Raw genomic sequence first — 144179 nt, 5'->3', positions numbered from 1 at the left:
AATGCTGCAGCCCATAGGGATCTCCTGGAACCCCAATACCCTGGGTACCTCAGCACCATATACTAGGGAATTATAAGGGTGTTCCAGTAAGCCAATGTAAATTGGTAAAATTGGTCACTAACCTGTTAGTGACAATTTGTACAGAGAGAGCATAACCACTGATGTTCTGGTTAGCAGAGCCTCAGTGAGACAGTTAGGCACCACACAGGGAACACATACATATAGGCCACAAACTTATGAGCACTGGGGTCCTGACTAGCAGGGTCCCAGTGACACATAACAAACATACTGAAAACATAGGGTTTTCACTATGAGCACTGGGCCCTGGCTAGCAGGATCCCAGTGAGACAGTGAAAACACCCTGACATACACTTAAAAACAGGCCAAAAGTGGGGGTAACAAGGCTAGAAAGAGGCTACTTTCTCACACACTGCAGGTGTTGTAGTGGTCCTTAGAGGAATAGCTCCAGGCTATCTTGTGGCATGGTCCACTACCACCAAGATAAACCTATTGCCTGAAGCAGTAGGAGGGTCAAGGGGGGCAACTATGTCAACCACTACCCTTTCAAAGGGAACCCCAACCACAGGTAGTTGAATAAGGGGAGCCTTTGGAGTGCCACCAGTCTTGCCACTGGCTTGGCAGGTCACGCAAGACTTACAAAAATCTTTTGTGTCCTCTGACATCTTAGGCCAGTGAAACAGGGGGACAAGCCTTTCCCATGTTTTAATCTGACCCAAATGTCCAGCCAAAGGAATGTCATGTGCCAGAGTTAGGAGGAACTCTCTGTACTGCAGGGGAATGACCAATCTTCTGGATGCTCCAGGTTTTGGGTCCCTTGTCTCTGTGTACAAGAGGTTGTCCTCCCAGTAAACTCTGTGTGAGTCATTGACATACCCATTTTGCTGCTTGACAGCTTGCTGTCTGAGACCCTCTAATGTAGGACAGGATTGCTGTGCACCACTCAGCTCTTCCCTGGCAGGCCCCCCTCCACCCACAAGCTCAGCAGTGTCTGCTGCCAGCTCATCTGGTTAAGGTTCTGCACAGGAAGGAAATTCCTCTTCCTCAGAAGGGCAATCCTCTGTAGAGGGAGGGATAGTGGGTAGGGATTTACCCTTGCTACCCCTAGCTTTAGGGAGCACTTGGCCCATTGTTCCAGGATCCAAATTACCCTGTCCTTTTTGCTTTTTGGCCTGAGCCCTGGTTAAAGCAAAAATATTCCCAGGAATGCCAAACATTGCTACATGAGCCTCCAACTCCACTTCTGCCCAAGCTGATGTCTCTAAATCATTCCCTAGTAGACAGTCTACAGGTAAATCTGAGGCAACCACAACTTTATTTAGACCAGCAAACCCCCCCCCCCAGTTGAGATTCACAACAGCCATGGGGTGGCTAAGAGTGTTGTTATGAGCGTCTGTCACTTGGTACTGGTGACCAAGTAGGCGTTGTTCAGGGTGTACCAGTTTCTCTATTACCATGGTAACACTGGCACCTGTGTCCCTGTAGGCCTGAACCTCAACACCATTGATTAGGGGAAGTTGCTTGTACTTATCCATATTAAGGGGACAAGCAACCAAGGTGGCCAAATCAATGGCACCTTCAGATTCTAACACAGCCTCTGTGGTCTCCCTAACAAGACCAACTCCAACTAAATTACCAAATGTGAGCCCAGCTACTCCCTTGGACTGGCTATTAGTAGGCTTGCTCCCACCACCACTGCTATTTCTAGGGGCACTAGAGGTTGCGGTAGGGGTTGTGGTAGTGGGAGGTTTGGTGTTTTTCTTTGGACAACTGGCATCAGTTGTCCAATGGCCTTTTACTTTACATAAATAACACCAAGGCTTTTTTACTTGATTTGAAGAGGATTTGGACCTACCACCCCCACCAGAGTGTTTTTGTGGGCCTGATGAAGACTCATTTTTAGATTTGTCCCCACCCTTGTCAGAAGACTTACCATCCTTCTTCTTGTCATCCTTGTCACCCCCTGTATGAACTTTCTGTTCACTCTTGTTCTGACCCATTTGTTTGCCTTCTTTCCCAATTCTTGGGGAGAGGTCAGATATGAGTCCACTAGATATTGGTGTAACAAGTCAGACACACAGTTATTCAGAATATGCTCTCTCAGAATAAGATTATACAGGCTTTCATAGTCAGGAGCTTTACTGCCATGTAACCACCCCCCCAAGGCCTTCACTGAACAGTCAACAAAGTCTATCCAGTCTTGTGAGGACTCTTTTCTGGTGTCTCTGACCTTAATCCTGTATTGTTCAGTGGTAAAGCCAAATCCATCCAAGAGTGCATCCTTCAAAACTGCAAAATTATTGGCATCACTTTCTCTCACAGTAAGGAGCCTATCCCTACCCTTTCCATTGAAAGATAGCCATAGAATAGCAGACCACTGCCTTTGAGGGACCCCCTGTACCATACAGGCCCTCTCAAGTGCAGCAAACCACTTGTTAATGTCATACCCCTCCTTGTAAGGGGGAACTATCTTGTGCAGATTCCTGGAATCATGCTCTCTCACAGGATTGCTATCAGGAATACTGCTGCTGCCACCATGGGGTCCAAACCCCAACCTCTGTCTCTCCTTCTCCAAGTCTAGGGATTCCCTGTCTAGAGCCAGCTGTTGCTGTTTATGCTTCAGTCTGGTCTCTTCCACTCTCAACTTTTTGAGTTCCCTTTCTAAGATGTTGTCTTCAGGGTGGGTGGGTTGGGAATGTTTAGACACTGAGGAAATATTGAAATTCACAGAGGGAGACCTGTCCCTAACAGTTTGCACTCTAACAACCTGGCCTTCAGGAACAAAAGCATCCCAACTATGATGGGAGCCTCTATTGCTACCAACATTGCTCGGTGGTCTGCTAAGGTTTGGAAGAGAACCCTGTACACCTCCCTCAAGGGGCTGCCCTGAGTCAGAGTGTGAGCTATCTACTAACTTCTCAGATGAAGTGCCACCTAGGGACTTATCATTCTCAATGAGCATGTTAAACAGAAATTCTCTAGAAGGGTTCTTTCCTACCACTAAACCTCTATCAATGCAGAGACTCCTTAGGCTCTTAAAGTTAAGATTGACATATTTTGTATTGACGATTTTAAGAGAAGTTCCTACATCAGACATGATAGAAGAAGGTTTAGGGACAGTGAGAAGAGAGAAAAAGTTTCAGGAATTTTTAAAGAAGAGAAAAAAAAACTTGTTCACACTTTTTCAAACTTTTAGAAAGTTTAGGAGTACTTTTCAGCACTGGCTGGCCTGGCTTGTAGTGGGTACCAGAGGTACTTACACCTTGTGCCAGGTCCAGTTATCCCTTATTAGTGTAGAAGAGGTGTTTCTAGCAGCTTAGGTTGATAGAAGGTAGCTATAGCAGAGCAGCTTAGGCTGAACTAGGAGACATGCAAAGCTCCTACTATACCACTGGTGTCATATGCACAATATCATATGAAAACACAATACACAGATATACTAAAAATAAAGGTACTTTATTTTTATGACAATATGCCAAAAGTATCTCAGTGAGTACCCTCAGTATGAGGATGCCAAATATACACAAGATATATGTACACAATACCAAAAATATGCAGTAATAGCAAAAGGAAGTAATGCAAGCAGTGTAAAGTTACAATAGATTGCAATAGACGCACATAGGTATAGGGGCAACACAAACCATATACTCCAAAAATGGAATGCGAACCACGAATGGACCCCAAACCTATGTGAGCTTGTAGAGGGTCGCTGGGACTGTAAGAAAACAGTGAGGGTTAGAAAAATAGCCCACCCCAAGACCCTGAAAAGTAGGTGTAAAGTGCACCTACAACCCCCAGAGAGCACAGAAGTCGTGATAGGGGGATTCTGCAAGGAAAACAAACACCAACAATGCAACAACAGTGGATTTCCGGACCCGAGTACCTGTAAGACAAGGGGACCAAGTCCAAGAGACGTGACAGTGTCAAGAGTGGGCAGGAGCCCAGGAAATGCCAGCTGAGGGTGCAAAGAAGCTGCCGCCGGATGGAAGAAGCTTTCTGTTCTGCAAGAACGAATAGGACTAGGAACTTCCCCTTTGGAGGATGGATGTCCCACGTCAAGAAGAAGCTTGCAGAGGTGTTCCCACGCAGAAAGACCGCAAACAAGCCTTGCTAGCTGCAAGGGTCGCGGTTAGGGTTTTTGGATGCTGCTGTTGCCCAGGAGGGACCAGGATGTCGCCACTTAGATGAGGAGACAGAGGGGGCGCCCAGCAAGTCAGGGAACCCTCACAGAAGCAGGCAGCATCCGCAGAAGTATCGAAACAGGCACTTGGAAGAGGAGTGAACCGGAGTCCACCCGAAGTCAGAAAAGGGTGTCCCACGACGCCGGAGGACAACTCAGAAGGTTGTGCACTGCAGGTTAGAGTGTCGGGGACCCAGGCTTGGCTGTGCACGAAGGAAATCCTGGAAGAGTGCACAGGAGCAGCTGAAAATCACACGGTACCCAGCAATGCAGTCTAGCGTGGGGAGGCAAGGACTTACCTCCACCAAACTTGGACTGAAGAGTCACTGGACTGTGGGAGTCACTTGGACAGAGTTGCTGAGTTCCAGGGTCCACGCTCATGGTGCTGAGAGGGGACCCAGAGGACCGGTGATGCAGTCTTTTGTTGCCTGCGGTTGCAGGGGGAAGATTCCGTCGACCCACAGGAGATTTCTTCAGAGCTCCTGTTGCAAGAAGGAGGCAGGCTACCCCCAGAGCATGCATGTAGGAGGCTGGACTGGCTTGTAGTGAGTACCAAGGGGTACTTGCACCTTGCACCAGGCCCAGTTATCCCTTATTAGTGTATAGGGTGTCTAGCAGCTTAGGCTGATAGATAATGGTAGCTTAGCAGAGCAGCTTAGGCTGAACTAGGAGACGTGTGAAGCTACTACAGTACCACTTAGTGTCATATGCACAATATCATAAGAAAACACAATACACAGTTATACTAAAAATAAAGGTACTTTATTTTTATGACAATATGCCAAAGTATCTTAGAGTGTACCCTCAGTGAGAGGATAGGAAATATACACAATATATATATACACAATAGCAAAAATATGCAGTATAGTCTTAGAAAACAGTGCAAACAATGTATAGTTACAATAGGATGCAATGGGGAAACATAGGGATAGGGGCAACACAAACCATATACTCCAAAAGTGGAATGCGAACCACGAATGGACCCCAAACCTATGTGACCTTGTAGAGGGTCGCTGGGACTATTAGAAAATAGTGAGAGTTAGAAAAATAACCCTCCCCAAAACCCTGAAAAGTGAGTGCAAAGTGCACCAAAGTTCCCCTAAGGACAAAATAGTCGTGTTAGAGGGAAAATGCAAGGAAAACACAAATCAGCAATGCAACAACGATGGATTCCTGACTGAGGGTACCTGTGGAACAAGGGGACCAAGTCCAAAAGTCACAAGCAGCTCGGAGGTGGGCAGATGCCCAAGAAATGCCAGCGGTTGGTGCAAAGAAGCTCTTACTAGGCTGAAGAACTGTGAATACTGCAGGAACAACAAGGGCTAGAGACTTCCCCTTTGGAGGATGGATCCCCCACGCCTTGGAGAGTCGTGCAGAAGTGTTTTCCCGCCGGATGGACGCCAACAAGCCTTGCTACACGCAAATCGTACGTTTGGCGTTTTTGGACGCTGCTGGGGCCCAGGAGGGACCAGGAGGTCGCAAATTGGACCTGCAGAGAGAGGGGACGTCGAGCAAGACAAAGAGCCCTCACTGAAGCAGGTAGCACCCGGGGAAGTGCCAGAAACAGGCACTACGAGGATGCGTGAAATGGTGCTCGCCGAAGTTGCACAAAGGAGTCCCACGTCGCCGGAGACCAACTTAGAAAGTCGTGCAATGCAGGTTAGAGTGCCGTGGACCCCGGCATGGCTGTGCACGAAGGATTTCCGCCGGAAGTGCACAGGGGCCGGAGAAGCTTGCAAAGTCGCGGTTCCCAGCAATGCAGCCCAGCGAGGTGAGGCAAGGACTTACCTCCACCAAACTTGGGCTGAAGAGTCACTGGACTGTGGGGGTCACTTGGACGGTGTCGCTGGATTCGAGGGACCTCGCTCGTCGTGCTGAGAGGAGACCCAAGGGACCGGTAATGCAGCTTTTTGGTGCCTGCGGTTGCAGGGGGAAGATTCCGTCGACCCACGGGAGATTTCTTCGGAGCTTCTGGTGCAGAGAGGAGGCAGACTACCCCCACAGCATGCACAAGCAGGAAAACAGTCGAGAAGGCGGCAGGATCAGCGTTACAGAGTTGCAGTAGTCGTCTTTGCTACTATGTTGCAGGTTTGCAGGCTTCCAGCGCGGTCAGCGGTCGATTCCTTATCAGAAGGTGAAGAGGGAGATGCAGAGGAACTCGGCTGAGCTCATGCATTCATTATCTAAAGTTTCCCCAGAGACAGAGACCCTAAATAGCCAGAAAAGAGGGTTTGGCTACCTAGGAGAGAGGAAAGGCTACTAACACCTGAAGGAGCCTATCACAAGGAGTCTCTGACGTCACCTGGTGGCACTGGCCACTCAGAGCAGTCCAGTGTGCCAGCAGCACCTCTGTTTCCAAGATGGCAGAGGTCTGGAGCACACTGGAGGAGCTCTGGACACCTCCCAGGGGAGGTGCAGGTCAGGGGAGTGGTCACTCCCCTTTCCTTTGTCCAGTTTCGCGCCAGAGCAGGGGCTAAGGGGTCCCTGAACCGGTGTAGACTGGCTTATGCAGAATTGGGCACCTCTGTGCCCAACAAAGCATTTCCAGAGGCTGGGGGAGGCTACTCCTCCCCTGCCTTCACACCATTTTCCAAAGGGAGAGGGTGTCACACCCTCTCTCAGAGGAAGTTCTTTGTTCTGCCATCCTGGGCCAGGCCTGGCTGGACCCCAGGAGGGCAGCTGCCTGTCTGAGGGGTTGGCAGCAGCTGCAGTGAAACCCCAGGAAGGGCAGTTTGGCAGTACCAGGGTCTGTGCTACAGACCACTGGGATCATGGGATTGTGCCAACTATGCCAGGATGGTATAGAGGGGGCAATTCCATGATCATAGACATGTTACATGGCCATATTCGGAGTTACCATGGTGAAGCTACATATAGGTAGTGACCTATATGTAGTGCACGCGTGTAATGGTGTCCCCGCACTCACAAAGTTCAGGGAATTGGCTCTGAACAATGTGGGGGCACGTTGGCTAGTGCCAGGGTGCCCTCACACTAAGTAACTTTGCACCTAACCTTTACCAGGTAAAGGTTAGACATATAGGTGACTTATAAGTTACTTAAGTGCAGTGTAAAATGGCTGTGAAATAACGTGGACGTTATTTCACTCAGGCTGCAGTGGCAGGCCTGTGTAAGAATTGTCAGAGCTCCCTATGGGTGGCAAAAGAAATGCTGCAGCCCATAGGGATCTCCTGGAACCCCAATACCCTGGGTACCTCAGTACCATATACTAGGGAATTATAAGGGTGTTCCAGTAAGCCAATGTAAATTGGTAAAAATGGTCACTAGCCTGTCAGTGACAATTTGAAAGTAATGAGAGAGCATAACCACTGAGGTTCTGGTTAGCAGAGCCTCAGTGAGACAGTTAGGCACCACACAGGGAACATATACATGCACACCTATGAGCACTGGGGCCCTGTGTGACAGGGTCCCAGTGACACATACATATAGGCCACAAACCTATGAGCACTGGGGTCCTGACCAGCAGGATCCCAGTGACACATAACAAACATACTGAAAACATAGTGTTTTCACTATGAGCACTGAGGCCTGGCTATCAGGATCCCAGTGAGACAGTGAAAACAGTGACAAACACCCTGACATACACTCACAAACAGGCCAAAAGTGGGGGTAACAAGGCTAGAAAGAGGCTACCTTCTCACAATGCACCACCAGGAAACAGGCGAGAAAGCCGGAAGGATGAAGCGATACAAGGTTGCAGTAGTAGTCTTTGCTACTTTGTTGTGGTTTTGCAGGCGTCCTGAGCAGTCAGCGGTCGATCCTTTGGCAGAAGTTGAAGAGGGAGATGCAGAGGAACTCTGGTGAGCTCTTGCATTCGTTATCTGAAGAATTCCCCAAAGCAGAGACCCTAAATAGCCAGAAAAGGAGGTTTGGCTACCAAGGAAGGAAGATTGGCTACCAAGAGAGGTAAGAGCCTATCAGTGGGAGTCTCTGACGTCACCTGCTGGCACTGGCCACTCAGAGCAGTTCAGTGTGCCCCCAACACCTCTGCTTCTAAGATGGCAGAGGTCTGGGACACACTGGAGGAGCTCTGGGCACCTCCCCTGGGAGGTACTGGTCAGGGGAGTGGTCACTCCCCTTTCCTTTGTCCAGTTTCGCGCCAGAGCAGGGCTGGGGGATCCCTGAACCAGTGTAGACTGACTTATGCAGAGATGGGCACCATCTGTGCCCATCAAAGCATTTCCAGAGGCTGGGGGAGCCTACTCCTCCCCAGCCCTTCACACCTATTTCCAAAGGAAGAAGAGGAAATCCTTTGTTCTTCCTTCCTGGGCCAGGGCTGCCGGGACCCCAGGAGGGCAGAAACCTGTCTGAGGGGTTGGCAGCAACAGCAGCTGCAGTGGAAACCCTGGAAAGGCAGTTTGGCAGTACCCGGGTTCTGTGCTGGAGACCCGGGGGATCATGGAATTGTCCCCTCAGTACCAGAATGGTATTGGGGGGACAATTCCATGATCTTAGACATGTTACATGGCCATATTCGGAGTTACCATTGTGGCGCTATACATAGGTAGTGACCTATGTATAGTGCATGCATGTAACGGTGTCCCCGCACTCACAAAGTCTGAGGAAATTGCCCTGAACGATGTTGGGGCACCTTGGCTAGTGCCAGGGTGCCCACACACTAAGTAACTTTCCACCCAACCTTCACCAGGTGAAGGTTAGACATATAGGTGACTTATAAGTCACTTATTGTAGGAGGCTCGCCTGGCTTGTAGTGGGTACCAGTGGTACTTACACCTTGTGCCAGGTCCAGTTATCCCTTATTAGTGTAGAAGAGGTGTTTCTAGCAGCTTAGGCTGACAGAAGGTAGCTATGGCAAAGCAGCCTAGGCTGAACTAGGAGACATGGAAAGCTCCTACTATACCATTGGTGTCATATGCACAATATGAGAAGAACACACAATACACTGAAGTACTAAAAATAAAGGTACTTTATTTTTATGACAATATGCCAAAAGTATCTCAGTGAGTACCCTCAGTATGAGGATAAGATATGATAACGCGTCCTTCTATGTCAATTTATACACATTGGGACTCGTTTTAGGCCGATTAATCTTTTGACCCAGTGGTGAGACACTGTAAGACAAGGTAACTGATCAATATGTCAAGCAATATATCAATAATATTATCAACATATATCACCACAATATATCTCAATTTAGACATTGGTTAAAACTGTCGGCGCAACCATGACCTTTCAGTCATGAATAACCACACCTTTGTTGAAGTTTTGTGAATTTTATTCCCTATTGATTACAATCTAACAGCAGATGTATTAATCTCAAAACCAAGAAGCAAAGGATGATAGTCACGATATGGCAATTGTGATAAGATTTTGACAATGTGATGATGACAAACATTAAGCCACTAATATATGATATATGCACAAATAAAATAAGTAAAACAGCACGTATGTCTCAATTCAGCATAGCACTATGTCAATCACGTTCGTCGCGTCAGTCAAGGTGAACCCTAGCCTAATCATTAATTAGCATCAGCATGTTGGACTTCATGCAAAAACAATTTAGAACATCAATTTGGAAAACATCTAAGGTCTCTAATCAAAAATACAGCAGTTGGTAGCTAGAAAGGAAAAGCGAATAGACAAATTACAAGAGCAACTGTCATAATTACTCTCCTCGGAATGAGTCAGCATACAGGATCAGTCTTCGTCTTCAGGACATCAGTTGAATCGCCGTCAGTCTATCTATTCTAAGGGCAGGGGACACTTCCCTCATAAGGAAGAAAGTGTAATGGGGCGACTATGGGGGAGAATGGTTTATTAAGTCTCAAATCACCAAACAGAGTGACAGAGTTTCTGGATGCAATCAATATAATTCCCTACCTAGTTCTCTCGAGTCTTGTGTGTCATGGGTTTTTATCCCCTTTCGGCAATACCTTCCCCAAATTTCTATTGGATAGTAATTTCACCCCACTATCTGTAACCTATCAAATTATACATTAAGTAATGCACTTGTCATTTCACGATAATTCATGACATTCTGATTGGTCTTCCTAATTGACGTTTTTCGTAGGTGGCAGATCCGGGGTTACTTCATTCTCTGGCACATTCTTCAGGTCAAAAGTTCTCTTTTCCATGGTAGAATGTCCTTGAAAGTATCCATATTTTGTTGCAAAGCGTATAAACTTTATACTAAGGCAGCTAACATGCGGATGAGAAAATCTAGCATTGTTGCAAAAAAAACGAAGAAGAGAACAAATGCTGGGTCATGGCCCTTTTGCAAGTCAGCACACTGGAGAAACAGACGAAATATGCTTTAATATGAGAGCTACACAGCCAATTCTTCGGGTCACGCTAACTTAAGGCTTATGGATTCTAATAAATGCAATCTTCGTACGTGTTAACATATTCAATTAATCAGAATACAAGTAATAATTTCTTCTTATTAATATTAGTATATGCGTGCAATAATTCTTCACGTTTAAAATACATTTCAATGAATAATAGTATTAATGCAGCATTGTTAAATATAAGCATTTCACATTTTAAAATAGGTAATATTTAAACTACACTCTCTCAGATATACACAAGATATCTGTACACAAACCAAAATTATGCAGGTAATAGCAAGAAAAGTAATGCAAGCAATGTAAAGTTACAGTAGATTACAATAGGAGCACGTTGGTATAGGGGCAACACAAACCATATACTCCAAAAGTGGAATGCGAACCACGAATGGACCCCAAACCTATGTGAGCTTGTAGAGGGTCGCTGGGACTGTAAGAAAACAGTGAGGGTTAGAAAAGTAGCCCACCCCAAGACCCTGAAAAGTGGGTGCAAAGTGCACCTAAGTTAGCCAGAGAGCACAGAAGTCGTGATAGGGGAATTCTGCAAGGAGGACCAACACCAGCAATGCAACAACAGTGGATTTCCGGACCTGAGTACCTGTAAGACAAGGGGACCAAGTCCAATAGTCGCAACAGTGTCGAGAGTGGGCAGGAGCCCATGAAATGCCAGCTGAGGGTGTAAGGAAGCTGCCACCTGTTGGAAGAAGCTTGGAGTTCTGCAAGAAAGAAGACGACTAGGAACTTCCCCTTTGGAGGATGGATGTCCCACGTCGTGATGAAGCTTTCATATGTGTTCCCACGCAGAAAGACCGCAAACAAGCCTAGCTAGCTGCAAGGGTTGCGGTAGAGGTTTTTGGGTGCTGCTGTGGCCCAGGAGGGAACAGGATGTTGCCATTTGGATGAGGAGACAGACGGGGTGCCCAGCAGGTCAGGGAGCCCTCACAGAAGCAGCCAGCACCCGCAGAAGTACCTGAACAGGCACTTAGAAGAAGAGTGAACGGGAGTCCACCTGAAGTCACAAAAGGGAGTCCCGCGATGCCGGAGGACAACTCAGAAGGTTGTGCACTGCAGGTTAGAGTGTCAGGGACCCAGGCTCTGCTGTGCACGAAGGAAATCCTGGAACAGTGCACAGGAGCCGGAGCAACTGCAAATCACGCGTCACCAGCAATGCAGTCTAGCGTGGGGAGGAAAGGACTTACCTCCACCAGACTTGGACTGAAGAGTCACTGGACTGTGGGAGTCACTTGGACAGAGTTGCTGAGTTCCAGGGACAATGCTCGTTGTGCTGAGAGGGGACCCAGAGGACCGGTGATGCAGTCTTTTGTTGCCTGAGGTTGCAGGGGGAAGATTCCGTCGACCCACGGGAGATTTCTTCAGAGCTCCTGGTGCAGAGAGGAGGCAGGCTACCTCCAGAGCATGCACCATCTGGAAACAGTCGAGAAAGCCGGCAGGATGAAGCGATACAAGGTTGCTAGTAGTCATCTTGATACTTTGTTGTGGTTTTGCAGGCGTCCTGAGCATTCAGCGGTCGATCCTTTGGCAGAAGGTGAAGAGGGAGATGCAGAGGAACTCTGATGAGCTCTTGCATTCGTTATCTGGTGAGATCCCAAAGCAGAGACCCTAAATAGCCAGAAAAGGAGGTTTGGCTACCTAGGAAGGAGGATTGGCTACCAAGAAAGGTAAGAGCCTATCAGAAGGAGCCTCTGACGTCACCTGCTGGCACTGGCCATTCAGAGCAGACCAGTATGCCACAAACACCTCTGTTTCCAAGATGGCAGAGGTCTGGGACACACTGGAGGAGCTCTGGGCACCTCCCCTGGGAGGTGCAGGTCAGGGGAGTGGTCACTCCCCTTTCCTTTGTCCAGTTTCGTGCCAGAGCAGGGCTGGGGGATCCCTAAACCGGTGTAGACTAGCTTATGCAGAGATGGGCAGCATCTGTGCCCATCAAAGCATTTCCAGAGGCTGGGGAGGCTACTCCTCCCCATCCATCACACCTATTTTCAAAGGGAGAGGGTGTCACACCCTCTCTCAGAGGAAATCCTTTGTTCTGCCTTCCTGGGCCAGGGCTGCCTGGACCCCAGGAGGACAGAAACCTGTCTGATGGGTTGGCAGCCGCGCAGCTGCAGTGGAGACCCCGGAAAGGCAGTCTGGCAGTACCCGGGTTCTGTGCTAGACACCCAGGGGATCATGGAATTGTCTCCCCAATGCCAGAATGGCATTAGGGTGACAATTCCATGATCTTACAAATGTTACATGGCCATGTTCGGAGTTACCATTGTGACGCTATACTGTACATAGGTAGTGACCTATGTATAGTGCACGCGTGTAATGGTGTCCCCGCACTCACAAAGTCCGGGGAATTTGCCCTGAACAATGTGGGGGCACCTTGGCTAGTGCCAGGGTGCCCACACACAAAGTAACTTTGCACCCAATCTTCACCAGGTGAAGGTTAGACATATAGGTGACTTATAAGTTACTTAAGTGCAGTGGTAAATGGCTGTGAAATAACGTGGACGTTATTTCACTCAGGCTGCACTGGCAGGCCTGTGTAAGAATTGTCAGATCTCCCTATGGGTGGCAAAAGAAATGCCGCAGCCCATAGGGATCTCCTGGACCCCAATACCCTGGGTACCTCAGTACCATATACTAGGGAATTATATGGGTGTACCAGTATGCCAATGTGAATTGGTGAAATTGGTCACTAGCCTGTTAGTGACAATTTGGAAATAAATGAGAGAGCATAACCACTGAGGTTCTGGTTAGCAGAGCCTCAGTGAGACAGCTAGTCATCACACAGGGAACATGTACAGGGCACATACTTATGAGCACTGGGGCCTTGCCTGGTAGGGTCCCAGTGACACATAGACTAAAACAACATATATACAGTGAAATATGGGGGTAACATGCCAGGCAAGATGGTACTTTCCTACACTCAGCAACACCCAAAAACCTCTACCGCAACCCTTGCAGCTAGCAAGGCTTGTTTGCGGTCTTTCTGCGTGGGAACACCTCTGCAAGCTTCTTCACGGCGTGGGACATCCATCCTCCAAAGGGGAAGTTCCTAGTTCTCTTCGTTCTTGCAGAACTCCAAGCTTCTTCCAACAGGTGGCAGCTTCCTTGCACCCTCAGCTGGCCTTTCTTGGGCTCCTGCCCACTCCCGACACTGTTGCGACTATTGGACTTAGTCCCCTTGTCTTATAGGTACTCAGGTCCGGAAAATCCACTGTTCTTGCATTGCTGGTGTTTGTTCTTCCTGCAGAAACCCCCTATCACGACTTCTGTGCTCTCTGGGGGTAGTAGGTGCACTTTACACCTAACTTTCAGGGTCTTGGGGTGGGCTATTTTTCTAACCCTCACTGTTTTCTTACAGTCCCAGCGACCCTCTACAAGCTCACATAGGTTTGGGGTCCATTCGTGGTTCGCATTCCACTTTTAGAGTATATGGTTTGTGCAGCCCCTATACCTCTGTGCTCCTATTGCAATCTACTGTAACTTTACATTGCTTGCATTACTTCTTTTTGCTATTACCTGCATAATTTTGGTTTGTGTACATATATCTTGTGTATATAATGTATCCTCATACTGAGGGTACTCACTGGCATATTGTCATAAAAATAAAGTATCTTTATTTTTAGTACTTCTGTGTATTGTGTTTTCTTATGATATTGTGCATATGACACCAGTGGTATAGTAGGAGCTTTACATGTCTCCTAGTTCAGCCTAAACTGCTTTGCCATAGCTACCTTCTATCAGCCTAAGCTGCTAGAAACACCTCTTCTACACTAATAAGGGATAACTGGACCTGGCACAAGGTGTAAGTACCTCTGGTACCCACTACAAGCCAGGCCAGCCTTCTACAGCATCAGCTTGCAGTTTTCCATAAAGGATCTTACAAGTAAGTGTGATTCATCTTTGACATTTCCAGCTTAACTGTCTTCTTTTCTGCAAAGAAGAGAACAGCTTATATTTTCTGAGATGCCGTTTTGATGATTACTTAATGACTAGTTTGCTAGAAAACAGCCTCAGGCAGAGCCTCAGGCTATTAAAATGCTTACAAACCTCTCATTAACAATTCTCAAATGAATTAAACTGCCTACAACATGTGGTAGAAGCAGGTGATGCTGCAAATTTCGATACATTTATGCAACGAATCCTTTTATTGGAAATCAACTATTTGATTGTTTTTTCCTGTCTAAAAGTTATGTCCAGACTTGCTTTTAATAATGTCAGATTTTATTGGTAAAACATTTGCAACATTCTTATGCATATCTTCCACAAACTGTAACTGTCACTTCCTTTGTGCACATCCCAAGTGCTTTATTTGTACCGAGGATAGCCGCCGATTTTAAATCAGAAATAACTTGGGCAAGAGGCATCACTGCAAAAATGTAATTTAAATTGCTGTAACAGTCCCTCATTTTGTCACTATTGTGTTAAATATTTCAGAACAAGAAACAACACTTGATCTATAGTGATTCGAGGTTTAATCATCATATTAAAATGGTTTTTTTCGACTTTTCAGTTCAGTGTGCAATCTTATTTAAACTCAAGTAAACACATTGTGAATATAAATGGGATGAATCGGAAACAATATAGAACGAAATAACCTAAAATAATCTTTAGAAGGCAATGAAGATTATACCTCACTATTGGGATTATGTTGTTAGTTCTGTATTCAACAAGAGTGGATAAAGATCTTTGATATCAGGACAGAGATAAGCTCCAGGGGCGAAGCAATCTTCTGGGAATTATGCATAAAGGCTCAGCATCATGTTTATTAGATGTCTGATGAAGTGGAAAGCTCGAGGATGGTCGGACATTAATTCGTATGATTAATTATCATATAAATTGCAGTTGGTGTGGGTGTATTGAATGGCAGAGCTAGGATATGACTCTATGCTGCCTGCAGATATAAAAAAAAATCTCCTTAAATAACTTAGTTTAACATTTGAAATGTGTACCCTTGTCATTTAAATGAAGGTGATGCCTTATGTACGATGGCGGCGCAGCGTCATTATAAAGTGTATTATGGCCCGTATTTATACTCCGTTTGCGCCGAATTTGCGTCGTTTTTTTCGACGCAAATTCGACGCTAAACTAACGCCAACTAACGCCATATTTATACTATGGCGTTAGAGGCGTCTAGCGCCAAAGTTCCCGGAATGTGCGTCATTTTTTAGCGTGAACCCCTTCCTTGCGTTAATGATATGCAAGGGAGGCGTTCCCGTCTTAAAAAATGACTCCCAGGCCTTTACGTGGTATTTATACTCCCGGGCAAAAGAGACGCCCGGGAGTGGGCGTGGCTAAAAACGGCGCATTTGCGCCGCTTTTTAACGCCTGGGTCAGGCATGGCGTTAAGGGACAAGTGGGCTCAAAATGAGCCCAGAGTGCCCTCCCCTGCCCCCAGGGACCCCCCCTGCCACCCTTGCCCACCCCAGGAGGACACCCAAGGACGGAGGGACCCATCCCATGGACATTAAGGTAAGTTCAGGTAAGTATTTTTTTTTTAATTTTTTGTGGCATAGGGGGGCCTGATTTGTGCCCCCCTACATGCCACTATGCCCAATGACCATGCCCAGGGGACAGAAGTCCCCTGGGCATGGCCATTGGGCAAGGGGGCATGACTCCTATCTTTACAATGATAGGAGTCATGTTGATGGGGGATGGGCGTCGAAAAAAAATGGCGCAAGTCGGGTTACGACGATTTTTTCGATGTAACCTGACTTGCCCCATTTTAAGACGCCCATACGCCATTTTCCCCCTACGCCGGCGCTGTCTGGTCTACGTGGTTTTTTCCCACGCAAACCAGGCAGCGCCGGTCTGATTGCGCCGTCTAACGCCATTCCATAAATACGGCGCCCGCATGGCGCTTCAGAATGGCGTTAGACGGCGCAAAATTTTTTGACGCTAAACTGCGTTAGCGCAGTTTAGCGTCAAAAAGTATAAATATGGGCCTATATGTTTCCCCTTGAAACGTTTTTTTCTATCATGTTTTATTAAATATACGTATTCAAACTTTACGTGCATGAAAAACATTTTTAAATGTCAGTGAAATAGCTCAGCGGAATACAGAGTATACGCCTGAGCGCTATGTCACGCGCATGTTATGTTTAAGTTTTCAAGTAGATCAATATAACGCTTATCCATCTAAAATATACAATGAATACCACTAACTTCATAGCTGTGTATCACCGCATGTAAGGCCTTAGCAGCGTAATAAAAGCGCGAATGCTTTGTATACTAAAGATATAATAGGACAGCTAGACTTAGTCATGTCCCGCAAATATATGTGGGCGTGCATTAGTGGTTTAATACCTGAAGATGCAGGGGCATAACAAAGCCCCCCGCAGGCCCCCGACCACATGTGGGGGAGGAGGCTGCGAGCTCCAGGGGCTCCTCAACATACTGTGCACTGGCGGCAGGCCCTTGAGTGGGTCGAGGGGGAAATGGGTTCCCTACATGTACTTTGCAGGGGGTCCTCTTTAAGTTTTATTACGCCACTGGGAACATGGACGTGTACACGTCCAGAAGTGATTTGGAAGCTCGCTGAGTTCTGGCATTCAATTAAGATTCATATAATAGCAGAATACATTTGCCTCCGATAGTGTGTTTCTTTTACTACCGTTCGTTTCTGCGGGCTTCTCAGAGCAGAGTCAAGCTAGAAGGAAAAGTGATTAATCAGGGATGAGATTTTTACTATGCACATTGTCATTCAGACTTATCCCGGTATTTTTCAGATACTTAGTCGTTCTAGAATTAGTAGAACAGATTTAGGGATTTAGTATTTCTGTGACTTTTCTTTATTAATCAGTTCCACAATAAACACCAGAGTTCGGCATCAACAGCCTTCAATGGAAAGGTTTACTTGAACTTTTTTGATGTATATCTTTGCTTGAACTAATAAACAAAACAAACACTAATTTAGCAAACGATAACATTTCATCATTTGAAATAGAAATTCATTGGATGAGGGTTCCTTAGGATTTTGTTGTTTATATTATCTTTTTCTAATCAAGAAAATGAGAAAATTAGCACAGCTTTAACAACCCCGTCCCAAAACTTGATTAACACTATTTCCAATTGCTACCCAGATGCAAAAAAATACACAAACAAAAAACAAAACTTTGGACTGATTGGACGCTCTAAATCAGTGGATCGTAACTGTAGGAGGCTGGACTGGCTTGTAGTGAGTACCAAGGGGTACTTACACCTTGCACCAGGCCCAGGTATCCCTTATTAGTGTATAGGGTGTCTAGCAGCTTAGGCTGATAGATAATGGTAGCTTAGCAGAGCAGCTTAGGCTGAACTAGGAGACGAGTGAAGCTCCTACACTACCACTAGTGTCACTTGCACAATATCATAAGAAAACACAATACACAGATATACTAAAAATAAAGGTACTTTATTTTTATGACAATATGCCAAAGTATCTCAGAGTGTACCCTCAGTATGAGGATAGCAAATATACACAAGATATATGTACACAATACCAAAAATATGCAGTATAGTCTTAGAAAACAGTGCAAACAATGTATAGTTACAATAGGATGCAATGGGGACACATAGGGATAGGGGCAACACAAACCATATACTCCAAAAGTGGAATGCGAACCACAAATGGACCCCTAACCTATGTGACCTTGTAGAGGGTCGCTGGGACTATTAGAAAATAGTAAGGGTTAGAAAAATAGCCCACCCCAAGACCCTGAAAAGTGAGTGCAAAGTGCACTAAAGTTCCCCGAAAGACAAAGGAGTCGTGATAGGGGAATTCTGCAGTAAAGACACAAACCAGCAATGCAACAACGATGGATTTCCAGTCGAGGGTACATGTGGAACAAGGGGACCAAATCCAAAAGTCACAAACAAGTCGGAAATGGGCAGATGCCCAGGAAATGCCAGCTGTGGGTGCAAAGAAGCTGCTACCGGACAGTAGAAGCTGAGGATTCTGCAGGAACGACAAGGGCTAGAGACTTCCCCTTTGGAGGATGGATCCCCCGCGCCGAGGAGAGTCGTGCAGAAGTGTTTTTCCGCTGAAAGACCACCAACAAGCCTTGCTAGCTGCAAATTGTGCGGTTAGGGTTTTTGGATGCTGCTGTGGCCCAGGAAGGACCAGGATGTCGCCAATTGCGTCTGGGGACAGAGGGGGCATTGAGCAAGACGAGGAGCCCTCTCAGAAGGAGGCAGCACCCGCAGAAGTGCCGGAACAGGCAGTACGAAGAAGAGTAAAACAGTGCTCACCCGAAGTTGCACAAAGGAGTCCCACGCCGCCGGAGGACAACTTAGAAAGTCGTGCAATGCAGGTTAGAGTGCCGTGGACCCAGGCTTGGTTGTGAACAAAGGATTTCTGCCGGAAGTGCACAGAGGCCGGAGTAGCTTCAAAAGTCGCGGTTCCCAGCAATGCAGTCTGGCGTTGGGAGGCAAGGACTTACCTCCACCAAACTTGGACTGAAGAGTCACTGGACTGTGGGAGTCACTTGGACAGAGTTGCTGGATTCAAGGGACCTCGCTCGTCGTGCTGAGAGGAGACCCAGGGTACCGGTAATGCAGTTCTTTGGTGCCTGCGGTTGCAGGGGGACGATTCCGTCGGCCCACGGGAGATTTCTTCGGAGCTTCTACTGCAGAGAGGAGGCAGACTACCCCCACAGCATGCACCACCAGGAAAACAGTCGAGAAGGCGGCAGGATCAGCGTTACAGAGTTGCAGTAGTCGTCTTCGCTGCTTTGTTGCAGTTTTGCAGGCTTCCAGCGCCGTCAGCAATCGATTCCTTGGCAGAAGGTGAAGAGAGAGATGCAGAGGAACTCTGATGAGCTCTTGCATTCGTTATCTAAGGAATTCCCCAAAGCAGAGACCCTAAATAGCCAGAAAAGAGGGTTTGGCTACCTAGGAGAGAGGATAGGCTAGCAACACCTGAAGGAGCCTATCAGAAGGAGTCTTTGATGTCACCTGCTGGCCCTGGCCACTCAGAGCAGTCCAGTGTGCCAGCAGCACCTCTGTTTCCAAGATGGCAGAGGTCTGGAGCACACTGGAAGAGCTCTGGGCACCTTCCAGGGGAGGTGCAGGTCAGGGGAGTGGTCACTCCCCTTTCCTTTGTCCAGTTTCGCGCCAGAGCAGGGCTGAGGGGTCCCTGAACCGGTGTAGACTGGCTTATGCAGAATTGGGCTCTTACCTCTCTTGGTAGCCAATCCTCCTTCCTTGGTAGCCAAACCTCCTTTAATGGCTATTTAGGGTCTCTGCTTTGGGGATCTCACCAGATAACGAATGCAAGAGCTCACCAGAGTTCCTCTGCATCTCCCTCTTCACCTTCTGCCAAAGGATCGACCGCTGACTGCTCAGGACGCCTGCAAAACCGCAACAAAGTAGCAAGACGATGTAGGAGGCTGGACTGGCTTGTAGTGAGTACCAAGGGGTACTTGCACCTTGCACCAGGCCCAGTTATCCCTTATTAGTGTATAGGGTGTCTAGCAGCTTAGGCTGATAGATAATGGTAGCTTAGCAGAGCAGCTTAGGCTGAACTAGGAGACGTGTGAAGCTACTACAGTACCACCTAGTGTCATATGCACAATATCATAAGAAAACACAATACACAGTTATACTAAAAATAAAGGTACTTTATTTTTATGACAATATGCCAAAGTATCTTAGAGTGTACCCTCAGTGAGAGGATAGGAAATATACACAAGATATATATACACAATAGCAAAAATATGCAGTATAGTCTTAGAAAACAGTGCAAACAATGTATAGTTACAATAGGATGCAATGGGGAAACATAGGGATAGGGGCAACACAAACCATATACTCCAAAAGTGGAATGCGAACCACGAATGGACCCCAAACCTATGTGACCTTGTAGAGGGTCGCTGGGACTATTAGAAAATAGTGAGAGTTAGAAAAATAACCCTCCCCAAGACCCTGGAAAGTGAGTGCAAAGTGCACTAAAGTTCCCCTAAGGACAAAGAAGTCGTGTTAGAGGAATAATGCAGGAAAGACACAAACCAAGAATGCAACAACTGTGGATTTCCAATCTAGGGTACCTGTGGGACAAGGAGACCAAGTCCAAAAGTCACAAGCAAGTCGGAGATGGGCAAATGCCCAGGAAATGCCAGCTGCGGGTGCAAAGAAGCTTCTACTGGACAGAAGAAGCTGAGGTTTCTGCAGGAACGAAAAGGGCTAGAGACTTCCCCTTTGGTGGACGGATCTCTCTCGCAGTGGAGATCCGTGCAAAAGTGTTTTCCCGCCGAAAGAACGCCAACAAGCCTTGCTAGCTGCAAATCGTGTGGTTAGCGTTTTTGGATGCTGTTGAGGCCCAGGACGGACCAGGAGGTCGCAAATTGGATCAGCAGAGAGAAAGGACGTCGAGCAAGACAAGGAGCCCTCTCTGAAGCCGGTAGCACCCGGAGAAGTGCCAGAAACAGGCACTAGGAGGATGTGTGAAACGGTGCTCGCCGAAGTTGCACAAAGGAGTCCCACGTCGCCGGAGACCAACTTAGAAAGTCGTGCAATGCAGGTTAGAGTGCCGTGGACCCAGGCTTGGCTGTGCACAAAGGATTTCTGCCGGAAGTGCACAGGGGCCGGAGTAGCTGCAAAGTCGCGGATCCCAGCAATGCAGCCCAGCGAGGTGAGGCAAGGACTTACCTCCACCAAACCTGGACTGAAGAGTCACTGGACTGTGGGGGTCACTTGGACAGAGTTGCTGGATTCGAGGGACCTCGCTCGTTGTGCTGAGAGGAGACCCAAGGGACCGGTAATGCAGCTTTTTGGTGCCTGCGGTTGCAGGGGGAAGATTCCGTCGACCCACGGGAGATTTCTTCGGAGCTTCTGGTGCAGAGAGGAGGCAGACTACCCCCACAGCATGCACAAGCAGGAAAACAGTCGAGAAGGCGGCAGGATCAGCGTTACAGAGTTGCAGTAGTCGTCTTTGCTACTATGTTGCAGGTTTGCAGGCTTCCAGCGCGGTCAGCAGTCGATTCCTTATCAGAAGGTGAAGAGAGAGATGCAGAGGAACTCGGATGAGCTCTTGCATTCGTTATCTAAAGTTTCCCCAGAGACAGAGACCCTAAATAGCCAGAAAAGAGGGTTTGGCTACCTAGGAGAGAGGATAGGCTAGCAACACCTGAAGGAGCCTATCACAAGGAGTCTCTGACGTCACCTGGTGGCACTGGCCACTCAGAGCAGTCCAGTGTGCCAGCAGCACCTCTGTTTTCAAGATGGCAGAGGTCTGGAGCACACTGGAGGAGCTCTGGACACCTCCCAGGGGAGGTGCAGGTCAGGGGAGTGGTCACTCCCCTTTCCTTTGTCCAGATTCGCACCAGAGCAGGGCTAAGGGGTCCCCTGAACCGGTGTAGACTGGCTTATGCAGAATTGGGCACCTCTGTGCCCAACAAAGCATTTCCAGAGGCTGGGGGAGGCTACTCCTCCCCTGCCTTCACACCATTTTCCAAAGGGAGAGGGTGTCACACCCTCTCTCAGAGGAAGTTCTTTGTTCTGCCATCCTGGGCCAGGCCTGGCTGGACCCCAGGAGGGCAGCTGCCTGTCTGAGGGGTTGGCAGCAGCAGCAGCTGCAGTGAAACCCCAGGAAGGGCAGTTTGGCAGTACCAGGGTCTGTGCTACAGACCACTGGGATCATGGGATTGTGCCAACTATGCCAGGATGGCATAGAGGGGGCAATTCCATGATCATAGACATGTTACATGGCCATATTCGGAGTTTCCATTGTGAAGCAACATATAGATAGTGACCTATATGTAGTGCACGCGTGTAATGGTGTCCCCGCACTCACAAAGTTCAGGGAATTGGCTCTGAACAATGTGGGGGCACCTTGGCTAGTGCCAGGGTGCCCTCACACTAAGTAACTTTGCACCTAACCTTTACCAGGTAAAGGTTAGACATATAGGTGACTTATAAGTTACTTAAGTGCAGTGTAAAATGGCTGTGAAATAACGTGGATGTTATTTCACTCAGGCTGCAGTGGCAGGCCTGTGTAAGAATTGTCAGAGCTCCCTATGGGTGGCAAAAGAAATGCTGCAGCCCATAGGGATCTCCTGGAACCCCAATACCCTGGGTACCTCAGTACCATATACTAGGGAATTATAAGGTGTTCCAGTAAGCCAATGTAAATTGGTAAAAATGGTCACTAGCCTGTTAGTGACAATTTGGAAAGAAATGAGAGAGCATAACCACTGAGGTTCTGGTTAGCAGAGCCTCAGTGAGACAGTTAGGCACTACACAGGGAACACACACATATAGGCCACAACCTTATGAGCACTGGGGTCCTGACTAGCAGGGTCCCAGTGACACATAACAAACATACTGAAAACATAGAGTTTTCACTATGAGCACTGGGCCCTGGCTAGCAGGATCCCAGTGAGACAGTGAAAACACCCTGACATACACTCACAAACAGGCCCAAAGTGGGGGTAACAAGGCTAGAAAGAGGCTACTTTCTCACACAACCCCCCCCCAAACGAAGGACAATAAGGCTAACCTTGGCCAGTTGAGACTTTATTGTCTAAGTGGTGATAAGTAGAGAGTAGCTCTGCAATAGACTGGTTACTCCCTTTATCATCCACTATATGGTTACTTCCCTGTGGGGATGTAAACCACCCTGTTTGAAGTTTTTTAGCTAAGCAACAATGTGAAGATGTATTTTCAGAGTTTCTATCAGTAAGTTTTAGTTTAGAGCAGTGGGAATTGTCCACTGAACCTATTTGTAGTGATGGAAATGCCAGACAGGGATGCTGTCTCAGAAAAGCCATAGCTGGGCAAAAACTTTGTCCATATGGCTGGAAGAGAGAACAGGGATGCTGTTTCTCTTGAGTTGGAGCAGGGCAGGGATGCTGTCCTATGAGCTCCACACTAGGGCAGGGATGCTGTCTTAAGTGTTGTGAGGCAGTGCAGGGTTTCTGCACTAAAGTTTCTCTGGGAGGGTTGGAGGGATGCTCCATGTTAACTAAAATGGTGCTCTTTTTCTCACCAATGTTAGTTATCCCACAGAAAGGTACTTCTACCTCAGGGAGTCCAGCTTTGCCAGCTGATGATTCCCTTGGAACAGGTGCCACCCCAGGAGAGGTTTCTCCCACCACAGGAATGCTATCCTGAATGGCAGGGTGGTTAGGGGATACTGTGATACCCTTTTTACCTGTTGATGGAGAGGGATCCTGAGTTTTCAGGCCTTCTCTCCTTTGCTTTTTCATTTCAGTAGAAATGAGAGGGAACAATTCCTCAGGGATGCCCAGCATGGCTGCATGGGCATAAAACTCTACATCAGCCCAACCTGAGGCCTCTAGGTCATTATCTAAGAGACAGTCTACAGGTAAGCTAGGTGATACCACCACCTGCTTAGGGCCAGTAACTCCACCCGAACTAAACTGAATTATAGCTAAGGGCAGAAACTTAGTGGAGTTATGGACATCAATAATCTTATACTGTTGTCCAATGATGTGTTGTTCAGGAGGCACTAGGTTTTCAGTCACCAAAGTGATACTGGCACCTGTGTCCCTGTAGGCCAAGGCCTCAACACCATTTATTGAAACTGTCTGCCTGTACTTATCCATTGTAAGGGGACAAGCAGCCAGTGTGGCAAGGCCAATGCCACTAGGTGTGACAGAAACTGTCTTGGGACTGACTACCCCAGTTTCTATGATGGACCCATAAGTGAACCCAACTACACCCTTTGCTTGACTGTTGCCAGCAGTCCCACCACTAGTACCACTACTGCTAGGGCACTAGAGCTTGATGTATTAGTGGTGGTAGGCTCAGGGGGTTTACCTGGACAGGACTTATCCCCTGGCCTATGGCCTCTGTTTTTACACACAAAGCACCAAGGCTTTTTAATGTGTGTGGGTTGTGAAGAAGAGGAAGAATTAGTTTTATCCCCACCCTCTGAAGAGTGTTTAAGATTTGAAGTGGGATCTTTGGTTTTACCCTTATCCCCATGCTTATCTTGAGATTTTTCACCATCTTTCTTCTTATTGCCATCTTTGTCACCCCCTGTATGAACTTTTCTGTTCACCCTTGCTCTGACCCATTTGTCTGCCTTCTTTCCCAATTCTTGGGGAGAGGTCAGATCAGAGTCTACCAGGTACTGGTGCAACAAATCAGACACACAATTATTAAGTATATGCTCTCTCAGGATTGTGTTATACAGGCTTTCATAATCAGTAACTTTACTGCCATGTAACCACCCCTCCAAGGCCTTCACTGAATGGTCAATGAAATCAACCCAGTCTTGTGAAGACTCCTTTTTGGTCTCTCTGAACTTTATCCTGTACTGTTCAGTGGTTAAGCCATAACCATCCAGGAGTGCATTCTTAAGAACTTGGAAATTATTAGCATCATTTTCTTTCACAGTAAGGAGCCTATCCCTACCTTTTCCACTAAATGATAGCCATAGGATAGCAGCCCACTGCCTTTGAGGGACATCCTGTACAACACAGGCCCTCTCAAGTGCAGCAAACCACTTGTTAATGTCATCCCCCTCCTTGTAAGGGGGAACTATCTTGTGCAGATTCCTGGAATCATGCTCTTTTGCAGGATGACTATGGGGAATACTGCTGCTGCCACCATGGGTTTCTAAACCCAACTTCTGTCTTTCCTTCTCTAGTTCAAAAGACTGTATATCCAAATCCAGCTGTTGCTTTTTAAGCTTCAGTCTGGTTTGTTCCACCCTCAACTTATTGAGTTCCCTCTCTAACATTCTGTCATCAGGGTTGGTGGGAGGGACATTCCTAGATACAGAGGTATGATGGGAATGAACAGAAGGAGACCTGTCCCTTACATAAGCCACCCTAACAGCTTGGCTAACAGAAACATTACTACCAGTATGGTGAGAATGAATGCTTTTGTTATGATGTGAGACAACACTATTTGTATGGTGTGGCTCATCATCATTACCAACTATGCTAGACTGTCTAGTAATGGGCAGGCTAGGAAGTTTCTTTCCTGAATCTTTTCCTGGGGGAGTCCCTGAATCAGATTGGGAACTATTAGGTACTTTTTCAACAGATGAGGCACCTATGGCCTTATCCTGTTCTCTAAGCATGTTAAGTAACAGTTCCAAGGAAGGATTCTTCCCTACACTCAAACCTCTCTCTATACAGAGACTCCTTGCTCTTTTCCAGCTAAGGTTGTCATATGCAAGTTTGGACAGATCAACATTTTGGCCTGTGCCAGACATTTTTAGAGAGAGTTAAAGTGATAGAAAAAGAGAAAAAAGTTTTCAGAACTTTTTAGAAAGACAGAAAAAAAAACTTTTAAGAACTTTTTGAAAGTTTAGAAGTACTTTTCAGCACTTAGAAAAGAGTGAAAAGAGGAAATGCAAAACTTTTTGGCTATGTGTATATACACTGACCTTGTTTTGTATATTTTTCTCTTATGAAAAGTACAATGACAAGAGTGGTAAGTAGTCTCAAAGCACTTATCCCACCACTGCAAAACCAATGTAGGAGGCTGGACTGGCTTGTAGTGAGTACCAAGGGGTACTTGCACCTTGCACCAGGCCCAGTTATCCCTTATTAGTGTATAGGGTGTCTAGCAGCTTAGGCTGATAGATAATGGTAGCTTAGCAGAGCAGCTTAGGCTGAACTAGGAGACGTGTGAAGCTACTACAGTACCACCTAGTGTCATATGCACAATATCATAAGAAAACACAATACACAGTTATAATAAAAATAAAGGTACTTTATTTTTATGACAATATGCCAAAGTATCTTAGAGTGTACCCTCAGTGAGAGGATAGGAAATATACACAAGATATATATACACAATAGCAAAAATATGCAGTATAGTCTTAGAAAACAGTGCAAACAATGTATAGTTACAATAGGATGCAATGGGGAAACATAGGGATAGGGGCAACACAAACCATATACTCCAAAAGTGGAATGCGAACCACGAATGGACCCCAAACCTATGTGACCTTGTAGAGGGTCGCTGGGACTATTAGAAAATAGTGAGAGTTAGAAAAATAACTCTCCCCAAGACCCTGGAAAGTGAGTGCAAAGTGCACTAAAGTTCCCCTAAGGACAAAGAAGTCGTGTTAGAGGAATAATGCAGGAAAGACACAAACCAACAATGCAACAACTGTGGATTTCCAATCTAGGGTACCTGTGGAACAAGGGGACCAAGTCCAAAAGTCACAAGCAAGTCGGAGATGGGCAAATGCCCAGGAAATGCCAGCTGCGGGTGCAAAGAAGCTTCTACTGGACAGAAGAAGCTGAGGTTTCTGCAGGAACGAAAAGGGCTAGAGACTTCTCCTTTGGTGGACCGATCCCTCTTGTCGTGGAGAGTTGTGCAGAAGCGTTTTCCCGCCGAAAGAACACCAACAAGTCTTGCTAGCTGCAAATCGTGCGGTTAGCGTTTTTGGATGCTGCTGAGGCCCAGGAGGGACCAGGAGGTCGCAAAGTGGATCAGCGGAGAGAGGGGACGTCGAACAAGACAAGGAGCCCTCTCTGAAGCCGGTAGCACCCGGAGAAGTGCCAGAAACAGGCACTAGGAGGATGCGTGAAACGGTGCTCGCCGAAGTTGCACAAAGGAGTCCCACGTCGCCGGAGACCAACTTAGAAAGTCGTGCAATGCAGGTTAGAGTGGCATGGACCCAGGCTTGGCTGTGCACAAAGGATTTCAGCCGGAAGTGCACAGGGGCCGGAGTAGCTGCAATGTCGCGGTTCCCAGCAATGCAGCCCAGCGAGGTGAGGCAAGGACTTACCTCCACCAAACTTGGACTGAAGAGTCACTGGACTGTGGGGGTCACTTGGACAGAGTTGCTGGATTCGAGGGACCTCGCTCGTCATGCTGAGAAGAGACCCAAGGGACCGGTAATGCAGCTTTTTGGTGCCTGCGGTTGCAGGGGGAAGATTCCGTCGACCCACGGGAGATTTCTTTGGAACTTCTGGTGCAGAGAGGAGGCAGACTACCCCCACAGCGTGCACAAGCAGGAAAACAGTCGAGAAGGCGGCAGCATCAGCGTTACAGAGTTGCAGTAGTCGTCTTTGCTACTATGTTGCAGGTTTGCAGGCTTCCAGCGCGGTCAGCAGTCGATTCCTTATCAGAAGGTGAAGAGAGAGATGCAGAGGAACTCGGATGAGCTCTTGCATTCGTTATCTAAAGTTTCCCCAGAGACAGAGATCCTAAATAGCCACAAAAGAGGGTTTGGCTACCTAGGAGAGAGGATAGGCTAGCAACACCTGAAGGAGCCTATCACAAGGAGTCTCTGACGTCACCTGGTGACACTGGCCACTCAGAGCAGTCCAGTGTGCCAGCAGCACCTCTGTTTCCAAGATGGCAGAGGTCTGGAGCACACTGGAGGAGCTCTGGACACCTCACAGGGGAGGTGCAGGTCAGGGGAGTGGTCACTCCCCTTTCCTTTGTCCAGTTTCGCGCCAGAGCAGGGCTAAGGGGTCCCCTGAACCGGTGTAGACTGGCTTATGCAGAATTGGCCACCTCTGTGCCCAACAAAGCATTTCCAGAGGCTGGGGGAGGCTACTCCTCCCCTGCCTTCACACCATTTTCCAAAGGGAGAGGGTGTCACACCCTCTCTCAGAGGAAGTTCTTTGTTCTGCCATCCTGGGCCAGGCCTGGCTGGACCCCAGGAGGGCAGCTGCCTGTCTGAGGGGTTGGCAGCAGCAGCAGCTGCAGTGAAACCCCAGGAAGGGCAGTTTGGCAGTACCAGGGTCTGTGCTACAGACCACTGGGATCATGGGATTGTGCCAACTATGCCAGGATGGCATAGAGGGGGCAATTCCATGATCATAGACATGTTACATGGCCATATTCGGAGTTACCATTTTGAAGCTACATATAGATAGTGACCTATATGTAGTGCACGCGTGTAATGGTGTCCCCGCACTCACAAAGTTCAGGGAATTGGCTCTGAACAATGTGGGGGCACCTTGGCTAGTGCCAGGGTGCCCTCACACTAAGTAACTTTGCACCTAACCTTTACCAGGTAAAGGTTAGACATATAGGTGACTTATAAGTTACTTAAGTGCAGTGTAAAATGGCTGTGAAATAACGTGGACGTTATTTCACTCAGGCTGCAGTGGCAGGCCTGTGTAAGAATTGTCAGAGCTCCCTATGGGTGGCAAAAGAAATGCTGCAGCCCATAGGGATCTCCTGGAACCCCAATACCCTGGGTACCTCAGTACCATATACTAGGGAATTATAAGGGTGTTCCAGTAAGCCAATGTAAATTGGTAAAAATGGTCACTAGCCTGTTAGTGACAATTTGGAAAGAAATGAGAGAGCATAACCACTGAGGTTCTGGTTAGCAGAGCCTCAGTGAGACAGTTAGGCACTACACAGGGAACACACACATATAGGCCACAACCTTATGAGCACTGGGGTCCTGACTAGCAGGGTCCCAGTGACACATAACAAACATACTGAAAACATAGGGTTTTCACTATGAGCACTGGGCCCTGGCTAGCAGGATCCCAGTGAGACAGTGAAAACACCCTGACATACACTCACAAACAGGCCCAAAGTGGGGGTAACAAGGCTAGAAAGAGGCTACTTTCTCACAGACGACTACTAGCAACCTTGTATTGCTTCATCCTGCCGGCTTTCTCGACTGTTTCCAGGCGGTGCATGCTCTGGGGGTAGCCTGTCTCCTCTCTGCACCAGGAACTCTGAAGAAATCTCCTGTGGATCAAAGGAATCATCCCCCTGCAACCGCAGGCAACAAAAGACTGCATCACCGGTCCTCTGGGTCCCCTCTCAGCACGACGAGCGTTGTCCCTGAAACTCACCAACTCTGTCCGAGTGACTCCCACAGTCCAGTGACTCTTCAGTCCAAGTTTGGTGGAGGTAAGTCTTTGCCTCCCAACGCTAGACTGCATTGCTGGGAACCGCGTGATTTGCAGCTGCTCCGGCTTCTGTGCACTCTTCCAGGATTTCCTTTGTGCACAGCCAAGCCAGGGTCCCCGACACTCTAACCTGCAGTGCACAACCTTCTGAGTTGTCCTCCGGTGTCGTGGGACTCCCTTTTGTGACTTCGGGTGGACTCCGGTTCCCTTTTCTTCTAAGTGCCTGTTCAGGTACTTCTGCGGGTGCTGCCTGCTTCTGTGAGGGCTCCCTGACTTGCTTGTCACCCCCTCTGTCTCCTCATCCAAGTGGCAACATCCTGGTCCCTCCTGGGCCACAGAAGCATCCAAAAACCCTAACCGCGACCCTTGCAGCTAGCAAGGCTTGTTTGTGGTCTTTCTGCGTGGGAACACATCTGCAAGCTTCTTCACGACGTGGGACATCCATCCTTTAAAGGGGAAGTTCCTAGTCCTCTTTGTTCTTGCAGAACACCAAGCTTCTTCCACCCGGTGGCAGCTTCCTTGCACCCTCAGCTGGCATTTCCTGGGCTCTTGCCCACTCTCGATACTGTCGCGGCTCTTGGGCTTGGTCCCCTTGTCTTACAGGTACTCAGGTCCGGAAATCCACGGTTGTTGCATTGCTGGTGTTGGTTTTCCTTGCAGAATCCCCCTATCACGACTTCTGTGCTCTCTGGGGGTTGTAGGTGCACTTTACACCTACCTTACAGGGTCTTGGGTTGGGCTATTTTTCTAACCCTCACCGTTTTCTTACAGTCCAAGCGACCCTCTACAAGCTCACATAGGTTTGGGGTCCATTTGTGGTTCGCATTCCACTTTTGAAGTATATGGTTTGTGTTGCCCCTATACCTATGTGCTCCTATTGCAATCTACTGTAACTTTACATTGCTTGCATTACTTCCTTTTGCTATGACTTGCATAATTTTGGTTTGTGTACATATATCTTGTGTATATTTCTTATCCTCATACTGAGGGTACTCACTGAGATACTTTTGGCATAGTGTCATAAAAATAAAGTACCTTTATTTTTAGTACTTCTGTGTATTGTGTTTTCTTATGATATTGTGCATATGACACCAGTGGTATAGTAGGAGCTTTACATGTCTCCTAGTTCAGCCTAAGCTGCTTTGCCATATCTACCTTCTATAAGCCTAAGCTGCTAGAACCACTTCTTCTACACTAATAAGGGATAACTGGACCTGGCACAAGGTGTAAGTACCTCTGGTACCCACTACAAGCCAGGCCAGGCTCCTACAGTCACTAAAACAAAGTACTTTTATTTTTAGTAACTTTGAGTATTGTGTTTTCTTATGATATTGTGCTATATGATCTAAGTGGTATAGTAGGAGCTTTGCGTGTCTCCTAGTTCAGCCTAAGCTGCTTTGCCATAGCTACCTTCTAGTAGCCTAAGCTGCTAGAAACACCTCTATTCTACTAATAAGGGATAACTGGACCTGGCACAAGGTGTAACTACCACAAGGTACCCACTATAAGCCAGGCTAGCCTCCTACACATATGCTACATCTTTCCACTAGTGGTTAACCCAAAGCCATACAGGCATAACATTATCAAGGTGTCAGTGTGTACTTACCCCCTTATGGCTGCTGTGCTGTACTCAAGCGCCCATCCACCTGAGGGTAGGCCAATACCAAAATGCGGGCCATTAGGGGGGTCAGGGTCCGACAGGCACCCCGCCCTCATTGGGAGGGCGTCCCCAGCTGGGCCTCTGCAGTCTTACGTGCCCAGAGTCTCAGGTCCTCCTAACACTTTCTGCAGTGGTGCTCCACCGGCTATGGACCCCCCAGGGTCTGTACTTGCTTGGCGATGGCACGCCAAATCCCCTTCTTCTGATTGGCACTGACCTGCATGGGTGACACAGACATAAGGACAAAGTCATGTAGAGTGGCATTAAAGGGTCAGCAGTGGACATCACACATCAGACACATTTCATGATCACTCTCATGTGTCACCACGCCACTAACGCTCAGACTCCTCACCCATCTCCATGCATCCACTCCATCTGCCTCATTCCCAATGCCTTTCATCCTCACACACATCGCAATCACACAGGACAGTAACATAAGACTCACCTGCTGCTCTAGTGCCCCATACAACTGCTATACAGGGGTAGGACCCTGTCCACCAGCTTGTTCAGCTCCTCCTGGGTAAAGGCTGGGGCCCTATCTCCTGCAGGACGTGGCATATTGGCTTCCAGAGTCAGAAAACAGCAGCACACGCATTAGACGTCTTGCTTGCACGAGTGTCAGGAGTCAAGTGAGCTATGTAAAAGTAAATGGCGGTCACACCCTCCGCGCGTCGCCACCGGCAGTGATAACCATTGGCCCCAGTCTCCCATAGTCAACAATGTTATCCAATGAGGAGTTGCACAGCGGTTTAGACTGCCTACTGCCTACCACCATGATGTCTAACGCCGGCGGAATGAGGTCACTTCCAACTGTCCTGGGCATGCAGGACAGGTGGCTACCATTTTACATGAAATAAGTGTATAGTAGATGAATTTTAGGTGCATCATGAATGATATGTAGTGACTACTGCATAGACTGACAATGCCCACATATTGCATACATCAACGTTTTACTTCTCCTCTCTCTTATTCCCCAGATATGTTACAATGGTGACGATGAGACATGCCCCTGTGTACTGGCCTCTAGTCGACCGGGCTACCCTGGAGGAGAGGCACATCATACAGACCTATCGGCTGAACCATCAGACCATCATGGACCTGTGTAGCCAGTTGGAGCCTGATCTGTTGCCTCGCATATGTCATCCCTATGCCATCCCTCCTTTAGTACAGGTGTGTCAGTTCTCCACTTCCTTTCCTCAGGCTCATTTCAGATGACAGTGGGCTTGGCAGCAGGAATGTCACAGCTGATGTTCAGCAATTTATTGAAGGATGTACGTGTGCTTTGCATCAGGTTCCCTCAATGTGCAGATTTGGCCACTGGTAAGGCTGCCTTCTACGATTTGGCACATGTCCCTCATGTGATAGGGGCTATAGATGCAACACACATTGCCTTGGTTCCGCCCAGGATAAAAGAACAAGTGTACAGGAACTGGAAAACCTTTTATTCCATTAATGTGCAGGTGGTGCGTCTCGCTGACCAATATATCTTGCAGGTTATGGCCACGTTCCCTGGTTCTGTACATGACTCATACATTCTGCAGAACAGAAATGTCCCACACATGACGGCACAACTACAGAGGGAATGGGCCTGGCACATCGGTATGTGTCCAATAATATGTGTGCCTCTGTAATCTCACCTCTCTTCACAATATGCCCTGTGTCCCCACTGGTATTGAAATGTGTCTTACCTTTGTGCGCACAGGTGACTCTTGGTACCCTAATCTTCCCTGGCTGCTGACACCTGTGAGATATCAGACAACAGATGGTGAAAATCTTTTAAATGAGGCCCACAGCAGGATGAGGCGTGTCATTGAGAAGACCTTTGGCCTACTGAAGGCCAGATTCCACTGCCTACATCTCTCCGGAGGGGCCCTACTCTACAAACCACTTAAAGTCTGCCAGATCGTTGTTGCCTGCTGCATGATACACAATCTGGCCCTGAGGTGTCACATCCCATTGCTGGATGTAGAGGAGGTGGCAGCTGGACCAGTGGCTGATGAAGGGGACATAGTGAGTGATGAGGAGGAAGATGAAGAGGATCCAGCTGACTCTAGAGCCGAGTTAATTAAACATTACTTCCCATGAGAAATAGGAATGTGTCAGGTGGTTTGTACGTAATCTGTACTCCTGTCTGCCTCGTGATATAGCTCCTCCAGGTGTCTATCATCAGTGGAGCGGTTGAGTGCAGCTCTCCCTCTGGGTGGGTTTAGGGGGGAGACATTTTGCCCATCAGAGGAGGAGTTGCTGCATATTGCTACCCCTCCTGTCTGTCTCACAGACATTTGCAGGACAATTATTTGACTAAAATGACATGTTATACAATAGAAAATCTTACTTGTTACAATAAAGACACATAGGCAGTAGCTGTGCTCAAAGGAGTTTAATGTTATTCCCAAGTGCAATGGGTGATGAGTGGGGTCATGGTGGGTGTAATAATCAGGGCAGTTGTCCCGCCGTAGGCAGTCCAGGTCCAGTATCCAAGGGGCCATGGGAAAAATTGAGATATGACAGTGGACAGTCAACAGGGTGTATCAGTAGCAGACAAGAGAGAATGTTCAGGAGAGGGTCACTTCCTAGCAGAGGTCTTGGTCGTGGCATCAGGGCCTGCAGGATGTTTGGATGGATGTCCTCGCTTGTGTGTGGGTTCCTCAGCTAAAGGAGGAGGGGTGCTGGTGGTCTGTGGGTCCTCTGGCAGGGCCTCCATTCCACTAGCTGCCGCAGAAGTGGAGAGCTCTGTTGGAATGTGGATAGTGGAAGGGGCCTGCTGGTGGGTGGAGAACGCAAGCAGGATGGTGGTCAGTTTCTTCAGTACCCTTGCAATTGAGGCCATGGTGGTATTGAGGGTCTGCCACTGCTTCATGGCCTCCTGGTTGTATTCCCTCTGCAGCTTCTCGTTCTCTTGGACGGTTGCGAGCATCTTGCCCATAGTGTCTTGGGACTGGTGGTAGGCTCTCAGGACTTGGGTGATGGCCTCCTGGCCAGACGTTTGTTGTGGGTGCCCCATCCTTTGGCCCACTGGTGACCTCCCACTGCCCATGGCCCCCTGTGCCCCTGGCACTGTGTGCCCACTCCCAGTTGTACCAGGACATTCATTGGCTTGGGTATGTGGGCTTGACACTAGTACCTGTTCTGTGGGGCACACTGCTGATTGACCTGTCCTCAGGACACAGGTTTGGGGATGAAGGGTTGACTGTGCTGTGATAGCTACATGGGTAGGGGACTCCAATGTTTCCATTCCAAATGGCCACTGGTCAGCTGGGCTCTTCTTGCAGGATATGATGCAGGAGACTCTGGTCAGCTTCTTTGTACCTTTAGCTTACAGGTAGCCCATTCCTGAAGATTTAGAAGCAAGGCAAAGCCCTTTTCTTTGTGAAGCCCAGAGTGTGCATCTGGTGCAGTCCTTGTGGGTGCTGTCCTTCAGGTACAGACCAGGGGTTAAGTAGGACACTCCTTCTTCTCCAGTATCTTCTTCCAGCAGGGATCTGAATTGCTGGGCACCTCTGCCATCTTTATCCTTGCTACTGGGCTGGTAAGCAGGGGGGGGGTGTCCCTGACCAATGGGGTGCAGGGTGCCACCCTTTAGGATGGCCACTTCCTGCAAAGTGGAAAGAAATATGTCCCAGAAAGCAACATTTTAAAAAAATCCAGCAAGGAGAAAATCTCTCCTTGGAGGTTACATCTGGCTGAGCCGACACACTGTTGAAGCTACTATTCTCTTACATACCCCTTCCAGCTTCTCTCCTAATCTAATTACTGGGGCTCCCATCTGGCTGGGGGAACAGGAAATGGAGGAGGTCCAGTTTCTGTCCCCAGTGGATTTCCCTCCTTTAAAACCCAGTTTGGCCACTCTACCCACATCCTGCTCTGCCATCTGTTGCAGCAGTTCTCCTCCCACCAGATGCTTCCTTTTTTTCAGCCCAGGCCACCTCATACCTCATTAACATAGCTTGGCTCAGGCTGCCAGAGCCTGGCAAATCAGGAAAGGACACTACAGGGCTGATTTTGGTAACTTTCAGAAAGAGTTCTAAAACTCTTTCTCTGTACTAGTTATAATACCTCCAACATTGGCAAGTTGATGGATGTATTCTAATGTTTGATTTAATACATACACTTGACAGTTTTAGCTCTTTTCCAGTTTAAATTAAGCATTATTAATTTTAAATGAAGCCTCACAATTTTAGCCTATGGAGCCAATATACTACAATGGGGAAAACAAATGTTTTTCCCTCACCAGGGTTTGTAAAACATCTTTTGTAAAGGCCCTGCTTATATTTCCATTACACCAAAGCCTTGGGGCACTTAAACCAGACCTTAGGGGTGACCTATGTGTAAATATAATGTAGCTTAGAAGTTTGAAAGTACTTTTAATTTCGAAGTTGAAGTTGAGGTTTACTTTCATTTAAAAGAAGCCAGCAAGGCAGGCCTGCTTTTACACTGATACCAGAGACCACAGCAGTGCACCTAGGGGTGCCCTAACTACACTGGGGTCCCTAAACATATATGCCCTACCATATACTATGTACTTATAGGTATGCTGTCAGAGCCAATTATAATTATGCCTAATTTGCATATATCATTTCAAATAGAAGACTGGCCCTGGGATTGGTTATCGGTGCCCAGGGCACAATCAGGGTCAGAGAACATCAGTTTGCAGGTAGAAATGGGGGGAAAAAGTGATGGGGCTTCTGCAATCAGTCCTTTTTCTTATATTCACTGAAAAACTAAAGGCTACAGAGACAAACAAGTTAGGTTCTGAATTTACTCACAGAAACCAGAGAAATTCAACAGTTATAGTTAATTTAATTTACTATAATTTGCACCTGAAGGTAACTAGAATTTGCGCCCACGCCATGCACAGTTCTTTCTTCAATAATTTGACTACTAATGTTTTATTTTTATTTTTAATGACGTAATTGAAGTTTTCATGAGTGATGTAATATCTGGGGTAATTAGCCGTGCACAGCTCAGGCGTGAGTTATAGTTATCTTAAGGCCTGAGTTATACTTACTTGAAATGAAACTAACTATACCTGCTGAATTTATATGGTTTTGTATGACTAAATATGGAACCTCACCATAACATCCTGTAAACTTTGTTTTTTTAAGTGAATTTCTATGTTTTTTAACTATTTCCCAACTATGACATCCTTGTAACCTTTGTTTTTTTCAGTGAATTTCTATGATTTTCTTTTTTTTAAAGTAAAGTAATTTTAAATCCTATATGTTATTCAGCCATGCATGGCCTTTGGCTGTGCCCGGTGGGAATTTGCTGCAGAGCCTGTGGCCAACTGTAGGAGGCTGGCCTGGTTTGTAGTGGTACCAAGGGGTACTTACACTCTGCACCAGGTCCAGTTATCCCTTATTAGGGTAGAAGAGGTGTCTAGCAGCTTAGGCTGATAGAAAAGGTAGCTTAGCAGAGCAGCTTAGGCTGAACTAGGAGACGTGTAAAGCTTCTACTATACCACTGGTGTCATATGCACAATATCATAAGAAAACACAATACACAGATATACTAAAAATAAAGGTACTTTATTTTTATGACAATATGCCAAAAGTATCTCAGTGAGTACCCTCAGTATGAGGATAGCAAATATACACAAGATATATGTACACAATACCAAAAACATGCAGTAATAGCAATAGATTGCAATGAGAGCACATAGGGATAGGGGCAACACAAACCATATACTCTAGAAGTGGAATGCGAACCACAAATGTACCCCAAACGTATGTGACCTTGTAGAGGGTCGCTGGGACTGTAACAAAACAGTGAGGGTTAGAAAAATAGCCCACCCCAAGACCCTGAGAAGTGGGTGCAAAGTGCACCTAAGTTCCCCAGAGAGCACAGAAGTCGTTATAGGGGAATTCTGCAAGGAAGACCAACACCAGCAATGCAACAACGATGGATTTCCAGACGAGAGTACCTGTGGAACAAGGGGACCAAGTCCAAAAGTCACGATCAAGTCGGGAGTGTGCAGATGCCCAGGAAATGCCAGCTGTGTGTGCAAAGAAGCTGCCACCGGATGGTAGAAGCTGTGGATTCTGCAAGAACGAAGAGGACTAGGAACTTCCCCTTTGGAGGATGTATGTCCCATGTCGTGAAGAAGCTAGCAGAGGTGTTTCCGTGCAGAAAGACCGCAAACAAGCCTTGCTAGCTGCAAGGGTTGCGGATAGGGTTTTTGGATGCTGCTGTGGCCCAGGAGGGACCAGGATGTTGCCAATTGCGTGAGGAGACAGAGGGGGCATCCAGCAAGACAAAGAGCCCACTCAGAAGCAAGCAGCACCCGCAGAAGTGCCAGAAAAGGCACTACGAAGAAGAGTGAACCGGAGCTCACCTGAAGTCACAAAAGAAGGTCCCACGACGCCGGAGGACAACTCAGGAGGTCCTGCACTGCAGGTTAGAGTGTCAGGGACCCAGGCTTGGCTGTGCACAAAGGAAATCCTGGAAGAGTGCACAGGAGCCGGACCAGCTGCAAATCACGCGGTACCCAGCAATGCAGTCTAGCGTGGGGAGACAAGGACTTACCCCCACCAAACTTGGACTGAAGAGTCACTGGACTATGGGAGTCACTTGGACAGAGTTGCTGAGTTCCAGGGACAACGCTTGTCGTGCTGAGAGGGGACCCAGAGGACCGGTGATGCAGTCTTTTGGTGCCTGCGGTTGCAGGGGGACGATTCCGTCGACCCACGGGAAATTTCGTCGGAGCTTCTAGTGCAGAGAGGAGGCAGACTACCCCCACAGCATGCACCACAAGGGAAACAGTCGAGAAGGCGGCCGGATCAGAGTTACAAGGTCGCAGTAGTCGTCTTTGCTACTTTGTTGGAGTTTTGCAGGCGTCCAGAGCAGTCAGCGGTCGATTCCTTGGCAGAAGGTGAAGAGAGAGATGCAGAGGAACTCTGATGAGCTCTTGCATTCGTTATCTAATGTATTCCCCAAAGCAGAGACCCTAAATAGCCAGAAAAGGAGGTTTGGCTACCTAGGAAGGAGGCTGGCTAGCAACACAGGTAAGAGACTATCAAAAGGAGTCTCTGATGTCACCTGCTGGCCCTGGCCACTCAGAGCAGTCCAGTGTGCCAGCAGCACCTGTTTCCAAGATGGCAGAGGTCTGGAGCACACTGGAGGAGCTCTGGGCACCTCCCAGGGGAGGTGCAGGTCAGGGGAGTGGTCACTCCCCTTTCCTTTGTCCAGTTTCGCGCCAGAGCAGGGCTGGGGGATCCCTGAACCAGTGTAGACTGGCTTATGCAGAGATGGGCACCATCTGTGCCCATCAAAGCATTTCCAGAGGCTGGGGGAGGCTACTCCTCCCAATCCTTGACACCTTTTTCCAAAAGGAGAGGGTGTAACACCCTCTCTCTGAGGAAGTCCTTTGTTCTGCCTTCCTGGGCCAAGCCTGGCTGGACCCCAGGAGGGCAGAAACCTGTCTGAGGGGTTGGCAGCAGCAGCTGTGAAACCCCGGGAAAGGTAGTTTGGCAGTACCCGGGTCTTTGGCTTGTGCCAGGGTGCCCACACACTAAGTAACTTAGCACCCAACCTTTACCAGGTAAAGGTTAGATATATAGGTGACTTATAAGTTACTTAAGTACAGTGGTAAATGGCTGTGAAATAACGTGGACGTTATTTCACTCAGGCTGCAGTGGCAGGCCTGTGTAAGAATTGTCAGAGCTCCCTATGGGTGGCAAAAGAAATGCTGCAGCCCATAGGGATCTCCTGGAACCCCAATACCCTGGGTACCTCAGTACCATATACTAGGGAATTATAAGGGTGTTCCAGTATGCCAATGTGAATTGGTGAAATTGGTCACTAGCCTGTTAGTGACAATTTGGAAAGAGAGAGCATAACCACGGAGGTTCTGATTAGCAAAGCCTCAGTGAGACAGTTAAGCATCACACAGGGAACACATACATATAGGCCACAAACTTATGAGCACTGGGGTCCTGGCTAGCAGGGTCCCAGTGACACATAACAAACATACTGGAAACATAGGGTTTTCACTATGAGCACTGGGTGCTGGCTAGCACGATCCCAGTGAGACAGTGAAAACACCTGACATATACTCACAAACAGGCCAAAAGTGGGGGTAACAAGGCTAGAAAGAGGCTACTTTCTCACACCAACCCCCTATAACCACCCAATCCCACACCACACACAGCCTTCGGTCAAGCTTGTCTGGGATCAGTTTCAGGGTCTGGCCTGTGGACAAGTTCCTATAACCACCCAACCCTGCACCATACACCAGCTTTGGCCATACATGGTGGGGATTGGCCCAGGGCCTGTCCTGCAATCAAGCCTTGCAGCCAATCCCCTATAACCACCCAACCCCATACTACGCCTTTCCTTGCCTGTCCTTTAACCAACCCCCTATAACTGCCCAACTCTATTCCACACACAGCCTTGGGCCGTGCATGGGAAGGGGTAGCTGCAGCACTTGGCCTGTGGCCAGGCCTTGCATCCAACATTATATAAACACCTAGAGAGATTTTCTTGACTTTGATGAATGATATACTCAGAATAAGATATTGTAGGAAAAATTTAAAAGAAAACTGTATTTGTCAAGACCAGTCTAGTGCCAAAGCTTTGAAGTTAAAGTCATTTATTGCTAGCGGGAAATTGCCTTGCATCAATGAGATGCAATGTAGGCGTTCCTGGGCAAAAAATGATGATATGGCCTTAGCGCCATATCTATCAAGCACGGGGGAGGTGGACCTTAAATAATGGCGCTAACCTTGCTTAGCGCCATTATTTAGCGCCTGGGTCAGGTCAGGCGTTAGGGGACCTGTGGGCCTATTTCCATGGTCAGAGACCATGGAATGGGCCCACAGGTGCCCTCCCCTAACCCCAGGGACAACCCCACACACACCAGAGGATGGGGGGATCCCAGCCTCTGGCGAGTAAGGTATCTACAGGTAAGTATATTTATTTTTATTAAAAAGTGCCATAGGGGGACCTAACTTGGGACATATGTCCACGGGCCATGGCCATTGGGGTGGTAGCATGACTCCCGTCTTTACCAAGACAGGAGTCATGTCCCCATGGGGGTTGTGCGTCAACGGATGACGCTTGTCTGGTTAGGTGCATTATTTATGCCTCTTCCCATACTAGTGTCATCCTTTGACGCACAACCTCCTGTTTCCCCTACGCCTTCCCAACCCGGCTAGCATCTTTTGTTGACGCTATCCGGGCCTTACCGCTGGCTACCGTCATACCATAAATATGACGCCCGGCTGGCATCTTGGGATGGCACTAGTCTGCTGTATATTTTTTCATGTAAAACTGAGTTAGAGCAGTTTTGGATGAAAAAGTATAAATCAGGGTAAAGGCCTAAGACCTTAACCTCAGAGCCATAGTTAACTTTGTTCTATGCAGTTTCCAGACATATACATGACATTCAACTCAAAGATTTTATGTCCCATAACTAGGAATGTTTAACTGTCAAAACACTAGTAAATAAACAGATACACTGCATGAGATACCAGGATTCAAGCCTCCAAACTCCTGAGTGACTCTCCAATAACTTCGCCAGTAAGCCAAAAGTGACTTTGTTTTTCGCATCAAAATGTAACTATAATGTTACAACTAAACATCTTGCTAGTGGAGCGGGTGCTGTTTGACAGCTTCCACTTGAAGAAAGAGGAGTTGTGTCTGCTTTAGCTTGGTGGGAGCTGTCAGCTCCCACCAAGCAAAAGCAAACAACTACCTCCTGAGGGCGGACTCTTTGGGAAGTAGCAGTTAGCTGGCCCTGGGGGTCCCCAGAGTAATCAAGGGCTCCACAAGGGGGACCGCGCTGCTCCCCTCCATTGTTGAATTTAGCCCCGTGGAGGTGGTGGTCCCTGGGAATATGGGTCTGCAACAGACCCCCTGAATTAATATATTTCAGTCTAGGGGAGATGTGGAGGTCCCTGTGGCTGCAGGGGGGCTATACTGCCCCCAAAATATCAAATTCAATGTTCAGGGGAGGTGGAGGTCCCTGGGGCTGCAAGGTGGCTGTGTGGGTCCAACCACATTAATTTAAGATGTTTAGCACTCGGGAGGTGACGGTCACAGGGGGTTGAACAGGGCTACTTGGTCACCCCCCCTTATTAATCCAACTTGTTTTACCCCGGGGAGGCGGCAGTCTCTGGGGCAGCAGGGAGCACGCGGGCCTTCTGCATTCATTTAAGATGTTTTGTTAATTTATAAACATTTGCCCTGGGGTGGTAGAGGTCCCCAGAGGTGGAGGGTCCTTCATGGACACCCTTGCATAATAAAAAAGTATTGCCACTGGGAGGTGGTGGCCCGAGGGTTTTCATAAACCTTAGGAAGGGAGGGGGTCCATGCACGCCCTTCTATTTTGTGCTATGCCCCCAGGACCTGGCCGAGTCTCAAATGAGTGCCAACACTACCTGGTTGAATTGTTGGCAGCCAATCAGACCTCTGTACGAGATTTGGAGTATTTGCAAAGCCTTCGTGCCTCCAGATATACAAATTTGGTTTTCTTTGAATATTTCAAAAACTACTAAATAGATTTAGACCAAATAATAAAAAGCATTCTTTCTGGACCAAGAGCTGCCTTTCTGCCAAATTTGGTATAATTCCATCATGCAGTGTGGGGGAGTGTAATTGTGTCTGAGATCCCTGTGGGAATTAAAATGGGAAGTGCACTTTTTTTTACCCCCATTTTTCTCAGCCCCCGCTTGACGGATCACCCTGAATCTTCCCATGCACAACAAAGTTCTCCGTCATACTTTTTTGGGAACATTTTATGAAGATTGATCGAACAGCGTCAAGTATATAGGCAAGTCAAAAAACACTATTTCTATGGAAACTAGGTTCTAACTATAACTACCTACTGAAAAAGCCAAAGGTTACAGGAATGTTATAGTTAGACTCACATTTCACTCATACAAAACCAGTGAAATTCAGCAATTATAATGCCCTAAGCTATAACTATAACTTACACCCTCGCAATTCACTGCTTATGACCTCATATATCACATCACTCATGACGTGGTCTGTGAAATCATTGATTACAAGACTGATGACATCTCAAATCACCACTGATGACGTCACTAATGACATCATCAAGTGAGTGTGAGTGTTTTCTAAACGTTTATGAGTGTTAAACATATACATCAAGGTACTCCAAAAGTTAAAATAGTATACTTTCTGCACTACTAATGGGTAATACAATTTCAAACATTTAATATGTGAGTGGCTGTGTATCTGTGTGTGATTGGGTGTCTGAGTGCCCATATGGGTGTGTGAGTGGGAGAGTGAGTGCCTGTATGGGCGTATAAGTAGGTTTGTGAGTTGCTGTGTGGACTATTGAGTGGCTGTATGAGTGACTATATTGGTGAGTGAGAGTATTTTGCATTTGGCTGTATGGAAGCGTGAGAGGCTGTATGACGAGCTGTATGGGTGGTTGAGTGGGTGTGTAAGTGACTGTATGGGTGTCTGAATAACAACATGAGTGAATGACTGGCTATGTAAGTGACTGTATGGGTGACAGAGTGGCTGTTTGAGTGGTTGTTTAGTTAAGTGAGTTGGTGTGTGAGTGTTTCAATTGTAGAATTGTGAGATTGGATGTATGGGTGGGTGATTGAATATGTGAGAGCTTGTATGGATGTGTGAATGGGTATGTAAGTGGTTGTGTGGGCATGTGAGTGCTTGTATGGGTGAGTGAGTAGCTGTGTTGAGAGACTATGGGTGAGTGAGTGGGTGTGTGAGGGACTGTATAGGTAAGTGGGTGTGTAAGTAGCTGAATGAGTGGATTGCTCTGTGAGTGACTGTATGGATAAGTGAGTGGTTGTTGAGTGACTACATGAATGAGTGGGTGTGTGAGAGGTTCTATGGGTGAGTGGGTAGTTGTGAGAGCACCTTTATGGGTCTTTGAATGGGTATGAGTAGCTGTGTGGGTGCATGAGTGGGTGTATGAGAGGTTGTATAGGGGTGTGAGTAGGTATGTGAGTGCTTCTGTGGATGATTTAATCAGTGACATCATCAGTGATGTCATTTGAGATGTCACCAGTGATGTCACTGACCACGTCATGAATGATGTAATATGTGAGATCATACATAAGCAGTGCATTGCGGGGGCATAAGTTATAGTTAACTCAGGTAAGTATAACTGCTCCATTTCACTGGTTTTGCACGAGTGAAATGTGAGCCAACTATAGTGTCCCTGTAACCTTTTTTTTTTCCCAGTGAATATATATATATATATACCATTGTTGATCCTTTTGATTTCACGTTTAATTGTTTATTTACAGAAAGAGCTTGGGATCACCCCAGATATGCCCCTGAATTTGGATTCAAACTTTCCTACAAATTTATTCCCCAATCTGCCAAAGATAATATTGATATTTTCTGTGATTTGGTGGCCAAAAATGTTTGAGCAATGTGCAGGGATAAACATACATCACATAAACTGACCCAGGCACAGTGAAAAGCCACAAGGGATCTCCAGAATGATAGGCATATAATCATAAAACCCTCTAACAAAGGGGGAATGTGGTTGTGTTGTCTAGAACATATTATATTAATGAGGCATGATGACAACTCAACAATACTAAAAGTTACACTATTATAGACAGAAAGTATTATGCTAATGATCAAAGGGAAGATCACGAACAGCTGAATTATTGGTATGACAAGCAACTTCTTTTGTGGGATGAATTTTAATTTTTAAATAATGATTTTCCAGTGTTACCTACTTACTACTTGCTCCTAAGATTCATAAAATGCTATAAAACCCCCAAGGAGACCTATCTTCTCTTCTGCAAATAGTCTCTTTGAGAAAATATCTACATATTTAGATCATTTCCTCTTCCTTTTTTAAAGCAGTCTTATATCTTATGAGAGAAACATGAAAGAGTTTTTGACTAAAACTGAAGCTATAAAATGAAGTTGAGGGGCTAATCTAGGGAAAATCTTAAAATGGCAACTGATCGGTAAAGTTGGTTAGCAGTGGTAAGATTTTATTCCAAACCCCTAAAGAATCGGATGGGTACTCAAATCCCATCCATTTCGCTTCTAAATTTTCTCTGCGGGGCAATAGGCGTAAAAGAATCTTGAGAAACAGGTGGGATATTTTATTCCAGGACCTAGTACTGAAGCAGAAATTAGAGAACATTCCTTCAATTACTTATAGAAGGAATACCTATTTCAAAGCCTTGCTGGTAGATAGTTTTGTAGAACCTCAAGACAGTTAATGGGTAATGAAACCAAAAGGCTCCAGGATTTGTGGACACTGCAAGGTCTATAAATTTAGCAATAATGTTTCTATTTTTTTAGAGGGCACTAAAAGGAAAGGGAACATCACCAAATTTATCACTTGTACTACTGACTACGTACTGTATGTTGTAAAGTGTCCCTGGGAGAAATGGTATATTGGGTCCACATATTTCGGGTTAAACAAATGTTGTTATTTAGAACATTGGCCTTCTATTAAAAATAACGATGTACCGTATGGCACTGCTAAATATTTAAATGATGCACATATAGGAGACTGGAAGCAGGCTACATTTTTTACCTTTGACTTTCTTCCTAAAAACCCTAGGGGTCGCAATAGGTTATATGGACTAAGAAAGTTAGAATCTCGACTGATTTTGGAAGCTGGATGTTTAATTCCCCAATACAGATGAAAAGTTAGTAGCTCATTTTTTAGTCACAGTGGTCAAAAATATACATTTGTTGAGTACTGATATGCTTCTTCTGCATTTTTAACATATAAACAAGGTGTGTGATTCATACTAAGGTGATATTTACTTATTCAAATTTAAACAAGAAATTATGGTGACAATGCTTCAGTGCCTGCACATCCACAATAGCCTTATAGTTAGGGGTAGAAATGAACATAATCAAAGAAGCGCCCCAAGCACACTGCGTCATATATATTAAGTCCTGACCAAACAAATGGGCTCTTGTTTTGACGTGCTGGTTTATTTTCAAGCATCACAAATGGTGTAAACTAAAATGTTCACAAAGCAGCAGTCAACACGTGCTGCGTCCCTTGGACTTTATCAAGGCTACAAACATACACTTAATAGTCCATATGAGTATACAATGCTACATAGTATTAAAGTTGCAAATTAAGAATGAAAATACCCAGCCATATCCATCACATGAGACATTAGTGTAGTACGTGAAAACAATGAAAATGAATTAAAGCTTGTCAGCATGACTGTAATAGACAAAGACATTTTCTAAGGTAGAGGGTAGACTGCATGAAAGTATGATCAAACCACATCAGAACACGTGCTAATGCACTATGTGGAGTGTATAGGCAACAGAATACCCATAAAAGGCTCAAATATGTTACCAGTATACCATAGCTGTATAGTAAACACCAACCAAAAAGAGAAATAAGATACACAAATTGATCGAAGGCGGAAATAAACAGTCACAAACTTGTGGTAAAGAAGGACAAAGGTCCATATATAGGTACCTGAGCAGTTTAGATTTAAATGTATTGAGGTCAAGAAACATTATTAGCTTAAAGCATGGTGGCCCTGGTAAGCCTAAGAACACAGATGCAAAAAAAGGTAAGAGCAAAAATGTATGAATACAAAACTAAGGCCATCAACTTTCCCACTGCGACCCTCACCTGACGTGAGTCACACTGGAAATCTTTAAAACAGGCAAGCGACCATCAGTCCCAGTTAAGGCGCAGCATAGAAAAACATGTATGCTTGGGGAAAGGAACCGATCATGATAAGCCTACGAAACCCAAATATTGAAATGAACAAAATTTCCTATAGAGCATACACTGCGCCCAGGGTATGATCATACATTGCATAAAATATGTACATACCATATGTCATGAACAAGATATCCAAATAGTGGTGGCACTCATAGAAGTTCGACGCAGCATGCTTTTAAAAAACACTGTGGCAAAGTTGAAAGACATGGAAAACGGACTAGGTTGGACCAAACAGAAACAAAAACAAAAACCACCGCAGCCATGTTGATCAGCTCACGAGAAGTGGAGAGTTTATGTAGAGACATAGCAGTTCAAAATTAAACATAGTACTGAGAGAGCGTAGTTTTAATATCATATATTATAGACGTGAAATGCTTACATTTGACTAAAACATTCTTAGAATATATTAAATAAAGGTATAAGTTTTGCTCATATATGAACGCTAATGCTAAACTAAATAATAATCTTCAGCTATATGTAGTATTATGAGTTGAACTGCATTCATTAAAATTGTGTGTCTTAAGTTAGCATGAGTCGCGAACTAGCTGTGCAACTCTCATTTAAAATCTATTTTCCTGCTTTTCCTGTATGCGGACTCGCAAAAAGAACTATGACCCAGCTATTGTTCTCTTCTGTATTAAAAGGCAACATTAACAAAACTTCCCATCCGCATTCTAATAGCTTTTAGTATAAAGATATGTGCTTCGAAACAGTAATGGACACTCTCAAGGACAATGAGACGAGGGGAGAAGAACTCCTGACCCGAGACGTGTGCCAAGATGATGAAGTAACCCCGGACGTACCACCTACGAAACTGCTGATTATAAAGACCAATTGGAAGATGAGAAAATATCTTGGAATGACAAATGCATTACTTAATGAATAATTTGATTGGTTACCAATGATGGGGTGTAGTTATTAACCAATAGAATTTTGGGGGAATGGGTTAAGAAAAGGGGATAAAAACTCATGACACAGAGGACGAAGTTCAGTTAGGAAGGGATGACATCGATTGCATCCAGAAACGCTGTCACTCTATTTGGTGATTTGAGACTTAGACAAAATATTACAGTCCATAGACTGCCCTATTACACTGTCCTCCATATGAGGACAGTGACCCATGATTCTCTTTAGATAGATTGACGGTGAACCAACTAATGTCCTGAAGACGAAGACTGATCCTGCATGCTGACTTAGCTTGAGGAGGGTAAATATTATTGCTGACAGAATCTCTATGCTTTTTCTTTCTAGGTACCAACTGCTGTATGTTTAATTAAGTATCTTAGTTAGATGTTTTTCTAAATTGATGTTCTAAATTGTTTTCGCATGAAGCCCAACATGCTAATGCTAATTTGAGGTTAGAAAAGGTATCCGATTGACTGACGAAACTGACGTGACTGACATGAAGCTATGCTGAACTGATATTCTGATGTTTATCATGCACTATGGTATAATCTCTGCTGTTATATCTATCCTATGATTCTGATTATCGCATTCTTGAAAGTTTATTATAATTGCCACTCTGTGATTATGGTTTTATGCCTCTTGGTTTTGAGATTAATACGTTTAATATTAGATTGTAATCAATAGGGAATAAATTCACAAAATCTTCCTTCAAGGTGTGGTTATTTAAGTCTGAGAATTAATAAATGCGCCGAAGATTCATTATTGGTTATTGTGAAATAAAATTGATGTTTGGAAATCTCGTCCTACGGAGACTCACCACTGGGTCAAAAGGTTCATCGACCTAAAACGAGTCCTGATGTGTATAAATTAGCATAGACGGACGCGTTAACAGTACTACAATCTATATACCCTGTAATACTTTGTGCTGCAGCCATAAAAAAGGTAACTCCAATAATACGTGGCATGTCCCGTAACTGTAAACAAAAATATACATAAACCATGAACAAGTGTGAGAGAGTGGCAGCCGTATTGGAAAAAGTCTACAAAGGGTGAAATAAATGACAAGAAACCTAAAATGGCAAGGCTGTCGGAGATGAGAAAAATGAAAATAAAAAAAGCACGAATCATGTTTGATATGAAACAAGAAAACACCAAAAACATCCAAATGAATTTAAAAAGAGAGTGTGTCGATGTAATGGACTAGATGCGTCTTTTAGAATGACTAAGGGCCTGATTCTAACTTTGGAGGACGGTGTTAAACCGTCCCAAAAGTGGCGGATATACGACCTACCATATTACGAGTTCCATAGGATATAATGGACTCGTAATACGGTAGGTGGTATATCCGCCACTTTTGGGACGGTTTAACACCGTCCTCCAAAGTTAGAATCAGGCCCTAAGTATCCACAAATCTTAGCAACTAATTAACAAATAGTAGGGAAACCGAACGTAGGAAATATACATATCACAAACATCAGTAAAAAGCTAAAGTAATGCAAAGACATGCCAATAAATTGGCATATAGCAGATAACTACCGTCAAAAGAGAATCAGAGTAAGTATGAAGATAGAAAAATCCTAATAAGTTATAGTTGAAGCGGAGTACAACTAGGTTGAGAACTGTTATGAAAATAGCATACATGTAAACCATTGGAGATAAAGGCATAGGAACCATACAAAAAGGAAAAGGAAAACATTAGTGTAGGAAAGTACAATATTGTCTGGCATGTTCCCCCCCATATTTCACTGTATGTATGTTGCTTTAGTCCTTGTGTCACTGGGGCCCTGCCAGGCAGGGCCCTAGTGCTCATAGTATGTACCCTGTATGGTGCCTAGCTGTATCACTGAGGCTCTGCTAACCAGAACCTCAGTGTTTATGCTGTCTCTGCTTTCCAAATTTGTCACTACAGGCTAGTGACTAAATTTACCAATTCACATTGGCATACTGGAACACCCTTATAATTCCCTAGTATATGGTACTGAGGTACCCAGGGTATTAGGGTTCCATGAGATCCCAATGGGCTGCAGCATTTCTTTTGCCACCCATAGGGAGCTCTGACAATTCTTACACAGGCCTGGCACTGCAGCCTGAGTGAAATAATGTCCACGTTATTTCACAGCCATTTACTGTAGGAGGCTGGACTGGCTTGTAGTGAGTACCAAGGGGTACTTGCACCTTGCACCAGGCCCAGTTATCCCTTATTAGTGTATAGGGTGTCTAGCAGCTTAGGCTGATAGATAATGGTTGCTTAGCAGAGCAGCTTAGGCTGAACTAGGAGACGTGTGAAGCTACTACAGTACCACTTAGTGTCATATGCACAATATCATAAGAAAACACAATACACAGTTATACTAAAAATAAAGGTACTTTATTTTTATGACAATATGCCAAAGTATCTTAGAGTGTACCCTCAGTGAGAGGATAGGAAATATACACAAGATATATATACACAATAGCAAAAATATGCAGTATAGTCTTAGAAAACAGTGCAAACAATGTATAGTTACAATAGGATGCAATGGGGAAACATAGGGATAGGGGCAACACAAACCATATACTCCAAAAGTGGAATGCGAACCACGAATGGACCCCAAACCTATGTGACCTTGTAGAGGGTCGCTGGGACTATTAGAAAATAGTGAGAGTTAGAAAAATAACCCTCCCCAAGACCCTGAAAAGTGAGTGCAAAGTGCACTAAAGTTCCCCTAAGGACAAAGAAGTTGTGTTAGAGGAATAATGCAGGAAAGACACAAACCAACAATGCAACAACTGTGGATTTCCAATCTAGGGTACCTGTGGAACAAGGGGACCAAGTCCAAAAGTCACAAGCAAGTCGGAGATGGGCATATGCCCAGGAAATGCCAGCTGTGGATGCAAAGAAGCTTCTACTGGACAGAAGAAGCTGAGGTTTCTGCAGGAACGAAAAGGGCTAGAGACTTCCCCTTTAGTGGACGGATCCCTCTCACCGTGGAGAGTCGTGCAGAAGTGTTTTCCCGCCGAAAGAACGCCAACAAGCCTTGGTAGCTGCAAATCGTGCGGTTAGCGTTTTTGGACGCTGCTGTGGCCCTGGAGGGACCAGGAGGTCGCAAATTGGACCAGGAGAGAGAGGCGACGTCGAGCAAGGGAAGAAGTCCTCTCAACAGCAGGTAGCACCCAGAAAAGTGCCAAAAACAGGCACTACAAAGATGCGTGAAATGGTGCTCACCCGAAGTCGCACAAAGGAGTCCCACGTCGCCGGAGACCAACTTAGAAAGTCGTGCAATGCAGGTTAGAGTGCCGTGGACCCTGGCTTGGCTGTGTACAAAGGATTTCTGCCGGAAGTGCACAGGGGCCGGAGTAGCTGCAAAAGTCGCGGTTCCCAGCAATGCAGCCCAGCGAGGTGAGGCAAGGACTTACCTCCACCAAACTTGGACTGAAGAGTCACTGGACTGTGGGGGTCACTTGGACAGAGTCGCTGGATTCGAGGGACCTCGCTCGTCGTGCTGAGAGGAGACCCAAGGGACCGGTAATGCAGCTTTTTGGTGCCTGCGGTTGCAGGGGGAAGATTCCGTCGACCCACGGGAGATTTCTTCAGAGCTTCTGGTGTAGAGAGGAGGCAGACTACCCCCACAGCATGCACAAGCAGGAAAACAGTCGAGAAGGCGGCAGGATCAGCGTTACAGAGTTGCAGTAGTCGTCTTTGCTACTATGTTGCAGGTTTGCAGGCTTCCAGCGCGGTCAGCAGTCGATTCCTTGGCTGAAGGTGAAGAGAGAGATGCAGAGGAACTCGGATGAGCTCTTGCATTCGTTATCTAAAGTTTCCCCAGAGACAGAGGCCCTAAATAGCCAGAAAAGAGGGTTTGGCTACTTAGGAGAGAGGATAGGCTAGCAACACCTGAAGGAGCCTATCACAAGGAGTCTCTGACGTCACCTGGTGGCACTGGCCACTCAGAGCAGTCCAGTGTGCCAGCAGCACCTCTGTTTCCAAGATGGCAGAGGTCTGGAGCACACTGGAGGAGCTCTGGACACCTCCCAGGGGAGGTGCAGGTCAGGGGAGTGGTCACTCCCCTTTCCTTTGTCCAGTTTCGCGCCAGAGCAGGGGCTAAGGGGTCCCTGAACCGGTGTAGACTGGCTTATGCAGAATTGGGCACATCTGTGCCCAAGAAAGCATTTCCAGAGGCGGGGGGAGGCTACTCCTCCCCTGCCTTCACACCGTTTTCCAAAGGGAGAGGGTGTAACACCCTCTCTCAGAGGAAGTCCTTTGTTCTACCATCCTGGGCCAGGCCTGGCTGGACCCCAGGAGGGCAGATGCCTGTCTGAGGGGTTGGCAGCAGCAGCAGCTGCAGTGAAACCCCAGGAAGGGCAGTTTGGCAGTACCAGGGTCTGTGCTACAGACCACTGGGATCATGGGATTGTGCCAACTATGCCAGGATGGCATAGAGGGGGCAATTCCATGATCATAGACATGTTACATGTCCATATTCGGGGTTACCATTGTGAAGCTACATATAGGTAGTGACCTATATGTAGTGCACGCGTGTAATGGTGTCCCCGAACTCACAAAGTTCAGGGAATTGGCTCTGAACAATGTGGGGGCACCTTGGCTAGTGCCAGGGTGCCCTCACACTAAGTAACTTTGCACCTAACCTTTACCAGGTAAAGGTTAGACATATAGGTGACTTATAAGTTACTTAAGTGCAGTGTAAAATGGCTGTGAAATAACGTGGACGTTATTTCACTCAGGCTGCAGTGGCAGGCCTGTGTAAGAATTGTCAGAGCTCCCCATGGGTGGCAAAAGAAATGCTGCAGCCCATAGGGATCTCCTGGAACCCCAATACCCTGAGTACCTCAATACCATATACTAGGGAATTATAAGGGTGTTCCAGTAGCCAATGTAAATTGGTAAAAATGGTCACTAGCCTGTTAGTGACAATTTGGAAAGAAATGAGAGAGCATAACCACTGAGGTTCTGATTAGCAGAGCCTCAGTGAGACAGTTAGTCACTACACAGGTAACACATTCAGGCACACTTATGAGCACTGGGGCCCTGGGTTACCAGGGTCCCAGTGACACATACAACTAAAACAACATATATACAGTGAAAAATGAGGGTAACATGCCAGGCAAGATGGTACTTTCCTACATTTACCACTGCACATAAGAAACTTATAAGTCACCTATATGTCTAACCTTCACCTGGTGAAGGTTGGGTGCCAAGTTACTTAGTGAATGGGCACCCTGGCACTAGCCAAGGTGCCCCCACATCGTTCAGGGAAGATTCCACGGACTCTGTGAGTGCGGGGACACCATTACACGCATGCACTATACATAGGTCACTACCTATGTATAGCGTCACAATGGTAACTCCGAACATGGCCATATAACATGATCCCCCGGGTATCTAGCACAGAAACCGGGTACTGCCAAACTGCCTTTCCGGGGTTTCCACTGCAGCTGCTGCTGCTGTCAACCCCTATAGGAGGCTGGACTGGCTTGTAGTAAGTACCAAGGGGTACTTACACCTTGCACCAGGCCCAGGTATCCCTTATTAGTGTAGAGGGGTGTCTAGCAGCTTAGGCTGATAGAAAAGGTAGCTTAGCAGAGCAGCTTAGGCTGAACTAGGAGACGAGTGAAGCTCCTACTATACCACTGGTGTCACTTGCACAATATCATAAGAAAACACAATACACAGATATACTAAAAATAAAGGTACTTTATTTTAATGACAATATGCCAAAGTATCTCAGTGAGTACCCTCATTATGAGGATAGCAAATATACACAAGATATATGTCCAGTGTGCCAGCAACACCTCTGTTTCCAAGATGGCAGAGGTCTGGAGCACACTGGAGGAGCTCTGGGCACCTCCCAGGGGAGGTGCAGGTCAGGGGAGTGGTCACTCCCCTTTCCTTTGTCCAGTTTCGCGCCAGAGCAGGGCTGAGGGGTCCCTGAACCGGTGTAGACTGGCTTATTCAGAAATGGGCACTATCTGTGCCCATGAAAGCATTTCCAGAGGCTGGGGGAGACTACTCCTCCCCTGCCTTAACACCTTTTTCCAAAGGGAGAGGGTGTAACACCCTCTCTTGGAGGAAGTCCTTTGTTCTGCCTTCCTGGGCCATGCCTGGCTGGACCCCAGGAGGGCAGAAACCTGTCTGAGGGGTTGGCAACAGCAGCAGCTGCAGTGAAACTCCTGAAAAGGCAGTTTGGCAGTACCCAGGTCTGTGATACAGACCCGGGGAATCATGGGATTGTCTCCCCAATACCAGGATGGCATTGGTGGGGCAATTCCATGATCTTAGACATGTTACATGGCCATATTTGGAGTTACCATTGTGAAGCTACACATAGGTAGTGACCTATGTGTAGTGCACGCGTGTAATGGTGTCCCCGCACTCACAAAGTCCGGGGAATTTGCCCTGAACAATATGGGGGCACCTTGGCTAGTGCCAGGGTGCCCACCCACTAAGTAACTTAGCAACCAACCTTTACCAGGTAGAGAAACTGGTCCACCCTGAACAACACCTACTTGGTCACCACTACCAAGTAACCGATGCTCATAACAACACTCTTAGCCACCCCATGGCTGGTGTGAATCTCAGCTGGGGGGGGGTACTGGTCCAAAGAAAGTTGTGGTTGCCTCAGATTTACCTGTAGACTGTCTATTAGGAAATGATTTAGAGACATCAGCTTGGGCAGAAGTGGAGTTGGAGGCTCATGCAGCAATGCTGGGCATTCCAGGGCATATTTTGGCTTTGATCAGGGCTCAGGCCAAAAAGCAAAAAGGACAGGGTGACTTGGATCCTGGAAGAATGGACCAAGTGCTCCCTAAAGCTAGGGTTAGTAAAGGTAAAACACTACCTACTATCCCTCCCTCTACAGTGGATTCTAATTCTGAGGAAGAAGAATTTCCACCCTGTGCAGAACCTACACCAGAGGAGCTAGAAGCAGACACTGCTGAGCTTTTGGGTGAAGGGGGCCCTGCCAGGGAGGAGCTGAGTGTGGCACAACATACCTGTCCCACACTAGAGGGTCTAAGGCAGCAAGCTGTCAAACAGGCTAATGGGGATGTCAGTGACTCTCACAGAGTTTACTGGGAGGACAACCTCTTGTACACTGACATAGTTGGCCCCCTTGACCCTCCTACTGCTTCAGGCAATAGGTTTATCTTGGTGGTAGTGGACCATGCCACCAGATATCCTGAAGCAATTCCTCTAAGGGCCACTACAGCTCCTGCAGTGGCACAGAAGAGGTCACAGGTGTGTGTAATTTCAGACACTTGCAAGTCATGGAGGAGAGGATCCAGTGAAATGGAGCAACTGGATTTCTCCCATAGAAAACAATGGGAAACAGAATCCGGGCTTTCCTGACTACCAGGCTGTGCATTATGGGATTTGCAGTCCCAAGAAGCAAATGTAGTCCTACACAAGTGTACCATGGAGAAAAGAGAAACAAACAGGAGTCAGCAAGGGACTCTAGATAGGTGTTCAAGGTGATTCCCAGGCTTCCGACAGTCCTCTTACAGCGCCCCCTGGAAATGGGATGACAGAGTCGTAACAGGGGCAGTCTTATCACAACTTAATTCTGAGTGCCAGGATCAACCTGTTGCTTTTATCAGCAGGAGGTTGACCCCTAGATAAAAGCGTTGGTCTGCCATAGAGAGGGAGGCCTTTGCTGTGGTCTGGGCACTGAAGAAGTTGAGGCCATACCTGTTTGGCACTCCCTTCATTGTTCAGACAGACCACAATCCTCTACTTTGGCTAAAACGAATGAAAGGTGAAAACCCTAAATTATTGAGGTGGTCTATATCTCTACAGGGGATGGACTATACAGTGGAACATAGACCTGGGAGTACCCACTCCAATGCAGATGGACTCTCCAGATATTTCCACTTAGACAATGAAGACTCATCAGGTCATGGCTAGTCTTATTGTGTAGGAAAGTACCATCTTGCCTGACATGTTACCCACATTTTTCACTGTATATATGTTGTTTTAGTTGTATGTGTCACTGGGACCCTGCCAGCCAGGGCCCCAGTGCTCATAAGTGTGCCCTGTATGTGTTACCTGTGTTATGACTAACTGTCTCACTGAGGTTCTGCTATCCAGAACCTCAGTGGTTATGCTCTCTCATTTCTTTCCAAATTGTCACTAACAGGCTAGTGACCAATTTCACCAATTCACATTGGCATACTGGAACACCCTTATAATTCCCTAGTATATGGTACTGAGGTACCCAGGGTATTGGGGTTCCAGGAAATCCCTATGGGCTGCAGCATTTCTTTTGCCACCCATAGGGAGCTCTGACAATTCTTACACAGGCCTGCCACTGCAGCCTGAGTGAAATAACGTCCACGTTATTTCACAGCCATTTACCACTGCACTTCAGTAACTTATAAGTCACCTATATGTCTAACCTTTACCTGGGAAAGGTTGGGTGCTAAGTTACTAAGTGGGTGGGCACCCTGGCACTAGCCAAGGTGCCCCCACATTGTTCAGGGCAAATTCCCCGGACTTTGTGAGTGCGGGGACACCATTACACGCGTGCACTACACATAGGTCACTATCTATGTGTAGCTTCACAATGGTAACTCCGAATATGGCCATGTAAAATGTCTAAGATTATGGAATTGCCCCCTCTATGCCATCCTCGCATTGTTGGCACAATCCCATGATCCACGGGTCTGTAGCACAGACCCGGGTACTGCCAAACTGCCTTTTCAGGGGTTTCACTGCAGCTGCTGCTGCTGCCAACCCCTCAGACAGGTTTCTGCCCTCCTGGGGTCCAGCCAGGCTTGGCCCAGGAAGGCAGAACAAAGGACTTCCTCAGAGAGAGGGTGTTACACCATCTCCCTTTGGAAAAAGGTGTTAAGGCAGGGGAGGAGTAGCCTCCCCCAGCCTCTGGAAATGCTTTCATGGGCACAGATAGTGCCCATTTCTGAATAAGCCAGTCTACATCGGTTCAGGGACCCCTCAGCCCTGCTCTGTCGTGAAACTGGACAAAGGAAAGGGGAGTGACCACTCCCCTGACCTGCACCTCCCCTGGGAGGTGCCCAGAGCTCCTCCAGTGTGCTCCAGACCTCTGCCATCTTGGAAACAGAGGTGCTGCTGGCACACTGGACTGCTCTGAGTGGCCAGGGCCAACAGGAGACGTCAGAGACTCCTTCTGATAGGCTCCTTCAGGTGTTGCTAGCCTATCCTTTCTCCTAAGTAGCCAAACCCTGTTTTCTGGCTATGTATGGTCTCTGCTTTGGGGAATTCCTTAGATAACGAATGCAAGAGCTCATCAGAGTTCCTCTGCATCTCTCTCTTCACCTTCTGCCAAGGAATCGACTGCTGACCGCGCTGGAAGCCTGCAAAACTGCAACAAAGTAGCAAAGACGACTACTGCAACTCTGTAACGCTGATCCTGCCGCCTTCTCGACTGTTTTCCTGGTGGTGCATGCTGTGGGGGTAGTCTGCCTCCTCTCTGCACTAGAAGCTCTGAAGAAATCTCCCGTGGGTTGACGGAATCTTCCCCCTGCTACCGCAGGCACCAAAGAACTGCATCACCGGTCCCCTGGGTCTCCTCTCAGCACAACGAGCGAGGTCCCTTGAATCCAGCAACTCAGTCCAAGTGTCTCCCACAGTCCAGTGACTCTTCAGTCCAAGTTTGGTGGAGGTAAGTCCTTGCCTCCCCACGCCAGACTGCATTGCTGGGAACCGCGTCTTTTGCAGCTACTCTGGCTCCTGTGCAGTTTTCCAGGATTTCCTTTGTGCACAGCCAAGCCTGGGTCCACGGCACTCTAACCTGCATTGCACGACCTCCTGAGTTGTCCTCCAGCGGGTGGGACTCTCTTGTGCAACTTCGGGTGAGCACCATTTCACTCCACTTTGTAGTGCCTGTTCCGGCACTTTTCCGGATGCTGTCTGCTTCTGAGAGGCCTCCTTATCTTGCTGGGCACTGCCTCTGTCCCCTGACGCAATTGGCGACATCCTGGTCCCTCCTGGGCGACAGCAGCATCCAAAAACCTTAAACACACGATTTGCAGCTAGCAAGGCTTGTTTGTGGTCTTTCTTCAGGAAAACACTTCTGCATGACTCTACACTATGTGTGACATCCATCCTCGAAAGGGGAAGTTTCTAGCCCTTGTCGTTCCTGCAGAATCCTCAGCTTCTACTGTCTAGTAGCAGCTTCTTTGCACCCACAGCTGGCATTTCCTGGGCATCTGCCCACTCGCGACTTGATCGTGACTTTTAGACTTGGTCCCCTTGTTCCACAGGTACTCTAGTCTGGAAATCCATCGTTGTTGCATTGCTGGTGTTGGTCTTTCCTGCAGAATTCCCCTATCACGACTTCTGTGCTTTTTGGGGAACTTTAGTGCACTTTGCACTCACTTTTCAGGGTCCTGGGGTGGGCTATTTTTCTAACCCTCACTGTTTTCTTACAGTCCCAGCGACCCTCTACAAGGTCACATAGGTTTGGGGTCCATTCGTGGTTCGCATTCCACTTTTGGAGTATATGGTTTGTGTTGCCCCTATCCCTATGTGCTCTCATTGCATCCTATTGTAACTATACATTGTTTGCACTGTTTTCTAAGACTATACTGCATATTTTTGGTATTGTGTACATATATCTTGTGTATATTTGCTATCCTCATACTGAGGGTATTCACTGAGATACTTTGGCCTATTGTCATAAAAATAAAGTACCTTTATTTTTAGTATATCTGTGTATTGTGTTTTCTTATGATATTGTGCAAGTGACACTAGTGGTACTGTAGGAGCTTCACTCGTCTCCTAGTTCAGCCTAAGCTGCTCTGCTAAGCTACCATTATCTATCAGCCTAAGCTGCTAGACACCCTATACACTAATAAGGGATACCTGGGCCTGGTGCAAGGTGTAAGTACACCTTGGTACTCACTACAAGCCAGTCCAGCCTCCTACATTGGTTGTGCAGCGGTGGGATAAGTACTTTGCAACTACTTACCACTTTTGTCACTGTACTTTTCATAAGAGAAAAATATACAAAACAAGTTCAGTGTATGTACACCTAACCAAAAAGTTTTGCTTTTCTCCTTTCACTTCTTTTCTAAGTGCTGAAAAGTACCTCTAAACTTTCTAAAAAGTTTTTTTTCTGTCTTTCAAAAAGTTCTGAAAAACTTTTTCTCACTTTTTCTGTCACTTAAACACTTTCTAAAATGTCTGGCACAGGCCAAACTGTTGACCTGTCCAAACTTGCTTATGATCACCTTAGCTGGAAAGGAGCAAGGCGTCTCTGCATAGATAGAGGTTTAAGTGTGGGGAAGAATCCCTCTAGAGATCTGTTGGTTAATATGCTTGTTGAACAGGATAAGGCCAGAGGTGGCACTTCAGTTGAGAAATTAGCTGATGGTTCCCAATCTGACCCTGGGGCACCCCTAGCAAAAGATTTAGAAGGGAAACTTTCTAGCCTGCCCATTAGCAGACAACCTAGCATAGTTGGTACTGATGTTGAGTCACATCATACAGACAGTGTGGTCTCACATCACAGTAAGAGTATTTCTTCTCATCATAGTAGAAGTGCTGTTTCTGTTAGCCAAGCTGTTAGGGTGCCATCTGTTAGGGAAAGGTCTCCTTCTGTTCATTCTCACCATACTTCTGTTTCCAGGCATGTCCCTCCCACCCACCCTGATGACAGAATGTTAGAAAGGGAACTCAATAGATTGAGAGTGGAAAAATCCAGGCTGAAGCTCAAGAAGCAACAGCTGGATTTAGATAGACAGTCCATAGAAATTGAAAGAGAAAGACAGAAAATTGGGTTGGAAACCCATGGTGGCAGCAGCAGTATTCCCCATAGTCATCCTGCAAGAGAACATGATTCAAGGAATCTGCACAAGATAGTTCCCCCTTATAAGGAGTGGGATGACATTAACAAGTGGTTTGGGGCACTTGAGAGGGCCTGTGTTGTACAGGATGTCCCTCAAAGGCAGTGGGCTGCTATCCTATGGCTATCATTTAGTGGAAAGGGTAGGGATAGGCTCCTTACTGTGAAAGAAAGTGAAGCCAATGATTTCAAAGTTCTTAAGAATGCACTCCTAGATGGTTATGGCTTAACCACTGAACAGTACAGGATGAAGTTCAGAGAAACCAAAAAGGAGTCTTCACAAGACTGGGTAGACTTTGTTGACCATTCAGTGAAGGCCTTGGAGGGGTGGTTACATAGCAGTAAAGTTACTGATTATGAAAGCCTGTATAACTTAATCTTGAGAGAGCATATTCTTAATAATTGTGTGTCTGATTTGCTGCACCAGTACTTGGTGGACTCTGATCTGACCTCTCCCCAAGAATTGGGAAAGAAGGCAGACAAATGGGTCAGAACAAGGGTGAACTGAAAAGTTCATACATGGGGTGACAAAGATGGCAAGAAGAAGGATGGTAAGTCTTCTGACAAGGGTGGGGACAAATCTAAAAATGAGTCTTCATCAGGCCCACAAAAACACTCTGGTGGGGGTGGTTGGCCCAAATCCTCTTCTAATCAAAACAAAGAAAAGAAACCATGGTGCTATTTATGTAAAATAAAAGGCCATTGGACAACAGATACCAGTTGTCCAAAGAAAAGCACCAAGCCTCCTACCACTACAACCCCTACTGCTACACCTAGTGTCCCTACTAATAGCAGTGGTGGTGGGAGTAAACCTACTAATAGCCAATCCAAAGGAGTAGCTGGGCTTACTATTGATAACTTAGTTGGGGTTGGTCTGATTAGGGAGACCACAGAGGCTGTGTTAGTCTCTGAAGGGGCTATTGATTTAGCCACCTTGGTTGCTTGTCCCCTTAACATGGATAAGTACAAGCAACTACCCCTAATAAATGGTGTTGAGGTTCAGGCCTACAGGGACACAGGTGCCAGTGTTACAATGGTAATAGAGAAACTGGTCGACCCTGAACAACACCTACTTGGTTACCAGTACCAAGTAACCGATGCTCATAACAACACCCTTAGCCACCCTATGGCTGTTGTGAATCTCAACTGGGGGGGGGTCACTGGCCCAAAGAAAGTTGTGGTTGCCTCAGATTTACCTGTAGACTGTCTATTAGGAAATGATTTAGAGACATCAGCTTGGGCAGAAGTGGAGTTGGAGGCTCATGCAGCAATGCTGGGCATTCCAGGGCATATTTTTGCTTTGACCAGGGCTCAGGCCAAAAAGCAAAAAGGACAGGGTGACTTGGATCCTGGAAGAATGGACCAAGTGCTCCCTAAAGCTAGGGCTAGTAGAAGTAAAGCACTACCTACTATCCCTCCCTCTACAGTGGATTCTAATTCTGAGGAAGAAGAATTTCCACCCTGTGCAGAACCTACACCAGAGGAGCTGGAAGCAGACACTGCTGAGCTTTTGGGTGAAGGGGGGCCTGCCAGGGAGGAGCTGAGTGTGGCACAGCATACCTGTCCCACACTAGAGGGTCTAAGGCAACAAGCCGTCAAACAAGCAAATGGGGATGTCAGTGACTCTCACAGAGTTTACTGGGAGGACAACCTCTTGTACACTGAAGCAAGGGATCCAAAACCTGGAGCTGCCAGGAGATTGGTAATTCCTCAGGAGTACAGAAAGATCCTCCTAACTCTAGCCCACGACATTCCCTTAGCTGGACATTTGGGGCAAATGAAAACTTGGGACAGGATTGTTCCCTTGTTTCATTGGCCTAGAATGTCAGAGGACACAAAGGAATTTTTTAAGTCCTGTGAAACCTGTCAAGCCAGTGGCAAGACAGGTGGCACTCCAAAGGCACCCCTTATTCCACTGCCTGTGGTTGGGGTTCCCTTTGAAAGGGTAGGGGTTGACATAGTTGGCCCCCTTGACCCTCCTACTGCTTCAGGCAATAGGTTTATCTTGGTGGTAGTGGACCATGCCACCAGATATCCTGAAGCAATTCCTCTATGGACCACTACAGCTCCTGCAGTGGCAAAGGCCCTCCTGGGAATCTTTTCCAGGGTGGGATTCCCAAAAGAGGTGGTATCAGACAGGGGAAGCAATTTCATGTCTGCTTACTTAAAGGCCATGTGGAAGGAGTGTGGTGTGACATACAAGTTCACTACACCCTATCATCCACAAACAAATGGACTGGTGGAGAGATTTAACAAAACTCTCAAAGGCATGATTATGGGACTCCCTGAAAAACTCCGCAGGAGATGGGATATCCTTTTACCATGCCTCCTTTTTGCTTACAGGGAGGTATACCAGAAAGGAGTGGGGTTCAGCCCCTTTTAACTCCTATTTGGTCACCCTGTGAGAGGTCCTCTAACACTTGTTAAGGAGGGTTGGAAACAACCTTTAAAAGCTCCAAAGCAAGACATAGTGGACTATGTACTTGGCCTCAGATCAGAGATGGCTGAGTACATGAAAAAGGCCAGTAAAAACCTTCAGGCCAGCCAAGAGCTCCAAAAGCAATGGCATGACCAGAAGGCTGTTTTGGTTCAGTACCAACCAGGGCAGAAAGTGTGGGTCTTGGAGCCTGTGGCCCCAAGAGCACTCCAAGATAATTGGATGGACCACACACAATTGTTGAAAAGAAGGGTGAAGTCACCTACTTAGTTGACTTAGGCACTGCCAGGAGTCCCCTTAGGGTGCTCCATGTCAATCGCCTGAAACCCTACTATGACAGGGCTGATCTCACCCTGCTCATGGCAAGTGATGAGGGACAGGAAGAAGAGAGTGACCCTCTCCCTGATCTCTTCTCTTCCACAGAACAAGATGCTCTAGTGGAAGGTGTTGTACTGGCAGATTGTCTTACTGCTGAGCAGAAAGACCACTGCATAATTCTCCTGGGTCAGTTTTCTGAACTCTTCTCTACTGTGCCAGGTACCACTTCTTGGTGTGAGCACACTATAGATACTGGAGACAGCTTGCCTGTCAAAAGTAAGATCTATAGGCAGCCTGACCATGTCAGAGACTGCATAAAGCAAGAGGTGCAGAAAATGCTTGAACCAGGAGTGGTTGAGCACTCTGAAAGTCCATGGGCTTCTCCTGTGGTACTTGTAACAAAACCTCATTCCAAGGATGGAAAGAAGGAAATGCGGTTTTGTGTTGACGACAGAGGTCTCAACCAGGTAACCAAAACTGATGCTCACCCTATACCCAGGGCAGATGAGCTCATAGATACACTGGCATCTGCCAAGTATCTAAGCACTTTTGACTTGACTGCAGGGTATTGACAGATCAAATTATCAGAAGATGCAAAAGCAAAAACTGCATTTTCAACCATTGGAGGCTATTACCAATTCACAGTAATGCCTTTTGGATTGAAAAATGCACCTGCCACTTTTCAGAGGTTGGTGAACACAGTCCTGCAAGGGCTGAAAGCTTTTAGTGCAGCATATCTAGATGATATAGCTGTCTTAAGCTCCAGCTGGGATGATCACCTGGTCCACCTATGGAAAGTTTTGGAGGCCCTGCAAAAGGCAGGCCTCACTATCAAGGCTTCAAAGTGCCAGACAGGGCAGGGGAAGGTGGTTTATCTGGGACACCTGGTAGGTGGAGAACATATTGGACCACTTCAGGGGAAAATCCAAATAATTATTGATTGGTGTTCCCCCTACTTCTCAGACTCAGGTTAGATCCTTTTTAGGCCTCACTGGGTACTATAGGAGGTTCATAAAGAACTATGGCTCCATTGCAGCCCCTCTTAATGACCTCACATCTAAGAAAATGCCTAAGAAGGTATTATGGACAGCAAACTGTCAGAAAGCTTTTGAGGAGCTGAAGCAGGCCATGTGCTCTGCACCTGTCCTGAAAAGCCCCTGTTACTCCAAATAATTAATTGTCCAAACTGATGCATCTGAATTAGGGGTAGGGGCAGTCTTATCACAACTTAATTCTGAGGGCCAGGATCAACCTGTTGCTTTTATCAGCAGGAGGTTGACCCTTAGAGAAAAGCGTTTGTCTGCCATAGAGAGGGAGGCCTTTGCTGTGGTCTGGGCACTGAAGAAGTTGAGGCCATACCTGTTTGGCACTCACTTCATTGTTCAGACAGACCACAAACCTCTACTTTGGCTAAAACAAATGAAAGGTGAAAATCCTAAATTGTTGAGGTGGTCCATATCCCTACAGGGAACGGACTATACAGTGGAACATAGACCTGGGAGTACCCACTCCAATGCAGATGGACTCTCCAGATATTTCCACTTAGACAATGAAGACCCATCAGGTAATGACTAGTCTTATTGTCCTTCGTTTGGGGGGGGGGGGGGGGGGTTGTGTAGGAAAGCACCATCTTGCCTGGCATGTTACCCCCATTTTTCACTGTATATATGTTGTTTTAGTTGTATGTGTCACTGGGACCCTGCCAGCAAGGGCCCCAGTGCTCATAAGTGTGCCCTGAATGTGTTACCTGTGTTATGACTAACTGTCTCACTGAGGCTCTGCTATCCAGAAGCTCAGTGGTTATGCTCTCTCATTTCTTTCCAAATTGTCACTAACAGGCTAGTGACCAATTTCACCAATTCACATTGGCATACTGGAACACCCTTATAATTCCCTAGTATATGGTACTGAGGTAACCAGGGTATTGGGGTTCCAGGAGATCCCTATGGGCTGCAGCATTTCTTTTGCCACCCATAGGGAGCTCTGACAATTCTTACACAGGCCTGCCACTGCAGCCTGAGTGAAATAACGTCCACGTTATTTCACAGCCATTTACCACTGCACTTAAGTAACTTATAAGTCACCTATATGTCTAACCTTTACCTGGTAAAGGTTGGGTGCTAAGTTACTTAGTGTGTGGGCACCCTGGCACTAGCCAAGGTGCCCCCACATGGTTCAGGGCAAATTCCCTGGACTTTGTGAGTGCGGGGACACCATTACACGCGTGCACTACACATATGTCACGACATATGTATAGCGTCACAATGGTAACTCCGAACATGGCCATGTAACATTTCTATGATCATGGAATTGTCACCCCAATGCCATTCTGGCATTGGGGAGACAATTCCATGATCCCCGAGTCTCTAGCTCAGACCTGGGTACTGCCAAACTACCTTTCCTGGGGTTTCACTGCAGCTGCTGCTGCTGCCAACCCCTCAGACAGGTTTCTGCCCTCCTGGGGTCCAGCCAGGCCTGGCCCAGGAGGGCAGAACAAAGGACTTCCTCAGAGAGAGGGTATTACAACCTCTCCCTTTGGAAAAAGGTGTTAAGGCAGGGGAGGAGTAGCCTCCCCCAGCTTCTGGAAATGCTTTCATGGGCACAGATGGTGCCCATTTCTGCATAAGCCAGTCTACACCGGTTCAGGGACCCTTCAGCCCTGCTCTGGCGCGAAACTGGACAAAGGAAAGGGGAGTGACCACTCCCCTGACCTGCACCTCCCCTGGGAGGTGCCCAGAGCTCCTCCAGTGTGCTCCAGACCTCTGCCATCTTGGAAACAGAGGTGCTGCTGGCACACTGGACTATTCTAAGTGGCCAGCGCCAGCAGGTGACATCAGAGACTCCTTCTGATAGGCTCCTTCAGGTGTTGCTAGCCTATCCTCTCTCCTAAGTAGCCAAACCCTCTTTTCTGGCTATTTAGGGTCTCTGCTTTGGGGAATTCCTTAGATATTGAATGCAAGAGCTCATCAGAGTTCCCCTGCATCTCTCTCTTCACCTTCTGCCAAGGAATCGACTGCTGACCGTGCTGGAAGCCTGCAAAACTGCAACAAAGTAGCAAAGACGACTACTGCAACTCTGTAACGCTGATCCTGCCGCCTTCTCGACTGTTTTCCTGGTGGTGCATGCTGTAGGGGTAGTCTGCCTCCTCTCTGCACCAGAAGCTCCGAAGAAATCTCCCGTGGGTCGACGGAATCGTCCCCCTGCTACCGCAGGCACCAAAGAACTTCATCACCGGTCCTCTGGGTCCCCTCTCAGCACGACGAGCGAGGTCCCTTGAAATCAGCAACTCTGTCCAAGTGACTCCCACAGTCCAGTGACTCTTCAGTCCAAGTTTGGTGGAGGTAAGTCCTTGCCTCCCCACGCTAGACTGCATTGCTGGGAACTGCGTGTTTTGCAGCTACTCCGGCTCCTGTACACACTTCCAGGATTTCCTTTGTGCACAGTGAAGCCTGGGCCCCCGGCACTCTAACCTGCAGTGCACGACCTCCTGAGTTGTCATCCGGCGTCGTGGGACCCTCTTTCATGACTTCGGGTGAGCTCCGGTGTACTCCACTTCGTAGTGCCTGTTCCGGGACTTCTGCGGGTGCTGCTTGCTTATGAGAGGGCTCCTTGTCTTGCTGGGCGCCCCCTCTGTCTCCTCACGCAATTGGCAACATCCTGGTCCCTCCTGGGCCACAGCAGCATCCAAAAACCCTAACCGCAACACTTGCAGCTAGCAAGGCTTGTTTGCGGTCTGCACGGAAACACCTCTGCATGACTGTTCACGACGTGGGACATCCATCCTCCAAAGGGGAAGTTTCTAGCCCTTGTCGTTCTTGCAGAATCCACAGCTTCTACCATCCGGTGGCAGCTTCTTTGCACCCACAGCTGGCATTTCCTGGGCATCTGCCCACTCCCGACTTGATCGTGACTCTTGGACTTGGTCCCCTTGTTCCACAGGTACTCTCGTCAGGAAATCCATCATTGTTGCATTGCTGGTGTTGGTCTTCCTTGCAGAATTCCCCTATCACGACTTCTGTGCTCTTTGGGGAACTTAGGTACACTTTGCACCCACTTTTCAGGGTCTTAGTGTGGGCTATTTTTCTAACCCTCACTGTTTCCTTACCTTTACTTTTAGCATATCTGTGTATTGTGTTCTCTTATGATATTGTGCATATGACACTAGTGGTACTGTAGGAGCTTCACTCGTCTCCTAGTTCAGCCTAAGCTGCTCTGCTAAGCTACCTTTTCTATCAGCCTAAGCTGCTAGACACCCCTCTACACTAATAAGGGATACCTGGGCCTGATGCAAGGTGTAAGTACCCCTTGGTACCCACTACAAGCCAGTCCAGCCTCCTACAATAAGCACAAGCTGTAGGAGGCTGGACTGGCTTGTAGTGAGTACCAAGGGGTACTTGCACCTTGCACCAGGCCCAGTTATCCCTTATTATTAGTGTATAGGGTGTCTAGCAGCTTAGGCTGATAGATAATGGTAGCTTAGCAGAGCAGCTTAGGCTGAACTAGGAGACGGGTGAAGCTACTACAGTACCACCTAGTGTCATATGCACAATATCATAAGAAAACACAATACACAGTTATACTAAAAATAAAGGTACTTTATTTTTATGACAATATGCCAAAGTATCTTAGAGTGTACCCTCAGTGAGAGGATAGGAAATATACACAAGATATATATACACAATAGCAAAAGTATGCAGTATAGTCTTAGAAAACAGTGCAAACAATGTATAGTTACAATAGGATGCAATGGGGAAACATAGGGATAGGGGCAACACAAACCATATACTCCAAAAGTGGAATGCGAACCACGAATGGACCCCAAACCTATGTGACCTTGTAGAGGGTCGCTGGGACTATTAGAAAATAGTGAGAGTTAGAAAAATAACCCTCCCCAAGACCCTGAAAAGTGAGTGCAAAGTGCACTAAAGTTCCCCTAAGGACAAAGAAGTCGTGTTAGAGGAATAATGCAGGAAAGACACAAACCAACAATGCAACAACTGTGGATTTCCAATCTAGGGTACCTGTGGAAGAAGGGGACCAAGTCCAAAAGTCACAAGCAAGTCGGAGATGGGCAGATGCCCAGGAAATGCCAGCTGCGGGTGCAAAGAAGCTTATACTGGACAGAAGAAGCTGTGGTTTCTGCAGGAACGCAAAGGGCTAGAGACTTTCCCTTTGGAGGACGGATCCCACTCGCCTTGTAGAGTCGTGCAGAAGTGTTTTCCCGCCGAAAAAATGCCAACATGCCTTGCTAGGTGCAAATCGTGCAGTTAGCGTTGTTGGACGCTGCTGTGGCCCAGGAGGGACCAGGAGGTCGCAAATTGGACCAAGAGAGAGAGGGGACGTCGAGCAAGACAAGGAGCTCTCTCAGCAGCAGGTAGCTCCCGGAGAAGTGCCAGAAACAGGCACTACGAGGATGCGTGAAACGGTGCTCGCCTGAAGTTACACAAAGGAGTCCCACGTCGCCGGAGACCAACTTAGAAAGTCGTGCAATGCAGGTTAGAGTGCTGTGGAGCCAGGCTTGGCTGTGCACAAAGGATTTCAGCCGGAAGTGCACAGGGGCCGGAGTAGCTGCAAAAGTCGCGGTTCCCAGCAATGCAGTCTAGCGAGGTGAGGCAAGGACTTACCTCCACCAAACTTGGACTGAAGAGTCACTGGACTGTGGGGGTCACTTGGACAGAGTTGCTGGATTAAAGGGACCTCGCTCGTCGTGCTGAGAGGAGACCCAAGGGACCAGTAATGCAGCTTTTTGGTGCCTGCGGTTGCAGGGGGAAGATTCCGTCGACCCACTGGAGATTTCTTCGGAGCTTCTGGTGTAGAGAGGAGGCAGACTACCCCCACAGCATGCACAAGCAGGAAAACAGTCGAGAAGGCGGCAGGATCAGCGTTACAGAGTTGCAGTAGTCGTCTTTGCTACTATGTTGCAGGTTTGCAGGCTTCCAGCGCGGTCAGCAGTCGATTCCTTGGCAGAAGGTGAAGAGAGAGATGCAGGGGAACTCGGATGAGCTCTTGCATTCGTTATCTAAAGTTTCCCCAGAGACAGAGACCCTAAATAGCCAGAAAAGAGGGTTTGGCTACCTAGGAGAGAGGATAGGCTACTAACACCTGAAGGAGCCTATCAGAAGGAGTCTCTGACGTCACCTGGTGGCACTGGCCACTCAGAGCAGTCCAGTGTGCCAGCAGCACCTCTGTTTCCAAGATGGCAGAGGTCTGGAGCACACTGGAGGAGCTCTGGACACCTCCCAGGGGAGGTGCAGGTCAGGGGAGTGGTCACTCCCCTTTCCTTTGTCCAGTTTCGCGCCAGAGCAGGGCTAAGGGGTCCCCTGAACCGGTGTAGACTGGCTTATGCAGAATTGGGCACATCTGTGCCCAAGAAAGCATTTCCAGTGGCTGGGGGAGGCTACTCCTCCCCTGCCTTCACACCATTTTCCAAAGGGAGAGGGTGTCACACCCTCTCTCAGAGGAAGTTCTTTGTTCTGCCATCCTGGGCCAGGCCTGGCTGGACCCCAGGAGGGCAGATGCCTGTCTGAGGGGTTGGCAGCAGCAGCAGCTGCAGTGAAACCCCAGGAAGGGCAGTTTGGCAGTACCAGGGTCTGTGCTACAGACCACTGGGATCATGGAATTGTGCCAACTATGCAAGGATGGCATAGAGGGGGCAATTCCATGATCTTAGACATGTTACATGGCCATATTCGGAGTTACCATTGTGAAGCTACATATAGGTATTGACCTATATGTAGTGGACGCGTGTAATGGTGTCCCCGCACTCACAAAGTTCAGGGAATTGGCTCTGAACAATGTGGGGGCACCTTGGCTAGTGCCAGGGTGCCCTCACACTAAGTAACTTTGCACCTAACCTTTACCAGGTAAAGGTTAGACATATAGGTGACTTATAAGTTACTTAAGTGCAGTGTAAAATGGCTGTGAAATAACGTGGACGTTATTTCACTCAGGCTGCAGTGGCAGGCCTGTGTAAGAATTGTCAGAGCTCCCTATGGGTGGCAAAAGAAATGCTGCAGCCCATATGGATCTCCTGGAACCCCAATACCCTGGGTACCTTAGTACCATATACTAGGGAATTATAAGGGTGTTCCAGTAAGCCAATGTGAATTGGTAAAATTGGTCACTAGCCTGTTAGTGACAATTTGGAAAGAAATGAGAGAGCATAACCACTAAGGTTCTGGTTAGCAGAGCCTCAGTGAGACAGTTAGGCACCACACAGGGAACACATACATATAGGCCACAAACTTATGAGCACTGGGGTCCTGACTAGCAGGGTCCCAGTGACACATAACAAACATACTGAAAACATAGGGTTTTCACTATGAGCACTGGACCCTGGCTAGCAGGATCCCAGTGAGACAGTGAAAACACCCTGACATACACTCACAAACAGGCCAAAAGTGGGGGTAACAAGGCTAGAAAGAGGTTACTTTCTCACACAAGCAACTTCCCCTAATAAATGGTGTTGAGGTTCAGGCCTACCGGGACACAGGAGCAAGTGTAACTATGGTGATAGAGAAAGTGGTCCACCCTGAGCAACACCTACTTGGTCAGCAGTACCAAGTGACAGATGCTCATAACAACACTCTTAGCCACCCCATGGCTGTTGTGAATCTCAACTGGAGGGGGGGGTTACTGGTCCAAAGAAAGTTGTGGTTGCCTCAGATTTACCTGTAGACTGTCTACTAGGGAATCATTTAGACATCAGCTTGGGCAGAAGTGGAGTTGGAGGCTCATCCACCAATGCTGGGCATTCCTGGGCATATTTTTGCTTTAACCAGGGCTTAGGCCAAAAAGCAAAAAGGACACGGTAACTTGGATCCTGGAACAATGGACCAAGTGCTCCCTACAGCTAGGGGTAGAAAAGACAAATCCCTACCCACTATCCCTCCCTCTACAGATGATTCCCCTTCTGAGGAAGAGTAATTCCCTCCCTGTGCAGAACCTTTACCAGATGAGCTTGCAGCAGACACTGCTGAGCTTTTGGATGGAGGGGGGCCTGCCAGGGAAGAGCTGAGTTTGGCACAGCAAACCTGTCCCACATTAGAGGGTCTCAGACAGCAAGCTGTCAAACAGCAAAATGGGGATGTCAATGACAGTCATAGAGTATACTGTGAAGACAACCTCTTGTACACAGAGGCAAGGGACCCAACACCTGGAGCAGCCAGGAGATTGGTCATTACTCTGCAGTACAGAGAGTTTCTTCTCACTCTTGCACATGACATTCCTTTGGCTGGGCATTTGGGCCAGATAAAAACATGGGAAAGACTTGTCCCCTTGTTTCACTGGCCTAGGATGTCAGAGGACACCAAAGATTTTTGCAAGTCTTGTGTGACCTGCCAAGCCAGTGGCAAGACTGGTGGCACTCCAAAGGCCCCTCTAATTCCACTTCTAGTGGTTGGGGTGCCCTTTGAAAGGGTAGGGGTTGACATAGTTGGCCCCCATAACCCTCCTACTGCTTCAGACAATAGGTTTATCTTGGTGGTTGTGGACCATGCCACAAGATATCCTGAAGCAACTCCTCTAAGGACCAATACAGCTCCTTCAGTGGCAAAGGCCCTCCTAGGAATCTTTTCCAAGGTGGGTTTTCCTGAAGAGGTAGTACCAGACAGGGGTAGCACCTTCATTTCAACTGTTTATCTAACTGTTTTTGCCTAGGCCAGCATTCTGTTCTGAAACAAGACATTCATGCTCACTCTGTGCTTCTTACAAGGGCGCAGCACGGTACATTGCCGGTGAACGAGGTGGAAGTTTAGTCTCCAACATTCTTAAAAAACACACATCCTTATGTAGGGACTGTAAGAGGCTGGCCTGGCTTGTAGTGGGTACCAGAGGTACTTACACCTTGTGCCAGGTCCAGTTATCCCTTATTAGTAGTGTTTCTAGCAGCTTAGGCTGATAGAAGGTAGCTATGGCAAAGCAGTTTAGGCTGAACTAGGAGACATGTAAAGCTCCTACTATACCACTGGTGTCATATGCACAATATCATAAGAAAACACAATACACAGAAGTACTAAAAATAAAGGTACTTTATTTTTATGACAATATGCCAAAAGTATCTCAGTGAGTACCCTCAGTATGAGGATAAGTTATATACACAAGATATATGTACACAAACCAAGATTAGGTAAGTAATAGCAAGAAAAGTAATGCAAGCAGTGTAAAGTTACAATAGATTGCAATAGGAGCACAAAGGTATAGGGGCAACACAAACCATATACTCCAAAAGTGGAATGCGAACCACAAATGGACCCCAAACCTATGTGAGCTTGTAGAGGGTCGCTGGGACTGTAAGAAAACAGTGAGGGTTAGAAAAATAGCCCACCCCAAGACCCTGTAAGGTAGGTTTAAAGTGCACCTACTACCCCCAGAGAACACAGAAGTTGTGATAGGGGGATTCTGCAGGAAGAACAAACACCAGCAATGCAACAACAGTGGATATCCGGACCTGAGTACCTGTAAGACAAGGGGACCAAGTCCAATAGTTGCAACAGTGTCGAGAGTGGGCAGGAGCCCAGGAAATGCCAGCTGAGGGTGCAAGGAAGCTGCCACCTGTTGGAAGACGTTTGTAGTTCTGCAAGAAAGAAGAGGACTAGGAACTTCCCCTATGGAGGATGGATGTCCCACGTTGTGTTGAAGCTTGCAAAGGTGTTCCCACGCAGAAAGACCGCAAACAAGCCGTGCTAGCTGCAAGGGTCGCAGTAGAGGTTTTTGGGTGCTGCTGTGGCACAGGAGGGACCAGGATGTCGCCACTTGGAGGAGGAGACAGAGGGGGTGCCCAGCAACTCAGGGAGCCCTCACAGAAGCAGGCAGCACCCGCAGAAGTACCTGAACTGGCACTTGAAAGAAAAGTGAACCGGAGTCCACCCGAAGTCACAAAAGGGAATCCCACGACGCCGGAGGACAATTTAGATGGCTGTGCACTGCAGGAAGGAGTGTCAGGGACCCAGGCTTGGCTGTGCACGAAGGAAATCCTGGAAGCCGGAGCAGCTGCAAATCACGCGGTACCCAGAAATGCAGTCTAGCGTGGGGAGGCAAGGACTTACCTCCACCAAACGTGGACTGAAGAGTCACTTGACTGTGGGAGTCACTTGGACAGAGTTGCTGAGTTCCAGGGACCCCTCTCGTCGTGCTGAGAGGGGACCCAGAGGACCGGTGATGCAGTCTTTTGGTGCCTGCGGTTGCAGGGGGAAGATTCCGTCGTCCCACGGGAGAGTTCTTCAGAGCTCCTGGTGGAAGAAGGAGGCAGGCTACCCCCAGGGCATGCACCACCAGGAAACAGGCCAGAAAGCCGTCAGGATGAAGCGATACAAGGTTGCAGTAGTCGTTTTTGCTACTTTGTTGCGGTTTTGCAGGCGTCCTGAGCTAGTGCCAGGGTGCCCTCACACTAAGTAACTTTGCACCCAACCTTCACCAGGTGAAGGTTAGACATATAGGTGACTTATAAGTTACTTAAGTGCAGTGGTAAATGGCTGTGAAATAACATGGATGTTATTTCACTCAGGCTGCACTGGAAGGCCTGTGTAAGATTTCTCAGATCTCCCTATGGGTGGCAAAAGAAATGCTGCAGCCCATAGGGATCTCCTGGAACCCCAATACCCTGGGTACCTCAGTACCATATACTAGGGAATTATAAGGGTGTTCCAGTATGCCAATGTGAATTGGTGAAATTGGTCACTAGCCTGTTAGTGACAATTTTGAAAGCAGAGAGAGCATAACCACTGAGGTTCTGGTTAGCAGAGCCTCAGTGAGACAGTTAGTCATCACACATGGAACGCATACAGGGCTCACACTTATGAGCACTGGGGCCCTGCCTGGCAGGGTCCCAGTGACACATAGACTAAAACAACATATATACAGTGAAATATGGGGTAACTGTAGGAAAGTACCATCTTGCCTGGCATGTTACCCCCATTTTTCACTGTATATATGTTGTTTTAGTTATATGTGTCACTGGGACCCTGGTAACCCAGGGCCCCAGTGCTCATAAGTGTGCCTGAATGTGTTACCTGTGTAGTGACTAACTGTCTCACTGAGGCTCTGCTAATCAGAACCTCAGTGGTTATGCTCTCTCATTTCTTTCCAAATTGTCACTAACAGGCTAGTGACCATTTTTACCAATTTACATTGGCTTACTGGAACACCCTTATAATTCCCTAGTATATGGTACTGAGGTACCCAGGGTATTGGGGTTCCAGGAGATCCCTATGGGCTGCAGCATTTCTTTTGCCACCCATAGGGAGCTCTGACAATTCTTACACAGGCCTGCCACTACAGCCTGAGTGAAATAACGTCCACGTTATTTCACAGCCATTTTACACTGCACTTAAGTAACTTATAAGTCACCTATATGTCTAACCTTTACCTGGTAAAGGTTAGGTGCAAAGTTACTTAGTGTGAGGGCACCCTGGCACTAGCCAAGGTGCCCCCACATTGTTCAGAGTCAATTCCCTGAACTTTGTGAGTGCGGGGACACCATTACACGCGTGCACTACATATAGGTCACTACCTATATGTAGCTTCACAATGGTAACTCCGAATATGGCCATGTAACATGTCTATGATCATGGAATTGCCCCCTCTATGCCATCCTGGCATTGTTGGTACAATTCCATGATCCCAGTGGTCTGTAGCACAGACCCTGGTACTGCCAAACTGCCCTTCCTGGGGTTTCACTGCAGCTGCTGCTGCTGCCAACCCCTCAGACATGCATCTGCCCTCCTGGGGTCCAGCCAGGCCTGGCCCAGGATGGCAGAACAAAGAACTTCCTCTGAGAGAGGGTGTGACACCCTCTCCCTTTGGAAAATGGTGTGAAGGCAGGGGAGGAGTAGCCTCCCCCAGCCTCTGGAAATGCTTTGTTGGGCACAGAGGTGCCCAATTCTGCATAAGCCAGTCTACACCGGTTCAGGGGACCCCTTAGCCCTGCTCTGGCGCGAAACTGGACAAAGGAAAGGGGAGTGACCACTCCCCTGACCTGCACCTCCCCTGGGAGGTGTCCAGAGCTCCTCCAGTGTGCTCCAGACCTCTGCCATCTTAGAAACAGAGGTGCTGCTGGCACACTGGACTGCTCTGAGGGGCCAGTGCCACCAGGTGACGTCAGAGACTCCTGCTGATAGGCTCCTTCAGGTGTTAGTAGCCTATCCTCTATCCTAGGTAGCCAAACCCTCTTTTCTGGCTATTTAGGGTCTCTGTCTCTGGGGAAACTTTAGATAACGAATGCAAGAGCTCATCCGAGTTCCTCTGCATCTCTCTCTTCACCTTCTGATAAGGAAACGACTGCTGACCGCGCTAGAAGCCTGCAAACCTGCAACATAGTAGCAAAGACGACTACTGCAACTCTGTAACGCTGATCCTGCCGCCTTCTCGACTGTTTTCCTGCTTGTGCATGCTGTGGGGGTAGTCTGCCTCCTCTCTGCACCAGAAGCTCCGAAGAAATCTCCTGTGGGTCGACGGAATCTTCCCCCTGCAACCGCAGGCACCAAAAAGCTGCATTACCGGTCCCTTGGGTCTCCTCTCAGCACGACGAGCGAGGTCCCTCGAATCCAGCGACTCTGTCCAAGTGACCCCCACAGTCCAGTGACTCTTCAGCCGAAGTTTGGTGGAGGTAAGTCCTTGCCTCACCTCGCTGGGCTGCATTGCTGGGAACCGCGACTTTGCAGCTACTCCGGCCCCTGTGCACTTCCGGCGGAAATCCTTTGTGCACAGCCAAGCCTGGGTCCACGGCACTCTAACCTGCATTGCACGACTTTCTAAGTTGGTCTCCGGCGACGTGGGACTCCTTTGTGCAACTTCGGCGAGCACCGTTTCACGCATCCTCGTAGTGCCTGTTTCTGGCACTTTTCCGGGTGCTACCTGCTTCAGTGAGGGCTCTTTGTTTTGCTCGACGTCCCCTCTCTCTTCAGGTTCAATTTGCGACCTCCTGGTCCCTCCTGGGCCCCAGCAGCGTCCAAGAACGCCAAACGCACGATTTGCGTCTAGAAAGGCTTGTTGGCGTCCTTTCGGCGGGAAAACACTTTTGCACGACTCTCCAAGGCGAGTGGGATCCGTCCACCAAAGGGGAAGTCTCTAGCCCTTTTCGTTTACTTTGGTTGTGCAGTGGTGGGATAAGTGCTTGAGACTACTTACCACTCTTGTCATTGTACTTTTCATAAGAGAAAAATATACAAAACAAGGTCAGTGTATATACACATAGCCAAAAAGTTTTGCATTTCCTCTTTTCACTCTTTTCTAAGTGCTGAAAAGTACCTCTAAACTTTCAAAAAGTTCTTAAAAGTTTAAAAAGTTTTTTTCTGTCTTTCCAAAAAGTTCGGAAAACTTTTTTCTCTTTTTCTATCACTTTAACTCTCTCTAAAAATGTCTGGCACAGGCCAAACTGTTGATCTGTCCAAACTTGCATATGACAACCTTAGCTGGAAAAGAGCAAGGAGTCTCTGTATAGAGAGAGGTTTGAGTGTAGGGAAGAATCCTTCCTTGGAACTGTTACTTAATATGCTTAGAGAACAGGATAAGGCCATAGGTGCCTCATCTGTTGAAAAAGTACCTAATAGTTCTCAATCTGATTCAGGGACTCCCCCAGGAAAAGATTCAGGAAAGAAACTTCCTAGCCTGCCCATTACTAGACAGTCTAGCATAGTTGGGAATGAGGATGAGCCACACCATACAAATAGTGTTGTCTCACATCATAACAAAATCATATATTCTCACCATACTGGTAGTAATGTTTCTGTTAACCAAGCTGTTAGGGTGGCTTCTGTAAGGGACAGGTCTCCTTCTGTTCATTCCCATCATAGCTCTGTTTCTAGGAATGTCCCTCCCACCAACCCTGATGACAGAATGTTAGAGAGGGAACTCAATAAGTTGAGGGTGGAACAAACCAGACTGAAGCTTAAAAAGCAACAGCTGGATTTGGATAGACAGTCTTTTGAATTAGACAGGGAAAGACAGAAGTTGGGTTTAGATACCCATGGTGGCAGCAGCAGTATTCCCCATAGTCATCCTGCAAAAGAGCATGATTCCAGGAATCTGCACAAGATAGTTCCCCCTTATAAAGAGGGGGATGACATTAACAAGTGGTTTGCTGCACTTGAGAGGGCCTGTGTTGTACAGGATGTCCCTCAAAGGCAGTGGGCTGCTATCCTATGGCTATCATTTAGTGGAAAAGGTAGGGATAGGCTCCTTACTGTGAAAGAAAATGATGCTAATAATTTCCAAGTTCTTAAGAATGCACTCCTGGATGGTTATGGTTTAACCACTGAACAGTACAGGATAAAGTTCAGAGAGACCAAAAAGGAGTCTTCACAAGACTGGGTTGATTTCATTGACCATTCAGTGAAGGCCTTGGAGGGGTGGTTACATGGCAGTAAAGTTACTGATTATGACAGCCTGTATAACTTAATCCTGAGAGAGCATATTCTTAATAATTGTGTGTCTGATTTGTTGCACCAATACTTGGTGGACTCTGATCTGACCTCTCCCCAAGAATTGGGAAAGAAGGCAGACAAATGGGTCAGAACAAGAGTGAACAGAAAAGTTCATACAGGGGGTGACAAAGATGGCAACAAAAAGAAGGATGGTAAGTCTTCCGACAAGGGTGGGGACAAATCTAAAAATGAGTCTTCATCAGGCCCACAAAAACACTCTGGTGGGGGTGGTGGGTCCAAATCCTCCTTTAATCAGAACAAGGAAAAGAAACCATGGTGCTATTTATGTAAAATAAAAGGCCATTGGACAACAGATCCCAGTTGTCCAAAGAAAGGCACCACTGTTCCTACCACTACAACCCCTACTGCTACACCTAGTGTCTCTACTAATAGCAGTGGTGGTGGGAGCAAACCTACTAATAGCCAATCCAAGGGAGTAGCTGGGCTCACTATTGGTAACTTAGTTGGGTTGGTCTGATTAGGGAGACCACAGAGGCTACTTTAGTCTCTGAAGGGGCTATTGATTTAGCCACTTTGGTTGCTTGCCCCCATAACTTGGAGAAGTACAAGCAACTAACCCTAATAAATGGTGTTGAGGTCCAGGCCTACAGGGACACAGGTGCCAGTGTCACAATGGTGATTGAGAAACTGGTGCACCCTGAACAACACATACTTGGACACCAGTACCAAGTAACCGATGCTCACAACATAACACAAAGCCACCCCATGGCTGTTGTAAATCTCAACTGGGGGGGGGGGTAACTGGTCCAAAGAAAGTTGTGGTAGCTTCAGATTTACCTGTAGACTGTCTATTAGGGAATGATTTGGAGACATCAGCTTGGTCAGATGTGGAGTTGGAGGCCCATGCAGCAATGCTGGGCATCCCAGGGCATATTTTTGCTTTGACAAGAGCTCAGGCCAAAAAGCAAAAAGGACAGGGAAGCTTGGATCCTGGAACAATGGACCAAGTGCTCCCTAAAGCTAGGGCTAGTAGAAGCAAACCACTTCCTACTATCCCTCCCTCTACAGTGGATTCTACTTCTGAGGAAGAAGAATTCCCTCCCTGTGCAGAACCTACACCAGAGGAGCTGGAAGCAGACACTGCTGAGCTTCTGGGTGAAGGGGGGCCTGCCAGAGAGGAGCTGAGTGTGGCACAGCAAACCTGTCCCACATTAGAGGGTCTCAGACAGCAAGCTGTCAAACAGGCTAATGGGGATGTCAGTGACTCTCACAGAGTTTACTGGGAGGACAACCTCTTGTACACTGAGCATAGGGATCCTAAACCTGGAGCTGCCAGGAGATTAGTGATTCCTCAGGAGTACAGAAAGTTCCTCCTAACACTGGCACATGACATTCCCTTAGCTGGGCATCTAGGACAAATGAAAACTTGGGACAGGCTTGTTCCCCTGTTTCATTGGCCTAGGATGTCTGAGGACACAAAGGAATTTTGTAAGTCCTGTGAAACCTGTCAAGCCAGTGGCAAGACAGGTGGCACCCCAAAGGCACCCCTGATCCCACTGCCTGTGGTTGGGGTTCCCTTTGAAAGGGTAGGGGTTGACATAGTTGGCCCCCTTGACCCTCCTACTGCTTCAGGCAATAGGTTTATCTTAGTGGTAGTGGACCATGTCACAAGATATCCTGAAGCAATTCCTTTAAGGACCACTACAGCACCTGCAGTGGCAAAGGCCCTCCTGGGAATATTTTCCAGGGTGGGCTTCCCAAAGGAAGTAGTATCAGACAGAGGAAGCAATTTCATGTCTGCATACTTAAAGGCCATGTGGAAGGAGTGTGGTGTAACGTACAAGTTCACAACACCCTATCATCCACAAGCAAATGGACTGGTGGAGAGATTTAATAAAACTCTCAAAGGCATGATTATGGGTCTCCCTGAAAAACTCCGCAGGAGATGGGATATCCTTCTACCATGCCTCCTTTTTGCCTACAGGGAGGTACCCCAGAAAGGAGTGGGCTTCAGCCCCTTTGAACTTCTTTTTGGACACCCTGTTAGGGGTCCACTCACACTTGTAAAGGAGGGTTGGGAACAACCTTTAAAAGCTCCTAAGCGGATATTGTGGACTATGTACTTGGCCTCAGATCAAGGATGGCTGAGTACATGAAAAAGGCCAGTAAAAACCTTCAGGCCAGCCAAGAGCTCCAGAAGCAATGGCATGATCAGAAGGCTGTTTTGGTTCAGTACCAACCAGGGCAGAAAGTGTGGGTCTTGGAGCCTGTGGCCCCAAGAGCACTCCAAGATAAATGGAGTGGTCCCCACACAATTGTTGAAAAGAAGGGAGAAGTCACCTATTTAGTTGACTTAGGCACTGCCAGGAGTCCCCTTAGGGTGCTCCATGTCAACCGCCTGAAACCCTACTATGACAGGGCTGATCTCACCCTGCTCATGGCAACTGATGAGGGACAGGAGGAAGACAGTGATCCTCTACCTGATCTCTTCTCTTCCACAGAACAAGATGCTCTTGTGGAAGGTGTAGTTTTGGCAGATTGTCTTACTGCTGAGCAGAAAGACAATTGCATAAATCTCCTAGGACAATTTTCAGAACTCTTCTCTACTGTGCCAGGCACCACTTCTTGGTGTGAGCACACTATAGATACTGGAGACAGTTTACCTGTCAAAAGTAAGATCTATAGGCAGCCTGACCATGTCAGGGACTGCATAAAGCAAGAAGTTCAGAAAATGTTGGAACTAGGAGTGGTTGAGCACTCTGACAGTCCATGGGCTTCTCCGGTGGTACTGGTACCAAAACCCAATTCTAAAGATGGAAAGAAGGAAATGCGGTTTTGTGTAGACTATAGAGGTCTCAACTTGGTAACCAAAACTGATGCTCACCCTATACCCAGGGCAGATGAGCTTATAGATACACTGGCATCTGCCAAGTATCTAAGCACTTTTGATTTGACTGCAGGGTATTGGCAGATCAAATTATCAGAAGATGCTAAACCTAAGACTGCATTTTCTACCATTGGAGGACATTACCAGTTTACTGTAATGCCTTTTGGTTTGAAAAATGCACCTGCCACTTTTCAGAGATTGGTGAACACAGTCCTGCAAGGGCTGGAAGCTTTCAGTGCAGCATATTTGGACGATATAGCTGTCTTTAGCTCCAGCTGGGATGATCACCTGGTCCACCTATGGAAAGTTTTGGAGGCTCTGCAAAAGGCAGGCCTCACTATCAAGGCTTCAAAGTGCCAGATAGGGCCGGGTAAGGTGGTTTATCTGGGACACCTTGTTGGTGGGGAACAGATTGCACCACTTCAGGGGAAAATCCAAACTATTATTGTTTGGGTTCCCCCTACCACTCAGACTCAGGTGAGAGCCTTCCTAGGCCTCACTGGGTATTACAGGAGGTTCATTAAGAACTATGGCTCCATTGCAGCCCCTCTTAATGACCTCACATCCAAGAAAATGCCTAAAAAGGTATTATGGACAGCAAACTGTCAGAAAGCTTTTGAGGAGCTGAAGCACGCCATGTGCTCTGCACCTGTCCTGAAAAGCCCTTGTTACTCTAAAAAATTCTATGTCCAAACTGATGCATCTGAATTAGGAGTAGGGGCAGTCCTATCACAACTTAATTCTGAGGGCCAGGATCAACCTGTTGCTTTTATTAGTAGAAGGTTGACCCCTAGAGAAAAGCGTTGGTCTGCCATTGAGAGGGAGGCCTTTGCTGTGGTCTGGGCTCTGAAGAAGTTGAGGCCATACCTGTTTGGCACTCACTTCATTGTTCAGACAGACCACAAACCTCTACTTTGGCTAAAACAAATGAAAGGTGAAAATCCTAAATTGTTGAGGTGGTCCATATCCCTACAGGGAATGGACTATACAGTGGAACATAGACCTGGGAGTAGCCACTCCAATGCAGATGGACTCTCCAGATATTTCCACTTAGACAATGAAGACTCATCAGGTCATGGCTAGTCTTCTTGTCCTTCGTTTGGGGGGGGGTTGTGTAGGAAAGTACCATCTTGCCTGGCATCTTACCCCCATTTTTCACTGTATATATGTTGTTTTAGTTATATGTGTCACTGGGACCCTGGTAACCCAGGGCCCCAGTGCTCATAAGTGTGCCTGAATGTGTTACCTGTGTAGTGACTAACTGTCTCACTGAGGCTCTGCTAATCAGAACCTCAGTGGTTATGCTCTCTCATTTCTTTCCAAATTGTCACTAACAGGCTAGTGACCATTTTTACCAATTTACATTGGCTTACTGGAACACCCTTATAATTCCCTAGTATATGGTACTGTGGTACCCAGGGTATTGGGGTTCCAGGAGATCCCTATGGGCTGCAGCATTTCTTTTGCCACCCATAGGGAGCTCTGACAATTCTTACACAGGCCTGCCACTGCAGCCTGAGTGAAATAACGTCCACGTTATTTCACAGCCATTTTACACTGCACTTAAGTAACTTATAAGTCACCTATATGTCTAACCTTTACCTGGTAAAGGTTAGGTGCAAAGTTACTTAGTGTGAGGGCACCCTGGCACTAGCCAAGGTGCCCCCACATTGTTCAGAGCCAATTCCCTGAACTTTGTGAGTGCGGGGACACCATTACACGCGTGCACTACATATAGGTCACTACCTATATGTAGCTTCACAATGGTAACTCCGAATATGGCCATATAACATGTCTATGATCATGGAATTGCCCCCTCTATGCCATCCTGGCATTGTTGGTACAATTCCATGATCCCAGTGGTCTGTAGCACAGACCCTGGTACTGCCAAACTGCCCTTCCTGGGGTTTCACTGCAGCTGCTGCTGCTGCCAACCCCTCAGACAGGCATCTGCCCTCCTGGGGTCCAGCCAGGCCTGGCCCAGGATGGCAGAACAAAGAACTTCCTCTGAGAGAGGGTGTGACACCCTCTCCCTTTGGAAAATGGTGTGAAGGCAGGGGAGGAGTAGCCTCCCCCAGCCTCTGGAAATGCTTTGTTGGGCACAGAGGTGCCCAATTCTGCATAAGCCAGTCTACACCGGTTCAGGGGACCCCTTAGCCCTGCTCTGTCGCGAAACTGGACAAAGGAAAGGGGAGTGACCACTCCCCTGACCTGCACCTCCCCTGGGAGGTGTCCAGAGCTCCTCCAGTGTGCTCCAGACCTCTGCCATCTTGGAAACAGAGGTGCTGCTGGCACACTGGACTGCTCTGAGTGGCCAGTGCCACCAGGTGACGTCAGAGACTCCTGCTGATAGGCTCCTTCAGGTGTTAGTAGCCTATCCTCTCTCCTAGGTAGTCAAACCCTCTTTTCTGGCTATTTAGGGTCTCTGTCTCTGGGGAAACTTTAGATAACGAATGCAAGAGCTCATCCGAGTTCCTCTGCATCTCTCTCTTCACCTTCTGATAAGGAAACGACTGCTGACCGCGCTGGAAGCCTGCAAACCTGCAACATAGTAGCAAAGACGACTACTGCAACTCTGTAACGCTGATCCTGCCGCCTTCTCGACTGTTTTCCTGCTTGTGCATGCTGTGGGGGTAGTCTGCCTCCTCTCTGCACCAGAAGCTCCGAAGAAATCTCCCGTGGGTCGACGGAATCTTCCCCCTGCAACCGCAGGCACCAAAAAGCTGCATTACCGGTCCCTTGGGTCTCCTCTCAGCACGACGAGCGAGGTCCCTCGAATCCAGCGACTCTGTCCAAGTGACCCCCACAGTCCAGTGACTCTTCAGCCGAAGTTTGGTGGAGGTAAGTCCTTGCCTCACCTCGCTGGGCTACATTGCTGGGAACCGCGACTTTGCAGCTACTCCGGCCCCTGTGCACTTCCTGTGGAAATCCTTTGTGCACAGCCAAGCCTGGGTCCACGGCACTCTAACCTGCATTGCACGACTTTCTAAGTTGGTCTCCGGCGACGTGGGACTCCTTTGTGCAACTTCGGCGAGCACCGTTTCACGCATCCTTTTAGTGCCTGTTTCTGGCACTTCTCCGGGTGCTATCTGCTTCAATGAGGGCTCTTTGTCTTGCTCGACGTCCCCTCTCTCTTCAGGTCCAATTTGCGACCTCCTGGTCCCTCCTGGACCCCAGCAGCGTCCAAAAACGCCAAACGCACGATTTGCGTCTAGAAAGGTTTGTTGGCGTCCTTTTGGCGGGAAAACACTTCTGCACGACTCTCCAAGGCAAGAGAAATCCGTCCACCAAAGGGGAAGTCGCTAGCCTTTTTTGTTCCTGCAGAAACTTCAGCTTCTTCTGTCCAGTAGAAGCTTCTTTGCACCCGCAGCTGGCATTTCCTGGGCATCTGCCCATCTCCGACTTGCTTGTGACTTTTGGACTTGGTCCCCTTGTTCCACAGGTACCCTAGATTGGAAATCCACAATTGTTGCATTGCTGGTTTGTGTCTTTCCTGCATTATTCCTCTAACACGACTTCTTTGTCCTTAGGGGAACTTTAGTGCACTTTGCACTCACTTTTCAGGGTCTTGGGGAGGGTTATTTTCCTAACTCTCACTATTTTCTAATAGTCCCAGCGACCCTCTACAAGGTCACATAGGTTTGGGGTCCATTCGTGGTTCGCATTCCACTTTTGGAGTATATGGTTTGTGTTGCCCCTATCCCTATGTTTCCCCATTGCATCCTATTGTAGCTATACATTGTTTGCACTGTTTTCTAAGACTATACTGCATATTTTTGCTATTGTGTATATATATCTTGTGTATATTTCCTATCCTCTCACTGAGGGTACACTCTAAGATACTTTGGCATATTGTCATAAAAATAAAGTACCTTTATTTTTAGTATAACTGTGTATTGTGTTTTCTTATGATATTGTGCATATGACACTAAGTGGTACTGTAGTAGCTTCACACGTCTCCTAGTTCAGCCTAAGCTGCTCTGCTAAGCTACCATTATCTATCAGCCTAAGCTGCTAGACACCCTATACAGTAATAAGGGATAACTGGGCCTGGTGCAAGGTGCAAGTACCCCTTGGTACTCACTACAAGCCAGTCCAGCCTCCTACAGTAACATGCCAGGCAAGATGGTACTTTCCTACACTGAGCTGCTGTGTACTATCCCTGAGAGCCGTCATGCCACATCCAGCAGTTGATAGGGCACCTGCCTTCTCTCCAGGGGAGCTGGAGAGGCTAGTAGATAAGGTCCTACCCCTGTATGAACAGCTCTATGGTGCACCAGAGGAGCAGGTAAGTACCTCATGTACATAGTTTTATCTGTACTTCACCATCCTTTCTCTGCTCACAGAGGCTAGAATGTAGCCATGTGTCCAAGGTTGACTACTCATGTGTCTGTTGTTGCAGTCTGTGTGGCATCTTTGGGATGTGCAATGATTAGGTATTGGTGACCAGTGCCATATGTGAAGTTCAGTCACATTGTGTTGTGTGAGGGTTTTGAATTCCTAGACCCTCCTTGTGTTGGATGCACATACGTGGGTTAAGAGAAATTACTGCCAATCACTGACATCTCCTTTTTCATGATTGTTATAAATGTCAGGCAACCTGTATATGCATGAAAACATGAGCTGAGTATGCATGTGGTATGAGTCAGTTGAGAGTAATGTGAGCAATGTGTATGGTGCTACAGAGATTTCTAAACACACCTGCCGTTGCTAAACTGTTTTTTGGAAGGCATGTCATTATTCACTGTGCCCTTCAGGTTTCTACACACACCACATGCCAAATTGCTATTAGCTAAATTTTAGCTAAATTATGTACTGTCATGCATGGAAGTGATGGGAATGAAGTGTCATGTAGGTTCTGTATGCTCACCCTGCAGAGACCAGAGCCTGTCAAATGTATCACCCAATGTTGGTCCCAGTCTAGGCTGTGGTGGAGTCACTGTAGCTATGCAACTGTGGCATTGTGCCCACTCCCTGTATCCCACCAGATCCTGTCATGTGGGCAATATGGGGCTCTGGTGTAACATCCTACCCAGAATGCATTGTTCCTTTGTTTAGATTAAGAATGGGTACAGAGGTAAGTTATTAATCTAGTCCATATGTGTACTTAGCATTATTGTCAATGTGTATATTTGACTCATGACAGGACCCTTACTCCCACAGCCCTGTTGTCACCTTCACACAGGTCATATTTGTCCTGTATAGGCTCATTACTTAAATGAAAGTCCCACTGTGCAGACAGTGTATTGATTCTAGGGAGGCCATGATATGTGACTCAGTAACTTGGTCACATAGAAGAAACTGTAAAACACATGTCTTTGTTTGTTGGATAACATCTATGTAGGATAGACACATATGCCCAAAGTAGTGATCTGTGGTACAGGTACATAAAACAGAAACCCACCCCGGAAGTGGAATGAGTCTGCATTTGTTATTCCACATGTCCACACATGGACAGGGAAAACGCTTTCTGTACCCGCCATGCCAGTCCCTTCATTGTTACCCATGTGCAATGTTGGGGTTTGTATTCTTGCATGTAGGGACAGTAATCAGAGAGTCATTCTCACAGTGTGAATGTGTAGTCCATGCATGCCTAAGGAGTTACCCTTCAGAAGCCACAGAGGTGTGATGTGTTTCATAGAGGCTCACATCTCAGTCAGTTTGCTAGAGCATGGCCTACATATAAGCTTGCTTAGTCATTGTAGAGCCTGAGCAGGGTAGTGGGTTAGTCTACAGAAGGAGAAATGTATATCTGTAGTCATCCCTGTACTTATTGGCTTGTATGTGTCACACTTGGGAGTACTGACAAATAGGAAAGTTCTAGTTTGATGTTACTGACATGTATGTGACTCAACCATTTGTGATGAGACTTGTGATCATGGTCTCTTGATTTGTCTTTTGCATCCAGGCAGGACAATGCCCATCAAAAGAAGGGATTGTGGAGAACCATTGCCAAAAAGGTGCAGACCCTTGGGGTTTATAGCTGGTGGCACGCCCACTGCAGAATAAGGTGGGAGGACCTGAGACGCTGGGCCTTGGAAGATTGCTGAAATCCATCTGGGGACGTCTTCCCAATGTGGGCGGGGTGCCAGTCAGGTTATGACCCACTCTAATAGCCCGCATTCTGGTGGTGGCCTATCCGGTGCTTGATGGGCGTTTGAGAGCAGCATAGCAGCCACAAGGGGAGAGTACAGGGCATATTCCTGCCTGTCCCATTGCCAAGTGAATGAGTTAGGTTCTGACAGCTCCTCCTGACAATTAGGGATGAGCCATATGTCACACAGTAGGTGATTGATTGTTTGTGCAGAAATGTCATGTGGTGCATGCTGATGGGCCTTGCTTATTGGCCCAGGGACCTAGGACGCAACTTGACGGAATCCACAAACCACTTGCTCTTCAGGGACGACATATTGCTGGGTACATTGAACAATCAGGTACGGTTTGTTGTTGCAGTGTGTGTAATTTGTTATGTAACAGACCACTAATCATAAATGTTCCAGGCCAAAGGTAAGTAGGTGATTGCTCACTGTCCTCTGCCATGTGTCTGGGTAAGTGTGTATATAGTCATCTTCCTCCCAGAAGCTAGTTGTCTTCAGTGTATGATAGGTGTTGGTGCCTCAATGCCGTCTCTAATGTGAAGATTCCCAACATACATGTTACAGGGCTTACATTGTTCTTTGGATGCAGCTATAGATCAATACCTTCCATTGGTAAGTGTGGCATGTCCATTGGCTGGATTCCTGTGCCATCACTTTTGCCAACATTCCTTGTGCCTTCATGTCAGCATGTGTTCCTTTTTCTTTTAATAAAACATTTGGAAGCTGCAGTTTTATGCATGGTCTACCTATGTTGATGGGATGATGTCTATATTCCCTCACATATATGTGCATGGCAACCTGTTTGTGGAATGGTACATTAACAATGGGGATACATTTCATGTTGTGTCACATACAGGATTGTGTCAACATTGTTCCTTGGCTGACAGATACCTCACCCAGTTGGCCATTTGGCATATGCAACTGAAGTAGCAATGAGGGACATGACAAGTAGGCCTAGAGTTTAGAGCCACAACGTGAATGTACATGCCTTAGATGTGGCATCATGTGGAAAAGTGCACTGCACATGTGTAATGGGTAAGGGTTGTGCCGGGACTGTTGGCCAGCATCATGGAGGACTTGCAGTTAAGTTGAAATCAAATGTGTTTGGATATGAGCATTCATCCACAGACAGACATTTGGGTTTGCATGATCAAAATGGGGACAGTGATGTAGCTTCCCATTGGGTAACTTGTTGAGGGCCTTCTACAAGTACTTGCAAATCTCTGTGTATCTCCAACATACAAAGGACTAGTGGGCTCCACTGATGCACTCAGTGTATGTCACTGTAGGGGGTGGCAGACATTGGTGGTAATTACCCTGGGGCTTGCTGATTCATTGTGTTGTGTATTTTGGGGACATCTCACCCTGACATATTGCACATGATGCCCACAGTTTCCATTTCCTTGCTATTTGTGTGGCCTATCAAAGCAACATTGATACTACAGCCATGACACTATTGGGACAAATATCACTTGGTGAAGTGTGCATTGTTATGTTTCCAGTGTGTATTTACATGTCACCTTCTCCATGATATTGGACTTTTGTTATCAACATGGCATGGTTTTGTAGCATAATTTCTTAGCGTTGGATCATCATGTATGTGCATGACCTTGTGTGGGATCTGTGAAAATGCATTTGGCATTGGCATACTATTGTATGCCAACAGGTGACTGAGGTCTGCCCTATGAGGCAAAGGCTTGACGGTGATTGTTTCTTCTGCTTTTTGAATGAGTATTGTGATTGCACAACTTCAGCCATACAATTATATTTGTCTTTGATGGCATGCTTGTATATGGTATGGCACATGAATGGGCCACTTAGGTGAAGTTTTTGACATCATGGTAATGTATGCTAATCAGAGCTATTGTTCAAGGGTGTTCATGTTTCTCTTGATCTTTGCAGCATCTGCACCAGAAAGCGAAGGAGACAGGACACACCTGAGTGGGGAAGCATCTGGCTACAGGACCTCTGGACACATAGGGACCCAGTTGTCTGGAGGGTGAGGGGAGTGCCACAGGGGAAACCAGGACGTCCTCAACATCATAGAATTCTTATTCCAGTGGAAAATCCCTAGTGGTGGTGGACCTATCAGGCATCACCCTGTACCATCTTTGTCCACCACCCACTTTGTTCTATCGCCACCCTCCGTGTTGCTCCCCACCAAGTTGGCCTTGCCCGCTCTCCCATGAGGGGGTCCTCTCCTTTGCTGCAGGCACCTCTACCCCAGCCCCTGTTACCCCTGCTGCCTTCAGTAAGGATTCTAGTATCTCTGTGGGTCAGTCAGCCATTGTGAATGCCATCCAGGGATTGGCAACTCAACTACAACAAACAAATGCATTCCTGGAAGGTATTCATTGTACAATGGCTGGCCTACAAAGATCTTTTCAGGCTCAGGCCTCCTCACTGATGGCAGCCAGTTACCCCCCACCTTCTGACCCCCCTCCACTTCCCTCTTCCCAAAACAAATCTTCCCTTCCCCTACTGTAGGAAAGTACCATCTTGCCTGGCATGTTACCCCCATTTTTCACTGTATATATGTTGTTTTAGTTGTATGTGTCACTGGGACCCTGCCAGCCAGGGCCCCAGTGCTCATAAGTGTGCCCTGAATGTGTTACCTGTGTTATGACTAACTGTCTCACTGAGGCTCTGCTATCCAGAACCTCAGTGGTTATGCTCTCTCATTTCTTTCCAAATTGTCACTAACAGGCTAGTGACCAATTTCACCAATTCACATTGGCATACTGGAACACCCTTATAATTCCCTAGTATATGGTACTGAGGTACCCAGGGTATTGGGGTTCCAGGAGATCCCTATGGGCTGCAGCATTTCTTTTGCCACCCATAGGGAGCTCTGACAATTCTTACACAGGCCTGCCACTGCAGCCTGAGTGAAATAACGTCCACGTTATTTCACAGCCATTTACCACTGCACTTAAGTAACTTATAAGTCACCTATATGTCTAACCTTTACCTGGTAAAGGTTAGGTGCAAAGTTACTTAGTGTGTGGGCACCCTGGCACTAGCCAAGGTGCCCCCACATAGTTCAGGGCAAATTCCCCAGACTTTGTGAGTGCGGGGACACCATTACACAAGTGCACTACACATAGGTCACTACCTATGTGTAGCTTCACAATGGTAACTCCGAATATGGCCATGTAACATGTCTAAGATCATGGAATTGCCCCCTCTATGCCATCCTGGCATTGTTGGTACAATCCCATGATCCCACGGGTCTCTAGCACAGACCCGGGTACTGCCAAACTGCCTTTTCAGGGGTTTCACTGCAGCTGATGCTGCTGCCAACCCCTCAGACAGGTTTCTGCCCTCCTGGGGTCCAGCCAGGGTTGGCCCAGGAAGGCAGAACAAAGGACTTCCTCAGAGAGAGGGTGTTACACCCTCTCCCTTTGGAAAAAGGTGTTAAGGCAGGGGAGGAGTAGCCTCCCCCAGCCTCTGGAAATGCTTTCATGGGCACAGATGGTGCCCATTTCTGCATAAGCCAGTCTACACCGGTTCAGGGACCCCTCAGCCCTGCTCTGGCGCGAAACTGGACAAAGGAAAGGGGAGTGACCACTCCCCTGACCTGCACCTCCCCTGGGAGGTGCCCAGAACTCCTCCAGTGTGCTCCAGACCTCTGCCATCTTGGAAACAGAGGTGCTGCTGGCACACTGGACTGCTCTGAGTGGCCAGGGCCAGCAGGTGACATCAGAGACTCCTTCTGATAGGCTCCTTCAGGTGTTGCTAGCCTATCCTCTCTCCTAAGTAGCCAAACCCTCTTTTCTGGCTATTTAGGGTCTCTGCTTTGGGGAATTCCTTAGATAACGAATGCAAGAGCTCATCAGAGTTCCTCTGCATCTCTCTCTTCACCTTCTGCCACGGAATCGACTGCTGACTGCGCTGGAAGCCTGCAAAACTGCAACAAAGTAGCAAAGACGACTACTGCGACCTTGTAACGCTGATCCTGCCGCCTTCTCGACTGTTTTCCTGGTGGTGCATGCTGTGGGGGTAGTCTGCCTCCTCTCTGCACTAGAAGCTCCGAAGAAATCTCCCGTGGGTCGACGGAATCTTCCCCCTGCTACCGCAAGCACCAAAGAACTGCATCACCGGTCCCCTGGGTCTCCTCTCAGCACGACGAGCGAGGTCCCTTGAATCCAGCAACTCTGTCCAAGTGACTCCCACAGTCCAAGTATGGTGGAGGTAAGTCCTTGCCTCCCCACGCCAGACTGCATTGCTGGGAACCGCGTCTTTTGCAGCTACTCCGGCCTCTGTGCACTTCCGGCGGAAATCCTTTGTGCACAGCCAAGCCTGGGTCCACGGCACTCTAACCTGCATTGCACGACCTCCTAAGTTGTCCTCCGTCGGCGTGGGACTCCTTTGTGCAACTTCGGGTGAGCACTGTTTCACTCCTCTTTGTAGTGCCTGTTCCGGCACTTCTGCAGGTGCTGCCTGCTTCTGAGAGGGCTCCTTGTCCTGCTGGACGCCCCCTCTGTCCCCTGACGCAATTGGCGACATCCTGGTCCCTCCTGGGCCACAGCAGCATCCAAAAACCCTAACTGCACGATTTGCAGCTAGCAAGGCTTGTTGGCGGTCTTTCTTCAGGAAAACACTTCTGAACGACTCTCCATGGCGTGGGGCATCCATCCTACAAAGGGGAAGTTTCTAGCCCTTGTCGTTCCTGCAGAATCCTCAGCTTCTACTGTCCAGTAGCAGCTTCTTTGCACCCACAGCTGGCATTTCCTGGGCATCTGCCCACTCTCGACTTGGTCGTGACGTTTGGACTTGGTCCCCTTGTTCCACAGGTACCCTCGTTTGGAAATCCATCGTTGTTGCATTGCTGGTTTGTGTCTTTCCTGCAGAATTCCCCTATCACGACTTCTGTGCTCTTTGGGGAACTTTAGTGCACTTTGCACTCACTTTTCAGGGTCTTGGGGTGGGCTATTTTTCTAACCCTCACTGTTTTCTTACAGTCCCAGCGACCCTCTACAAGGTCACATAGGTTTGGGGTCCATTCGTGATTCGCATTCCACTTTTGGAGTATATGGTTTGTGTTGCCCCTATCCCTATGTGTCCCCATTGCATCCTATTGTAACTATACATTGTTTGCACTGTTTTCTAAGACTATACTGCATATTTTTGGTATTTTGTACATATATCTTGTGTATATTTGCTATCCTCATACTGAGGGTACTCACTGAGATACTTTGGCATATTGTCATAAAAATAAAGTACCTTTATTTTTAGTATATCTGTGTATTGTGTTTTCTTATGATATTGTGCAAGTGACACTAGTGGTACTGTAGGAGCTTCACTCGTCTCCTAGTTCAGCCTAAGCTGCTCTGCTAAGCTACCATTATCTATCAGCCTAAGCTGCTAGACACCCTATACACCAATAAGGGATACCTGGGCCTGGTGCAAGGTGTAAGTACCCCTTGGTACTCACTACAAGCCAGTCCAGCCTCCTACATTGGTTGTGCAGCGGTGGGATAAGTACTTTGCAACTACTTACCACTTTTGTCACTGTACTTTTCATAAGAGAAAAATATACAAAACAAGTTCAGTGTATGTACACCTAACCAAAAAGTTTTGCTTTTCTCCTTTCACTTCTTTGCTAAAGTGCTGAAAAGTACTTCTAAACTTTCTAACAAGTTCTTAAAAAGTTTTAAAAGTTTTTTCTGTCTTTCCAAAAGTTCTGAAAAACTTTTTCTCACTTTTTCTGTCACTTAAACACTTTCTAAAATGTCTGGCGCAGGCCAAACTGTTGATCTGTCCAAACTTGCTTATGATCACCTTAGCTGGAAAGGAGCAAGGAGTCTCTGCATAGAAAGAGGTTTAAGTGTAGGGAAGAATCCCCCTAGAGAACTGTTGGTGAATATGCTTGTTGAACAGGATAAGGCCAGAGGTGGCACTTCTGTTGAAAAGTTAGCTGATGGTTCCCAATCTGACCCTGGGGCACCCCTAGCAAAGGATTTAGAAGGGAAACTTCCTAGCCTGCCCATTAGCAGACAACCTAGCATAGTTGGTACTGATGTTGAGTCACATCATACAGATAGTGTGGTCTCACATCACAGTAAGAGTATTTCTTCTCATCATAGTAGAAGTGCTGTTTCTGTTAGCCAAGCTGTTAGGGTGCCATCTGTTAGGGCCAGGTCTCCTTCTGTCCATTCTCATCATACTTCTGTTTCAGGGCATGTCCCTCCCACCCACCCTGATGACAGAGTGTTAGAAAGGGAGCTCAATAAATTGAGAGTGGAGGAATCCAGGCTGAAGCTCATGAAGCAACAGCTGGATTTAGATAGGCAGTCCTTAGAGATAGAAAGAGAAAGACAGAAAATTGGGTTGGAAACCCATGGTGGCAGCAGCAGTATTCCCCATAGTCATCCTGCAAGAGAGCATGATTCCAGGAATCTGCATAAGATAGTTCCCCCTTATAAGGATGGGGATGACATTAACAAGTGGTTTGCTGCACTTGAGAGGGCCTGTGTTGTACAGGATGTCCCTCAAAGGCAGTGGGCTGCTATCCCCTACCCAAAACACACAGACAGATCAGCTCGCATCGACACACAAGAGCAGCACACACAAACACAAGCACCACAAAACGCACCAGCACACCCACAGACACAACAACAGTCACTACATCCCTTGACACCCTCACCACCTTCAGCATAACACACACAACATCCAGCATAACCTCAGGTACCACACCAACAGTCAGTGACACACCCACAGCACTCAGAACACCTGGAGACACCAACCCAGCAGACCCCCAGACACCCACCATAAGCACCATAACCACAGGTACCACAACTTCAGACCCACCGACATCCAGCAGTCACTACCACAACAGACACACACATCCACCACTTCACCCCCAGCACCTCCATCTCCCAAACCCCTAAGACACATAAACGCACTCACTCACCACCCCACAGAGACCACCCAAACATAAGCATACCTCCCAGAAGCGCACACCCACGGCATCCACACCAACATAGCAGACAACCATTCCCTCTACCTCCAACTCCTGACCCCCTTCCGAAGGCCTTCCCTGTGTCCCTAAGAAAGTTTTTATGTTGGACCTGGGCCTTTCCTCTGTTCCCTCCATCCTGTCCCAAACGTAAGAGGCCCCCACCCAGCTCCCAGTCCCTCCCTTTCACCTCCAAGGCCTCACCTGCTCCCCCTGCAAAAACCCATACTTCTCCCCCGAGGAGAAGCCCACCTCTCCCAAAAAGCTGACCGCCCCTCCCAAGTCCAAGACCAAACCCCCCTCTTAAAACTGACACACACCCCCAAAGATGATCCCTGAGGTGCCTGCCTGCCCACTTGATGCCCCTTCCTGTGGCAGTGAGGTGCCCCTGCATCCCAGTATACACTGGCCAATGGCCTTTGACTTTGAAAATGAAAGGTTAATAAATCCAAACAGCTGTATTTGGGTACACATTTGTCCTGCAATTCCTATACTACCATAATTCTATTCCTGAGTGACTTATGTTGTCTGCCTACAGTTGTATGATTTTCAGCCTGCTTGCTGATTCATTTGCTGTTGTTTGCAGTATCTGGATTTGTGGGTAGTGCTTGCCAAGTGTATATGCTGAATGTATGGATATGTGGGTATAAATGCAATGGTGGTGTCAAGGCATTCTGTACTGTTTGTTATGGTAAGTATTTAATCTTGTGTTGTCCAAAGTGAGCATGTATGGTGTTAGACTTGTCCACCTGATATGGATTATGTATTCATCTGATATGTGTCAGCTTGAGTTTTGTTTGTGCAGACATGGAGTGTGTTCAGTTGTCCTACATCTGTTTGGAATTTACTGTGCATGTGTCCATTTAGCTGTGTGTACCTTGCAGCTAGTTCATGTAGAGATATGTTCGATGTAGTTGGAGTTGTATGTGCTTCGTAGACTTGCACTTCCACATTGTGCAGATAGGAATGCCTTTTGGGTCTAGTATTGTTTGTCCATGAGACACATGTAAGGCCATTTCCTGTGCAATGGTTGTTTAAGGGGCCTGTGCAAAGTGATATGTGTCCCAGTGCAGCCTCCTTCCCTAAGTGCTTCTGGTGCCCCATCTCTATTGTGCAGGTATTGTTAGCATAGTGATCCTTGTATATTTGTCTCTCTGGCTATTGTGTATGCCATTGCCCTTCCATTGTGCTGTAATGTGGGTGATGTGTGTGTCCGTTGCAGGGCTGTTTCATGGGAATGGTGTTTGTGTTCTATGACACATCCATCCATATGTGGGTTGTATGTGATGACAGTCCATTGCCTGTGGAAAATGTGAGTATGTGAATTATATTTGTAAATGTGATGCTGGTGTGTTGGAGTTATGTGAGACAATGTAGTGTGACCTTCACTATCTCTGTGCCTGAGATGAGTGGACGTGTATTTTTGTGTGGTGTTACAGTGCAGTGTGAGAGCCCTGGCCAAAGGGGGTGTACTGTGACTGTGAATGTACTTGGTGTCCATAGGGTGAACCCCATATCTTGAGGACAACGCCGCAACGATTGGATGTTAAGCGCAATGGCATGGGTAGGTGTGTATAGTTACGGTTGGTTGTGTCCACGGTGCTGTTGATTTTGTGGTCCATCAATGATCAACAAAAGTGGCAGAACGTGTGTTATGGGCTCCATGGCAGCTCCAGACTTGTGAGGCTGCCTGCAGGTGAGTGTCTCCCTTTATAGCTCAAATTAGGAATGGAGCACACCTAAACAAGTGAAAGGGATTACAATTTCTAGTTCTATACATGGAATCCATAATACTGTTGAGAAATTTGATAAATAGTCGTACTGTGATTTAAGAGAAAAAAATAGACCTACGCTGTAAGACAATGGTGTATGGTGTATCCGAGACTGTACTGTTACAATACTTTTAATACCAAGCATATCTATAAAAAGTGCATGTGTACAACAAAAGATTTGTGAAAGACCAACAAGAAATATATAATAAAGCCAAGTCAAGAATAAGCAAGAACACCACACATTTGTCCCAAGACCTATGACTTAGTCACAGCCTCGTATTTTGTGTTTTGGCAATGTCCAAGCCTCATGCTGCAATAAGTTCATCAGTAGTCGAGTAATATCCAATTCATTGGTTTGTTGCACTGAAAGTTCTTGTCATCCAATGTGGAAGATCGACATGTAATTTAATAATCCATTTCAGACCGATGTAGAAAATAAATTTGTAGATCAACAATCCAATTCAGCCATAATCCAATTCAGCCGACACGTGTTTCGTCCCAAACGGGACTTTATCAAGGCTGATAAAACAAATCATATCATTTCTTAATATCACTTGTTTTTCCATAAATACTTTGACCAATCTACCATCTTGCACCAAAAAGTGAATTTTAAAATCCAATGTGATACCACACACCAACTACGTGTGAACACATCTAAGCACCTAAAAGTGTGATAAGAAAAGGACCTCTACATCAAAACACCAGTCAACATGCCAACACAATTCTATGTATTCAAAATAGTATCAGACTTACACAATATATCTAACAAAGTAGCTTTTGTATTAATTGAAATGCCAGAAAGAAGACAAAAATTGTCAGGTAGAAAGAGGGAAGAAAGAATTGCATGCTATGTTCATGCAAGTTAATGTTAGTTATTGCACCAAGTAAATCAGCAACACGATATCCTGTCACCATATGTTTAGGTGAAAGGAAATATCTATTCTGACCATGAGTAAGTGGCTCTAATAAAAAGCTGAGTAGTGTAAAATGAAAATTTAGATGTTTATATCCTGTACCTTATTTTTCTGTATTCTTTGTAAATAGAATGTCCTTTTTCAGATTGGGTTAATCAATTTAAAAGCAGCAGCACTGTAGAGCTACAAAAGGACAAGGTCAGTAAACCATGTCAAATGAAGATAACAACAAAGGTGTCCCAAGTACTTAAGCCCAAGAGTATCCCTAACCTGTAGTTGTTTATACAATAAAATCCAAATGTGCTGTTCACAGGTATGGGTGATTTATGCACTGCGTAACCTGTAATAAGTTGTACAAACAGAAAACTTAACGGATGTTCATCACGCAAAGTCTTGTAGCAAGTAATAGAAGAGAACCAGAAAACGCTACTGCCAAAGTAATACTCAGCATCCAAACAATTTAAGATTGTTAAGTACATGTGTATGCTAATTACTATACAGTGCATACACGCAATAAATCCTCACACACAGAACCCTTAATGCCGTCTCCTACCTAGTTTGTAGTCCGTTCGGACTGTGTCGAAAGTCCTTCCGTGTATGTGACGCGAACCGGAATGTCTCCTGACTGCGTCTTTAGTAGTAGTTAGAAACTGAAATAGGACTACCCGCGGCCGCCATCTTAGAGTGTGCAACGAGTATTTCGTTAGCACACACGGCCCATTACAGGGAAACGCAACTGTCTAGTATCGACCTAAAGGTTACGGGGACTCCAAGAGGCAATATTAGATTATTATACGACTACGAGGATTTTGACGCACTTGTCACATTATGTCTCTCAATGTAGATAATGGCTATTTGCAGTGCTGTTAGTCTATATTGTGAAGTGAATTAGAAGTATCAATGGTTAGTGGAGATTATAGAGTGTCATGCAAACCATATTTTAACCATATTAAGATACATATTAGTTTTTCACAGTTCATATGCATAACGGAGTAGGAGTCCCGACATATGTAGATAAAAAACATGAGAGGCATACATAAGTACATGTTATTAATCTGGCCATGTAGCTTCATAGGAAATGGTACATTTCATGATCCACGTTCATACCTAGTAGTATGCTCTTTAGCCTGATTATCCATCTAACTTCATTTTTTCTGAGTTCTAACTCCCGATTGCCTCCTCTGGGATGTGCTCGTGTTTGACTAATACCCATGTACTTAAAAACAGGAGTCTCCATAAGGGAGTGTTCCTTGGTCACATGGCGTACTATTGGAGAGGCTGTATCATTATTCCTCAAAGCCCGTACATGTTCCTGAATCCTCTCCTTGAGAGGTCGAATAGTACTCCCTACATATATCTTCATGCATTCACATACCAAGACATACACAACATATCTTGTATTGCAATTTATAAAATCTTGGATCTTGTATGATTTACTACCGTTGAAATTAAAGGTATGTGTCTTGTGTAGAGCAAGGTGACATATGTTACATCTGCTACAATTGAAAAAACCTTTAGGTTTTCCAGGTAGCCAAGTTGATGATTTCTCCTTAAGAGGTGGTAGAAAGCTCTTACATATCAGATCCCTGATTGTGATGCCTTTTTTGTGAATCATGTGGGGCTTCCTAGATAGAATATGTTTTAAGGTGTTATCGGTGTGAAGAACATTCCAGTGTTTAAGCAGGATTCTATATATATCCTGGCTATTTTGGCTGTACGAGGTACAGAACGATGTTGTCTTTTCTGATTTAATATCCTTTATTTTCCTATTTCTCAACAGCACTGATCTAGGTAGCTTGTTGAGTTTGGTTCTTGCACTATTCAAAGTAGTATTGGAATAGCCTCTATGGGTAAATCTGGTGACTAATCTGTTTAGTTCTAATTCACAGAGTCTGTCATTGCTGCAATTTCTCTTCACCCGAACCATTTCTCCAAAAGGAATAGCTTTGATCTGTGTAGTAGGATGAGCACTCCTGGCATGTAGCAATGCATTGCAGGCAGTCGATTTGCGATGTAAATTAGTATGTACACAGTTGTTCTCTATAAATATTTCTAAGTCAAGAAAGTTGATTCGATCTCTGCTGTATTCATATGTCATGTTGATGTTAAAATCATTGTTGTTGATATACAGAACAAATTCGACCAACTGTGACTCATCACCTGTCCAGATCATGAGTACATCATCAATGTACCTTCCCCAGAAAAATATGTGTTCAGTTAGATTAGGAGGGCCATTCAACCACAGATGTGTTTTCTCAAACAGTCCCATGTACAAATTTGCATAAGATGGTGAGAAGCGTGAGCCCATCGCCACACCTTGTGCTTGTTTGTACCATTTTCCTTCATGAATGAAGACGTTGTTATCAAGTATAAACCGAATCATTTCCACTAACATGTTGGTATGTTCCAAATAAGAGGCCGAAACCTAAATCTTTATTTACACCAGTATTAGTTGGGGACAATGCTATAGACACGTTCCATAAATTAGTGGTGGAGGATCTTGACAAACTTGAAAAAAAGATTGTTGAGGGCAAATCACACATCTCATTCAACATCAGCATGAAAGAAAGACTGGCACTTAAAAACTTAACCAACAATCAAGATATAGTAATAAAGGAAGCAGACAAGGGAGGAAATATAGTCATTCTCAATAGATCAGACTATATCAATGAAATTAATCGACAACTAGGGGATAATATATCGTATACAAAACTAAAAGACAATCCCTTATCCAGAATCGTTCAGGAATTAGAGATATTGTTACGTAATTGGGTTGAACAATGTCTAATTTCGGACGCTGAATTCAAATATATCCTGAATGCTTCTCCAAAGGCACCTTGTATATATATACTTCCTAAAATACATAAAAATAGGACAGCACCACCAGGTAGACCTATCATATCGGGATTGGACTCGCCCACCGAAACCCTATCCAAATATATTGACAGTTACTTACAGCCGTTTGTCAAAAACCTTCCTTCTTATTTACAAGACACACGTGATGTTCTGACTAAGTTGGAAGACGTCACCTGGTCTTCAGAAATGATGTGGGTAACTTTGGATGTCAGCTCCCTTTACACTTGCATACCCAAGAATAGAGGCCTGGAAGCAACGTGTCACTTTTTGGCCAATAGATCGGCCTCTTATTTGGAACATACCAACATGTTAGTGGAAATGATTCGGTTTATACTTGATAACAACGTCTTCATTCATGAAGGAAAATGGTACAAACAAGCACAAGGTGTGGCGATGGGCTCACGCTTCTCACCATCTTATGCAAATTTGTACATGGGACTGTTTGAGAAAACACATCTGTGGTTGAATGGCCCTCCTAATCTAACTGAACACATATTTTTCTGGGGAAGGTACATTGATGATGTACTCATGATCTGGACAGGTGATGAGTCACAGTTGGTCGAATTTGTTCTGTATATCAACAACAATGATTTTAACATCAACATGACATATGAATACAGCAGAGATCGAATCAACTTTCTTGACTTAGAAATATTTATAGAGAACAACTGTGTACATACTAATTTACATCGCAAATCGACTGCCTGCAATGCATTGCTACATGCCAGGAGTGCTCATCCTACTACACAGATCAAAGCTATTCCTTTTGGAGAAATGGTTCGGGTGAAGAGAAATTGCAGCAATGACAGACTCTGTGAATTAGAACTAAACAGATTAGTCACCAGATTTACCCATAGAGGCTATTCCAATACTACTTTGAATAGTGCAAGAACCAAACTCAACAAGCTACCTAGATCAGTGCTGTTGAGAAATAGGAAAATAAAGGATATTAAATCAGAAAAGACAACATCGTTCTGTACCTCGTACAGCCAAAATAGCCAGGATATATATAGAATCCTGCTTAAACACTGGAATGTTCTTCACACCGATAACACCTTAAAACATATTCTATCTAGGAAGCCCCACATGATTCACAAAAAAGGCATCACAATCAGGGATCTGATATGTAAGAGCTTTCTACCACCTCTTAAGGAGAAATCATCAACTTGGCTACCTGGAAAACCTAAAGGTTTTTTCAATTGTAGCAGATGTAACATATGTCACCTTGCTCTACACAAGACACATACCTTTAATTTCAACGGTAGTAAATCATACAAGATCCAAGATTTTATAAATTGCAATACAAGATATGTTGTGTATGTCTTGGTATGTGAATGCATGAAGATATATGTAGGGAGTACTATTCGACCTCTCAAGGAGAGGATTCAGGAACATGTACGGGCTTTGAGGAATAATGATACAGCCTCTCCAATAGTACGCCATGTGACCAAGGAACACTCCCTTATGGAGACTCCTGTTTTTAAGTACATGGGTATTAGTCAAACACGAGCACATCCCAGAGGAGGCAATCGGGAGTTAGAACTCAGAAAAAATGAAGTTAGATGGATAATCAGGCTAAAGAGCATACTACTAGGTATGAACGTGGATCATGAAATGTACCATTTCCTATGAAGCTACATGGCCAGATTAATAACATGTACTTATGTATGCCTCTCATGTTTTTTATCTACATATGTCGGGACTCCTACTCCGTTATGCATATGAACTGTGAAAAACTAATATGTATCTTAATATGGTTAAAATATGGTTTGCATGACACTCTATAATCTCCACTAACCATTGATACTTCTAATTCACTTCACAATATAGACTAACAGCACTGCAAATAGCCATTATCTACATTGAGAGACATAATGTGACAAGTGCGTCAAAATCCTCGTAGTCGTATAATAATCTAATATTGCCTCTTGGAGTCCCCGTAACCTTTAGGTCGATACTAGACAGTTGCGTTTCCCTGTAATGGGCCGTGTGTGCTAACGAAATACTCGTTGCACACTCTAAGATGGCGGCCGCGGGTAGTCCTATTTCAGTTTCTAACTACTACTAAAGACGCAGTCAGGAGACATTCCGGTTCGCGTCACATACACGGAAGGACTTTCGACACAGTCCGAACGGACTACAAACTAGGTAGGAGACGGCATTAAGGGTTCTGTGTGTGAGGACTTATTGCGTGTATGCACTGTATAGTAATTAGCATACACATGTACTTAACAATCTTAAATTGTTTGGATGCTGAGTATTACTTTGGCAGTAGCGTTTTCTGGTTCTCTTCTATTACTTGCTACAAGACTTTGCGTGATGAACATCCGTTAAGTTTTCTGTTTGTACAACTTATTACAGGTTACGCAGTGCATAAATCACCCATACCTGTGAACAGCACATTTGGATTTTATTGTATAAACAACTACAGGTTAGGGATACTCTTGGGCTTAAGTACTTGGGACACCTTTGTTGTTATCTTCATTTGACATGGTTTACTGACCTTGTCCTTTTGTAGCTCTACAGTGCTGCTGCTTTTAAATTGATTAACCCAATCTGAAAAAGGACATTCTATTTACAAAGAATACAGAAAAATAAGGTACAGGATATAAACATCTAAATTTTCATTTTACACTACTCAGCTTTTTATTAGAGCCACTTACTCATGGTCAGAATAGATATTTCCTTTCACCTAAACATATGGTGACAGGATATCGTGTTGCTGATTTACTTGGTGCAATAACTAACATTAACTTGCATGAACATAGCATGCAATTCTTTCTTCCCTCTTTCTACCTGACAATTTTTGTCTTCTTTCTGGCATTTCAATTAATACAAAAGCTACTTTGTTAGATATATTGTGTAAGTCTGATACTATTTTGAATACATAGAATTGTGTTGGCATGTTGACTGGTGTTTTGATGTAGAGGTCCTTTTCTTATCACACTTTTAGGTGCTTAGATGTGTTCACACGTAGTTGGTGTGTGGTATCACATTGGATTTTAAAATTCACTTTTTGGTGCAAGATGGTAGATTGGTCAAAGTATTTATGGAAAAACAAGTGATATTAAGAAATGATATGATTTGTTTTATCAGCCTTGATAAAGTCCCGTTTGGGACGAAACACGTGTCGGCTGAATTGGATTATGGCTGAATTGGATTGTTGATCTACAAATTTATTTTCTACATCGGTCTGAAATGGATTATTAAATTACATGTCGATCTTCCACATTGGATGACAAGAACTTTCAGTGCAACAAACCAATGAATTGGATATTACTCGACTACTGATGAACTTATTGCAGCATGAGGCTTGGACATTGCCAAAACACAAAATACGAGGCTGTGACTAAGTCATAGGTCTTGGGACAAATGTGTGGTGTTCTTGCTTATTCTTGACTTGGCTTTATTATATATTTCTTGTTGGTCTTTCACAAATCTTTTGTTGTACACATGCACTTTTTATAGATATGCTTGGTATTAAAAGTATTGTAACAGTACAGTCTCGGATACACCATACACCATTGTCTTACAGCGTAGGTCTATTTTTTTCTCTTAAATCACAGTACGACTATTTATCAAATTTCTCAACAGTATTATGGATTCCATGTATAGAACTAGAAATTGTAATCCCTTTCACTTGTTTAGGTGTGCTCCATCCCTAATTTGAGCTATAAGTTGTTGGTACAAGTTCTCTTGTCCCAGAATACATGTTTGACAACAGGCATGTTTAGAATGTATTGAGCACCAATACTATACTCTACACTAATGGGAATGTGAGGCCATATAGCAAGGTTTTCTGTTGTCATGTTAATTAATTGATTTCTTAAACCGGCCAGCACTTCTCTTATTAGAGGATATAAAAAATTATTTACTGAACTATTACTTATAAAATTGAACATACTTAGAAAACATGGACCAGTTCAATGATGACAGAGAACAAATCTTCTCTACAATGTTTTCAGAACAAATGGAGACATTTGCAAACACAGGAACAAGGAGCAATCAGTCAGAGGGAATGAGAAAGAAATACATTAGATTAGAAAAATTGAGAAAACAGGAATTGTCCCGTTGGTGGGACGCCACAGTACTAAAGAAATACATAAACGATAAAAAAGTTCCAAGAGGTCTTAGAATTGTAATATTTCCATCTTTTGATGATCTTTCACCACAACTTCTACAACAATGGGAACAACTCCTATTTGAAACATCAAAGGGCATGATGACTATATTAATTCAACACGCTGAGCAGAAAAGAGAACATTTATTAAAAGAAATACATGACCTAGAAGTGGAAATAGGGGATTTGAACCTTCCAGAAGTGAAGGACAAAAATGACAGGATATTAAAAGAAGTACTAGAGAGACATCAAACATATATTAAGGACAAAAAGATGACCAAAATAAGGAGAGATGAGAGGGACTATAAGGAAGGACGGATATATACCTTTGCAAAAAGGTTTGATGGCATTTCAATCAAATCGATAGTGAAAGAGACAAACAGGAACGGACAAACTTCTGAAAGTGAATCTGAAATTTCATTAACATCAGGGGATCAGGAACAAGAAGTACAAAGCGACAGTTCTAACTTATCTTCAGACACAAACTTGAATGCCCCCTCTGGTTTTTTACGAGAGGCCAAGAGATATCGTCTTGGCAACAGGAGGAAGTTTCCCCAAACTGTACTACCAAATACAAAAGAACACGAAGAGGAAAAAGGAAAAGGGGCGGCTGGCTTTACCAACCCTACGGGTGTACAAACCAGAGCGTCCAAGAACAGATACCAAAAAACTTAGCCACAACATATTCTCAGATGATACAGGTTGAGGCCGACTGTGCACACAATGATGAGATTGCAATTGTCAACTTGTCTGACTATGTTCTATCTAATGAACAAACAAAAATATTGGGAAAAGGTCTGGGTTTTTGTCTCACTAGCCACTGTAATATGACTCAAGTACAGATTGATCTATACAAATTTCTAAGACAATTGAAATTAAAAAAGTACTTTGTAGAAAAAGGTAAAAGCATACATCCAGAAATATTAGACATATCACCCAGCACGTATACCATAAAGGATATTGAGGACATTCAAACCTTAATCTCACTTAGTGACACTGAGACTGTGGCCAATGACACTCAACAAATTCTGAATGATCTAAATGTCACACAGGACTTGTCCCTAAGTAGTGGCTTGAAACCTAAATCTTTATTTACACCAGTATTAGTTGGGGACAATGCTATAGACACGTTCCATAAATTAGTGGTGGAGGATCTTGACAAACTTGAAAAAAAGATTGTTGAGGGCAAATCACACATCTCATTCAACATCAGCATGAAAGAAAGACTGGCACTTAAAAACTTAACCAACAATCAAGATATAGTAATAAAGGAAGCAGACAAGGGAGGAAATATAGTCATTCTCAATAGATCAGACTATATCAATGAAATTAATCGACAACTAGGGGATAATATATCGTATACAAAACTAAAAGACAATCCCTTATCCAGAATCGTTCAGGAATTAGAGATATTGTTACGTAATTGGGTTGAACAATGTCTAATTTCGGACGCTGAATTCAAATATATCCTGAATGCTTCTCCAAAGGCACCTTGTATATATATACTTCCTAAAATACATAAAAATAGGACAGCACCACCAGGTAGACCTATCATATCGGGATTGGACTCGCCCACCGAAACCCTATCCAAATATATTGACAGTTACTTACAGCCGTTTGTCAAAAACCTTCCTTCTTATTTACAAGACACACGTGATGTTCTGACTAAGTTGGAAGACGTCACCTGGTCTTCAGAAATGATGTGGGTAACTTTGGATGTCAGCTCCCTTTACACTTGCATACCCAAGAATAGAGGCCTGGAAGCAACGTGTCACTTTTTGGCCAATAGATCGGCCTCTTATTTGGAACATACCAACATGTTAGTGGAAATGATTCGGTTTATACTTGATAACAACGTCTTCATTCATGAAGGAAAATGGTACAAACAAGCACAAGGTGTGGCGATGGGCTCACGCTTCTCACCATCTTATGCAAATTTGTACATGGGACTGTTTGAGAAAACACATCTGTGGTTGAATGGCCCTCCTAATCTAACTGAACACATATTTTTCTGGGGAAGGTACATTGATGATGTACTCATGATCTGGACAGGTGATGAGTCACAGTTGGTCGAATTTGTTCTGTATATCAACAACAATGATTTTAACATCAACATGACATATGAATACAGCAGAGATCGAATCAACTTTCTTGACTTAGAAATATTTATAGAGAACAACTGTGTACATACTAATTTACATCGCAAATCGACTGCCTGCAATGCATTGCTACATGCCAGGAGTGCTCATCCTACTACACAGATCAAAGCTATTCCTTTTGGAGAAATGGTTCGGGTGAAGAGAAATTGCAGCAATGACAGACTCTGTGAATTAGAACTAAACAGATTAGTCACCAGATTTACCCATAGAGGCTATTCCAATACTACTTTGAATAGTGCAAGAACCAAACTCAACAAGCTACCTAGATCAGTGCTGTTGAGAAATAGGAAAATAAAGGATATTAAATCAGAAAAGACAACATCGTTCTGTACCTCGTACAGCCAAAATAGCCAGGATATATATAGAATCCTGCTTAAACACTGGAATGTTCTTCACACCGATAACACCTTAAAACATATTCTATCTAGGAAGCCCCACATGATTCACAAAAAAGGCATCACAATCAGGGATCTGATATGTAAGAGCTTTCTACCACCTCTTAAGGAGAAATCATCAACTTGGCTACCTGGAAAACCTAAAGGTTTTTTCAATTGTAGCAGATGTAACATATGTCACCTTGCTCTACACAAGACACATACCTTTAATTTCAACGGTAGTAAATCATACAAGATCCAAGATTTTATAAATTGCAATACAAGATATGTTGTGTATGTCTTGGTATGTGAATGCATGAAGATATATGTAGGGAGTACTATTCGACCTCTCAAGGAGAGGATTCAGGAACATGTACAGGCTTTGAGGAATAATGATACAGCCTCTCCAATAGTACGCCATGTGACCAAGGAACACTCCCTTATGGAGACTCCTGTTTTTAAGTACATGGGTATTAGTCAAACACGAGCACATCCCAGAGGAGGCAATCGGGAGTTAGAACTCAGAAAAAATGAAGTTAGATGGATAATCAGGCTAAAGAGCATACTACTAGGTATGAACGTGGATCATGAAATGTACCATTTCCTATGAAGCTACATGGCCAGATTAATAACATGTACTTATGTATGCCTCTCATGTTTTTTATCTACATATGTCGGGACTCCTACTCCGTTATGCATATGAACTGTGAAAAACTAATATGTATCTAAATATGGTTAAAATATGGTTTGCATGACACTCTATAATCTCCACTAACCATTGATACTTCTAATTCACTTCACAATATAGACTAACAGCACTGCAAATAGCCATTATCTACATTGAGAGACATAATGTGACAAGTGCGTCAAAATCCTCGTAGTCGTATAATAATCTAATATTGCCTCTTGGAGTCCCCGTAACCTTTAGGTCGATACTAGACAGTTGCGTTTCCCTGTAATGGGCCGTGTGTGCTAACGAAATACTCGTTGCACACTCTAAGATGGCGGCCGCGGGTAGTCCTATTTCAGTTTCTAACTACTACTAAAGACGCAGTCAGGAGACATTCCGGTTCGCGTCACATACACGGAAGGACTTTCGACACAGTCCGAACGGACTACAAACTAGGTAGGAGACGGCATTAAGGGTTCTGTGTGTGAGGACTTATTGCGTGTATGCACTGTATAGTAATTAGCATACACATGTACTTAACAATCTTAAATTGTTTGGATGCTGAGTATTACTTTGGCAGTAGCGTTTTCTGGTTCTCTTCTATTACTTGCTACAAGACTTTGCGTGATGAACATCCGTTAAGTTTTCTGTTTGTACAACTTATTACAGGTTACGCAGTGCATAAATCACCCATACCTGTGAACAGCACATTTGGATTTTATTGTATAAACAACTACAGGTTAGGGATACTCTTGGGCTTAAGTACTTGGGACACCTTTGTTGTTATCTTCATTTGACATGGTTTACTGACCTTGTCCTTTTGTAGCTCTACAGTGCTGCTGCTTTTAAATTGATTAACCCAATCTGAAAAAGGACATTCTATTTACAAAGAATACAGAAAAATAAGGTACAGGATATAAACATCTAAATTTTCATTTTACACTACTCAGCTTTTTATTAGAGCCACTTACTCATGGTCAGAATAGATATTTCCTTTCACCTAAACATATGGTGACAGGATATCGTGTTGCTGATTTACTTGGTGCAATAACTAACATTAACTTGCATGAACATAGCATGCAATTCTTTCTTCCCTCTTTCTACCTGACAATTTTTGTCTTCTTTCTGGCATTTCAATTAATACAAAAGCTACTTTGTTAGATATATTGTGTAAGTCTGATACTATTTTGAATACATAGAATTGTGTTGGCATGTTGACTGGTGTTTTGATGTAGAGGTCCTTTTCTTATCACACTTTTAGGTGCTTAGATGTGTTCACACGTAGTTGGTGTGTGGTATCACATTGGATTTTAAAATTCACTTTTTGGTGCAAGATGGTAGATTGGTCAAAGTATTTATGGAAAAACAAGTGATATTAAGAAATGATATGATTTGTTTTATCAGCCTTGATAAAGTCCCGTTTGGGACGAAACACGTGTCGGCTGAATTGGATTATGGCTGAATTGGATTGTTGATCTACAAATTTATTTTCTACATCGGTCTGAAATGGATTATTAAATTACATGTCGATCTTCCACATTGGATGACAAGAACTTTCAGTGCAACAAACCAATGAATTGGATATTACTCGACTACTGATGAACTTATTGCAGCATGAGGCTTGGACATTGCCAAAACACAAAATACGAGGCTGTGACTAAGTCATAGGTCTTGGGACAAATGTGTGGTGTTCTTGCTTATTCTTGACTTGGCTTTATTATATATTTCTTGTTGGTCTTTCACAAATCTTTTGTTGTACACATGCACTTTTTATAGATATGCTTGGTATTAAAAGTATTGTAACAGTACAGTCTCGGATACACCATACACCATTGTCTTACAGCGTAGGTCTATTTTTTTCTCTTAAATCACAGTACGACTATTTATCAAATTTCTCAACAGTATTATGGATTCCATGTATAGAACTAGAAATTGTAATCCCTTTCACTTGTTTAGGTGTGCTCCATTCCTAATTTGAGCTATAAGTTGTTGGTACAAGTTCTCTTGTCCCAGAATACATGTTTGACAACAAGCATGTTTAGAATGTATTGAGCACCAATACTATACTCTACACTAATGGGAATGTGAGGCCATATAGCAAGGTTTTCTGTTGTCATGTTAATTAATTGAGTGTCTCCCTTTATACTGTCCATTTCTCCCTTCTGAGATGTGGTGGTTGGGCCACCACAGTCACCTTCGTGGTGTGCAACCTCATAATGTGTTCAGTGGAAACACAGGCTCTTTCGGCCTTTTTTGTGGTGCCTTGTGAACATTGCAGTCTTTGCTGCCTGGCCGTGCTGGTGGGACTGTGGTGGTCTTTGCTTCATAGGCCCGCATGACTTGTAATCTGGCAGACCGACAGCCAAAACAATGGCAGTCAGACCGCTGCCGCCACCATGGTGGTCAACAGACCACCAAACTCATAATGAGGCCTTTTATTTTAAAATAATAAGGTCTTATTTCCAATTGAGATGAGCTAAATATAGCAAGTTTGATCCCAAATGAAATGTTATAGTAAATCCAACAACATGCCAGTGTTGAACTTCATATAACTAGCACAGGGAAAGAGTTTTAGAACTCTTTCTGAAAGTTATCAAATTCAACCCTGTAGTGCCATGTCCTGATTGGTCAGCCTCTGACAGCCTGAGCCAGGCTACCTTAATGAGGTGTGCAGTGGCCTGAGGTGAGACAAAGTAAGCATCTGGTCAGAGGAGAACTGCTACAGCAGATGGCAGAGCAGGATGGGGGAAGATTAGCCAAACCGGTTTTTAAAGGAGGGAAAGCCATTTAGGACAGAAACTGGACCTCCCCTATTTCCTGCTCCCCCAACCAGATGGGAGCCCCAATGATTAGATTAAGAGGGGAGCTGGAAGGGGTGTGATAGGGAGACATAGCCACACCCGTGGGTAGTCTCAGTCAGATCTATCCTCCAAGGAGGAAACTCTCCATGTTGGAATTTTAGAGAACATTGCTTTTCTGGAATTGATTTTATGCCCCACTTCATAGGAAGTTGTCACCCCAGAGGGTGGTGGCCTGCACCCTATGGGCAGGCACAGTCTCCTGCCTTCCAAACCAGGAGCAAGAATAAATATGGCAGAGCTGCCCCACCCTTCAGATCCTTGCTGAAAGAAGATACTGGAAAGAAGGACTGGTCTGCTGAACCCCTGGTCTGCACCTGAAGAACTGCACTCACAAGGACTTCAAAAGCTGCATAGTTTGGGCTTCACCAAGAAAAGCACTTTGGGCTCTATTACAAGTCTGGCAGTCTGAAGGGCGTCAGACTCGCGGTGGAGGTCGAACCCCCGTGGCTGTGGCAGTCCGATCCGCACATTGCAACCTTGGCGGTCGGACTGCCAAAAGACCGCTGTCTCCACCAGGATCTTTGATTCTGACTGGACGATGGAGGTTGTAATCAGCCATGGTGGTTCTGAAGTCAGTTTACAATTATATGTACTCCACCAGCCTTTTCATGGCACTTCAACTGCCATGAAAAGGCTAGCGGAGAACAAGTGCTGGGGGCCACAGGGGGCCTCTGCAATGCCCATGACATTGTTGTGGCCAGTACCGTCAGAATGCACACTGTCTGATGTGTGAAGGCACTGGACTCGGTTCCATGTGGAGCCAAGTCCAATGCCGCCGCACGTTTTCTACTGGGCTGACTGGCAGAAACCAGTGGAAAACTCATAATGGGGGTGGTGGGGAGCCCATCAGCACCATGGCGGTCTCCTCATTGGGAGTTTGGTGGTCGTGTTTTTCCAATTCCAAAACTCATAATCAGCCCCTCAGCCTTGCTTTTACAACTCTAGGAGTGGACTCCCTGTAAGCTACAAGAACAAAGGAGCTAACCAGCATCCAGTAAGCATCTGAGGTTTCTGGCAGGGTGCATTCTGGGAACTGTAGTCCCAACTTCCAAGGAGCAACTCAGAGCTTCTGGAAACTTGGCTCAAGTTTGTGGACACTTCAAGGACCCCACATGAACCTCTGGAAGAAGATCCAGACATTTGTAGACGTTTAGAACAACTGTTGTAAAAGCTCCATAAGCTGAAGAGGTGCATTGTGGGGGTTGTAGTCCCAGACACCAAAAGGCAAACCAGAGCCTCTGAACCCTTGACTGCTGCTTTGGACCACTTTCCTGAATCAAGAAATTTTTCTGAAAGTAGGTGTAAAAGTGTTACATCCTGGGTTACCTGAACTCTACACTTTGTCCCTGTTCAGTGTGACCTTTTTATTAACCATTTGAGATCTATTCGCTTCTAAGCATTAGTTTTACTTTTAATCTTTAATAATTCTTATCTCTGGTTCCCTACATTGGATTTATGTCATTTAAGGTGGCATTTTAAAGATAAAAATATTTCCTATTTTTATAAATTGATTTTGGGTTTTTATTGTGCATTGTCTTTTACTTATTTACTTTTTTGTTGATATTAGGGGCCAGATGTAACATTTTATTAAAATGTTATTACCTAATTGTGCTTCCCTGCCAAATCAAAATTAGCTAATTGCTATTCTAATTATGAAACTCATGGAGTTGGTGGCAATTTGTGACCCATTAGGAAAAGCTAAAATCATAGTCATGTCTGTGATTTCTTTTAACCCCTTCGCTGCCAGGCCTTTTCCCCCTCCTGTGCCGAGCCTTTTTTTGGCTATTTGGAGCAGTTCGCGCTTAGGTCCTAATAACTTTTTGTTCACATAAGCTACCCACGCCAAATTTGCGTCCTTTTTTTCCAACATCCTAGGGATTCTAGAGGTACCCAGACTTTGTGGGTTCTCCAGAAGGAGGCCAAGAAATTAGCCAAAATACATTGAAAATTTCATTTTTTTAAAAAAAATTGTGAAAAAGGGGCTGCAGAAGAAGGCTTGTGGTTTTTTCCCTGAAAAGGGCATCAACAAAGGGTTTGCGGTGCTAAGATCACCAGCTTCCCAGCTTTCAGGAACAGTCAGACTTGAATCAGAAAACCCAATTTTTCAACACAATTTTGGCATTTTACTGGGACATACCCCATTTTTACGATTTTTTGTGCTTTCAGCCTCTTTCCAGTCAGTGACAGAAATGGGCATGAGAACCAACGGTGGATCCCAGAAACCACAACATTTCTGAAAAGTAGACAAAATTCTGAATTCAGCAAGGGGTAATTTGTGTAGATCCTACAAGGGTTTCCTACAGAAAATAACAACTGAAAAAGAAAAATATTGAAATTGAGGTAAAAAAACATCAATTTTTCTCTATGTTTTACTCTGTAACTTTTTCCTGCAATGTCAGATTTTCGAAAGCAATATACTGTTACGTCTGCTGGACTCTTCTGGTTGCAGGGATATATAGGGCTTGTAGGTTCATCAAGAACTCTAGATACCCAGAGCCAATAGATGACCTGCACCCTGCAGTGGGTTTTCATTCTATGCCATGTATACAGCAATTAATTTGCTGAAATATAAAGAGTAAAAAATAGCTATCAAGAAAACCTTTGTATTTCCATAATGGCCACAAGATAAGGTGTTGAGAAGCAGTGGTTATTTGCACATCTCTGAATTCCGGGGTGCCCATCCTAGCATGTGAATTACAGGGCATTTCTCAAATAGACATCTTTTTTACACACTGTCTTACATTTGGAAGGGAAAAATGTAGAGAAAGACAAGGGGCAATAACACTTGTTTTGCTATTCTATGTTCCCTCGAGTCTCCCGATAAAAATGATACCTCACTTCTGTGGGTAGGCCTAGCGCCCACAACAGGATATGCCCCAAAACACAACGTGGACACATCACAGAAAACAGAGGTGTTTTTTGCAAAGTGCCAACCTGTAGATTTTGGCCTGTAGCTCAGCCGCCACCTAGGGAACCCTACCAAACCTGTGCATTTCTGAAAACTAGAGACCTAGGGGAATCCAAGATGGGGTGACTTGTGTGGATCGGACCAGGTTCTGTTACCCAGAATCGTTTGCAAACCTCACAATGTGGCTAAAAAAACACATGTTCCTCACATTTCTGTGGCAGAAAGTTCTGGAATCTGAGAGGAGCCACAAATTTCCTTCCACCCAGCGTTTCCCCACGTCTCCCAAAAAAAATGATACCTCACTTGTGTGGGTAGGCCTAGCGCCCGCGACAGGAAACGCCCCAAAGCGCAACGTGGACACATCCAAATTTTTGAAGGAAAACAAATGTTTTTTTTGCAAAGTGCCTACCTGTAGATTTTGGCCTGTAGCTCCACCGCCACCTAGGGAAACCTACCAAACCTGTGCATTTCTGAAAACTAGAGACCTAGGGGAATCCAAGATGGGGTGACTTGTGTGGCTCGGACCAGGTTCTGTTACCCAGAATCCTTTGCAAAACTCAAAATTTGGCTAAAAAAACACATGTTCCTCACATTTCTGTGGCAGAAAGTTCTGGAATCTGAGAGGAGCCACAAATTTCCTTCCACCCAGCGTTCCCCCACGTCTCCCGATAAAAATGATACATCACTTGTGTGCGTAGGCCTAGCGCCCGCGACAGGAAACGCCCCAAAGCGCAACGTGGACACATCCTAATTTTTGAAGGAAAACAGAGGTGTTTTTTGCAAAGTGCCTACCTGTAGATTTTGGCATATAGCTCAGCCGCCACCTAGGGAAACCTACCAAACCTGTGCATTTCTGAAAACTAGAGACCTAGGGGAATCCAAGATGGGGTGACTTGTGTGTCTCGGACCAGGTTCTGTTACCCAGAATCCTCTGCAAACCTTGAAATTTGGCTAAAAAAACCTATGTTCCTCACATTTCTGTGGCAGAAAGTTCTGGAATCTGAGAGGAGCCACAAATTTCCTTCCACCCAGCGTTCCCCCACATCTCCCGATAAAAATGATATCTCACTTGTGTGGGTAGGCCTAGCGCCCGCGACAGAAAACGCCCCAAAGCGCAACGTGGACACATCCAAATTTTTTAAGGAAAACAGAGGTGTTTTTTGCAAAGTGCCTACCCGTAGATTTTGGCCTGTAGCTCAGCCGCCACCTAGGGAAAGCTACCAAACCTGTGCATTTCTGAAAACTAGAGACCTAGGGGAATCCAAGATGGGGTGACTTGTGTGGCTCGGACCAGGTTCTGTTACCCAGAATCCTTTGCAAACCTCAAAATTTGGCTAAAAAAACACATGTTCCTCACATTTCTGTGGCAGAAAGTTCTAGAATCTGAGAGGAGCCACGCATTTCCTTCCACCCAACGTTCCCCCACGTCTCCCGATAAAAATGATACCTCACTTGTGTGGGTAGGCCTAGCGCCCGCGACAGGAAACGCCCCAAAGCGCAACGTGGACACATCCAAATTTTTGAAGGAAAACAGAGGTGTTTTTTGCAAAGTGCCTACCTGTAGATTTTGGCCTGTAGCTCAGCCGCCACCTAGGGAAACCTACCAAACCTGTGCATTTCTGAAAACTAGAGACCTAGGGGAATCCAAGATGGGGTGACTTGTGTGGCTCGGACCAGGATGTGTTACCCAGAATCCTTTGCAAACCTCAAAATGTGGCTAAAAAAACACATGTTCCTCACATTTCTGTGGCAGAAAGTTCTGGAATCTGAGAGGAGCCACAAATTTCCTTCCACCCAGCATTCCCCCACGTCTCCCGATATAAATGATACCTCACTTGTGTGGGTAGACCTAGCGCCCGCGACACAAAACGCCCCAAGGCGCAACGTGGACATATCCAAATTTTTGAAGGAAAACAGAGGTGTTTTTTGCAAAGTGCCTACCTGTAGATTTTGGCCTGTAGCTCAGCCGCCACCTAGGGAACCCTACCAAACCTGTGCATTTCTGAAAACTAGAGACCTAGGGGAATCCAAGATGGGGTGACTTGTGTGGATCGGACCAGGTTCTGTTACCCAGAATCGTTTGCAAACCTCACAATGTGGCTAAAAAAACACATGTTCCTCACATTTCTGTGGCAGAAAGTTCTGGAATCTGAGAGGAGCCACAAATTTCCTTCCACCCAGCGTTCCCCCACGTCTCCCGATAAAAATGATACCTCACTTGTGTGGGTAGGCCTAGCGCCCGTGACAGGAAACGCCCCAAAGCGCAACGTGGACACATCCAAATTTTTGAAGGAAAACAGAGGTGTTTTTTGCAAAGTGCCTACCTGTAGATTTTGGCCTGTAGCTCAGCCGCCACCTAGGGAAACCTACCAAACCTGTGCATTTCTGAAAACTAGAGACCTAGGGGAATCCAAGATGGGGTGACTTGTGTGGCTCGGACCAGGATCTGTTACCCAGAATCCTTTGCAAACCTCAAAATGTGGCTAAAAAAACACATGTTCCTCACATTTCTGTGGCAGAAAGTTCTGGAATCTGAGAGGAGCCACAAATTTCCTTCCACCCAGCATTCCCCCACGTCTCCCGATATAAATGATACCTCACTTGTGTGGGTAGACCTAGCGCCCGCGACACAAAACGCCCCAAGGCGCAACGTGGACATATCCAAATTTTTGAAGGAAAACAGAGGTGTTTTTTGCAAAGTGCCTACCTGTAGATTTTGGCCTGTAGCTCAGCCGCCACCTAGGGAACCCTACCAAACCTGTGCATTTCTGAAAACTAGAGACCTAGGGGAATCCAAGATGGGGTGACTTGTGTGGATCGGACCAGGTTCTGTTACCCAGAATCGTTTGCAAACCTCACAATGTGGCTAAAAAAACACATGTTCCTCACATTTCTGTGGCAGAAAGTTCTGGAATCTGAGAGGAGCCACAAATTTCCTTCCACCCAGCGTTTCCCCACGTCTCCCAAAAAAAATGATACCTCACTTGTGTGGGTAGGCCTAGCGCCCGTGACAGGAAACGCCCCAAAGCGCAACGTGGACACATCCAAATTTTTGAAGGAAAACAAATGTTTTTTTTGCAAAGTGCCTACCTGTAGATTTTGGCCTGTAGCTCCGCCGCCACCTAGGGAAACCTACCAAACCTGTGCATTTCTGAAAACTAGAGACCTAGGGGAATCCAAGATGGGGTGACTTGTGTGGCTCGGACCAGGTTCTGTTACCCAGAATCCTTTGCAAAACTCAAAATTTGGCTAAAAAAACACATGTTCCTCATATTTCTGTGGCAGAAAGTTCTGGAATCTGAGAGGAGCCACAAATTTCCTTCCACCCAGCGTTCCCCCACGTCTCCCGATAAAAATGATACCTCACTTGTGTGCGTAGGCCTAGCGCCCGCGACAGGAAACACCCCAAAGCGCAACGTGGACACATCCTAATTTTTGAAGGAAAACAGAGGTGTTTTTTGCAAAGTGCCTACCTGTAGATTTTGGCATATAGCTCAGCCGCTACCTAGGGAAACCTACCAAACCTGTGCATTTCTGAAAACTAGAGACCTAGGGGAATCCAAGATGGGGTGACTTGTGTGTCTCGGACCAGGTTCTGTTACCCAGAATCCTTTGCAAACCTCGAAATTTGGCTAAAAAAACCTATGTTCCTCACATTTCTGTGGCAGAAAGTTCTGGAATCTGAGAGGAGCCACAAATTTCCTTCCACCCAGCGTTCCCCCACATCTCCCGATAAAACTGATATCTCACTTGTGTGGGTAGGCCTAGCGCCCGCGACAGGAAACGCCCCAAAGCGCAACGTGGACACATCCAAATTTTTTAAGGAAAACAGAGGTGTTTTTTGCAAAGTGCCTACCCGTAGATTTTGGCCTGTAGCTCAGCCGCCACCTAGGGAAAGCTACCAAACCTGTGCATTTCTGAAAACTAGAGACCTAGGGGAATCCAAGATGGGGTGACTTGTGTGGCTCGGACCAGGTTCTGTTACCCAGAATCCTTTGCAAACCTCAAAATTTGGCTAAAAAAACACATGTTCCTCACATTTCTGTGGCAGAAAGTTCTAGAATCTGAGAGGAGCCACGCATTTCCTTCCACCCAGCGTTCCCCCACGTCTCCCGATAAAAATGATACCTCACTTGTGTGGGTAGGCCTAGCGCCCGCGACAGGAAACGCCCCAAAGCGCAACGTGGACACATCCAAATTTTTGAAGGAAAACAGAGGTGTTTTTTGCAAAGTGCCTACTTGTAGATTTTGGCCTGTAGCTCAGCCGCCACCTAGGGAAACCTACCAAACCTGTGCATTTCTGAAAACTAGAGACCTAGGGGAATCGAAGATGGGGTGACTTGTGTGGCTCGGACCAGGTTCTGTTACCCAGAATCCTTTGCAAATCTCAAAATTTGGCTAAAAAAACACATGTTCCTCACATTTCTGTGGCAGAAAGTTCTGGAATCTGAGAGGAGCCACAAATTTCCTTCCACCCAGCGTTCCCCCACGTCTCCCGATAAAAATGATACCTCACTTGTGTGGGTAGGCCTAGCGCCTGCGACAGGAAACGCCCCAAAGCGCAACCTGGACACATCCAAATTTTTGAAGGAAAACAGAGGTGTTTTTTACAAAGTGCATACCTGTAGATTTTGGCCTGTAGCTTAGCCGCCACCTAGGGAAACCTACCAAACCTGTGCATTTCTGAAAACTAGAGACCTAGGGGAATCCAAGATGGGGTGACTTGTGTGGCTCGGACCAGGTTCTGTTACCCAGAATCCTTTGCAAACCTCAAAATTTGGCTACAAAAACACATGTTCCTCACATTTCTGTGGCAGAAAGTTCTGGAATCTGAGAGGAGCCACAAATTTCCTTCCACCCAGCGTTCCCCCACATCTCCCGATAAAAATGATACCTCACTTGTGTGGGTAGACCTAGCGCCCGCGACACGAAACGCCCCAAGGCGCAACGTGGACATATCCAAATTTTTGAAGGAAAACAGAGGTGTTTTTTGCAAAGTGCCTACCTGTAGATTTTGGCCTGTAGCTCAGCCGCCACCTAGGGAAACCTACCAAACCTGTGCATTTCTGAAAACTAGAGACCTAGGGGAATCCAAGATGGGGTGACTTGTGTGGCTCGGACCAGGTTCTGTTACCCAGAATCCTTTGCAAACCTCAAAATTTGGCTAAAAAAACACATGTTCCTCACATTTCTGTGGCAGAAAGTTCTGGAAAGTGAGAGGAGCCACAAATTTCCTTCCACCCAGCGTTCCCCCACGTCATCTGATAAAAATGATACCTCACTTGTGTGGGTAGGCCTAGCGCCTGCGACAGGAAACGCCCCAAAGCGCAACCTGGACACATCCAAATTTTTAAGGGAAAACAGAGGTGTTTTTTACAAAGTGCCTACCTGTAGATTTTGGCCTGTAGCTCAGCCGCCACCTAGGGAAACCTACCAAACCTGTGCATTTCTGAAAACTAGAGACCTAGGGGAATCCAACATGGGGTGACTTGTGTGGCTCGGACCAGGTTCTGTTACCCAGAATCCTTTGCAAACCTCAAAATTTGGCTAAAAAAACACATGTTCCTCACATTTCTGTGGCAGAAAGTTCTGGAATCTGAGAGGAGCCACAAATTTCCTTCCACCCAGCGTTCCCCCACGTCTCCCGATAAAAATGATACCTCACTTGTGTGGGTAGACCTAGCGCCCGCGACAGGAAACGCCCCAAGGCGCAACGTGGACATATCCAAATTTTTGAAGGAAAACAGAGGTGTTTTTTGCAAAGTGCCTACCTGTAGATTTTGGCCTGTAGCTCAGCCGCCACCTAGGGAAACCTACCAAACCTGTGCATTTCTGAAAACTAGAGACCTAGGGGAATCCAAGATGGGGTGACTTGTGTGGCTCGGACCAGGTTCTGTTACCCAGAATCCTTTGCAAACCTCAAAATTTGGCTAAAAAAACACATGTTCCTCACATTTCTGTGGCAGAAAGTTCTGGAATCTGAGAGGAGCCACAAATTTCCTTCCACCCAGCGTTCCCCCACGTCATCCGATAAAAATGATACCTCACTTGTGTGGGTAGGCCTAGCTCCTGCGACAGGAAACGCCCCAAAGCGCAACCTGGACACATCCAAATTTTTGAAGGAAAACAGAGGTGTTTTTTACAAAGTGCCTACCTGTAGATTTTGGCCTGTAGCTCAGCCGCCACCTAGGGAAACCTACCAAACCTGTGCATTTCTGAAAACTAGAGACCTAGGGGAATCCAAGATGGGGTGACTTGTGTGTCTCGGCCAGGTTCTGTTACCCAGAATCCTTTGCAAACCTCAAAATTTGGCTAAAAAAACACATGTTCCTCATATTTCTGTGTCAGAAAGTTCTGGAATCTGAGAGGAGCCACGAATTTCCTTCCACCCAGCGTTCCCCCACGTCTCCCGATAAAAATGATACCTCACTTGTGTGGGTAGGCCTAGCGCCCGCGACAGGAAACGCCCCAAAGCGCAACCTGGACACATCCAAATTTTTGAAGGAAAACAGAGGTGTTTTTTACAAAGTGCCTACCTGTAGATTTTGGCCTGTAGCTCAGCCGCCACCTAGGGAAACCTAACAAACCTGTGCATTTCTGAAAACTAGAGACCTAGGGGAATCCAAGATGGGGTGACTTGTGTGTCTCGGCCAGGTTCTGTTACCCAGAATCCTTTGCAAACCTCAAAATTTGGCTAAAAAAACACATGTTCCTCATATTTCTGTGTCAGAAAGTTCTGGAATCTGAGAGGAGCCACGAATTTCCTTCCACCCAGCGTTCCCCCACGTCTCCCGACAAAAATGATACCTCACTTGTGTGGGTAGGCCTAGCGCCCGCGACAGGAAACGCCCCAAAGCGCAACGTGGACACATCCAAATTTTTGAAGGAAAATAGAGGTGTTTTTTGCAAAGTGCCTACCTGTAGATTTTGGCCTGTAGCTCAGCCGCCACCTAGGGAAACCTACCAAACCTGTGCATTTCTGAAAACTAGAGACCTAGGGGAATCCAAGATGGGGTGACTTGTGTGGCTCGGACCAGGTTCTGTTACCCAGAATCCTTTGCAAAACTCAAAATTTGGCTAAAAAAACACATGTTTCTCACATTTCTGTGGCAGAAAGTTCTGGAATCTGAGAGGAGCCGCAAATTTCCTTCCACCCAGCGTTCCCCCACGTCTCCCGATAAAAATGATACCTCACTTGTGTGGGTAGGCCTAGCGCCCGTGACAGGAAACGCCCCAAAGCGCAACGTGGACACATCCAAATTTTTGAAGGAAAACAGAGGTGTTTTTTGCAAAGTGCCTACCTGTAGATTTTGACCTGTAGCTCAGCCGCCACCTAGGGAAACCTACCAAACCTGTGCATTTCTGAAAACTAGAGACCTAGGGGAATCCAAGATGGGGTGACTTGTGTGTCTCGGCCAGGTTCTGTTACCCAGAATCCTTTGCAAACCTCAAAATTTGGCTAAAAAAACACATGTTCCTCATATTTCTGTGTCAGAAAGTTCTGGAATCTGAGAGGAGCCACGAATTTCCTTCCACCCAGCGTTCCCCCACGTCTCCCGATAAAAATGATACCTCACTTGTGTAGGTAGGCCTAGCGCCCGCGACAGGAAACGCCCCAAAGCGCAACGTGGACACATCCAAATTTTTGAAGGAAAACAGAGGTGTTTTTTGCAAAGTGCCTTCCTGTAGATTTTGGCCTGTAGCTCAGCCGCCACCTAGGGAAACCTACCAAACCTGTACATTTCTGAAAACTAGAGACCTAGGGGATTCCAAGATGGGGTGACTTGTGTGGCTCGGACCAGGTTCTGTTACCCAGAATCCTTTGCAAACCTCAAAATTTGGCTACAAAAACACATGTTCCTCATATTTCTGTGGCAGAAAGTTCTGGAATCTGAGAGGAGCCACGAATTTCCTTCCACCCAGCGTTCCCCCACGTCTCCCGATAAAAATTATACCTCACTTGTGTGGGTAGGCCTAGCACCCGCGACAGGAAACGCCCCAAAGCGCAACGTGGACACATCCAAATTTTTGAAGGAAAACAGAGGTGTTTTTTACAAAGTGCCTACCTGTAGATTTTGGCCTGTAGCTCAGCCGCCACCTAGGGAAACCTACCAAACCTGTGCATTTCTGAAAACTAGAGACCTAGGGGAATCCAACATGGGGTGACTTGTGTGGCTCGGACCAGGTTCTGTTACCCAGAATCCTTTGCAAACCTCAAAATTTGGCTAAAAAAACACATGTTCCTCACATTTCTGTGGCAGAAAGTTCTGGAATCTGAGAGGAGCCACAAATTTCCTTCCACCCAGCGTTCCCCCACGTCTCCCGATAAAAATGATACCTCACTTGTGTGGGTAGACCTAGCGCCCGCGACAGGAAACGCCCCAAGGCGCAACGTGGACATATCCAAATTTTTGAAGGAAAACAGAGGTGTTTTTTGCAAAGTGCCTACCTGTAGATTTTGGCCTGTAGCTCAGCCGCCACCTAGGGAAACCTACCAAACCTGTGCATTTCTGAAAACTAGAGACCTAGGGGAATCCAAGATGGGGTGACTTGTGTGGCTCGGACCAGGTTCTGTTACCCAGAATCCTTTGCAAACCTCAAAATTTGGCTAAAAAAACACATGTTCCTCACATTTCTGTGGCAGAAAGTTCTGGAATCTGAGAGGAGCCACAAATTTCCTTCCACCCAGCGTTCCCCCACGTCATCCGATAAAAATGATACCTCACTTGTGTGGGTAGGCCTAGCTCCTGCGACAGGAAACGCCCCAAAGCGCAACCTGGACACATCCAAATTTTTGAAGGAAAACAGAGGTGTTTTTTACAAAGTGCCTACCTGTAGATTTTGGCCTGTAGCTCAGCCGCCACCTAGGGAAACCTAACAAACCTGTGCATTTCTGAAAACTAGAGACCTAGGGGAATCCAAGATGGGGTGACTTGTGTGTCTCGGCCAGGTTCTGTTACCCAGAATCCTTTGCAAACCTCAAAATTTGGCTAAAAAAACACATGTTCCTCATATTTCTGTGTCAGAAAGTTCTGGAATCTGAGAGGAGCCACGAATTTCCTTCCACCCAGCGTTCCCCCACGTCTCCCGATAAAAATGATACCTCACTTGTGTGGGTAGGCCTAGCGCCCGCGACAGGAAACGCCCCAAAGCGCAACCTGGACACATCCAAATTTTTGAAGGAAAACAGAGGTGTTTTTTACAAAGTGCCTACCTGTAGATTTTGGCCTGTAGCTCAGCCGCCACCTAGGGAAACCTAACAAACCTGTGCATTTCTGAAAACTAGAGACCTAGGGGAATCCAAGATGGGGTGACTTGTGTGTCTCGGCCAGGTTCTGTTACCCAGAATCCTTTGCAAACCTCAAAATTTGGCTAAAAAAACACATGTTCCTCATATTTCTGTGTCAGAAAGTTCTGGAATCTGAGAGGAGCCACGAATTTCCTTCCACCCAGCGTTCCCCCACGTCTCCCGACAAAAATGATACCTCACTTGTGTGGGTAGGCCTAGCGCCCGCGACAGGAAACGCCCCAAAGCGCAACGTGGACACATCCAAATTTTTGAAGGAAAATAGAGGTGTTTTTTGCAAAGTGCCTACCTGTAGATTTTGGCCTGTAGCTCAGCCGCCACCTAGGGAAACCTACCAAACCTGTGCATTTCTGAAAACTAGAGACCTAGGGGAATCCAAGATGGGGTGACTTGTGTGGCTCGGACCAGGTTCTGTTACCCAGAATCCTTTGCAAAACTCAAAATTTGGCTAAAAAAACACATGTTTCTCACATTTCTGTGGCAGAAAGTTCTGGAATCTGAGAGGAGCCGCAAATTTCCTTCCACCCAGCGTTCCCCCACGTCTCCCGATAAAAATGATACCTCACTTGTGTGGGTAGGCCTAGCGCCCGTGACAGGAAACGCCCCAAAGCGCAACGTGGACACATCCAAATTTTTGAAGGAAAACAGAGGTGTTTTTTGCAAAGTGCCTACCTGTAGATTTTGACCTGTAGCTCAGCCGCCACCTAGGGAAACCTACCAAACCTGTGCATTTCTGAAAACTAGAGACCTAGGGGAATCCAAGATGGGGTGACTTGTGTGTCTCGGCCAGGTTCTGTTACCCAGAATCCTTTGCAAACCTCAAAATTTGGCTAAAAAAACACATGTTCCTCATATTTCTGTGTCAGAAAGTTCTGGAATCTGAGAGGAGCCACGAATTTCCTTCCACCCAGCGTTCCCCCACGTCTCCCGATAAAAATGATACCTCACTTGTGTAGGTAGGCCTAGCGCCCGCGACAGGAAACGCCCCAAAGCGCAACGTGGACACATCCAAATTTTTGAAGGAAAACAGAGGTGTTTTTTGCAAAGTGCCTTCCTGTAGATTTTGGCCTGTAGCTCAGCCGCCACCTAGGGAAACCTACCAAACCTGTACATTTCTGAAAACTAGAGACCTAGGGGATTCCAAGATGGGGTGACTTGTGTGGCTCGGACCAGGTTCTGTTACCCAGAATCCTTTGCAAACCTCAAAATTTGGCTACAAAAACACATGTTCCTCATATTTCTGTGGCAGAAAGTTCTGGAATCTGAGAGGAGCCACGAATTTCCTTCCACCCAGCGTTCCCCCACGTCTCCCGATAAAAATTATACCTCACTTGTGTGGGTAGGCCTAGCACCCGCGACAGGAAACGCCCCAAAGCGCAACGTGGACACATCCAAATTTTTGAAGGAAAACAGAGGTGTTTTTTGCAAAGTGCCTACCTGTAGATTTTGGCCTGTAGCTCAGTCGCCACCTAGGGAAACCTACCAAACCTGTGCATTTCTGAAAACTAGAGACCTAGGGGAATCCAAGATGGGGTGACTTGTGTTGCTCGGACCAGGTTCTGTTACCCAGAATCCTTTGCAAAACTCAAAATTTGGCTAAAAAAACACATGTTCCTCACATTTCTGTGGCAGAAAGTTCTGGAATCTGAGAGGAGCCACAAATTTCCTTCCACCCAGCGTTCCCCCACGTCTCCCGATAAAAATGATACCTCACTTGTGTGGGTAGGCCTAGCGCCCGTGACAGGAAACGCCCCAAAGCGCAACGTGGACACATCCAAATTTTTGAAGGAAAACAGAGGTGTTTTTTGCAAAATGCCTACCTGTAGATTTTGACCTGTAGCTCAGCCGCCACCTAGGGAAACCTACCAAACCTGTGCATTTCTGAAAACTAGAGACCTAGGGGAATCCAAGATGGGGTGACTTGTGTGGCTCGGACCAGGTTCTGTTACCCAGAATCCTTTGCAAACCTCAAAATTTGGCTAAAAAAACACATGGTTCTCACATTTCTATGGCAGAAAGTTCTGGAATCTGAGAGGAGCCACAAATTTCCTTCCACCCAGCATTCCCCCACGTCTCCCGATAAAAATGATACCTCACTTGTGTGGGTAGACCTAGCGCCCGCGACACAAAACGCCCCAAGGCGCAACGTGGACATATTCAAATTTTTGAAGGAAAACAGAGGTGTTTTTTGCAAAGTGCCTACCTGTAGATTTTGGCCTGTAGCTCAGCCGCCACCTATGGAAACCTACCAAACCTGTGCATTTCTGAAAACTAGAGACCTAGGGGAATCCAAGATGGGGTGACTTGTGTGGCTCGGACCAGGTTCTGTTACCCAGAATTCTTTGCAAACCTCAAAATTTGGCTAAAAAACACATGTTCCTCACATTTCTGTGGCGGAAAGTTCTGGAATCTGAGAGGAGCCACAAATTTCCATCCACCCAGCGTTCCCCCACGTCTCCCGATAAAAATGATACCTCACTTGTGTGGGTAGGCCTAGCGCCTGCGACAGGAAACGCCCCAAAGCGCAACCTGGACACATCCAAATTTTTGAAGGAAAACAGAGGTGTTTTTTACAAAGTGCCTACCTGTAGATTTTGGCCTGTAGCTTAGCCGCCACCTAGGGAAACCTACCAAACCTGTGCATTTCTGAAAACTAGAGACCTAGGGGAATCCAAGATGGGGTGACTTGTGTGGCTCGGACCAGGTTCTGTTACCCAGAATCCTTTGCAAACCTCAAAATTTGGCTAAAAAAACACATGTTCCTCACATTTCTGTGGCAGAAAGTTCTGGAATCTGAGAGGAGCCACAAATTTCCTTCCACCCAGCGTTCCCCCACATCTCCCGATAAAAATGATACCTCACTTGTGTGGGTAGACCTAGCGCCCGCGACACGAAACGCCCCAAGGCGCAACGTGGACATATCCAAATTTTTGAAGGAAAACAGAGGTGTTTTTTGCAAAGTGCCTACCTGTAGATTTTGGCCTGTAGCTCAGCCGCCACCTAGGGAAACCTACCAAACCTGTGCATTTCTGAAAACTAGAGACCTAGGGGAATCCAAGATGGGGTGACTTGTGTGGCTCGGACCAGGTTCTGTTACCCAGAATCCTTTGCAAACCTCAAAATTTGGCTAAAAAAACACATGTTCCTCACATTTCTGTGGCAGAAAGTTCTGGAATCTGAGAGGAGACACAAATTTCCTTCCACCCAGCGTTCCCCCACGTCTCCCGATAAAAATTATACCTCACTTGTGTGGGTAGGCCTAGCACCCGCGACAGGAAACGCCCCAAAGCGCAACGTGGACACATCCAAATTTTTAAGGGAAAACAGAGGTGTTTTTTGCAAAGTGCCTACCTGTAGATTTTGGCCTGTAGCTCAGCCGCCACCTAGGGAAACCTACCAAACCTGTGCATTTCTGAAAACTAGAGACCTAGGGGAATCCAAGATGGGGTGACTTGTGTGGCTCGGACCAGGTTCTGTTACCCAGAATCCTTTGCAAACCTCAAAATTTGGCTAAAAAAACACATGTTCCTCACATTTCTATGGCAGAAAGTTCTGGAATCTGAGAGGAGCCACAAATTTCCTTCCACCCAGCATTCCCCCACGTCTCCCGATAAAAATGATACCTCACTTGTGTGGGTAGACCTAGCGCCCGCGACACAAAACGCCCCAAGGCGCAACGTGGACATATCCAAATTTTTGAAGGAAAACAGAGGTGTTTTTTGCAAAGTGCCTACCTGTAGATTTTGGCCTGTAGCTCAGCCGCCACCTATGGAAACCTACCAAACCTGTGCATTTCTGAAAACTAGAGACCTAGGGGAATCCAAGATGGGGTGACTTGTGTGGCTCGGACCAGGTTCTGTTACCCAGAATTCTTTGCAAACCTCAAAATTTGGCTAAAAAAACACATGTTCCTCACATTTCTGTGGCAGAAAGTTCTGGAATCTGAGAGGAGCCACAAATTTCCATCCACCCAGCGTTCCCCCACGTCTCCCGATAAAAATGATACCTCACTTGTGTGGGTAGGCCTAGCGCCTGCGACAGGAAACGCCCCAAAGCGCAACCTGGACACATCCAAATTTTTTAAGGAAAACAGAGGTGTTTTTTACAAAGTGCCTACCTGTAGATTTTGGCCTGTAGCTTAGCCGCCACCTAGGGAAACCTACCAAACCTGTGCATTTCTGAAAACTAGAGACCTAGGGGAATCCAAGATGGGGTGACTTGTGTGGCTCGGACCAGGTTCTGTTACCCAGAATCCTTTGCAAACCTCAAAATTTGGCTAAAAAAACACATGTTCCTCACATTTCTGTGGCAGAAAGTTCTGGAATCTGAGAGGAGCCACAAATTTCCTTCCACCCAGCGTTCCCCCACATCTCCCGATAAAAATGATACCTCACTTGTGTGGGTAGACCTAGCGCCCGCGACACGAAACGCCCCAAGGCGCAATGTGGACATATCCAAATTTTTGAAGGAAAACAGAGGTGTTTTTTGCAAAGTGCCTACCTGTAGATTTTGGCCTGTAGCTCAGCCGCCACCTATGGAAACCTACCAAACCTGTGCATTTCTGAAAACTAGAGACCTAGGGGAATCCAAGATGGGGTGACTTGTGTGGCTCGGACCAGGTTCTGTTACCCAGAATTCTTTGCAAACCTCAAAATTTGGCTAAAAAAACACATGTTCCTCTCATTTCTGTGGCAGAAAGTTCTGGAATCTGAGAGGAGCCACAAATTTCCATCCACCCAGCGTTCCCCCACGTCTCCCGATAAAAATGATACCTCACTTGTGTGGGTAGGCCTAGCGCCTGCGACAGGAAACGCCCCAAAGCGCAACCTGGACACATCCAAATTTTTGAAGGAAAACAGAGGTGTTTTTTTCAAAGTGCCTACCTGTAGATTTTGACCTGTAGCTCAGCCGCCACCTAGGGAAACCTACCAAACCTGTGCATTTCTGAAAACTAGAGACCTAGGGGAATCCAAGATGGGGTGACTTGTGTGGCTCGGACCAGGTTCTGTTACCCAGAATCCTTTGCAAACCTCAAAATTTGGCTAAAAAAACACATGGTTCTCACATTTCTATGGCAGAAAGTTCTGGAATCTGAGAGGAGCCACAAATGTCCTTCCACCCAGCATTCCCCCACGTCTCCCGATAAAAATGATACCTCACTTGTGTGGGTAGACCTAGCGCCTGCGACACAAAACGCCCCAAGGCGCAACGTGGACATATTCAAATTTTTGAAGGAAAACAGAGGTGTTTTTTGCAAAGTGCCTACCTGTAGATTTTGGCCTGTAGCTCAGCCGCCACCTATGGAAACCTACCAAACCTGTGCATTTCTGAAAACTAGAGACCTAGGGGAATCCAAGATGGGGTGACTTGTGTGGCTCGGACCAGGTTCTGTTACCCAGAATTCTTTGCAAACCTCAAAATTTGGCTAAAAAACACATGTTCCTCACATTTCTGTGGCGGAAAGTTCTGGAATCTGAGAGGAGCCACAAATTTCCTTCCACCCAGCGTTCCCCCACGTCTCCCGATAAAAATGATACCTCACTTGTGTGGGTAGTCCTAGCGCCCGTGACAGGAAACGCCCCAAAGCGCAACGTGGACATATTCACATTTTTGAAGGAAAACAGAGGTGTTTTTTGCAAAGTGCCTACCTGTAGATTTTGGCCTGTAGCTCAGCCGCCACCTATGGAAACCTACCAAACCTGTGCATTTCTGAAAACTAGAGACCTAGGGGAATCCAAGATGGGGTGACTTGTGTGGCTCGGACCAGGTTCTGTTACCCAGAATTCTTTGCAAACCTCAAAATTTGGCTAAAAAAACACATGTTCCTCTCATTTCTGTGGCAGAAAGTTCTGGAATCTGAGAGGAGCCACAAATTTCCATCCACCCAGCGTTCCCCCACGTCTCCCGATAAAAATGATACCTCACTTGTGTGGGTAGGCCTAGCGCCTGCGACAGGAAACGCCCCAAAGCGCAACCTGGACACATCCAAATTTTTGAAGGAAAACAGAGGTGTTTTTTTCAAAGTGCCTACCTGTAGATTTTGACCTGTAGCTCAGCCGCCACCTAGGGAAACCTACCAAACCTGTGCATTTCTGAAAACTAGAGACCTAGGGGAATCCAAGATGGGGTGACTTGTGTGGCTCGGACCAGGTTCTGTTACCCAGAATCCTTTGCAAACCTCAAAATTTGGCTAAAAAAACACATGGTTCTCACATTTCTATGGCAGAAAGTTCTGGAATCTGAGAGGAGCCACAAATTTCCTTCCACCCAGCATTCCCCCACGTCTCCCGATAAAAATGATACCTCACTTGTGTGGGTAGACCTAGCGCCTGCGACACAAAACGCCCCAAGGCGCAACGTGGACATATTCAAATTTTTGAAGGAAAACAGAGGTGTTTTTTGCAAAGTGCCTACCTGTAGATTTTGGCCTGTAGCTCAGCCGCCACCTATGGAAACCTACCAAACCTGTGCATTTCTGAAAACTAGAGACCTAGGGGAATCCAAGATGGGGTGACTTGTGTGGCTCGGACCAGGTTCTGTTACCCAGAATTCTTTGCAAACCTCAAAATTTGGCTAAAAAAACACATGTTCCTCTCATTTCTGTGGCAGAAAGTTCTGGAATCTGAGAGGAGCCACAAATTTCCATCCACCCAGCGTTCCCCCACGTCTCCCGATAAAAATGATACCTCACTTGTGTGGGTAGGCCTAGCGCCTGCGACAGGAAACGCCCCAAAGCGCAACCTGGACACATCCAAATTTTTGAAGGAAAACAGAGGTGTTTTTTTCAAAGTGCCTACCTGTAGATTTTGACCTGTAGCTCAGCCGCCACCTAGGGAAACCTACCAAACCTGTGCATTTCTGAAAACTAGAGACCTAGGGGAATCCAAGATGGGGTGACTTGTGTGGCTCGGACCAGGTTCTGTTACCCAGAATCCTTTGCAAACCTCAAAATTTGGCTAAAAAAACACATGGTTCTCACATTTCTATGGCAGAAAGTTCTGGAATCTGAGAGGAGCCACAAATTTCCTTCCACCCAGCATTCCCCCACGTCTCCCGATAAAAATGATACCTCACTTGTGTGGGTAGACCTAGCGCCTGCGACACAAAACGCCCCAAGGCGCAACGTGGACATATTCAAATTTTTGAAGGAAAACAGAGGTGTTTTTTGCAAAGTGCCTACCTGTAGATTTTGGCCTGTAGCTCAGCCGCCACCTATGGAAACCTACCAAACCTGTGCATTTCTGAAAACTAGAGACCTAGGGGAATCCAAGATGGGGTGACTTGTGTGGCTCGGACCAGGTTCTGTTACCCAGAATTCTTTGCAAACCTCAAAATTTGGCTAAAAAACACATGTTCCTCACATTTCTGTGGCGGAAAGTTCTGGAATCTGAGAGGAGCCACAAATTTCCATCCACCCAGCGTTCCCCCACGTCTCCCGATAAAAATGATACCTCACTTGTGTGGGTAGGCCTAGCGCCTGCGACAGGAAACGCCCCAAAGCGCAACCTGGACACATCCAAATTTTTGAAGGAAAACAGAGGTGTTTTTTACAAAGTGCCTACCTGTAGATTTTGGCCTGTAGCTTAGCCGCCACCTAGGGAAACCTACCAAACCTGTGCATTTCTGAAAACTAGAGACCTAGGGGAATCCAAGATGGGGTGACTTGTGTGGCTCGGACCAGGTTCTGTTACCCAGAATCCTTTGCAAACCTCAAAATTTGGCTAAAAAAACACATGTTCCTCACATTTCTGTGGCAGAAAGTTCTGGAATCTGAGAGGAGCCACAAATTTCCTTCCACCCAGCGTTCCCCCACATCTCCCGATAAAAATGATACCTCACTTGTGTGGGTAGACCTAGCGCCCGCGACACGAAACGCCCCAAGGCGCAACGTGGACATATCCAAATTTTTGAAGGAAAACAGAGGTGTTTTTTGCAAAGTGCCTACCTGTAGATTTTGGCCTGTAGCTCAGCCGCCACCTAGGGAAACCTACCAAACCTGTGCATTTCTGAAAACTAGAGACCTAGGGGAATCCAAGATGGGGTGACTTGTGTGGCTCGGACCAGGTTCTGTTACCCAGAATCCTTTGCAAACCTCAAAATTTGGCTAAAAAAACACATGTTCCTTACATTTCTGTGGCAGAAAGTTCTGGAATCTGAGAGGAGACACAAATTTCCTTCCACCCAGCGTTCCCCCACGTCTCCCGATAAAAATTATACCTCACTTGTGTGGGTAGGCCTAGCACCCGCGACAGGAAACGCCCCAAAGCGCAACGTGGACACATCCAAATTTTTAAGGGAAAACAGAGGTGTTTTTTACAAAGTGCCTACCTGTAGATTTTGGCCTGTAGCTCAGCCGCCACCTAGGGAAACCTACCAAACCTGTGCATTTCTGAAAACTAGAGACCTAGGGGAATCCAAGATGGGGTGACTTGTGTGGCTCGGACCAGGTTCTGTTACCCAGAATCCTTTGCAAAACTCAAAATTTGGCTAAAAAAACACATGTTCCTCACATTTCTGTGGCAGAAAGTTCTGGAATCTGAGAGGAGCCACAAATTTCCTTCCACCCAGCGTTCCCCCACGTCTCCCGATAAAAATGATACCTCACTTGTGTGGGTAGGCCTAGCGCCCGTGACAGGAAACGCCCCAAAGCGCAACGTGGACACATCCAAATTTTTGAAGGAAAACAGAGGTGTTTTTTGCAAAGTGCCTACCTGTAGATTTTGACCTGTAGCTCAGCCGCCACCTAGGGAAACCTACCAAACCTGTGCATTTCTGAAAACTAGAGACCTAGGGGAATCCAAGATGGGGTGACTTGTGTGGCTCGGACCAGGTTCTGTTACCCAGAATCCTTTGCAAACCTCAAAATTTGGCTAAAAAAACACATGTTCCTCACATTTCTATGGCAGAAAGTTCTGAAATCTGAGAGGAGCCACAAATTTCCTTCCACCCAGCATTCCCCCACGTCTCCCGATAAAAATGATACCTCACTTGTGTGGGTAGACCTAGCGCCCGCGACACAAAACGCCCCAAGGCGCAACGTGGACATATCCAAATTTTTGAAGGAAAACAGAGGTGTTTTTTGCAAAGTGCCTACCTGTAGATTTTGGCCTGTAGCTCAGCCGCCACCTATGGAAACCTACCAAACCTGTGCATTTCTGAAAACTAGAGACCTAGGGGAATCCAAGATGGGGTGACTTGTGTGGCTCGGACCAGGTTCTGTTACCCAGAATTCTTTGCAAACCTCAAAATTTGGCTAAAAAAACACATGTTCCTCACATTTCTGTGGCAGAAAGTTCTGGAATCTGAGAGGAGCCACAAATTTCCATCCACCCAGCGTTCCCCCACGTCTCCCGATAAAAATGATACCTCACTTGTGTGGGTAGGCCTAGCGCCTGCGACAGGAAACGCCCCAAAGCGCAACCTGGACACATCCAAATTTTTGAAGGAAAACAGAGGTGTTTTTTACAAAGTGCCTACCTGTAGATTTTGGCCTGTAGCTTAGCCGCCACCTAGGGAAACCTACCAAACCTGTGCATTTCTGAAAACTAGAGACCTAGGGGAATCCAAGATGGGGTGACTTGTGTGGCTCGGACCAGGTTCTGTTACCCAGAATCCTTTGCAAACCTCAAAATTTGGCTAAAAAAACACATGTTCCTCACATTTCTGTGGCAGAAAGTTCTGGAATCTGAGAGGAGCCACAAATTTCCTTCCACCCAGCGTTCCCCCACATCTCCCGATAAAAATGATACCTCACTTGTGTGGGTAGACCTAGCGCCCGCGACACGAAACGCCCCAAGGCGCAACGTGGACATATCCAAATTTTTGAAGGAAAACAGAGGTGTTTTTTGCAAAGTGCCTACCTGTAGATTTTGGCCTGTAGCTCAGCCGCCACCTAGGGAAACCTACCACACCTGTGCATTTCTGAAAACTAGAGACCTAGGGGAATCCAAGATGGGGTGACTTGTGTGGCTCGGACCAGGTTCTGTTACCCAGAATCCTTTGCAAACCTCAAAATTTGGCTAAAAAAACACATGTTCCTCACATTTCTGTGGCAGAAAGTTCTGGAATCTGAGAGGAGCCACAAATTTCCTTCCACCCAGCGTTCCCCCACGTCTCCCGATAAAAATGATACCTCACTTGTGTGGGTAGGCCTAGCGCCCGTGACAGGAAACGCCCCAAAGCGCAACGTGGACACATCCAAATTTTTGAAGGAAAACAGAGGTGTTTTTTGCAAAGTGCCTACCTGTAGATTTTGGCCTGTAGCTCAGCCGCCACCTAGGGAAACCTACCAAACCTGTGCATTTCTGAAAACTAGAGACCTAGGGGAATCCAAGATGGGGTGACTTGTGTGGCTCGGACCAGGTTCTGTTACCCAGAATCCTTTGCAAACCTCAAAATTTGGCTAAAAAAACACATGTTCCTCACATTTCTGTGGCAGAAAGTTCTGGAATCTGAGAGGAGCCACAAATTTCCTTCCACCCAGCGTTCCCCCACGTCTCCCGATAAAAATGATACCTCACTTGTGTGGGTAGGCCTAGCGCCCGCGACAGGAAACGCCCCAAAGCGCAACGTGGACACATCCAAATTTTTGAAGGAAAACAGAGGTGTTTTTTGCAAAGTGCCTTCCTGTAGATTTTGGCCTGTAGCTCAGCCGCCAGCTAGGGAAACCTACCAAACCTGTATATTTCTGAAAACTAGAGACCTAGGGGATTCCAAGATGGGGTGACTTGTGTGGCTCGGACCAGGTTCTGTTACCCAGAATCCTTTGCAAACCTCAAAATTTGGCTAAAAAAACACATGTTCCTCATATTTCTGTGGCAGAAAGTTCTGGAATCTGAGAGGAGCCACGAATTTCCTTCCACCCAGCGTTCCCCCACGTCTCCCGATAAAAATGATACCTCACTTGTGTGGGTAGGCCTAGCACCCGCGACAAGAAACGCCCCAAAGCGCAACGTGGACACATCCAAATTTTTGAAGGAAAACAGAGGTGTTTTTTGCAAAGTGCCTACCTGTAGATTTTGGCCTGTAGCTCAGCCGCCACCTAGGGAAACCTACCAAACCTGTGCATTTCTGAAAACTAGAGACCTAGGGGATTCCAAGATGGGGTGACTTGTGTGGCTCGGACCAGGTTCTGTTACCCAGAATCCTTTCCAAAACTCAAAATTTGGCTAAAAAAACACATGTTCCTCACATTTCTGTGGCAGAAAGTTCTGGAATCTGAGAGGAGCCACAAATTTCCTTCCACCCAGCGTTCCCCCACGTCTCCCGATAAAAATGATACCTCACTTGTGTGGGTAGGCCTAGCGCCCGTGACAGGAAACGCCCCAAAGCGCAACGTGGACACATCCAAATTTTTGAAGGAAAACAGAGGTGTTTTTTGCAAAGTGCCTACCTGTAGATTTTGACCTGTAGCTCAGCCGCCACCTAGGGAAACCTACCAAACCTGTGCATTTCTGAAAACTAGAGACCTAGGGGAATCCAAGATGGGGTGACTTGTGTGGCTCGGACCAGGTTCTGTTACCCAGAATCCTTTGCAAACCTCCAAATTTGGCTAAAAAAACACATGTTCCTCACATTTCTGTGGCAGAAAGTTCTGGAATCTGAGAGGAGCCACAAATTTCCTTCCACCCAGCGTTCCCCCACGTCTCCCGATAAAAATGATACCTCACTTGTGTGGGTAGACCTAGCGCCCGCGACAGGAAACGCCCCAAGGCGCAACGTTGACATATCCAAATTTTTGAAGGAAAACAGAGGTGTTTTTTGCAAAGTGCCTACCTGTAGATTTTGGCCTGTAGCTCAGCCGCCACCTAGGGAAACCTACCAAACCTGTGCATTTCTGAAAACTAGAGACCTAGGGGAATCCAAGATGGGGTGACTTGTGTGGCTCGGACCAGGTTCTGTTACCCAGAATCCTTTGCAAACCTCAAAATTTGGCTAAAAAAACACATGTTCCTCACATTTCTGTGGCAGAAAGTTCTGGAATCTGAGAGGAGCCACAAATTTCCTTCCACCCAGCGTTCCCCCACGTCATCCGATAAAAATGATACCTCACTTGTTTGGGTAGGCCTAGCTCCTGCGACAGGAAACGCCCCAAAGCGCAACCTGGACACATCCAAATTTTTGAAGGAAAACAGAGGTGTTTTTTACAAAGTGCCTACCTGTAGATTTTGGCCTGTAGCTCAGCCGCCACCTAGGTAAACCTAACAAACCTGTGCATTTCTGAAAACTAGAGACCTAGGGGAATCCAAGATGGGGTGACTTGTGTGTCTCGGCCAGGTTCTGTTACCCAGAATCCTTTGCAAACCTCAAAATTTGGCTAAAAAAACACATGTTCCTCATATTTCTGTGTCAGAAAGTTCTGGAATCTGAGAGGAGCCACGAATTTCCTTCCACCCAGCGTTCCCCCACGTCTCCCGATAAAAATGATACCTCACTTGTGTGGGTAGGCCTAGCGCCCGCAACAGGAAACGCCCCAAAGCGCAACGTGGACACATCCAAATTTTTGAAGGAAAACAGAGGTGTTTTTTGCAAAGTGCCTTCCTGTAGATTTTGGCCTGTAGCTCAGCCGCCACCTAGGGAAACCTACCAAACCTGTACATTTCTGAAAACTAGAGACCTAGGGGATTCCAAGATGGGGTGACTTGTGTGGCTCGGACCAGGTTCTGTTACCCAGAATCCTCTGCAAACCTCAAAATTTGGCTAAAAAAACACATGTTCCTCATATTTCTGTGGCAGAAAGTTCTGGAATCTGAAAGGAGCCACGAATTTCCTTCCACCCAGCGTTCCCCCACGTCTCCCGATAAAAATTATACCTCACTTGTGTGGGTAGGCCTAGCACCCGCGACAGGAAACGCCCCAAAGCGCAACGTGGACACATCCAAATTTTTGAAGGAAAACAGAGGTGTTTTTTGCAAAGTGCCTACCTGTAGATTTTGGCCTGTAGCTCAGCCGCCACCTAGGGAAACCTACCAAACCTGGGCATTTCTGAAAACTAGAGACCTAGGGGAATCCAAGATGGGGTGACTTGTGTGGCTCGGACCAGGTTCTATTACCCAGAATCCTTTGCAAACCTCAAAATTTGGCTAAAAAAACACATGGTTCTCACATTTCTATGGCAGAAAGTTCTGGAATCTGAGAGGAGCCACAAATTTCCTTCCACCCAGCATTCCCCCACGTCTCCCGATAAAAATGATACCTCACTTGTGTGGGTAGACCTAGCGCCCGCGACACAAAACGCCCCAAGGCGCAACGTGGACATATTCAAATTTTTGAAGGAAAACAGAGGTGTTTTTTGCAAAGTGCCTACCTGTAGATTTTGGCCTTTAGCTCAGCCGCCACCTATGGAAACCTACCAAACCTGTGCATTTCTGAAAACTAGATACCTAGGGGAATCCAAGATGGGGTGACTTGTGTGGCTCGGACCAGGTTCTGTTACCCAGAATTGTTTGCAAACCTCAAAATTTGGCTAAAAAACACATGTTCCTCACATTTCTGTGGCGGAAAGTTCTGGAATCTGAGAGGAGCCACAAATTTCCATCCACCCAGCGTTCCCCCACGTCTCCCGATAAAAATGATACCTCACTTGTGTGGGTAGGCCTAGCGCCTGCGACAGGAAACGCCCCAAAGCGCAACCTGGACACATCCAAATTTTCGAAGGAAAACAGAGGTGTTTTTTACAAAGTGCCTACCTGTAGATTTTGGCCTGTAGCTTAGCCGCCACCTAGGGAAACCTACCAAACCTGTGCATTTCTGAAAACTAGAGACCTAGGGGAATCCAAGATGGGGTGACTTGTGTGGCTCGGACCAGGTTCTGTTACCCAGAATCCTTTGCAAACCTCAAAATCTGGCTAAAAAAACACATGTTCCTCACATTTCTGTGGCAGAAAGTTCTGGAATCTGAGAGGAGCCACAAATTTCCTTCTACCCAGCGTTCCCCCACATCTCCCGATAAAAATGATACCTCACTTGTGTGGGTAGACCTAGCGCCCGCGACACGAAACGCCCCAAGGCGCAACGTGGACATATCCAAATTTTTGAAGGAAAACAGAGGTGTTTTTTGCAAAGTGCCTACCTGTAGATTTTGGCCTGTAGCTCAGCCGCCACCTAGGGAAACCTACCAAACCTGTGCATTTCTGAAAACTAGAGACCTAGGGGAATCCAAGATGGGGTGACTTGTGTGGCTCGGACCAGGTTCTGTTACCCAGAATCCTTTGCAAACCTCAAAATTTGGCTAAAAAAACACATGTTCCTCACATTTCTGTGGCAGAAAGTTCTGGAATCTGAGAGGAGCCACAAATTTCCTTCCACCCAGCGTTCCCCCACGTCTCCCGATAAAAATTATACCTCACTTGTGTGGGTAGGCCTAGCACCCGCGACAGGAAACGCCCCAAAGCGCAACCTGGACACATCCAAATTTTCGAAGGAAAACAGAGATGTTTTTTACAAAGTGCCTACCTGTAGATTTTGGCCTGTAGCTTAGCCGCCACCTAGGGAAACCTACCAAACCTGTGCATTTCTGAAAACTAGAGACCTAGGGGAATCCAAGATGGGGTGACTTGTGTGGCTCGGACCAGGTTCTGTTACCCAGAATCCTTTCCAAAACTCAAAATTTGGCTAAAAAAAACACATGTTCCTCACATTTCTGTGGCAGAAAGTTCTGGAATCTGAGAGGAGCCACAAATTTCCTTCCACCCAGCGTTCCCCCACGTCTCCCGATAAAAATGATACCTCACTTGTGTGGGTAGGCCTAGCGCCCGTGACAGGAAACGCCCCAAAGCGCAACGTGGACACATCCAAATTTTTGAAGGAAAACAGAGGTGTTTTTTGCAAAGTGCCTACCTGTAGATTTTGACCTGTAGCTCAGCCGCCACCTAGGGAAACCTACCAAACCTGTGCATTTCTGAAAACTAGAGACCTAGGGGAATCCAAGATGGGGTGACTTGTGTGGCTCGGACCAGGTTCTGTTACCCAGAATCCTTTGCAAACCTCAAAATTTGGCTAAAAAAACACATGTTCCTCACATTTCTGTGGCAGAAAGTTCTGGAATCTGAGAGGAGCCACAAATTTCCTTCCACCCAGCGTTCCCCCACGTCTCCCGATAAAAATGATACCTCACTTGTGTGGGTAGACCTAGCGCCCGCGACAGGAAACGCCCCAAGGCGCAACGTGGACATATCCAAATTTTTGAAGGAAAACAGAGGTGTTTTTTGCAAAGTGCCTACCTGTAGATTTTGGCCTGTAGCTCAGCCGCCACCTAGGGAAACCTACCAAACCTGTGCATTTCTGAAAACTAGAGACCTAGGGGAATCCAAGATGGGGTGACTTGTGTGGCTCGGACCAGGTTCTGTTACCCAGAATCCTTTGCAAACCTCAAAATTTGGCTAAAAAAACACATGTTCCTCACATTTCTGTGGCAGAAAGTTCTGGAATCTGAGAGGAGCCACAAATTTCCTTCCACCCAGCGTTCCCCCACGTCTCCCGATAAAAATGATACCTCACTTGTGTGGGTAGGCCTAGCGCCCGTGACAGGAAACGCCCCAAAGCGCAACGTGGACACATCCAAATTTTTGAAGGAAAACAGAGGTGTTTTTTGCAAAGTGCCTACCTGTAGATTTTGGCCTGTAGCTCAGCCGCCACCTAGGGAAACCTACCAAACCTGTGCATTTCTGAAAACTAGAGACCTAGGGGAATCCAAGATGGGGTGACTTGTGTTGCTCGGACCAGGTTCTGTTACCCAGAATCCTTTGCAAAACTCAAAATTTGGCTAAAAAAACACATGTTCCTCACATTTCTGTGGCAGAAAGTTCTGGAATCTGAGAGGAGCCACAAATTTCCTTCCACCCAGCGTTCCCCCACGTCTCCCGATAAAAATGATACCTCACTTGTGTGGGTAGGCCTAGCGCCCGTGACAGGAAACGCCCCAAAGCGCAACGTGGACACATCCAAATTTTTGAAGGAAAACAGAGGTGTTTTTTGCAAAGTGCCTACCTGTAGATTTTGACCTGTAGCTCAGCCGCCACCTAGGGAAACCTACCAAACCTGTGCATTTCTGAAAACTAGAGACCTAGGGGAATCCAAGATGGGGTGACTTGTGTGGCTCGGACCAGGTTCTGTTACCCAGAATCCTTTGCAAACCTCAAAATTTGGCTAAAAAAACACATGGTTCTCACATTTCTATGGCAGAAAGTTCTGGAATCTGAGAGGAGCCACAAATTTCCTTCCACCCAGCATTCCCCCACGTCTCCCGATAAAAATGATACCTCACTTGTGTGGGTAGACCTAGCGCCCGCGACACAAAACGCCCCAAGGCGCAACGTGGACATATTCAAATTTTTGAAGGAAAACAGAGGTGTTTTTTGCAAAGTGCCTACCTGTAGATTTTGGCCTGTAGCTCAGCCGCCACCTATGGAAACCTACCAAACCTGTGCATTTCTGAAAACTAGAGACCTAGGGGAATCCAAGATGGGGTGACTTGTGTGGCTCGGACCAGGTTCTGTTACCCAGAATTCTTTGCAAACCTCAAAATTTGGCTAAAAAACACATGTTCCTCACATTTCTGTGGCGGAAAGTTCTGGAATCTGAGAGGAGCCACAAATTTCCATCCACCCAGCGTTCCCCCACGTCTCCCGATAAAAATGATACCTCACTTGTGTGGGTAGGCCTAGCGCCTGCGACAGGAAACGCCCCAAAGCGCAACCTGGACACATCCAAATTTTTGAAGGAAAACAGAGGTGTTTTTTACAAAGTGCCTACCTGTAGATTTTGGCCTGTAGCTTAGCCGCCACCTAGGGAAACCTACCAAACCTGTGCATTTCTGAAAACTAGAGACCTAGGGGAATCCAAGATGGGGTGACTTGTGTGGCTCGGACCAGGTTCTGTTACCCAGAATCCTTTGCAAACCTCAAAATTTGGCTAAAAAAACACATGTTCCTCACATTTCTGTGGCAGAAAGTTCTGGAATCTGAGAGGAGCCACAAATTTCCTTCCACCCAGCGTTCCCCCACATCTCCCGATAAAAATGATACCTCACTTGTGTGGGTAGACCTAGCGCCCGCGACACGAAACGCCCCAAGGCGCAACGTGGACATATCCAAATTTTTGAAGGAAAACAGAGGTGTTTTTTGCAAAGTGCCTACCTGTAGATTTTGGCCTGTAGCTCAGCCGCCACCTAGGGAAACCTACCAAACCTGTGCATTTCTGAAAACTAGAGACCTAGGGGAATCCAAGATGGGGTGACTTGTGTGGCTCGGACCAGGTTCTGTTACCCAGAATCCTTTGCAAACCTCAAAATTTGGCTAAAAAAACACATGTTCCTCACATTTCTGTGGCAGAAAGTTCTGGATTCTGAGAGGAGACACAAATTTCCTTCCACCCAGCGTTCCCCCACGTCTCCCGATAAAAATTATACCTCACTTGTGTGGGTAGGCCTAGCACCCGCGACAGGAAACGCCCCAAAGCGCAACGTGGACACATCCAAATTTTTAAGGGAAAACAGAGGTGTTTTTTGCAAAGTGCCTACCTGTAGATTTTGGCCTGTAGCTCAGCCGCCACCTAGGGAAACCTACCAAACCTGTGCATTTCTGAAAACTAGAGACCTAGGGGAATCCAAGATGGGGTGACTTGTGTGGCTCGGACCAGGTTCTGTTACCCAGAATCCTTTGCAAACCTCAAAATTTGGCTAAAAAAACACATGTTCCTCACATTTCTATGGCAGAAAGTTCTGGAATCTGAGAGGAGCCACAAATTTCCTTCCACCCAGCATTCCCCCACGTCTCCCGATAAAAATGATACCTCACTTGTGTGGGTAGACCTAGCGCCCGCGACACAAAACGCCCCAAGGCGCAACGTGGACATATCCAAATTTTTGAAGGAAAACAGAGGTGTTTTTTGCAAAGTGCCTACCTGTAGATTTTGGCCTGTAGCTCAGCCGCCACCTATGGAAACCTACCAAACCTGTGCATTTCTGAAAACTAGAGACCTAGGGGAATCCAAGATGGGGTGACTTGTGTGGCTCGGACCAGGTTCTGTTACCCAGAATTCTTTGCAAACCTCAAAATTTGGCTAAAAAAACACATGTTCCTCACATTTCTGTGGCAGAAAGTTCTGGAATCTGAGAGGAGCCACAAATTTCCATCCACCCAGCGTTCCCCCACGTCTCCCGATAAAAATGATACCTCACTTGTGTGGGTAGGCCTAGCGCCTGCGACAGGAAACGCCCCAAAGCGCAACCTGGACACATCCAAATTTTTTAAGGAAAACAGAGGTGTTTTTTACAAAGTGCCTACCTGTAGATTTTGGCCTGTAGCTTAGCCGCCACCTAGGGAAACCTACCAAACCTGTGCATTTCTGAAAACTAGAGACCTAGGGGAATCCAAGATGGGGTGACTTGTGTGGCTCGGACCAGGTTCTGTTACCCAGAATCCTTTGCAAACCTCAAAATTTGGCTAAAAAAACACATGTTCCTCACATTTCTGTGGCAGAAAGTTCTGGAATCTGAGAGGAGCCACAAATTTCCTTCCACCCAGCGTTCCCCCACATCTCCCGATAAAAATGATACCTCACTTGTGTGGGTAGACCTAGCGCCCGCGACACGAAACGCCCCAAGGCGCAACGTGGACATATCCAAATTTTTGAAGGAAAACAGAGGTGTTTTTTGCAAAGTGCCTACCTGTAGATTTTGGCCTGTAGCTCAGCCGCCACCTAGGGAAACCTACCAAACCTGTACATTTCTGAAAACTAGAGACCTAGGGGATTCCAAGATGGGGTGACTTGTGTGGCTCGGACCAGGTTCTGTTACCCAGAATCCTTTGCAAAACTCAAAATTTGGCTAAAAAAACACATGTTCCTCACATTTCTGTGGCAGAAAGTTCTGGAATCTGAGAGGAGCCACAAATTTCCTTCCACCCAGCGTTCCCCCACGTCTCCCGATAAAAATGATACCTCACTTGTGTGGGTAGTCCTAGCGCCCGTGACAGGAAACGCCCCAAAGCGCAACGTGGACACATCCAAATTTTTGAAGGAAAACAGAGGTGTTTTTTTCAAAGTGCCTACCTGTAGATTTTGACCTGTAGCTCAGCCGCCACCTAGGGAAACCTACCAAACCTGTGCATTTCTGAAAACTAGAGACCTAGGGGAATCCAAGATGGGGTGACTTGTGTGGCTCGGACCAGGTTCTGTTACCCAGAATCCTTTGCAAACCTCAAAATTTGGCTAAAAAAACACATGGTTCTCACATTTCTATGGCAGAAAGTTCTGGAATCTGAGAGGAGCCACAAATTTCCTTCCACCCAGCATTCCCCCACGTCTCCCGATAAAAATGATACCTCACTTGTGTGGGTAGACCTAGCGCCTGCGACACAAAACGCCCCAAGGCGCAACGTGGACATATTCAAATTTTTGAAGGAAAACAGAGGTGTTTTTTGCAAAGTGCCTACCTGTAGATTTTGGCCTGTAGCTCAGCCGCCACCTATGGAAACCTACCAAACCTGTGCATTTCTGAAAACTAGAGACCTAGGGGAATCCAAGATGGGGTGACTTGTGTGGCTCGGACCAGGTTCTGTTACCCAGAATTCTTTGCAAACCTCAAAATTTGGCTAAAAAACACATGTTCCTCACATTTCTGTGGCGGAAAGTTCTGGAATCTGAGAGGAGCCACAAATTTCCATCCACCCAGCGTTCCCCCACGTCTCCCGATAAAAATGATACCTCACTTGTGTGGGTAGGCCTAGCGCCTGCGACAGGAAACGCCCCAAAGCGCAACCTGGACACATCCAAATTTTTGAAGGAAAACAGAGGTGTTTTTTACAAAGTGCCTACCTGTAGATTTTGGCCTGTAGCTTAGCCGCCACCTAGGGAAACCTACCAAACCTGTGCATTTCTGAAAACTAGAGACCTAGGGGAATCCAAGATGGGGTGACTTGTGTGGCTCGGACCAGGTTCTGTTACCCAGAATCCTTTGCAAACCTCAAAATTTGGCTAAAAAAACACATGTTCCTCACATTTCTGTGGCAGAAAGTTCTGGAATCTGAGAGGAGCCACAAATTTCCTTCCACCCAGCGTTCCCCCACATCTCCCGATAAAAATGATACCTCACTTGTGTGGGTAGACCTAGCGCCCGCGACACGAAACGCCCCAAGGCGCAACGTGGACATATCCAAATTTTTGAAGGAAAACAGAGGTGTTTTTTGCAAAGTGCCTACCTGTAGATTTTGGCCTGTAGCTCAGCCGCCACCTAGGGAAACCTACCAAACCTGTGCATTTCTGAAAACTAGAGACCTAGGGGAATCCAAGATGGGGTGACTTGTGTGGCTCGGACCAGGTTCTGTTACCCAGAATCCTTTGCAAACCTCAAAATTTGGCTAAAAAAACACATGTTCCTTACATTTCTGTGGCAGAAAGTTCTGGAATCTGAGAGGAGACACAAATTTCCTTCCACCCAGCGTTCCCCCACGTCTCCCGATAAAAATTATACCTCACTTGTGTGGGTAGGCCTAGCACCCGCGACAGGAAACGCCCCAAAGCGCAACGTGGACACATCCAAATTTTTAAGGGAAAACAGAGGTGTTTTTTACAAAGTGCCTACCTGTAGATTTTGGCCTGTAGCTCAGCCGCCACCTAGGGAAACCTACCAAACCTGTGCATTTCTGAAAACTAGAGACCTAGGGGAATCCAAGATGGGGTGACTTGTGTGGCTCGGACCAGGTTCTGTTACCCAGAATCCTTTGCAAAACTCAAAATTTGGCTAAAAAAACACATGTTCCTCACATTTCTGTGGCAGAAAGTTCTGGAATCTGAGAGGAGCCACAAATTTCCTTCCACCCAGCGTTCCCCCACGTCTCCCGATAAAAATGATACCTCACTTGTGTGGGTAGGCCTAGCGCCCGTGACAGGAAACGCCCCAAAGCGCAACGTGGACACATCCAAATTTTTGAAGGAAAACAGAGGTGTTTTTTGCAAAGTGCCTACCTGTAGATTTTGACCTGTAGCTCAGCCGCCACCTAGGGAAACCTACCAAACCTGTGCATTTCTGAAAACTAGAGACCTAGGGGAATCCAAGATGGGGTGACTTGTGTGGCTCGGACCAGGTTCTGTTACCCAGAATCCTTTGCAAACCTCAAAATTTGGCTAAAAAAACACATGTTCCTCACATTTCTATGGCAGAAAGTTCTGAAATCTGAGAGGAGCCACAAATTTCCTTCCACCCAGCATTCCCCCACGTCTCCCGATAAAAATGATACCTCACTTGTGTGGGTAGACCTAGCGCCCGCGACACAAAACGCCCCAAGGCGCAACGTGGACATATCCAAATTTTTGAAGGAAAACAGAGGTGTTTTTTGCAAAGTGCCTACCTGTAGATTTTGGCCTGTAGCTCAGCCGCCACCTATGGAAACCTACCAAACCTGTGCATTTCTGAAAACTAGAGACCTAGGGGAATCCAAGATGGGGTGACTTGTGTGGCTCGGACCAGGTTCTGTTACCCAGAATTCTTTGCAAACCTCAAAATTTGGCTAAAAAAACACATGTTCCTCACATTTCTGTGGCAGAAAGTTCTGGAATCTGAGAGGAGCCACAAATTTCCATCCACCCAGCGTTCCCCCACGTCTCCCGATAAAAATGATACCTCACTTGTGTGGGTAGGCCTAGCGCCTGCGACAGGAAACGCCCCAAAGCGCAACCTGGACACATCCAAATTTTTGAAGGAAAACAGAGGTGTTTTTTACAAAGTGCCTACCTGTAGATTTTGGCCTGTAGCTTAGCCGCCACCTAGGGAAACCTACCAAACCTGTGCATTTCTGAAAACTAGAGACCTAGGGGAATCCAAGATGGGGTGACTTGTGTGGCTCGGACCAGGTTCTGTTACCCAGAATCCTTTGCAAACCTCAAAATTTGGCTAAAAAAACACATGTTCCTCACATTTCTGTGGCAGAAAGTTCTGGAATCTGAGAGGAGCCACAAATTTCCTTCCACCCAGCGTTCCCCCACATCTCCCGATAAAAATGATACCTCACTTGTGTGGGTAGACCTAGCGCCCGCGACACGAAACGCCCCAAGGCGCAACGTGGACATATCCAAATTTTTGAAGGAAAACAGAGGTGTTTTTTGCAAAGTGCCTACCTGTAGATTTTGGCCTGTAGCTCAGCCGCCACCTAGGGAAACCTACCACACCTGTGCATTTCTGAAAACTAGAGACCTAGGGGAATCCAAGATGGGGTGACTTGTGTGGCTCGGACCAGGTTCTGTTACCCAGAATCCTTTGCAAACCTCAAAATTTGGCTAAAAAACACATGTTCCTCACATTTCTGTGGCAGAAAGTTCTGGAATCTGAGAGGAGCCACAAATTCCCTTCCACCCAGCGTTCCCCCACGTCTCCCGATAAAAATGATACCTCACTTGTGTGGGTAGGCCTAGCGCCCGTGACAGGAAACGCCCCAAAGCGCAACGTGGACACATCCAAATTTTTGAAGGAAAACAGAGGTGTTTTTTGCAAAGTGCCTACCTGTAGATTTTGGCCTGTAGCTCAGCCGCCACCTAGGGAAACCTACCAAACCTGTGCATTTCTGAAAACTAGAGACCTAGGGGAATCCAAGATGGGGTGACTTGTGTGGCTCGGACCAGGTTCTGTTACCCAGAATCCTTTGCAAACCTCAAAATTTGGCTAAAAAAACACATGTTCCTCACATTTCTGTGGCAGAAAGTTCTGGAATCTGAGAGGAGCCACAAATTTCCTTCCACCCAGCGTTCCCCCACGTCTCCCGATAAAAATGATACCTCACTTGTGTGGGTAGGCCTAGCGCCCGCGACAGGAAACGCCCCAAAGCGCAACGTGGACACATCCAAATTTTTGAAGGAAAACAGAGGTGTTTTTTGCAAAGTGCCTTCCTGTAGATTTTGGCCTGTAGCTCAGCCGCCAGCTAGGGAAACCTACCAAACCTGTATATTTCTGAAAACTAGAGACCTAGGGGATTCCAAGATGGGGTGACTTGTGTGGCTCGGACCAGGTTCTGTTACCCAGAATCCTTTGCAAACCTCAAAATTTGGCTAAAAAAACACATGTTCCTCATATTTCTGTGGCAGAAAGTTCTGGAATCTGAGAGGAGCCACGAATTTCCTTCCACCCAGCGTTCCCCCACGTCTCCCGATAAAAATGATACCTCACTTGTGTGGGTAGGCCTAGCACCCGCGACAGGAAACGCCCCAAAGCGCAACGTGGACACATCCAAATTTTTGAAGGAAAACAGAGGTGTTTTTTGCAAAGTGCCTACCTGTAGATTTTGGCCTGTAGCTCAGCCGCCACCTAGGGAAACCTACCAAACCTGTGCATTTCTGAAAACTAGAGACCTAGGGGATTCCAAGATGGGGTGACTTGTGTGGCTCGGACCAGGTTCTGTTACCCAGAATCCTTTCCAAAACTCAAAATTTGGCTAAAAAAACACATGTTCCTCACATTTCTGTGGCAGAAAGTTCTGGAATCTGAGAGGAGCCACAAATTTCCTTCCACCCAGCGTTCCCCCACGTCTCCCGATAAAAATGATACCTCACTTGTGTGGGTAGGCCTAGCGCCCGTGACAGGAAACGCCCCAAAGCGCAACGTGGACACATCCAAATTTTTGAAGGAAAACAGAGGTGTTTTTTGCAAAGTGCCTACCTGTAGATTTTGACCTGTAGCTCAGCCGCCACCTAGGGAAACCTACCAAACCTGTGCATTTCTGAAAACTAGAGACCTAGGGGAATCCAAGATGGGGTGACTTGTGTGGCTCGGACCAGGTTCTGTTACCCAGAATCCTTTGCAAACCTCCAAATTTGGCTAAAAAAACACATGTTCCTCACATTTCTGTGGCAGAAAGTTCTGGAATCTGAGAGGAGCCACAAATTTCCTTCCACCCAGCGTTCCCCCACGTCTCCCGATAAAAATGATACCTCACTTGTGTGGGTAGACCTAGCGCCCGCGACAGGAAACGCCCCAAGGCGCAACGTTGACATATCCAAATTTTTGAAGGAAAACAGAGGTGTTTTTTGCAAAGTGCCTACCTGTAGATTTTGGCCTGTAGCTCAGCCGCCACCTAGGGAAACCTACCAAACCTGTGCATTTCTGAAAACTAGAGACCTAGGGGAATCCAAGATGGGGTGACTTGTGTGGCTCGGACCAGGTTCTGTTACCCAGAATCCTTTGCAAACCTCAAAATTTGGCTAAAAAAACACATGTTCCTCACATTTCTGTGGCAGAAAGTTCTGGAATCTGAGAGGAGCCACAAATTTCCTTCCACCCAGCGTTCCCCCACGTCATCCGATAAAAATGATACCTCACTTGTTTGGGTAGGCCTAGCTCCTGCGACAGGAAACGCCCCAAAGCGCAACCTGGACACATCCAAATTTTTGAAGGAAAACAGAGGTGTTTTTTACAAAGTGCCTACCTATAGATTTTGGCCTGTAGCTCAGCCGCCACCTAGGTAAACCTAACAAACCTGTGCATTTCTGAAAACTAGAGACCTAGGGGAATCCAAGATGGGGTGACTTGTGTGTCTCGGCCAGGTTCTGTTACCCAGAATCCTTTGCAAACCTCAAAATTTGGCTAAAAAAACACATGTTCCTCATATTTCTGTGTCAGAAAGTTCTGGAATCTGAGAGGAGCCACGAATTTCCTTCCACCCAGCGTTCCCCCACGTCTCCCGATAAAAATGATACCTCACTTGTGTGGGTAGGCCTAGCGCCCGCGACAGGAAACGCCCCAAAGCGCAACGTGGACACATCCAAATTTTTGAAGGAAAACAGAG

Source organism: Pleurodeles waltl, chromosome 1_2, assembly GCF_031143425.1.
Source record: "Pleurodeles waltl isolate 20211129_DDA chromosome 1_2, aPleWal1.hap1.20221129, whole genome shotgun sequence".
Taxonomy (NCBI): Eukaryota; Metazoa; Chordata; class Amphibia; order Caudata; family Salamandridae; genus Pleurodeles; species Pleurodeles waltl.
The sequence above is the reverse complement of the archived record's forward strand: the minus strand, read 5'-3'. Positions refer to the sequence as shown.